A 143,859-nucleotide genomic window follows, 5' to 3' on the forward strand; every position below is an offset into this window, starting at 1 on the left:
AGTTTTATAGTATTCGTCTCATTACTCAATTTATTTTTAAATTTATGAGCAAACCCATAAATATATTCATAAATAATTTCATTAAATAAAATTAAATTATATGTATACGTTAGTTTGCTTTCTTATCTATAAATATTTATTTTTTTATAATTAATTTTTTTAAAAAATATAGATCATTATTTATAATTTATTTGTTATATGAAAAAAAATCTATTTTATTTTTTCTAATGATATGTGATAAAACAATTCTCATTAGGGTGAGCAGTATTCGGTTCAAATCTAAAAAACCGACCGAATCGAATTGATTTAAAAATTTAGTTCGATTTTTTATATATTTCGGTTCGGTTCGGTTTTTAATTTCAGAAATTTCGATTATTTCGATTCGGTTCGATTTTAATCAGAAAAAAAATCGAAAAAATCGAACCGAACCGATTAGTGATAATAATATGTTTTTTCAATAATATAGAGAAATTAAATCATATTAAAATTAAAATATTTTAATTAAATTTTAAAATATTAAAAATAAAGTGTAAAAAATAAAAAAATTATTAAAAATCGAAACCGATTAAACTGAATCGAATCGAACCGAATCAGACCGGTTCGGTTCGATTCGGTTTCTGATCAAAATCGGTTCGGTTCGGTTCGGTTTTTATAAACACTAAAATTTTAATTTTTAATTTATTCGGTTTAATTCGATTTTGAACCGAACCGACCGAATGCTCAACCCTAATTCTCATTGATAGTCCACTTTAATTCCTTATCATAAGTAAAATACTTGTTTAAAAAATATGACATAAAAATTTCTTTATCATTAAAACCATTACATAAAAATCCTCAGACTTTTTTCATTTATTTATAAAAAAAAACATAAAAATATTACAGCATAAAAAATTAAAAAATAAAAAATAAACGATATGTAAAATCAGATAATGTTATTACTATTTTGTGTTACTTTGAATTTTTTTAATTTTTCTTTTTTATATTATAATAATATTATACATCAGTTTTATTAAATAAGTAAATAAAAATAATTTAAATGATTTTTATGTAATATTTTTTTTAAATATATTCTTATGACAGTGAATTGAAAAAGAGATTTTAAATTGAGATAAGGTGGTTAAAACATTATCCATATTTTATATAATAAAATATATATATATATATTGAAGGTCTATCAGAACCAACCTGCGTCCACGTATACCTACATCACGTGAAGCGTATGTCACTGAGTACAAGTGTCGATATGGGATTGTATTTCTAAAATCGTGAAAATAACATTTAATATTATTACACGTAATAATTTGAAAAATATTTTTTTTTTGTAAATTTAAGAAACTCATAATAAATATTATTTTTTTAATTATTTGAACTTAAATAATTATAGAAAATTTTTAATATATAAGCTAAGTTTATTGTATATAAAGGAAGTAATAAATTTTGAATTTGAAAAATTAAAAATTGGTGGGAGATTTCCTTATATTAAGGATATACTTTTGTTTGATTCTTTCCTTCAAAGTGTTTGATTAAATTCCACTTTTAATATTAAAGTGTTTGATTTGGTAGAAAAAAACTAAATTTTCTCATTTCATCAAAAGAAAAGATAATGTATGTCGTATATGAACTTTTGGAATAGATTTTCTCTTTTGTGAAAGGTTGACCCATCAGAATAAATCTTTTTTTTTTTCTATTTTAAAGAAAAACCAAATCAATTCAAAATAAAATCAAAGTATTCAGCTAAAATTGGCCACATTTGCTCAAATCAAGGACCTTTTTCTTCTCAAATTATAATCCGAAAGGCTTATTGTATACACTTGATAAAAAAAAAAAAAAAAAAGAGTAAAAAGTGGTATTTGGAATATTGAATTACATTAAAATAAATCTTTTTTTTTAATTTATAGTTATCCCATGTAAAATATATATTTTGAAAAAAAAATTATTTCCTAAGTTTCTTATTAAGATCTATATATATATATATATATATAAATTTTATTTTTTAAATTAAAATTAAATAATAAAAAATTAGTTATCGTGTTGAAAAATATTTTTTAAAAAATTATTTTTAATTATAAATTATTTTTTACAAATAAATAAAATTTAAAAATACAGTCAATTCTATTGAAAATAAAAATATTACGTAACCAAACTCACTTAAAAAGCCAAATTTATAATTTTATAATAACTATTACTTTTATAATTTTGTCAATGATATATATAATTTTATAAGAAAAAACATTATAAATTTATTATTATTATTATTATTTAATAGTAATAATATAAAATATAAGATATTATTATTATTATTATTATTATTTTATAGAGTTTTGATCTAACAATAAAATTTACCAAGATTAAAATTTGGAATATAAGATATTTTAGATTTAAGTATATTAATATTATATATATTATACTTTCCTATTATTTAAACTTTACTTTATTCCATAAAATTTATTATTAAAAAAAATCCTCAAATTCTAGTAGAAATACAAATCCAAATACGAAGACAAATAAAACCATATATTATATAAATGGGCCTGCTAATTTGCTATGGGCCAACCGGACTTCTTGCTTAAGAAAGGACATGTGGGGCCCGAAAGAGACGGGGGGCCTTGCTGACGTGGCCCGTTTCTTGTGGACGAGGATGTTTGGTATATCCCCATATATACCCGTCAAGTTCTATTATTAGCCATTTAAATAAACAGAGAAAATAAAAACAAAAATAAGACTATGGTTCAGATGTTGATTCTTGGAATATTATTACCATATTCCTCGTTGAACATGTGCGAAATTGTTATCTTTCAAAGGATGTCAACCAAATTGACATGGGTAACGTATGTTGGTAAATAACTGTAATTTCTATACGTCGGTAGAATAAAAATACTGACATAGATAACATGAATTGCTATTTTAATCTTCATAATATAAATTAAATCATAAATAAAAGAAATTACATGATAATTTTTTGTATTTTTTACTTTTTAATTAATAATCATATTTTATTTACTACATCATCATTTTTTGATAGTATCTGAAAATTACTGTTAATTGCTAATAATATAATATTATTTTTAAGACAAATTGAACTATAACTATAAAATAAAATTGAGTAAAACTAAGCTACTTTATTTTTTAAAAAAGAAAAAAAAATTCAAATTATTTTATTTAGTTAGGGAGTTTTTTCTATTTTATCTTCTATTATACAAGAATCAATCCATTTTACTTATTGTCTAACGGTTTTTTCTAACCTTTTTAAGATATGAAATTTTATCCCTGTCTACCTCTAGATGGGTTGTACATAATTTTTTTCATTATTTTAGTAAGGATAGAGTTTTAGTAGATCTACATTTTTTTTTTTGTCTTTCCAAAATGAAGATGCTCAAATCAAGTCTTTGATGCTGGTTTAACTTCTACGAGGATTGGATTTTTGTGTTTGGTTTCTGTGTATATATATAAATGGTTTTATCCCTTTAGTGCTTGAATATAAAGAAAGAGTGTCTTTGTCTCTTAGAGGATTGAGGGTTTCTAGCTGGTGTTCAACTTGGGATTGTCTAATTTTTGCTGGTGTGATAACATTGGAAGCTGAGCTCACTTTCTAATGTGGCTGACTTTGAAAGCTGGATAAAGAAGCAAAAGAGATATGCTTCATCAGCCTCCTTAGGTAGTTTCTCATTTATTTTGATCTGGGTTTTCAAAGGTGTCCTATGTCTAGAGATGGAAGACTTTTTTATTTGGATTTTAAAATGTTTGAGCTTTTCTGTCTTCTTGTGGATCTCCTCATTTGGAAGAGTAATTTGTAGTTTACTACATTTCTTACTTAGGTACAAGAATATACCCATGCAGTGGCAAATGGCAATTTTCTTGTTTAGACATTGATGACGTTTCGAATTCTTGTGAGGAAAGTACTATTTAGGTAGGGACAATATATAACTTGGTGGCGTTAAATCAGAGTGATGTGGCTAAGGACAATGGAAGGGAAGTGTAAGCATTTATGGATGATGGGAGGATTTGGAAGCAGATATTATAGTAAGAGAGGAGAAATTATGTTATAAATGGAAATAAGAGAACAAAAAAAAATCAGTAGAGACATTAGAGCTATTTAGAAAAATTAGTAGAGACATTTAAATAAAAATCTCACAACAGCGGTAAACCATTTGTAACTTAGTAAAAGTAGTTGTTTGCAAATAAAGTTTAAAAAATTAAATAAACGAAAAATAAAAATTTTGCAGCTCTATTTATTCGCACGCGTAGAGGGGACAAGTTGATGGATTTGCTGAAATTATTTTTTCAGTCCAAATTTGTGCACGCGAGACTTACTCTTCTTACTTACCCTTTACAAGACCAATAATAAAAAACCATTTATAAACGAAAAGAAGAATTTGTATTTTTCCTATGTGGGACAAAAGCTTTTGAAATATAAAATTTTACAACAATCCTCCACATATTTCAAATGATTTTTCTTTATTGGGTTTAAAAAATTTAGTGTATATATTTCGGATCTAGTGTTTTACTTGCCCTTTACAAGACCAATAATAAAAAATCATTTATAAACCAAAAGAAGAATTTGTATTTTTCTTATGTGGGACAAAAACTTTTGAAATATAAAATTTTACAACAATCCTCCACATATTTCAAATGAATTTTCTTTATTGGGTTTAAAAAATTTAGTGTATATATTTCGTATCTAGTGTCTTTAAGACTATGAACTAGACCTAAATTAATAAGATTTAACATACAGAGTAACTGGTAAAACTTTTATTTCTATGAACCAAAAGCTTTTTTTTGTAGGCTAAAATCTCATCAATCACATTACACTCCATAATTCTTACTGTTACTGTTGTTTTGCGCTAAATAGGCCGTGCATGCGCCTGGTAATTTATAAGTGTTTAAGAGATTATGTCACAATCTCATAGAAACAGCTCTACTCCATACTTATACATGTGATCTCATCAATTGTATACTACAATTTATACACCACTTATAAGAGATATGAATATCATTAACAAATTTTAGCTCATCATCTCATTAATGCAATCTAACACTTCTCACACAATATGAAGGAATAACAACAAATAGTGCTAGCAAAACTAATAAGTAACTTGTTATTACCCATATGAATATTTTTCATAGGATCTCCAATCATAAAGGTTGAGTTTCTATCACTGTTAATTTCAAATTGGCTCAAGTCCCATTCCCCTCAATATTTCATTTATTAGTTTTCTTCCTAAAGGTTTAGTCAGAGGATCGGCTAAATTAACTTTTGACACATAATTAATTAAAATAGTTTCATCTTTCAGCAACTGCTTAATAACATTATATTTTAGATGAATTGTTAGTGTATTTGCTCTAGGCCATTATCTTGAAACTTTTGTATGTCATCTTATTTATTAATAAAAGAGATTTTATTATCATTATTATTTGTTTGCATGTTACATAATAATGATTAATATCCCTGGTTACTTATTATTATATTGATAATAATAAAATATGACTAGTATGATTATTGATTGATAATCGTGAGATAATTATGTATATGTTAATATAAATCAATAATCATAGATACTTGTTAGAGAACAAAATATTAGATGGACGCATATTGAGATCACTACATGAATTATTGTCATAAGTGAATTTCAAGATAGTTACGTTTTAATCATTTGACTTGAGTTTGTCATAATTTTCAGCTAAGGACGGTTATGTTTTGGTTTCAAGCCTGTGCGCGCGAGCCTTACTGCTCTTACTTTCCCTTTACAAGCCCAATAATAAAAACTATTTATAAACCAAAAGAAGAGTTTGTATTTTTTCTATATGGGGCAAAAATTTTTGAAATATAAAATTTTACAATAAATTATTCGACATAACCATTGTACCACATATGATTGCATATATAGGATTACAAACCAATAAAAATTAGATAAATATATAAATATAAAATATAGGTGGATGAATAAATCCTAAGAAGATAGTAACTAACTAGTTAATAAAGACGCAAAAGGAAGATTTCCTTCATAGGATAGTTAAGGACCAACTAATTAATATGAATAAACCCGAGAGACTAAATAATTATTTTTCCTATATTATATTAATTGCAACTTTCTTTGTTCACCATTTCAGTTGGAATTTACTTAACAAATGGGTGTATTGGTTGGTTCTTGCTTATCTTAGCCCTCGAGCATTGGCATTGTTATACTTGGATAGTTTTGTAATTTTTTCTAAGTGCCCGTAATAAATTGTGGTGTTGTATTATGACAGTAAGTATTGTTGACTTTTTCAATATCTCAATAAACTAAAAGTTTTAATTCTAGTTCTTAGAAGGATGTAAGTCGAGCTCTTATACATCCTAGTCTCTTTCTTTAGGTGCCTGATTAAAAAGATTAATTTATGATAATGATAATTTGGTCATTCTATTCTTTTCTTTGCTAGAAGTATGATTAAATGTGTATCCATCTTATCATAGTTTCTTAGTTTCTACATTTATGAAGGATGATGTTTGCAAATTTGAGAGAGATACATCCCACTTACACAAAAGGCTTTGAAGAGCAATAACCTATTGACATTAAAGACCATTAACAACAGTGTTTCTTTTTCTATCTTAATTTAAAGCATGGTATACTCACTTTTTTCCCTTCTTGTTTTTTTTTCCGAGTATTTGAAGTGCTTTCTTGGTCAATTTAGCAATTCTCTTTTGCCCTTACCGAATAAATGATGGCTTCTTTCTTCTGACCGATGTGGGTTCTCTTTTCCCCTTAAAAAAAGTTTGTAAATAGATTTTAATCTTTTTGTTATAAATCTGGCAGAAATCCATGTGAGATTTATTGTGCTCTTCCAATTTGTGACAATTTGACTAAAGCTAGTCATAGAAGAGATTTGAAGTATGGTCCTTATCTGTTGAAGCTGAGGTGCTCTCCCTACAATGCAGTGACTTTTATATGGCTGTGAAAAAAGAAATTTTTAGATTTTTTATGCTAACTGCTCATTTATTAGTTCATGACCTTTAAGGCTAAGGATGTCGGTATGAGTTTTTTCATTTGATATCGTAATAAAACTTAGAATGGAGCACTAGCGATCAAATAAAAGTCCTTTCTAACTTTATTCATGCTTTAGTTGCTTTTTTCTCTTTTAATCGTTTTTGAATTTTAATCTCTACTCTGGTGGGCTTCATTGGAGCTAGTGCCATAATAAAAATTTATTTAAATATTAGGTTGAATTACTGTGTATTTATATTGAGTAGTTTAATAACCCTATAATGAATTACTTTCTAATATTATAAGACTTTCAATGAATTTATCTTTTAAAAAAAGCGACTAACTATTACAAAATCCTTGTGATGGAATTTATTGAATTTTTTTTGTTAAACAAGTGTTTTAAAAAAATGTTTGTGAGGAGGGGAGAGATAAATAAAATATTTGTGAAATAAGAATTAGAGTAAGAGAGAGAGACATGACGCCCTTCTGATGGACAGCAGGTCTTGGTGCACTTGTTTTTTTTGGTAAATTGGTAACTTGTGGTGCGAAGGTTATAAAAAAATTAAAAACAATTCCTATGCCAGCCTTTTAAGTTTTTATTTAAGAAAAACATTGATGAGAGTAGGATTGAGCAGTATTCGATTTAAATTGAAAAAATTGATTAAATTAAATTAATTTTAAAATTCAGTTTGATTTTTTATTCAATTTGGTTCGATTTGATTTTTAATTTTAAAATTTTTGATTATTTCAGTTCGGTTCAATTTTAATAAAAAAAATCAAAAAAACCGAATCGAACCGATTAGGGATAATAATATGTTATTTTTAATAATCTAGAGAAATTAAATTATATTAAGATTAAATATTTTAATTAAATTTTAAAATATTAAAAATAAGTGTAAAAAATAAAAAATTTATTAAAAATTAAAATCGATAAAATCGAAATGAATTAAACCGAATCAAATTGATTCAATTCAATTTTTATAAATACTAAAATTTTATTTTATTTTTTTTTCAGTTTAATTTTAAACTGAACCGATCGAATGTTAACCGATCGAATGTTAACCTCGCACTTAGCGATAAACACTTTGTACATGTTTTTTAAAATTATTATTATAATATAATAATAAATATGCTTTTTTTAGCCCTTTTTCTATAGAAAGCCTGAATTTATTTATGTAAGTCGGTTATCGAGTTCTGTTTGCTGAGCATGATTATATCCTACGAGTTCTGTTAGTTGAGCATAATGATTAGATGGATTCAAGATTTTTATCGTAACAGCGATAATGAAGACGATTGGTCTAAAATGGAAACGGGTGTAGGAGCAAGTGATTTAGAAATAATTTTAACTAATGAATCTGATGACCTCTAAACAGATAGATAAATTTTAAATTTAAATTTAAACTAACATTTGGTAAATCCTTCCTATTCTTGGAACTTCCCACCACGTCTCTGCCAGCCGCAACACGCCACTGTTTAAATTATCGTATTCTTTTGGGATGGAACGTTCAACATCGTTCAAATTATCGTTACTGCTAGATAACTCGTGGAGGGCATTATAGTCTTTGTATTAGGCAAGTGCGTGCTGGTGCGCCAAAACTAAGCTTTACGAATACACAGGACTCTTCTTCTTGAGTTTGGATCCTAACGTGAGCCCAACAAACAAACTTCTATCCTAACCAGAATATTCATCGGCAACGACGGTAACGTGTCTCGATTGGAAGCATCCCGGCCTTTGTCACCAACTTAGTTTTAGTTTTTGCGTTTTGGTGTTTGATGTGTGGTGGTGGCGGTCGTCGTCGTTATTATCGATTAGACAACCCTAAACCGAAGCTTCGGTTCGTTTTGGACATCTCACTAAGGTGAAGGTATTATTCGATAATCTCAATTCACACGTTTTCAAATAATTGGATTCTCCATATGTTGAACTTCGATTCTAGTATATGGGGACAAGAGAGATGGCCCAGAAGAAAGGTAATCGTTTGGTTTAGAAAAACCCTAACTAGAGGCGAATTGACGATTTTTATAGTTAGTATTTGTGAATTGAACGCTGTTTTTCTTTGTGTTAGGTAATTAACGTTATTGCTTTCTAAATTAGTTTGATGCATTAATCTCAAGGTTAATTTATGAACCTTGTGAATAATAGTGGTCTTTACGTCTCTTATCTAATGTTTTAGTCTCTGTTTCTGACAGTAATCTGGCTATTGGAATGTTCATTATAACATTTGTTTTGCCGCCTTCGTTCAATTACGTAATGTTTCTTGTGGCTAAATGGGTTAATTTTCCAGTTGATTGAGTGTTTGGTTTTTGCTTTCTTTGGTAAATGCAGTGCAGTACTTGTTATTTTGAACTGTTGGTAATATATGGTGTAATTTATGGCAACTTTTGAAGGAAAAGTTACATTCACTTCCCTTTCTAAGCAAGAAAAGGAGAAAAATATGTACCCTCATATTGATGACTATAGTAATCCTGTATGGCCTGCTACGAAAGCTTTGGCTGCTCCCCAAGTAGGCTCAGAGTCCGTGAAAGAAAAATTTTCTTTTCAGTTTCCATTCGAGTCTGAAGACTTCCTTGATGGGGGATATGATTCAAGTGAAGATTCTAGCAATACAGTGCAAATTACTAGGCCTCCAAAGGTCAACTTGAAAAATGTCTTAGGTGGGATAGTTGCAATTTTAACTGGGCGTAACAAAGGCGCAAGTGTTTCCTTGAATCAACGGCTCCCAATTTCTAATGTTTCCTTTATTGGCTCTGAAAATAATGGGGAGACATATCTGCATTCCTCAGTTTACATACCAAGTGCCCCTCCACTACTGGAACCAAGTGGGATTAACTATAGTGCATATAAAGAGGTGTTAGAAGCTGAACCCCCAGAGTGGCTGCCAGATAGTTCTACTACAGTGTGCATGCAGTGCACTGCACCCTTCACAGCACTTACCCGTGGAAGGCATCATTGTCGATTTTGTGGTGGTATCTTTTGCAGAGCATGCACAAGTGGAAGGTGCTTGCTACCTGTTAAGTTTAGGGAGAGGAATCCACAGCGGGTTTGTGATGCCTGCTATGATAGGCTTGATCCATTGCAAGGAATTCTGGTTAATACCATTAGCAATGCTGTGCAAACAGCAAAGCATGATGTGATGGATTGGACATGCACAAGAGGATGGTTGAATGCTCCTGTTGGTTTGTCAATGGAGCATGAGATATACAAAGCATCAAATACATTGAGAAGCTACTGCCAGGTTTGATTCTGTTTTGATCAAGGTTCTCTTTATATTTAATGGAGTGCTCTATTGGTTGTCACTAGTTCAGTGTTTATATCTGAAAGTTTTATCTTTTATTTATATGAAATGGACAGGTTGCTAGACTAAATCCTGAGAGGTCCATACCTCTAGCAGTTCTCAAAGGAGCCAAAGGCTTAGCAATCTTAACTGTAGCAAAAGCTGGTGTGTTGGTTGCTTACAAACTTGGCACTGGTTTAGTCATTGCTAGAAGGTTGGATGGATCATGGTCTGCCCCATCTGCGATATGCTCAGTTGGTCTAGGATGGGGTGCTCAGGTGATATTTTATAGCCTAAAATTCCTGCCGTGCTATGTGATACTGTTTCCAATTGTAATTGATGAATTTTATATCCCATATACATTTTCCAGATTGGGGGTGAGCTCATGGACTTTATAATTGTCCTCCATGATATGAAAGCTGTGAAGACATTTTGTAGTCGAATGCATTTTTCTCTTGGTGCTGGTTGCAGTGCTGCAGCGGGCCCTATTGGGAGAGTCCTGGAGGCAGATCTTCGGGCTGGGGATAGAGGTTCAGGCATGTGCTACACTTACAGTTGTAGCAAAGGTAGTTTATCCTGAACAAGGTTTTTTTTTTTGTTTTGTTTTTTAACTTTTAATTAGTAGATATATGAACTTCCCTTTGTGATTGAATGGTTGTTAAATCTAGAACTGAATTTCTTTAATGGTGATTATCTACGTATGTTGTCTCTGCACATCAATTTGACAATTGGAGTATTAACTGTGCATGCAGAACAGGTGTGTGTTTGGGGTTGGGGGGGGGGGAGAATTAGGATAATTTTCCAGGGAGGGAAACAAGAGTCGCTGTAATTTCCAAACCAGGATTTTGTAGATGTGCTATACACATGAATTGATAATTGGGGGAAGTATGTATTTGCGTGCATGCACAGGAAAATGTATTTGTGTAGATGCATGAAATTAGGATAATTTTCTAATGAAGGAGACAAGAAAAATTTGTTATTTCCAAAATAGAAATTTAGGGGGCGTCACTTATAAAAAAACTGGAGCACATTTCTAGAAACTTTTTATAAGAAAACTGAAAAACAGAGTTGTGTTAACCTGTGTGTTTTGTTTTAAAACTAAGTAATGGAAAATAAATTATTTTATTGGAAAATATTTTCTATAAAATATTTTCAAATACAAGTTATTTTCTGCAAAAGAAAAAAAAAGAGCTAAGTTTTAAATTTAATTTATTATTAGTTATGAAGGTTATGAATATTTTATATTATTTTGAATTTGAAAACAATTTTTTATTATTGTCAAGAAAACACGTTTCATAGAAAATGAAAACTATGGTTTTTTTGAAAAATGGAAAACAGAAAACTGTGTTCCATAAATAAACACACCCTTAGTGTTTCCTTTGTGTATTTCATTTGCTTTGCAAATATGAAAAAGACTGAATTGAAAATGTTATATTCTAAAATTTACAAGGTTTACAAACACAAATGTTTGTATTGGTTGGTTCTAGAAAGAATTCTATTTTTGTTTCTAATCGATAATCCTGCTTTAGTCTCTACCTGAGTGCCGAGTCATTCATGAAAGTTATTGGTGTTATTCACTTGTAACGATATAGCTTTACGCATTGACTTAAGCCTAATACTTTAAAAGCTTGTTTAATCATAGGATGCATTCCGCAGCGATTTATTTAGCTATCTGATAATTTGGGAATTAGGATATTTGAGCATATCTTCTCGCAAATGTAACAGGTGCATTTGTTGGGGTATCACTTGAAGGAAATATAGTTGCAACGAGGATGGATACCAATCTAAAATTCTATGGTGATCCTTATCTCACTACCAATGATATTTTGCTGGGCACCGTGGAGAGACCAAAAGCTGCCCAGCCCTTGTATTCTGCCCTCGAAGACCTATACTCTAGTCTGAGGTGTTAGTTGCCAGGCGCTATTCTTGTGGCATGTCTTTGTCGGATGTGAATTCCCCATCTAATCTTCAGTTTCTCTTTGCATGTGCCATGTCTCTGTTAGCTGTTGGGATGTGCACTTACTCCTGAATTTGATTCCACGACAGTTTCATGTTGATGTTCGTTGATTATGAGCTCCCATTCAATTTGATTACGTTCTTTTGCAATAATCTAGCCGCCCCCATTTTCATGATGTAAATAGATAATTTAATGATACAGAATTATTGGGATTTGAAAATGTATAGATGATTTGTATATAGTGATCAACTTCACTTTCTATTTCTTGTACAAAAGAAATATTGGTAAATATCATATTGGTTCCTTTAATATGACTATTGACTTTTAGCCCAATTAGTTTCTACTTTCGAGCAACAACCTATTTGACTTTGAGCATTTTGTCTTTGGGTAGGGGCATATTTTAATTATGAAAACTAAAACAATTTTTTTTAAAACAAATATCTTGAAATTTCAATCTCTCAATCACAACCTCAATTCGTGTAGGTAAGTGTAGCTTCTTTCCAAGCACAGCATTAACCCTCTCGACGGGGTTAGCTCTGAAACTCTGATGGGAGCCTGGAGGGCAACGTCTCCCTTCCGATTAAGCAACGACTTCGAAATTCAATTATTTAAAAGCAATTTCGGGTTTAGTATAAGGTAAGGTAACAATTGCTATTGGCTTGAATCAAAGTGAAAAGACCCTCCTTTTCTTTTTCTACTAAGAAAAAGATTGCTGGGTAGTGGAGTTACTCGACGAAGCTTTCCAAAGTTAAACGATACCTCAGCACTAGCAGTGGTTACCACCTCAGCAATTGAAAAGGTAGATTCTTCTCTCCTTGCCAAGTGTATTATAATCTGTTTAGTTTTTATCCTTATCTCCTGTTATATTTGAACGCAGAAAACCAGGGAGGGAGAATCTTTTAAGGTTATTGCAACCCAAGTTCTCAGCAATCCAGCAGAAGATAGAAGATGGGAAACAGGGTGGCTACCATGTCATACAAATTCCGAAGAAGACATAAGAAACCAAAAGGGGTTGTTGAGTTCAAGGTCATCTCCAAGCCTATTGTGCAAAAGCACCACAGCAATGATGAGGAGGTATTCTTCACACCCAAATCATATCACAGTGAGGATGAAGAAGATCAACAAAATAAAGATAACATGAAAATCTCAGAGGAATTGCTGTCTCTTGATTCCCAGATTGATATTCCAACTTTCGTTTGTGAAATTTGTGTTGAATCAAGAGCCTTAAATGACTCCTTCAGTCTCATGGGTTGCGCGCACTTCTACTGTACTGAATGCACTGTTAGATATGTAAGTTCCAAGCTTGATGACAATCTTACAAGCATTTCATGCCCAGTATCAGGCTGTGAAGGAGTGTTAGAGCCTGATTACTGCCGCAATATCCTCCCAAAGGATGTGTTTGATAGGTGGGGTGTCGCTTTATGTGAGTCTGTGATTGATAATTCCCAGAAATTCTATTGTCCTTATGAGGATTGCTCGGTGTTGCTGATTAATGATACAGGAGGGCATATTGAAAATACAGTGTGTCCTTTCTGTGAAAGAGAATTTTGTGTCAAGTGTAAGGTTCCTTGGCATCCGGAGATTAATTGTAAGAAGTTTCAGAAATTGAAGAAGAAAGGTGATGATAGTTTGTTTGTTGATCTTGCTAAGAGGAAGAACTGGAGGAGGTGTCCGAAGTGCAAGTACTACGTTGAAAGATCACTTGGCTGCTTCTATATGAAGTGCAGGTCAGTTTCCTTTTTTTCTTTTCTTTTTTTTTTTCTTCCAGTTTTTCCCCTGTTCTCTCAAATGGGTATCATATATAATTCATGTTTTTACTACTTGATACTCTTGTGCCTCAGTGACCTGATGTGTCATGGTCCCAAAAACTATTCGGATAATTTTGTTTTGATTAGAGTGCCTTCTATAAAAGGCCACAGGCTTTTGCATATTTGCTCATCCTGAGTCATAGTATTTTCATGTTTGTTAAGTCTTGTGATATGAACACATTTAGTAACAAGTTGTTTAGGGAGAGAGGGATAGTGGACCTCTGCTAGGGTGGGTGGGCCAATGCGGCCTTCAAATTTTGTCCCGGTTCTCATCGGGGTAGCGACTTCTGTTAATGGCTTGTATTTTTCACTTATATTCATAGACCGAATTGTGACCTAAAAAATTGTTCGCTGCAATATGAAAGTAAATTATATGAAAACTGTTTTTAGTTTTGAAAGTTTTGTATCACACTCTTTTTTATTGTACTGAAACTTTATCTCTATTTTAATTGTAAACATATCTATTCTTTATTTCTTCTCTTTTATATTGTGATCGCTTCTAAATTTGTGTACTTGTTATGACAATATCCTTATGTGATTCCATTTATTAATTTTTCTTCCTCTACGAGGTCAAAGGTGTGGACATGCTTTCTGTTATAGATGCGGTGCTCGCTCAAGTACTACTTCCCATTCTTGCCCCAAGTGTAAGCATTGAAATTTTGCCATATCCTCCTGCTAGAATAAAACACCATTGAGTTTTGGGTTGCTGTAAATGGTGAGCATGATCATACTCACCGACATCGTATTGGAAGTATCATGTAGTTCAAGATGTTCACTGAAATTAATGCAGCAATTACGACATAGAAAATTTAACTTGACAGAATTCTACTCAGACAAAACTATCTATAGCTTTGCTTCATTAATTTAAGCTCGTTTCATGAAGCATTTAATCTGAGCTATTGGAGTTTGGCTTTATTGATCAAATGATTTCTATTTATTGATGCTAAAGGCAAACATTTCTGCTGTTACCAAGTTGGGAGGATAATACAGATTTTGTGTTCAATTAAGAATAGTCAGAACAATTGTTGGGATGAGTTTTTCTCCACTCTTTTTCTCTATATGAGGTCGAGCAAATATTCGCTAATAATACTTTATTTTTAGTAGTCCAATTCGATACAAATAGAATTTAATATTAATCCATTGAATTGACTGGGATGATTAAAAAAAAAAAAAAAAAAAAGTAGAAGAGCTAAGCTGCTTTACTTACAAATTCATTTCTTCTGCAGGTTGAACATGTACATAACCTATTAACCTCTCTAGAATATCCATAGATAAGTTCAAAGAATGAGTGAACCTATTCAATATGGAAAAAAAATTTTAAACAAATAAATAAAATGAATCATGCACCAGGGGTGTATTATAAAAAGATTAAATAAATTTTATTATTTTAATTGGATTATCTAGAGCTTTTTTATTGATGATCTAAGATCCAAAAAATATGGTTTACAGTCTGAGTATAAGTTTAGATAGAGAGGAAGACGTTCCTCCCATTTTATCTTTTTTCTTTTTGTCCTTTGGTGACGTCTAACCGCCTCTGTGCTATAATGCCACCTGTCTCTGTTACTCAGGTTCGTACGTACTGACGTGTCAGAGCCCCCTCTCCATGCCAGGCGGCCATTTAATTTCCTCCGACGCGCATGCGGGCAGGGCTGCGAAGTGACTGGGCCAACTATTCTCTCTCACGTCACATCACCGGGCTGGATTATTTTCCATTGGACCTAGGCTTGTGGTGGACTCGGTCTACCTCGCGTGTTCGGATCATGGATTATGTTGGGTTGGTCAGCTTAAGGAGGGCTTGATGGGCTTTGGGCCCGTGTTCCTCTCTTGGGCCCGACCTTGCCCAGGGTAGAGGAAGCCCAACGATCATCAATTGTCCCTTTACCTCTTCAGCAGTTATTACATGAGTGATGAGAGGGTAAATCTCTAGACTCTATTTATGACCGCACAACCCAAGGACTGCTCTTGTAAAAAACGTCCTTTTCCTGCCTTTACTCCTTTCATATTCAAAAATCCCAAATCCTCACCAAACTCTTCTTCTCCTTCTGCTCTCTATGTGCTTCATCCCCTTCGCTTTCCTACAAAATTGTCTTTGAGGTACGTCTCTTGCTCTATAATGGATAGTCCTAGGCTTCCCGATGTCATGAATCTGGAGTCTAATGTCACTCCTTCCTCTCTTGTGACTTTCTTTTGTCGGGAGTACCTGGATACCCCCCTCTTCCGTATTAGGGCTCCTCGTCGCAATGAGAGGATTGTTCTTCCCTATCCTCCTCCCTCTGGTTTAATTGATCCCCAGAGGGATCTTAGCTTAGTTTTCTTTGTCAAGTAACGTGAATTTGGCTTGACCTTCCCTTTTTCCCCACTTTTTGTTGAGGTCTTTCGCTACTTTGGGATAACTCCCTGTATGCTTGCACCCAACTCAATCCTCTTCATGTGCTCCTTTGAGTCCGTTAGTCTATGTTGGGGTTTCTCCCCCACGGTTGCCCTGTTCTCTACTTTCTTCCGCCTGGTCCGGGCTAGCTAAGGCTTCTATTATTTTGCCCCTCGAGGAGGGTTGTCTATCTTCTCGGGGCATAAGGACTCCATCAAGGGTTGGGCCGAGGGTTTTGCCGTGGTAGAGCTGAAGGAGGGCCCCGGGGTGTCGTGGCAGGTAGACCTCCCTTGGAGGGATGTGCCCCCGGGTTGCGCCCCCGGGCTGCAACGACCTTCCTCAGTTGACCCTTTCTAAACAGATTTGCCTTCTCAGATTGACCTCTGTTAGTTGAAAGTATGATGTCAAGAAGTGCATGTTTATGTCCAGTCTTCAGGACTGCCGGGAAGCGGGTACTTGCTTGTTAATGTCCCGTCTTTCCCATGTTTTTGCCTTTTATTGAGTTTACTTCTAACTGGTTTGGGTATTTTCGTTTTTCGTAGCTTCTGACTTCCCGATGGAGCGAATCAAGCCACCGAGGAACTTCGTCCTGTCCCAGGAGAACATGAAGACCGCTCTGGGTGCTTTCCGAGCTGGTATGTCTGTGGCCGACACGACTCGAGTGATTGCCCACGCCATTTCCCCTCGGGCATCTAGTCGGATTGTTCCTCCTGCCCTAGCCTCTTCCCGCACTTTGGTACCAGTCTCCAAGGACTCCTGTTCTGGTGCTTCTAAGGCATCCAATCGCGGCCGAACTCCCAGTTCCTCCGGATCTCCTGCTGCCCAAAAGCCCAAGTCGGCCTCCCTTCCAGCTTCCCAGGAGCCTGTTATTATTGAAGATTCTGCAGAGGACAACTCCAAGGGAAAGGCCGAGGTCGTCCCTGCTACTGAGGGCGTTTCCAAAGGAGGGGCCTGTAATACCCGGCTAGAGTCCGGCACCGGAATTCCTGTCGTCCGGTGGAATCTAGGATGTCGGAATCTTTAGAGGGTAAGATTTATGTTTTGTTTTAAAGGTTCTAAAGTATGTTTTCATGTTTTTCAGTATATTTGTAACGACCCCAAAATGGATCGTCACCGGCGCTAGGATTCAGGTCGGCTTAAGGCCGCCAGAACCCGTAGCAAGCCTGTTATACTCTCTGTGTACCTGTAAATCTCATACATGATCACACATTTTCTGTGAAAATAAAAACTCTTTGCTGAACCACGGCTTAACCTGTGCATGCACTATCTCTGTACTCTGTACTCCCTAACTAGAGCTTGCTCTAGATGGGTTCATTCATACCTGTTAAGCCTGGTTTTTCACATACTCTGTAAAACATATACATATACAGATCATGTACATAACAGAAGATTTACAACACAACCGTTTCTTTTGTCTTCTGAGGTGAGACCCTGTCCTTAGTAGAGTTTTCTTCATGTTTTCATTCACTCATGCACAGATTTGATTAGTTTTGATGGTATTTTGAAGGTTTTAAGCTAAAAACTCAAAGTTGTGAAGTTTGGAGAGTTGGAAGAAGAGTTGCTCCAAAACTCCACGTTAGGATCGTTCATCTTCTTGATTTCAAGAGGTAAGTGAAGATCCCGAGGTCGCTCCTACTGCTGAGGACACCTCCAAGGGAGGAGCCGAGGTCGTTCCTCCTGCTCCCTACCCTAAAAAGGTCGCTGCCAGTGGTGGTATCACCCTCAAAGAAGCTGCTGGTAAGCGAGCTCCATTTACAGAGGTCCCTCCTGCGGGTCTTACCTCCAAGAGGGCTCATGTCACTAAGCAGCCTGCAGCTACTCTCCCTCCTGCTGAGAAGAGGAAGCAGTCCGTGGAGCCGTTGTCCTCTGCTCCTGACAACGAGCTTTTCAATGTTGCCGAGTTCACTCCCAGGTCTGCGGTGACCTCTGTTGCTGTGCTGTTGGGGGAGAAGATGTTTGGTGGGATTTCTGACGTTTCGGACCACGCCTCCTTGCTCTCACCAGCCATCTGGGCTGCTCTACCCGGCAGCAGGTGGCCTTTCGGTCGCGATCTCAGGAGGAGTTGGGAGACAGTCTCCGATAGATGCTCCTCATGGTGAGTTACTTTGTCACTTTGAGTTATGCTTTGCTTTTATTGTCTTCTAACTTCTTTTGTTGTTTCCTTCTACCAGGTGCTGGGTATTTATATGGAGATCGATGCTCGGGATCAGTCCCTTCAGAGCTCGATAGACCGGCAAATCGAAAAAGCCCGCCGTGAGGAGAATCTCATGGCGATTGGAGATGTTCATGGGCAACAACAGTCCAGGGTCACCTTGGGAACCTCATAACTTAATTGGCTTGGGCACAAAGTGATGCCGACAAGCTTTCGAGAGGGTTGTTGCAGCAGAGTCTCATCGAGATGAGGCTTTGGCATAGTTGTCTTCTCTGGAAGATGCCTGTCGAGAATGGGACGAGGCTGTAGCTCAACGCAACGAGGCTTGGGCCAATGCGAAGCGACTAGGAAGCCCTCTGACATGCTAGAAATTGACCCTGAGGTGATGACTCACAAGCTCAATGTCCTCCCTGGAGAAAAATCAATAAAACAAAAGAAGAGGGTGTTCGGGAAGGAGAAGCAGCAAGCTACCAGAGAGGAAGTGCAGAAATTAGAAGAGGCAAGGTTCATTAGGGAAGTTATGTACCCACAGTGGTTAGAAAATCCTGTGTTAGTCAAAAAAGCCAATGACAAGTATAGAATATTTCCCTGCTCACCGAGTTCAGCTTCCACAGCCTTCACCTTCGCCAAGTATTTTTGCATAGTGGGGTCCCTTGCTTGGTATCCCCCGTTATTTGATTGATAACCAGTTGGGAGTCGCTGCTTATTTTGAGATCGGTTGTTCCTGCTTCCATTGCTATCAGCATCCTGTTTATTAAGACTTTATATTCTGCCATGTTATTGAAAGCAATAACGCTTCTTTCTTCTCATCCCTGACTTCCATGACCTCTGAGTTGATGCCCTCATCTGCTGCATTCGGTTCTGCTACTGTGGCCATATATACTGCTTTTGCTTCCTCCTGTCGTCCCCGGACTATTCCTACCCTTGCCTTTGTTGGGAATTTCATGGTCAGGTATCTGATGTCGGTCACCACCTCGAAGTAGACTTTACCAATCTGAACTAGGCCTGTCCAAAAGATTGTTATCCCCTTCCTGACATTAATAAAACGGTCGATTCTACGGCCGATTTTGATTATATGTCGTCCCTTGATGCGATGTCTGATTATCACCAAATTCCAATGGACAGTGCGGATGAAGAGAAGACCTCGTTCATAACTGAAGACGGGACTTATTGTTACAGGGTCATGCCTTTCGGGCTGAAAAATGCAGTGGAGTGCGATAACACTCAGGCCCGGTGTGAGGAGGTAACGGCCTAGAGGGATGAGGCCAGGGCTCGAGTTGTCGTCCTTGAGCAGGAGCTCGGCAAGTGTACCGAGGACCTGAAAGGCCTAACCTTGGCAGCGAAGAAGTCACGGCTTCAACAACAATAACTCCGCCAAGAGGTTATGGTCTTGGAGGAGAGGTGTTCTGCGCTGCTTGAAGACGCCAAGCTTGCTGAAGATAGGGTCCAGTTGGCATGTGAGGAGTGCCTACAGGAGTATAAGGGCTTTGCTGAATTGAAGGCTGAGGTTGATCAGACTTGCGAGAAGCGCTTACAGGAGTACAAAGACTCTTCTGAGTTGAAAGCTAAGATTGAGCAAGCCTGTGACGATCGCCTACTGGATTACAAGGACTCCTCCGAGCTGAAGGCCAAGAATGAGCATGCTTGTGAGGCGCGACTTGCGGAATATAAGGCTTCTGATGCAATGAAGGAAGAATTATGGAACAAGGACTTTCGCATGTTCGCTTTCGGGTTCAACCAAGGCTTGAAGGCAGCTAGGGATGCCCCCTCCACCCCGTTAGCTTATCTTTGAGCTCCTGAAGTTGATTCTGACGGTGAGGAGGTGCGCTACGGGGAGGATGACAACCCGTTGCCCAAAAGTGCTCCTTCCCCGCCGACTGGACCTCAAGAAGAGGGCATTGGGCCTTAAGAATATGATGTTGGGCCTCCAGGAGATGATGTTGGGCTACCATCAGAGGGCGCTGGACTCCCGAGGGGTGATAATGTAAATAATGTAAATGAGCCTTTAAGTAGTTTTGTCCATTTGGGCTCATCTCCTATACCCCTGAATGAATGAGTAAATAAATAAAATTTTATTAAATTTCTTTGTACTTGCATTTGTACTCTCTGTCTCTTTATCTGTTTGTCCTTTTACTTTGATACTTGAATGTATGTCGATTTGGAGATGTATGTCTACCGATGTGTAGGATTTCACCTCAACTCGCGCCTTACTTATACTTAGATTATTTTTCATTCAGACTGCTTCATTGGCTTCACCGATCTACTCAAACTTTTGAAGGCTTGAACCCATCTTCTCTGTTTGACTTGTGAAATTCTTCTAACTTTAAAAATGAAGGCCTTAAGCAATATGCGCCTTTAAGAATATTTCGACTCACTTAGCTTTATGTAATCAACGAACTGAGCCGTCTCTTGTGGTACTTTGCCAATTGAGCTAACCCAGGCTAAGAGCTCGGCATTAGGTTGGACTTTTTATTTGCGAGTTTTTCTTATTTTGATGAGGGCATTCCCGTCTTTTGGCTCACGATGCCTTTGGTGTTGTGAGCTCGGTCATATAATACTTAGAAAGATAATTTATTTGCATAAGTGTCGTACATTAAACAATGTTAAGTCTCGTTCTCATCATGAGCTCAGGGCGCCTTATCCTTTTCGATGTACCCTTTTGGCAGTCATTGTTGTCCAGGCTGTGCACCTTGCTAGGACATGGAGCTTGGTCTCCTGTCGCTTTTCTTATTTTGTTGAGTGTTTCTTCACTGTGGGTTAGTCCGAGCTGGGAGTACGGCCCTTTTGTTCTTGTGTTACTCTTTTGCGTATTCTGCGCCTATGGATCCCTCCGCATAGGGAATTCGACTCTTGATTATTTCTAACGCATTTTAACTTTATTAGACTTGGTTATTCACGTGTATCGAGTCCGTCTGGCTAGTGAGCCCGTCCGCTTAATCGAGCTCGCGAGTTCGTATTTTTTTTTTCCAGTTTTTAAAGTATCTTGATCTTTGAGGTCGGACTGGCTCCTTTGGTTTTGTGCTGAGCCAAGTTTGGGCTGTAGCTTTGTTCGTTTATTCGTGTTTTCATTTTACCCCAGTCTTTTCTGATGGGGGGGGGGCTTGCAGCCGTTATTTTTGTTAGTTGACTTTTCCTTTTCTTCTAGCTTAGTCCTTTTTGCATTTGATTCTCTTCTAAGCTCGGTCTCACATAGCCTAGCTCAGGGTTCAGGCTCTTTGGGCCTAGTTATCGCTTCCAGACTCTTTGGCCTTGTGCGGGATTCAGGCTCAGTGGCCTTACTGTCGCTTCCAGACTCTTTTAGCCTTGCATGGAATTTAGGCTTAGTGGCCTTACTGTCGCTTCCTGGCTCTTTAGCTTTGCATAGGATTCAAGCTCATTGGCCTTACTGTTGCTTCATCATTTCAACTCGGTTTTATGGTGCTGGGGTCATTTTTCGATGCCAGCCACCTATCTCACTGAGAGCTTCACTTAGGATTCACGCCCTTTGGCCTTACCGTCGCTTCATCCTCTTAGCTCGATTTTATGGTGCTGGAGTCATTTTTCGATACCAGTCACCCACCTCACTGAGGGCTTCATTTAGAATTCAGACTCTTTGGCCTTACTATCGCTTCATCCTCTCAGCTCGGTTTTGTAGTGCTGGGGTCATTTTTCGATGCCAATCACCTACTTCACTGAGAGCTTCTATCTCTCTCAGCTCAGTTTTTTGGTGTTGGTGGTCTTTTTCCAAGATCAGTCACTCATTTCACTGAGAACTTTTAGAGTCCATTCTTTTTTTTTTAAAGAGACGGTTGAGACACATAATGATAGAAATAGTATCATTTATTTTATTCATATTTTTTAAAGTATAAATATTTACATTATATTGCATATATTTTAAAGAAAATATCTCTTCATATCCTGGATATTTCAGGCGTAAATTTCTGAATTTTCTTATAGGTGTTCGTATTAAAATTTCATTTATTTATCGAAAATAATTTGTGTTTAAAAATTATTTTTTATAAAAAATATTTTTTTAATATTATTTGACATACTTAATAAATTAAAAAAATATTTAATAAAGTGATTATAATACAACCAACGTTTCTTATATTGAAATTATAAATAATCATTCTTGATAAACATGTCAGTGCATTAATTATTATTATTATTTCCAAGTGAGAAGGACGCAAAACATACGCACAGAGACGCCAAAGAAAAAGTTTGCTTACTCTTTAAGAGAAAAATGATAAGTTCCACATTACCATTAGTCCCACCGTTGATCTCCGAATTGACAGAAAGTAGAGAAAAAAAAATAAAGAGAAAAATAAAAATAAAAATAAAAATAATAAAAATTTAATATTTTAAAAAAATTACTATTTAATTTATAATATAAAAAAATTTATTAATTTTTTATTTTTCAATTTTAAAAAATATATTAAAATCTTTTTTATATTTTAAAAAATTTATTAATTAATTAAAATTTTAATTATTAAATATTATAAAAAAATTTAAAATATTTCTGATAGAGAAAATTTAATTTATAAACTTATTTTCTTCTAAAACACATACAATGTTGTTTAGCTTGGTTGCTCCTCTGTTTTTAGACCTTGTTCTAGAATGATCGTTAGGCAATGCCTCTTTTATTCTTCAATATGTTTTTAGTTTCCGTTTTGGTGCGGAGTGCTTTTCCTTATTTAAAGATTTGGATTCTTCTGCTCTCCTTAGCCTTGGTGCAATTATCAACAGATTTGGGTCTGCATGCCTTGTCTTATTGTTCTTGGACATTTTTTAGAGAAACTTACGCTTTATAGGGTATTTTTGAAGGCTTGCTGGTGCTTCCAAACCGAAGAAGCTGCGATTATAGAAGTTTTGGTTTCTGCTAAGGTTTCCTTCTTTTGGTCTTGTCGTTTGGATCTTTAGATTTTCTATTATAATTCAAACTTGTTATATACTGTTATATAATGAGCAAACGTTAGCTTGTCTAATTACTCTTAAGATAACAGAAATTTATGATAAAAAATAGTTTGTCTAAACTCATACCAATTATCACATAATAAAAAATATATTTTTTAAATTTAAATTTAAATTTAAATTTAAATTATTAAAATTTAAAAGTTTGAATAAAATTTTTAAAATGTATGATTTTTAAAATTAATTGTCTTTTATTTATATCTCAAGTGAGATCCCCAATTAATAAAAAAAATCCTCACTTATCATGCCCACTTGATCTAAAATTAGAATAAAATTTATGTAAAATATTTTAATTTTGAACTAAATTGGTTGGCTTTACTCAATTGGCCTTAAATAAATTTATTACTTGAAAATTTTCATGTCTCCACCTTTTAAAATTTTGGGTAATTTACGATTTAATCCCTGTGTATTACCATTATTAACAAGTCAGTCCCTGTATTTTTAGAAACCTATTAAAACGTCCTTATGTTTTCTCTCCGTCAACGAAATAGTCCTTCTGTCTATTTTTGCCGTTAAAAATATAGTAAAAGACTATATTACCTCCCATTATTTTTCTCCTTCTCCTCCTCCTTCCTTCTCCTCCTCCTTCCTTTTCTTCTTCATCAATTCTTCTTCTGCTTCTTCTGCTTCTCCTTCTTCTTCTGCTTCTTCTCCTTCTTCTCCTTCTTCTTCTGCTTCTTCTCCTTCTTCTTCTTTTGCTTCTTTTTCTTCTTTCTCTTCTTCTTCTTCTTCTCATTCTTCTTCTTCTTCTTCTTCTTCTTCTCCTCCTCCTCCTCCTTCTTCTTCTTCTTCTTCTTTCTCTTCTTCTTCTTCTTCTTCTTCTTCTTCTTCTTCTCCTCCTCCTCCTCCTCCTTCTTCTTCTTCTTCTTCTCCTTCTTCTTCTTCTTCTTCTCCTCCTCCTCCTTCTTCTTCTTCTTCTCCTTCTTCTTCTTCTTTCTCTTCTTCTTCTTCTTCTTCTTTTTCTTCTTCTTCTTTTTCGAAGGAGGAGGAGGAGGAGGACGAAAGAAAAGACAGGGACTATTTCGTTGGACGAAAGAAAAGACAGGGACTATTTCGTTGATAAAAAGAAACGATAAGAACGTTTTAATAGATCTGAGAAAAGATAGGGACTATTTGGTTGATATAAAAAAACGATAAGGACGTTTTAATAGATATGAAAAAAGATAAAAATATTTTAATAGATTTTTGAAAATATAAGGACTAACTTGTTAATAATTGTAATATACAAGAACTAAATAAATGATTTTATTTGAGAGTAAAATTGGATTTTAAAAATTTTCTCTCTCCTCCTTTATCTAATTTTAACGGAAAATAGGACGGAAGGACTATTTCGTTAACGGAAATAAAACATAAGGACGTTTTAATAGGTTTCTAAAAATACAGGGACTGACTTGTTAATAATGGTAATACCTAGGGACTAAATCGTAAATTACCCTAAAATTTTCTTCCAAACGAAGTCTCTTGTTCAAATTTCAAAGCAAGATCAGTATAATCGCTCCTTTACTGAGCGCTGATCTCCAAGTTTACCATGGAAATCCAACAGATTGCTGTTTGCTTAGAATCCCAGTGTATACCAATGTCGCAAGAACAAGAACAACAAGAACAGGGGAAGGAAGAACCAAGAAAGAAGCCAAAAGTGGAGAAACCAGAGATGATTGAGATTGTGAATCTAGATGATGATGCTGATGATGGATTTTTCTACGCACCCATCTCAATAAAAGGTAACACGAAGAGAACTGCAATATCTGTTGAGCAATACAGTGAAGAAATGGAACTTAACCTTGCTATTTTGGCTTCCCTTAAACCCACTACCAAAACCAACAAGCAAGAATATTTCGTCCATCTTTCATATGGTATTCATGATTATTACTATGTGGATGATGTTGATGGTGGTGTTGATGATGATATTAAGGTACTTTACTTCAGACCCCGATCCTCCACTTCTAAGGTAGGAAGAAAACGCTTTAAAAATTCCATGAGCGAAAGCGGACAATCTTCGAAACCCAAAAGGGATCCTGAGTTCGTCTGTGAGATATGCGTTGAACCCAAGACTGTAGATGAATCATTTAACATCAAGGGTTGCACTCATGCTTACTGTAGAGAGTGCATGGCCAAGTACGTGGCCACGAAATTGCAAGACAATATATCTAATATTCATTGTCCAGTATCAGGTTGTTCAGGCTTGTTGGAGCCTGAGTATTGCCGTTCAATCCTTCCGGAGGAAGTTTTTGATAGGTGGGGCAATGCTTTGTGTGAAGCTTTAATTATTGGGTGTCAGAAATTCTATTGTCCCTTTAAGGATTGTTCAGCAATGTTGATAGATGATGGAGGAGAGATCATAAAGGAATCTGAGTGTCCTAATTGCTGCAGAATGTTCTGTGCACAATGCAAGGTCCCTTGGCATTCAGGGATTCAGTGCCAGGAGTTTCAGGAATTGCATAAGGATGAGAGAGAGAAGGAAGATATCATGTTGATGAGGCTAGCAGAGAATAAGCATTGGAGGAGGTGCCCAAATTGTAGGATATATGTCGAGAGAACACAGGGTTGCAGATATATGAAATGCAGGTATGTTTCATAATTTTATTTGCTGGTCGTTTGGATATTCTCTCGAATTGCAAATGAATTTATCTTCTGTTGATTTGTAGCTCCACCATTTTTATTAGTATGCTTAGTTATTTTCTTTGTGATCTGTCATATCTTAATGGGGTTGGTTTTTGTGAACCCAAGTGAATACTTCCCATTACAGATGAGAAAAATTTTATGTGGTTTGCTTATATAGGGACATTATTCCATCCTGTATGCTGTTTTTCCAAGCATATTTTTTCATAATTATTCATTAATTTTCCGCATCATACACATATAGCTTCCTCTGCTTGCTACCTTGCATTTGTGTATTTGCTCATGTTGCATCAAACTCTTTCAAACTGAACTTTAATTATAGTTGATACTGCTAATTAACAGTGGGTAAAGAGGTTGAATTCTGCATTTGATAGTTCCGAAACTTTTCTCAAATTGGGGAATGACGCTTCATACATTTTTCAGTACGTATTGGCAGTTATCAAGCAAGCTTTCTTAGGTTCATAACATGCATAAACATTTAAGTCTGTGTTTCTTCTAAACTGGTATATGACAGAGACTTGGAATGGGGACATTATGCTGGGAATCCTACCTTAAACAGATATATCATAAGTTTGATATAACTATTAATCTATCCACACTTGATTTCTATTTGGATTGTGGGATAGTTGAGTTAGCAACTTCTTATAAAGAAAGGACATGGCATTTGGCATTTCTATTTCTATCAGAGCGTCAGTGTTAGACTCTGCTTTGGGTGTTGCTGATATGGCATTGCTCATCCATATCCAAGCAAATGCAGAAATCTCACCCGATTTTATCAGCTGTTTTGCTCACCCATCCTTCACCCCTCAATAAGATTTTCCCTCTCTCATTTCTTTTCTCCCATGATGTTAAACCCTAAAAGCAACAACAATGATGAAAGAAAGAAAAACAAAACCTCAAGCAAGAGGAGGAGGGAAGAAGTTTGTGTTTATAAATAAAAAAAATCAAAGAATCTTTTTACCTTTTCCCTTGCATATTTTCTTCAATATTTGAAGCTGAACCTCTTTACAGATTGAATTAGGAAGAAACAGTGTATGATCCTTCTCTTCTTCTCCCTCTTCGTTGGTTTTTAATCATGTTTATTGGTGCACATTCATAAATCAAATTGCTTTTTTAATTAAAATTTGAAAATTCATTTCCTTGAAGTGGCTATAGGATTTAAGGTTTATGCAAAGGATTGATTTTTTTTTTTTTTTTTTACAATTTTGTATTTGATTACTCTCCTATCTAAAGGTTGTAAATATGTGTTTGGAGAGCATCTTTTGAATTAAAGTCTTTCTCTTGTTTATGTAATTTCAACTAGAAGGGCTAAACCTATATTCTTCTTGCTTTCCAGTATGATAAAGTAGGAGGGGAAAAAAAGGATTTTATGGGTCTTTTCTTTTTTTCTATCTTGTCTGTGTTGATGAGTTAATGTGCTGTGATTTATTTGATTTCAATTGTAATGATAATTAGAATGTTACAATATTAGGTGCTTTTTTTGTGTTCTGTAATTAGCATTCCTGTTTAGCATGGTTTTGCAGCCTGTTACTGAGTTTGATGTTTGGTTGTCGAGAAAATCTGTTTTTGATGTCTTGTTGCAGAAATTTGAATCTGAGTTTAAATATTTATAAAAAAGTAATAATAATATTTTATTTATTTTGTGTCTCCACAAAAATACTATACTCGTTTGTTAAATAGCAAATTAACATTGTTCATTTAGAAGTTTTGTGAATAAAAGAGTATTAACTGAACCTAAAATTTTTCCCCTAATACCCTAGTGAGCTTCACTGTTGGTTTTTGGTATTTGATTGAGCTGGTTCTCTACCATTCTGAGTTAGTGTCTGGATTCATCACAGGTGTGGAGCTGCTTTCTGTTACAGCTGTGGATTTGCTAAGATAAGTAGCAATTCCCATTACTGTAATTACTGCAAGGGTTAACTCTTCAACATGATACTGTTATTCAGTGGTAAAATGCCAAAGTTATGAGTGGTAGTTTCTCTAGCTGAAAGCTCATTTTGGCCTTCATACTGCAGGGTGTGGTGAAATTTCATGCTTGTGCTTCAACTGGCTCAATTAAGCCCTGCATATGTGAGAAATCTGGCAATTAAGCTCTTATTAGGCTATGTGAATTAACTTTGTTATCAAGCTTTAAATTTTCGTCGAGATTACGTTTTGGCATGTAATCTGTCAGAGCCAAAATTCAGTTAGGATTTTCATCAAACACCTTAAGGACTTGCGTAGCAATGCTATCATCCGCTCGACTACAACAAGAAAAAAACATCACTCCACATCAAACCTTCAAAGAACTCCCCTGTCGCATGAGGTCTGGCTATGGGGGCTGCACACTACAATTATAAAATTAGAAGTATATTAACTGTAGCGAAAAAGAGATACGAATTAATCATGCAAAGGGTTCATCTAACATAAACTCTTTAATGACTGTTAAAGATTAAATATTTATACTAAAATTTATATTTTATTAATTAAATTGGATGTAATGCACAAATCTAAATACAAATACCAAACACGGGTTAGGATTTCCCTGAATTAATGCAACTATCATTATCAAGCATTTCATGGAAAGAATGAACAGCACAGAGAAAGCTGCCTCACTAAATTAATTTTAAAAAAATAAATATATATTCTACAATTCCTCTTCCTCGAAATGGCCCTTCCCATGGCACAGTACAGATGCAAGGGAAAAATTGGACGACCTTCTTAATGGCCTAATCTATGTGGAAACAACTATTGGGGATAGAATACAATAATTACATTTCCATTTATATAGGAAAAAAGAAAATGAGAGAGCAAGTCAGGAGAGAGTGGGTCAATGGCCTCAGGCCTGTTAATATCCATTTGTTGTTTTCTGGGATTTCTTTTTGAAATTTGCAATGCTGCAATGGGGACAAATGTACTCCAATCCATCTGTCTTGGCATAGTCCTGTGTCATTCATGACCACAAACAAATGAAAATCTGATGCAGTTTGCTAATCTACTCGAAGCAGAAATGAAACTAAAGAACAAAATGAAACAAAAAGTCTACATGCTTAAGTATTGATCAATCTAAAGGATGAATGAATAACCGACATTTAATGAGATTAACATTATTCTTCTCCCTTACAAGAACATTCATGACTGAAGATGGAAGTAAGAGCTCAAAACAATGCAACATTTTATATGGGCCAAATTTCATCCATGTCAAATGACAATAGTGGTGTTCCATAATACCAAACTATTAGGAGAACCTGATCAACACAACCATACCTTAAATGCACCGAGCCCCTGCCTCCTATCACAGCCAAAATGAGCCCATTCACCGCATATTCCGCAGTTCACCCAGTCACCAGCTGCACTACTGCACATCATGAAAACTAGTGTTAGCACTCTGTTGTGTGTGTGTGTGTGTGTGTGTGTGAGAGAGAGAGAGAGAGAGAGAGAGAGAGAGAGAGAGAGACCTGTGACACAACAAGCAGCATTCTCCATCTACATCATCATGTGCTAATTCGTATTCTAAAAGGTAAGTTTCGTAATGTCTTTTCAATGTATTGCCAACACCCTAGCAATCAAGCAAACAAAAGGCATTAAGTTACTCCAAAATGGAAGATGAAGTTCATATTCGGCAGACTTTTCACATCATATAAATGCTATTTTGACCTTTAATGCAATGTCAGACTAACCTAAACTCAACTAACCCAAATTAGCTGCGGTTTGCCAATGTGAGAATCACATGAAAATGAAAAGGAAACCGATGAAGGGGGAAAATTGAAAATAAATATTATGTTGCTGGAAAATGTAGGTCAAGAGGAAGAAGCAAATGCATTAATCCTACCACTTACTGTTGCCATTTAAAACATTTATTCTAATTATTTCTGGGTCAGCAAACAGGGGAAGATGATAGAATAAAAGGAAAGTAGGAAAAGATAAAAAGTATGTTGTGCATCACATGATCAAAATCAAGAAGTTGACCAAAGAACTAAACAAATGACAATTGAAGAAAATTTGAAAAACACGTTAACAAAAGAGCAGTTTGGCCATTCAAAAGTTTCAGAGACGAAAATTTATTGTGTATTTAGGTAATAACCCAAGTTTCCTTGATCTGAACAGGAAATATAGCAATTCTCTAATTAAATGTAAAGTTCCAATATATGCATGGTACATTCAGGCCACACCTTTCAGTGTTGTTACAACCTCTAAAGCTTTTGAGTAATGTACAACACAGGGAAAATCAACATGAAAATAAAAAGAATTGAAAGTGAAGAACCATACAGTCATTCTATTGGTCAATGTATGATTGCGCATCTTTGAGAAAACCTGTCCTTTCCAGTTGATGCCATTCCCAACATGAAAGCCTCCTCTTGAAACAACCTGAGAACCGAGTTTTTCCCTCATTTCAATGCTAAAATCTAGAAGATTTGTATCATTTATAGCACAATAAAGAGCTTACCTCTCTATACAAGTTGAAAAGGTCCAGGCGTTTTGCATTGAGGACAGCATCAGGAAATTCAGACAGTCCACCTTGCGGAACAAGGCGAGTGTGTCCACGAAGAATCAAAAACTGCATTACATCCCTCAAAAATTCCTCCTGCCGGAGAATTAATGCATTTTGGCAGAATGTTAGGTGGAAAAACTGATGCAGATACCAAAAGGGTGTATATAAAACACACCATCAAAAGGATTCCAACTTCCAAGTCTCAAGCCCATTGGATATATTAGCATTATGATGCAGTATTGGAAGATACAATTTAGAAATTATATTCCATGTAAAATTGGAATAGAAGTTTTCTATTATCTAGGAAATTATATTATTATTTAAGAATATTTATACAGTTGTATTAGGTTTAGTGTTTTATTATTTAGTAATTTTTAGTTGATTTGGGATTCCTAATGGGGTATTTGATTAGGTTTCTTGTTTAAGGATTTCAAATCCTAGTCGTAATAGGACTAGTTATTTTACTATAAAATATAAATACATGCGTTTTCTAGGGATTTTGTTAGATATTATTATTATGACTATCATTAAGAATTTATTTCTCTTGATTTTTGTTTCTTCTCTGGTAAATTTATTTGTTATAGAATCACGGATTTAGCTCATTCAAAAGAAAAGTTTTAGAACTGCAAATTTTGAGGAAAAAGCAGCCTCAATCACAGTATGAATGTAACAAATCCAAATGCTTAAATAAATGCACATACACACAGAAAAACTTTTTTGTTATTTGGAACGCAAATTGTAAAAACCGAATATTATTAAACAGGAGAATGACTTTTTACCTCTGAGCAAGCTTGTATGGGTGCTCTGCCACAGCCATGTTTCTTTAGAGGCAATGGATTCAGAGAAATAATCTGCTGAGCCTGATAAGAGCTTGACAGAGATTTCCGATGTGAGACAGGAGCTGGGCCAATAACACCATGCTTTGCTGGAGCTACTGGCAAATTAGGTTTCCCTTGATCTCCATCATATCTTTCACCCTCAGAAAATCCAGATAAAGGCAGCATCTTATGATGCCTAGTGTGAGGGATTGGCCTCATTGCAGCAATGTTTAGTTTCTGTTTAGCATTTGCACCATTTTCACGTTCATGGCCAGTATAACTAAAGGGTTTAGTTTCTCTGCATGGCTCAGATCTTTTTCGACTGGGTGCAGGAGCTATCAACCAGCTAGGAGGCTTGGTGAGAATAAAATTATTAGCATAGAGATCTGTGCCTTGCTTTGAACAAAAGAAAAGGAGGCGTTCTGCATCATCTTTCTCAAAGGAAGCCACAGATAATCCTTGAACGCTAGCAATTCCTAGCATAACTAAGTTGCGGTAAGATACATCTGGTGCCAGTTGCCGCAAAATCTGCAACAGGATTTATTAAAAGGGGCAAATCTAAATAAAAGAAGAATTCACAAAATTTGTTGCACATTCCTCAAAGCACAATATAACCTCCCAGGCTCCCTTGATTAAAAATGTTAATGAATCCCTCTAATATTTACAGTTGCAAAAGCATATAATGATTGATTATCACTCATGCACTCACAAACAATAGTATAGATTTCTGTTTATCAATTTCAAAATAAATAAATTAATTACGAGGAATTAAGCGATAAACAGAAATCTATACTTTTGTGAGTGCACGAGTGATAATCAATCAACATATCAATTTCACAATTTATTTCAAGCTTCTTTAGCAAGTTCTCCCTCTAGAAAGAACAGCATGAGGAGCTCATTTTTATTTTTTAAAATTAGTCTGCAAATTTTTGAATTAAGTGATTAATGCTCCTAGGAGCAATATGTGGACCAATTTCTTAAGAAAAAACAAAAAAGAACCAGTTTAACTTTATACAAAAACGTGTAGATAGGATCATAGAAATGGTAAGAGAATGTCACCTGTGAAGCCCATGTAGGAACCTTCAAGGAAACTTCAAAAACACTTGCCCCACAAGCTATAGATGCAGACCTCCGAGGCTCAGAAGTAGGTGATTTGCTGTCCTCAGAGCTAGGCAGTGCCTGGACTAGCCGACTGTTCTCTATAAGCTCACTCTTTATATGATTCTCCAGAAGCTATAACAATAAACCCCATCCCAGAAATGGAAAAAAGAAAATTATATATATAATAAAGCATTAGCTGTTAGCACCTAGACCAAGAGGTAAGCAGACAGCCAGAAAATCTTGAAAAGACAATTTATCCTTGCCTGATCACTAAAACAAGTCTGTGCACTGCCAGATACTAGAAGAGATATATGAGCTGAACTACTGGTAGATAAATCACATCGCATGGTCACTACACCACGAGAAAATGTTCCTGCCTGTAGAGGAGGTGGTGGAGCACTGCAAATCAAAATGAAATCTATGAGCGATAAATTCTGGCAAAGAAAAAAAACGACCATACTGTTGAATAGGGTACTGTATTGAAAAGAATTAATGGTTCAAGTCTAATATTTTCCCACTGAAAATGAAGAAATATAGTGTGATAAAACAAGAAACCAGGGTCAAAACCATCAATACCTTGTTCGATTATGAAGTTTACTCCCACGAATCTGCCAAAAAAAAATCATCATGAGAAAAAACTAAAAGAAATTAGACTGAAAATATAAAATATAAAGGAATTAATACAAGGTGATGTACTTAACAATAGTGTAAAAAATTTATATACAAGTGAATTTATTTTGCAATTTAATTTCTCAAACTTATTTGATAATGAACCTCACAATTATTTCAGAATGAGCCAAAAGCATTTCAAACCCAATATACATGAAAACATGTGCCACTTTTCAAAAAATTATATGCGCATCAAATTCTTGATCTTATCCTAAATAAGGATGACATATACATGATACACCTCAGCTAAGAGTTTTTCAAGCTTCTTCCATTTTAGTTATGCTGGTTTTTCCATTCTAATGTGTCATATGTTACTAAATACGGCCAACTTCACAAACTTGGTAAACAAAGGTAATCCGATTGGTCAACTATATCAACATCAAGACAAATGCAGATATGGAAAGATCATTACTTAATACATTCTATGCTTGGAAGCAAAGGAAAAAGTGTCTGAAACAGTGACTGTAGACAAAACCAAAAAAAAAAAAAAAGAACTGGAAGTGTATCCTTAATATCATTCAATAGCCTCTTCATGCCTAAAAAGTAAAAAAGAAAACTTGAAATAAGATTAAATAAAGATGTAGAACATTAGCTGAGACTGAACTCACTTCAATGTTTAAAAGACCATTTAGCCCATCTTCGAACGATCCCAATAAGCAAGCATCCTGAAGATAAAGCAGATTGCAAGAATTACACACCAGTAACACCATTAATTTATTGAACCAAGCAACAAAATTAATTATTAGACTAAAAGCTATATTCACCACAATACCAGTGTGCATGGCAGTCCACAAACAAGGAACTTCATGGTTACATCATCATCATATATTTTTATAGCAGGAAGTGTCCCAGGAGAACTTTCTTCATCCTGGGCATCTGCCTCGGGTAGAGTAATATCAATCTTTGGTGGATCCCCACGCAAGCATGGTCCAGATTTACCACTAACTTTATGGCCATTGGAAGTTATGACATTGTTGTTCCGCACACAGAAGAGCCTAAAAGATGAGTGAGCGAGTTGGAAAGCATCGCACGTATGGCTGGAAGAACTGTAGAACACAAGAAAGCACAGGACTATTATTATTAATAACTAAACACAAGTGTGTCGTACTGCCTGCCAAAGAAAAAGCAGCCATTCAACCTTCTAGAGTGACCTATGAAAGCATCCAAATCTTAAGCTCACAATCTTAGGCCCATAAGAGTATCCAGCTCAACAGACCAATAATCATGAGAAACCAATCCTTTAAATCACTGCCAAATACTTCCATTATTTAATCATTTGTAAAGACAACACACTGACCAGTGAAAAAACTAACAGATGCTGATCACATATAGTGGCATAGAAATGTATCGTGTTCATTTTTAAAGTTAGAGTAGATAACCATACCTTTGTATCACTGAAAACAAAGCTTGACGAAAATGACAAGCTGCATAGCAGGAAAGTGTACTTTTCCAATATATGACATAAGGAACTCCCTGCCATAAGCAAAAAAACCCATAAAAATAACTCCAGATAAGAATCACATGCAAACACTTTCAGGTTCAAAATGCCATTTGGCAATTTAGCTTAAACATCAAGTCCAATCATTTTATACTTAGCATAATTCACAATTTCCCTGGCTAAAAATAACCTTGAGGGTTAGAATATTGTAGATGCAATGCATAAACAGGCTCACGCACAAATACATGCATACACACCTTGGAGTGAAGAGCCTCAGCCAATTCTTCACTATTTGGAATCTCTAAATAAACCTGTACACACATTTGACAATAAATAGGTTCAGATGCTACAAATAATCTTTGATGTAATCAGCATCCAGCAAGCATATCCTTGGGGTAAAAGGAGAATTAACTATTAGCAAATATTAATCATAAGAAATTGTCAGTTAATAAAAAATCAAATAAGACTAAACATGTACGCTACCTCCAATTATTTAACACAGCATAATCTATCAAATCAACCTTGTCAAAACAACAATCACGCAAACAATCAATAAGCCCCTTAATATTCAGTCTTCCATTTTTCCCGCTTCCTATTTGTTGTCAAGCATCATGAATTTGTTCAAGCCCCATGCATAAATTCTAATTAAAATACAAAATTAAGGTTCAGAATAAGAAGTTGAAATCAAATTATTTCAAAAAAACAAAAAAAAAAAAAGAAAGAAAAAAAAAAACCAATTATTTCCTACAATTTATTCGTCTAAAATGTCATAGGCAGAACACATAAGTAAACATCCCACTCAAACTCTAGTACATGAATTTAGCACTTCATTGGTGATTCCACTATATCATATAGAACCAGCAATAAAGTTCTTGTCATTGCCATAAACAAGCCAGAAACACAACTTTAAAATCTGAAAAGAATCACTCACCGTGGCAGGCAATGTGGGACCAAATAATTCAAACAAGGCTTCTGGAGTGGACAAGTCAACATCTCTCCATCTCAGAGAACTAATTTCTTCACCATCTTCAATTATCTCTCCTTGCAAGTACACAATATTGGGCTCTGATGACTGAAGAACTCTCCGGAATTCATCAGTGCCAGGATTAGTAAGTAATTGCACCTGCATCCAAACATATACATAAAGCAATGCTAAAAACTTCATAAAACGTAATTTAACTATTAAAATTAGTTCCAATTATCAGAAATACAAAAATAGAGCCACAGATGTAACAACATACCTCAAGACGCCCAGTAGAAGCAAGCTCAGGAAAAGGGTATCTGGGTTTTTCACCAGAGGGAGGCTGCTTCTTCTTACAATCTGGAGTTTTGCTACAGAATACTGCAAGGAGACTGCAATGATTCCTTGAAGAACCTTGAGCATGAAACATCATGCATATGTATTCAAAATTGAGAATAACCACTTCCAAAAATAGCAGAGCCAAATTACACCAAACTAAGCACCGCCACACAATCAAATAAAAAAAAAAACCCTAAAAGTTACAAGAAACCTATGGATCCCAGAATGACAATTTCAGGAAACGCCACGAACTCTGGAACACCAAAGCAACGAAACCCTTAAAAGCAGACCTCAAAAACAGTCTAAAATTGAAGAGAATCCAACGACCCAGATGAGAACAAGAAAAATCTAGCAATCCAAATGGGTTAAACAACGCAACCACCTAATTAAAAAGAAAAAAATAATAACAATAAAAAGAACTCAAGCAACCCAGAAACAAAATTGAAAACCAAAAACTCGAAAGAGAATAATAAGAGTAAAGTTAAGGAACCCTAATAGGACTAGTAATAATAAAGAAATCTGACGAAAACCCGAAAGGACATCTCTTTCTTTCTCTAATAAAAATCTCTCTCACCTCACGCACCGAACAAAAAAAAAAAAAAAAAGAGAAAATCAAAATCATCCACAAAATAGAGTCCCACAATAAATAAATCAGAAATAAGACTAGTAAATGTGTTAATTGACAATCAATCAAAGACCTTTTTCTTTCAGAAGAGAGAGTGTCAGTTTTTTTTACTACAGTTTCTTCCATACCCAATTGGGTCAAAACAAAAAACAATAACACCTAAATAAAAATCGAAAATTTTCTATGATCTTTTCTTTTTTGGCAAACGAGAAATTACCCAAAAACAAATCATAGCATCCATCTAAAAATCTAATACCAATAAAATTACTACTGAAAAAAAGATAAATAAAAATATTTGAGTTTTGTGCTTTTGTTTCACATTTGATTGGATAGCTTTTCAAATCAAAACAAATGGGTGTGTGCATATGACTTTTTGCCCACCAGATTCGGACATTAAAAACCCAACAAACAACATGTTACCGCGTTCTCTAAGATTAAAAATACATCATCATTCTAACTTTATATTTATTTATTTTCATGTGCATGTGTTTTGTTCAATCTTTCTTTATCCTCCGTCGTTGAATTGCTCAACATAGGAGATGGAGCCTGGAGCCCTTTTTAGTTCATGGGTTTTCTGGGGAACAAGCTCAAAGGGGCTTGGGAAGATTCTTGTCACTTCAACCAAATTTTCATCTTTTTTTTTCTTTTTGAATTTGAATATGATCCCATGATAGTATAATGAATCATGATCATCAATCGAATTATCACTGCATGCAGTAGCTGAAAGTATTTAGGGTGGATAATTAATTAAATAGTTAAAATAAGATGATGTGTTCTTAATTTTTGTTTGGTTTTGGATCAGAGATGGGGCCTCGTCATCTGTAAAAATTTTTGGTCTTTCCCTTTTCAAGCTTACAAAAGCTTGAATGTGGGTCCCAGTCATCTGGATTTGACTCATTTTTGCCCTAATTTCTGCTAGCCGCTCGTCCCTCTCCCCCGGGTAATTTACCACCACGTAAATAAATCATTTACAAATAAAGAGCTTTTTTTTTTTTTCAAAAAAGAAAATTAAAAGATAAGAGGATTGGTAGTTTTTTTAGTGTGATTTATAATATAATCAATGTAATTTAACTTTTATTATTTTAATAATAAATAATTTAATTTTTAAAAGAATTAATAACTAAAAAAAATATATTTTTAATTTTATTACAATTATTCTATATTTGTTTTATTAATTAAAACTTAATTTTTTAAAATTATTTTAATTATAATCTATTATTATTAGAAAAACTTTAGATCATGTTTGATTAAAGATAATTCGATTTAAAAATTTAAAAGTTTTAAAAAAATATAAATTTATTTTTATTTACCTAATATTTTTTTAATTTTTTAAAAAATTAAAATTTTTTATTCTTTTAATATAAAAAATAATTTATTTATTCTAAATTAGTTAAATCATTTTAAAAAAATGACTTTTGAAAATGAAATATATTTGAACCGAACGCGACGTCAGCACAAATCTCCCGAAATTGCAAGAGAAAATCCATGTGCCTTCGATATTTGTTTATAAAATCTTGCTTTGAGCATTCCCACGAGAGTCACCAGAGATAAAACGTTGACTAAATTAAAATAAAATTTAAAGTCAAAGGATAATATCATTTATGAAAATATAATTTAATAGAAGATTTACAAAATTAGCCTCCCATTAAACATAACAGTTTTTTTTTTTAAAAAAAAAAAACTTATAAGATAAGCTAATTTTCCTATAAATAATTTTTTTTTAACTTCAAAAACTCTTTATTGAACAAAACTTTATTAGGCTGAATAGCTCAATATCATTCTATTTCCATCTTACAAATTACTAGTTACTCCATATATGATATAAAAATTTACTAATTAATAAATATTTTTATAAAATTAAGAGTTTAACTAATAAATTTTTTTGTGTTATAAAAATTAAATAATAAAATATTTAACAGTTAAAATTAATAAAAATATTAATTAATAAATATTTTAATATATTTTTTATGATAGAATTAATTAATAAATTTTTTAAAGATTAAATAGTAAATATTTGTAGAAAATCTAATATGTTTAACTCAATTACTTTCGAGTATTGATTTAAATATATATGTATATATTATATTTTAAAAATATATAATTATTTAATATAAATATATTTTGCTAATTAAATATAAAATTCAAATGATGGATTATCCTATTAATTAAATAAAACTATTATGAATTTAATCTCCATTCGATAATATTAAATGTTTTAGTAACTATTAACTAATAATTAATTATTTAGTAGTGATTAACTAAATATTATAAAAAGTTTTTTTTTTTTCAATCCACTCACTCAAGTATTTAATTTCGCACTAGATTACATTAATTTTTATTTTCAAAGAATATAGAGATTTCATTAAGCCTAATCATAATAAAGCTTTATAACATCTAGGCCAACCACATCAATGATCGAACCTAAGAGGTATAGGTGATTTGACAAATGCTATCAACAATAAGTAAAGCTATCAACAAGGATGGTGGTAACTCCTATAATAAAAAAACTGACTGAAGACCAAGGTGCATATTGACAGACCGTCGATTAAAGATGACCATCATCGAACCAGGAGGCCAACACCATCTCTATAGATGATTAAAAACTCAATAATATCTCTATACAAGCGTCCTGCCAACCATCAAGAGCAACAAAACGGCTGTTAAAACTTAAAAGTAGCAGCAAATCGATCTCTCTTTCTAAGAAACACCCTCTGTACTCAAAGCCAAATATAAGGAAAGAAAAAACAACAAAACAACATCTATGGACTATAATATAAACTATCTTTTTTTTTCAGAGGATAGAAAAAAATTTTCTCATGAAAGTGATAGAACAAGATTTTCTGGATATGACATACCTTTTCGCGCCTGAATTCTGAAGTTAGTGAAAGTATTTCTATACATATTCAATTTCTGTAACTTTTATTATTCTTCACATTTGGTCCTTGTTTGATAAAAATTGAGAGTGTGCAACTCGTGCGTCGTTTAAGGAGCGCGAGAGCGAGCGCGAGATAATTTCAATTATTTTAATTTAAAAAAGAATCCCCCCTATTTTCTCTCCAACATTTCTCCCTTGAACGAGAATCCATTTTTCTGCCTCCAATAATGTATGAAAAATATATTATTTAATTCTTATATTATTAAAAAAAATTATTATTTAATTCTTATATTATAAAAAAATTAATTAATTTTCGATAAAAAAACTTATTATTTAATTTTTTAATTTTATATAAATATTTACTACTTAATCTATGTGTGAAAAACATTACACACATGAAGCGAACAAACACAGCTAGTGTTGCAGGCCAGGGCTAATATAGCACTTCCGACTTGCTTGGGTATTGCTACCTGCCAGCAAATATCTTACTCCAAATGAACTATTCCTTAATTGGCATACAATTCTGCTATAAATTGCTGAGTGAATTCAACAGGTGAAACTTGCATAGTTGAAAACCTACCAATCTCCTAGTTGATAATTAAATAAGAATGTGAACCAGGAAAATTATAGATTCGTAACTAAGTTGCCATAAACGGCACCAAAATAATGAACACAATCTACTCTTGGACGTCCTCAACTACTGATTGGTTCATTATTATTCTCTCAATCAATATAATGGAAATTCCTATAGACAAACCGTAACTGCTCTACCTGTGGTTACGATCTTTGAGAAGAAAAATAAATTGAATAGGCTTAACATGCATCCTACAGGAGATTATCAAGTTGTGCTCGCAGCTCCTGGATTGACACCATATTAATGATGCTTTGTTCTTCATGGGAGTACTCGGCTTTTACAAGGGATTGTAATTGAATATGTGCTTCAACAATATTTGTCCTGCACACAGAACGCGATATTTATACCCAAGAGAAATCCATATGAAACTTAAAGATTAACATGCAAACACTTGAACCATATAGAGTCAATGAATTTTACTTTATCGGTTTGAAAAGTATTGTTCTTGTTGATGAGTTCTTCAGATAGAGTTTCATCTTTGCCATCACCATGGGCAATTCTTGCTGAATAGCTGCATTTACCTACTCCAGAAATGTCACATGAAATTAGCAGCTTCTCAGAGGTCAAGTTAAACTAGAGTCAATTTAACAAAGACCCATTTTAACAAACATCTGGATATGACCCTAATGTCAAAAACTCATGTGCAGCATGGTTGAAAGGAATTTTCCTAACCAAAACTTGTTGACCATGTTCACATTTGAAAAGCACAAAATGTTTACAGGCGTATTCCCTGTCTACCTGACTTCATCTTCAAAATATTCATTATTAAGGGAAAATTCTAGCATACACTGCTGTAGGAGCCTCCAGCCAATTTAATTTTAAGAAATAATGTATTTAAAGAAAAAATTGCTTATAAAAGCTGAACCGTCCCTTCACATGTTCTTGTTGGTTTGGTATATTTATTTGTTTAAGACATTTTAAATGATGTCTATCTTCTTCATCAGAACAGCAACATTGCTGAATCATACGATGACTTGGTAGATAAGTAAAGCCCATGGCATTAGGCGTGGACCAAATTTCTTCTTCACAAGTTGCTCCTATTGAAGTCCTAGTCAACCTATAATTCTGTGGAGTTGATGATCCGAGATTCGTCTTTGCTCTCACTTTCATCCCCTTTCCTCTCTCATGCTATGGTTATTGGTTGCAATAGAAGGATAACTAATACATTCATGAAGAGGAAATTTAACTAGAACTAAAACTCTGTTTGTTTGTAGAAAATTACTTGTACATGAAAAAATATATTTTTCACAGAAATATTTTATACAGAAATTTGATCAGGAAAATACTTTCAGTTGGCTAATTTTTTTTAGTGCCCCAAACATAATAACATGTGAAAATTATTTTTCTACAAAATATTTTTCGTGAAACAAAAGGAGGCTTAAAATTAATTTCTAGTATCCATGCAGACAGCAGATTTGAAAAACTAGAAGAAAATAGGTATGAAAAAAAGTTCCATAACATACCTTCTGAACAAGTTCAGCCACCTTATCTGGAGTAGCAAAGGCTTGATACTTAAGTGGTTTGGCCGTAATTGAGTCTATTTTCTGATTCTGACCAGAAGACATTGCAACTTTTACAGCAGTAACCTGAGAATACAAATTGTAATGGAATGCTTGCACATGATTATACAATAAAAAAGCGTATGATTAATTTAATAAGGTACAGACCCCTTACTACTCCCACCCTTTCTCCTTTTCCTATGGGGCCCGATAGAAAAATGATTAAAAACTGAAGCTATACACGTGTGGGATACGCTCATTTATTAACCAACTAGATCAAGGTTAAAAAATTTCTAACCTAGTATCATATAGACGGTAAGTTCTCCTGTTTTCTGCAATTGATCTTCTTGATTTATTAATGCTTTAATGCTTATAGATCCAGAGAGATTAGAACCCATTTTGCCAGATGATGCCCTTTTATGCATATAGATCTAGGATAGTAAGTTCTTTGGCAATCAATTACAAGAACAGCTAACCTTGGTAACAAATGAAAGCATCGGATCCACAACCAGCTTAGTGACTGACATGATGAACTCTTCACAAGTTGCTTTTAGGCTTTTTTCCAGTTCCTTCAAAAAGTAAAGAAAAATACCCACATATTAAAGCATTAATATAGGAGGAACAAAAAAACTAGCAAGAATTTCAACTTGATATCCTGGTATTGCGATGATTTGAACCCTAACAAAAGAGTAATTAATAATAAATGATGTTATTGCGCTGGAAACTTTCGTCCTGTTTTCAGTAATTCCCACAATTTATTTGACAGAGGAATTCATTTAATAACCACCAGTTCTAACAAATAGTTCATAGGTCTGACAAATGAGCTTAAGCTCCATAGCATATAGTAAGTCACTGATTAGTCAAGGCAAAGGGGAGGAAGCACAAAACAATGTTCTGTCCAGTTTCACCAGTCAATTCTTCCAAATCATGCAAAAGCTCACTAGCATACACACGCACAAACAAACAGACACACTAAGAAATTTCTAAAATTTTAGGTATAACTAAAAAGTCAATGTCATACATACACATGCACATATAAGAAAAACAAGAAATTTGTTCAAGCAATAAAATCTTCTATCTTTTACCAAAAACTTATGTTGCCCAAACTAGTTCAAGACAAGTATCGATGGCATTCTACATGGTTTTATCATAGGCCATGGATGGCATGGTGAGATCAGTCAAGAAGATTTTTAGCATCACTAGAACTTACTGGGGGTATCCAGTTCTGGTTCGAGGGCCTAGGAACTGGACTCCAATGAAATTTCAGTACAGATCTGATTCAGTTCCTCGTTGTTTCAATTCTGATTTTGATTTGGTTCTTGATTCTTCACTTCCGGTACGGTTTGCTTTGGGTTTCAGTTCATCAAACAATTTTTTTGCTATTATTTTCAAGAAAAATTTATACTTAACTTACCATGTAAGCTTAAAGTAAGTTATTAACAAATATTATCTCATATAGTATATTTTAAACTATTTCTTAATCATATAATTTTCATTTATAAAGTATAAATATAATTAAATTAGGTGCGAAAAATATTTGTGAAGGTATATCATATAATGTACACATTACCTACTTCTCAATTATATAATCTTTAAGCACAAAGTGTGTGTGTGTGTATATATAAGGATTAAACATAATATAAGATATAGTAACACATTTATAATTAAGAATGATAAAGTAGTATAATTTAGTTGTGACTAGAGTTATTAAGCAATAATAATTGTAATATACATATATTACAATCTCAATTGCATATAAATATATATAATTAATTATAATGAAAGTATATAATGTATCTAAAAGAAATCATAGGAAAACATGGTATAAAATCAGTTCTCGATTTGATTCTGGTTTAGTGCAGTTCTGTACACTTTTGGTTAGATTCTTAGTGAAGAACCATATGCAAACGGCATGGTTTAGAACCCCCAAGAGCTGTGCACTCCCTAGACCTTACTATAAAGTAGCCCTAAACTAAGCAAAATAGAAGTATAACTCACTCAATTGCATGGTATTGAGACAAAGTTGAGCTGAATACTTGAACTTTTATGGAATTAAATGCAATTACTCTTCACTTATTGTCGAGAATATACTGTTGTGCCAACCTAAAGATCATAATCTATCCTGCGTACATGCTAATAACCCAAATATAGATATCTTATATAAGTACAATTACTTTAATAGGAAAACAGAATAAACAAGTTAATATTATCAAAACAAAAGACAGACCTTCTTGGCATCCACTTGACTTTCCAGAATTCGGGGAGATAAGGTCCTTGCTAGTGAAGTTGATCTTGACCAATCAAACAGAGAAGCATGACCTCTAAGAATTCGTCTTAATTGTTCCTGGCCATGGAAGTCAATGCAGATAAGCTCTGCTTGTATATGAAATAACTCTAAATGCTACAATATATTAAAAGAAGAATTTGCCAGTGCTTTAATTTTGGAAAAACTAACCAACAAATGGGAGAAGTCAAGTTCCTTGTATGTGACTGAAAATTCTATATCAAATGGAGCAATCTGGAAGATCAGAACTTGAGAATTAAAATAGATGCACTTATTAAGAAACACCAAATAACAAAAGAGGAACAAAGAGAACCTGCTCCCTTAAGATTAGAAGATGTTTGATAAGGAAGAGCTGCCCATCCATTGCCGTTGTTCTCTTTGCAATGAGTTTGCTTGCTTTCTGTATAAAACATAAAATTTTATAGGAGAATGCCATTAATTTCACAAAAAATTTCCAAGTACCACCTATCACAGTCTAGACAATTATATACTAGCTACTCACTTGGATAGAAAGCGAGCAGACTTCTACTGCTTCCTGATAGAAACAAACAGGAAAAGAATTAGTCGCTTGATTGACAACACAAGCAAAGAAAAGCATACTATTGGCAAAGTTTACAAGACAAAAGTGAGAGTGTGATTGTCCAAGGGTCAAACACCTGTGCTAAACCAGTGAAAACAGATGGTTCTAGACAACGATACAACTTTGAAAGGCATGATAGTGTTTTCTCCAAGGGTGGGTACCAAGTCCTAAATACATCTCGAGTTTCTTCAACCTGCATAATGAGAAAATATTAAGACAAAAAAAGTTGCTAGTAAAGACAACTTTCACAAATAACGCAAACAAAAAATTATCGAGTACCACAAGCAGGAAATAACCATTAACCACCAATCAGGTATACTTTTTCGCATATATACTGCAAATTATACCTGATAACTAACAAAAGTGAATATGAATTGACATGCCTACTGGCCTGAACCAAACTATCATGCTAAGGAAAAACTACAGTGGACAACCACCATAAGATAAGTAAAGTACTTAATCTTCCTGTCGCAAGATTGCAAGAATCTCTATCAAATGGATACAAATGTTGGGCAGACCACATTGCACGCATGTTTCAATTTGATAGAAGGTATTAAATATTAAAATGAGCAAAATTGTTCAGCCAAGTGCTGATGTCATATGTTTGGGGATTTGAAAAAGCTATGACCTTGAGAAAGGCCCATGTTGGGCCAAGCTATGTAACACAAAGAGCAACTAAAGTACAGAACAATAGCCATAGTAGAGACATAAGAGCCTGCTTTGTTGACACTTTAGTATGTTCATAACACATGGATAAACTGAATTGGAAAATACAGAGGCAATGAAAGACACTTTACAGAAGTAGTTTCTTGTGTCATCTCAACAGATTGCTCAAGCTTTGCAGGGTAATCCAAGTCTTCATCAGAAGGAACATAATTAGCTATCTGCAAAAGAAACCAAGATAGAATTTCAAAAGAAGAAAGAGACGCGAACTTGGAGGGGGGGGGAACTCTAAAAATGTCTCTTTGTAATGAAATTCTTTGGTACTCGATGAGATTGTTTATTTCCACCTCAAACTATCACAGCTTGTCTATTTCCACCTCAAACTATCACAGCTTGTCTAAACTTCTCTGACTTCCAATGGGAATAGAGTTCCTTTATTAAAGGCGCAATTTGCTTGAAATTTAGGAAGTAAAAATACTAGGGCATATAACTTTGCAATTTTCACAGGTACACAACTATTAAAACAAACGATGCTTACCTCTTCATCAATCACGTGTTATCAATATTCTAGTATCAAGTTAAGAGTGCAAGTTCCAATTCCCAAAAAAGTTGTATAAGGACATGACATCCAAATTCCAAAGAGCAATATCATGAAAATTACAATGTATTTTTGTGAAATTTGGCATATAATTCTAAGCCATGGTCAGAAATGAGTGAATTATCTTTTGCTTGGATGTCCAGAATCAAATTTCCAGTCATGGTTATGTGAAATTATACCAGAAAAAGGAAAACCCAAACTTACTGAGCAGGCACACAGTTATCAAAGAATCAAAAAGAGTCGCTTTCAAGACAAAACACACACCTCATCACGAATATATGTTCGAGCTCGGAAAGTCAGCCGTTCATGAATATCTGCCAAAATTCTTTCCAATGTAGGACGTAGCCCAGCCAATGACTCGCTCCGTCTGCTAAGTTGTTCTCCCAAAACTTCAACTTTAAGTATATCAACAAGTTCACAAAGAAGATCAACATTGATTTCATGAATAAGTTTTGGGCGCAATGTATCATACAAGAAAGTAGACCTGCAATATAGGTATAAATTTAAATTGTGGAAATAATAAGGAATTTCTCACTTAATTTAGGCAGTAAAGGAAGCAGGAAGAAAGGAAATGGTAAAACCAATGCACAAATAATAAATAAGAAAAGGAAGTCCACGCTATATGAGGCTGGAAGAAACTTACAAAGGATCAACCAGTGGAGCCAAACCAGAAATGTCCTCCGAAGAAGATGGGAAAAAGTAATCAAAGAGTTGGTGCTCAAGTTGGCAAACCTAAAATTTACAGTTGATTTGGTTAAGAAATCCATAATTCATCCACATTTACAAATAATTACTCCAGTAGTTCAGTGATATTAGAACCACCTGTATTAGATATGCACATCCAGATCTGGTCAGTGATGGCAAGGCCTCTTTCTTGGCAAACTCAGATATTCTTTGGAGTACAATGCCTTTTACCTGGGTAGAAAAGAACAAATGGCTTCATTATTACAGCCAATTGGCCTGGAACTACAAGTAAAATACTAAACTATACAGAAAAGAACAAACTCACCAAAGATAGCCGCTGTTCACAATACAATTTGTGGCATTCTGCAAGGACTTGAGCATATTCTTTTCTAGAGGATCTGCTTTCGATTTCCTCCAGTATGGGCTTGAGCTGTAACAATTATTTGTTAGCTTCCCCTACAGAACAGGCACAGAATTCCAAACTCCACATGAAATAGATTTTTTCTTAATAATCATTTAAAACACTATGATTTAGCATTCATTATCAGAAACCAACTGGAGCAAAACAAAAGAACTAGACTTTACCTCATTTGCAGCTGCCTTGAATCGGACATAGATAACAGATGCCTCTACACCCTCAGAAACAGAATTCTTGCTGCCAGCGGTGCTCCGGATTGCTGCCTGGACCTGAAGAAAGAACAGGTAAACAACCGTGCCACAGAGCAGTACCCACATGTGCGTACTGCATACACACTGGTTAGAACTTTTAAGTCCACTTGGATACTTTACCTGAGAAGAAGCACCTTTCAGAACAGAAAGTACATGAGAACGAATCATACCAAGGGCTCTGGACTGTTAAAACACATAAATTTTGGTAAAACATTGGAACTGGAAACAAATCTTGTGCATTGGTATTTCCATTTACCAACAAATTATGTGCATCATTCATTTACCTGGAGTTGCCGAAATTTAAGCAAATAAACACTAGATTCCGCATATTGTGGAATGCTTTCCACATACCTGAGGTAGAGAAGAAAAAAAATCAATATTTTAGAAAAGAAAAGACATCTACTTCCAATATAGTTCATTAAATTCCAGAAATTTTGCAGAGTAATATCACAGGATTAAAAAATGGATACATTAACAGAAAATTGTCACTTACGATATGCACTCATCAAGCCGTTTGAGCAGTGGAAGAAAGTTCTCACTTCCAACATTCACTTTTGCAGAATAAAAATTGGTAGCAATCTGTACAGAAATGGGCAATTGCATAATTCATTCATCCCAAAAACGAGGTACAAACAAAAGTTTGTGAAAGTTTTCTTTGCATGTGCATAAACAATACATAATCCCATTAAGAAAAATTTTAGAATCCAAATAAAGTGATATAACTTGAAACATAAAGCATCACGATAAATAACCAGGAAGCTAAATTATAAATCAAACCAAGAAAGAATAAAGCCAGTCTTAGAACTAGAAAACAAGATGAATACGTTGGGACAAATGATAGATCAAGAATTCAAAATGGAAAATGTCTAAATAAATAGCAATAATAAATATATAGTCAAATAATGAACATCATAAAGCTCTGTCCTATAGTGATAATTCAAGAATGAAAGTTTCAGAAAAGGAGGTTCTTTCTTCTCCTTTTCAAAGTGTCACAGAAACTTGGACAGATCAGAATTCCCAGAAATTCTTCAAGAATCCTGGCAATCTTCTCTACAATCCAAAGTAAAGGTCATGTACTCGTGATCATTTTGGCTTTCATAAGTTTAGGATATGTGTGAGAATGTGGGGAGTTGCTCAAATTGCATACTCCCACCATAAACAACCGACTTCTGAATAGTGACGATTACTTCTAAGTTTCAAATCCTTTTGAAAATTATAAGAGGTCTGTTCTTGTATGCTTAAAAAAACAGAACTAGGTTGAAAACAAAGGAAAAATGTAACATAAGAAGATTGATAAATCTAGGAAAGATAGCATTCAAACCTTACATTCTCCAATTCATCAAAATAGTGGAGCTTACTGCGAAGTGCTTCTGCAAACTCAACCAGTCTTTGCTTCTCTACTAACTGCAAATGGAAAAAGAGGAATGACAAACCAACTCAACCAATTTAAAATTTTATGCAAGAAATTTCATGATCATTTTGAAACAGTAACAAGGTGCAATTATCAAATAAAAGTCTCGAAAAAAAGAACTTTAGAGCTCTGGATCATGGAAATTATGTCATCATGCAAATAACAATCACTCTTACAGGGTCTAATCAGTAAAAAGAGATCAACACTAAGGTTTTGAATGGTTAAGGGACCAGAATCTATGGTTTGTGGAATAACAGAAGCTGATTCAACAACAATTTCAAGAAGTATACATAAAACAGAGAAACCACACCAGTCGGTCACAGGCATCATGAAGAGTCTTAGTCTTTGTAGCTACTGCTTGGTGTTGCAACTGAAGTCCATTAAACAAATCCAGAGTTTCATCCACCTGTATGATAGAAGCTAGCAATCATCATCATATGAGATCAAGAAAAGAAAACAACAGTAATAGAGCTTATCAAAGTATAAGAGCACTGACAAGTGAAAAAAGGAGAAGAAAAACACAAATATACCTGATGAAGTATATCATCACATGTCTGTATGCGCTCTGTCAAAGTGTTGACGTAGTGCTGATACTTCTCCTCTGTCTGTGAGTGTATAATAACAACTAGCAATAAACAAATGTTTAAAACAAACAACTCCATCACAAAGCATGCTGAACTTACCTCTGATTTCATGGCTGATTCAAGGTCTGCAAACCATTTGTAGAACTGCTCCAAAAGAATATTCCAGATTTAATTATTTCTAAAACGTAAAGATCAAAGCAATTTGATAAAATCAAGCCACATATTTCACACATAAAGACATTACATTTTGCAAAATATAACAACTGTAAAAGCCTAGATCAAAATAACTGCTACGAACAGCAGGCTATGGTTATGAAACAAAAAAGGTTACCTGATTTGCATTAACTAAAACAGCTTCTGTGGTTTGAGAATCTCCAAAAGCGCTATCCTTAGTGGAAACAGTTAAGCTCCCATTATCCTGCCTGGAGATATGATCTAGGGCCTGCCAAAGAGAACAGGACAATACTTTTCGAGGCAAAATCTTCAAATCCTAACTCAAGATAATAGGGCATTTGACTAACCAAATTGGCAGGATATGGTCGCTCGGCGACGGCATGAGACAGTGCGAGGATTGCAGCTTGCTGTTGCTCCGAGAGAGGAGCATTCTGCACCACAAAATCAAAAGGAAGACAGTGAAAACGATGCATTTCTTGAAACGAAGCATAGATCACACTTGTTAACCGCAAATGTAAAATCTATGCTCAGATTGGATCCAATTCAATAGTAGGAAACGAGAAACTGGGGTTACAGATCTAGCATTTTTAAATTTCGTCCCCCTCAATTGGCACACAATGATGGAGTCGAGAATCATTTCTATAGCGAGATCGAAAATAAGGAAGCTATAGAGCAAGCTTTGGATTGGAGAATTATCCTTGGAGTAGATAAAAAGAAAACCAACCTGTTCCCAGGTAGAAGCGAAGTTGTATCCTTTGGAAATGGCCACGGATTTGTGGAGGTTTGGAGGGCTGGCTTTGTTGGCCATTTTCTGTTCGAATGAGGAAGGGAGATTTTGCTGCTGTTACTGGACGTCACCAACGATTGGTGAATCCCTTATGCGAATTGAGTGTAAATCTTCATCATCGCAGTGAGGATACGGGGGATCGACAAAACCGCGCGCTTTGCAGACACTAGTATGAAACGGTGTCATATGAACCCGTGGTGAAACTATGGTACCCGAACCTTTATCATAAACCCGTCCCAAATTTTATATATTTTAATTTATAATTTGTAAAAAATATAAAACCTCAATATTTCTATAAAGTATCTACAATTTTTTTTAAATTTAAAATTTGTAAAATTAAGGTTTTCCAATTTGAAATCGTTGTAATATAATAACACCATTTTATTCTTATCACATACATATTGAGCTATCGTTAGAAAAAGATATACGTATTGAGCGGTTGCATTTTTTTATATTATTTAATTTTTATTTAGTTATTTCAATAATAAAATAAATATGATATAATAAATAAAATTATATATTTGTTATAATAATAAAATAAAATAATGATATATAATAATAATAAGAATAATAAAATTATTTCAATGAAGCCTATATTACTTGATCAAAAGTTGTTTCCTGCATTGCTTGTTCTTTTGTAAGCAAGTTCATCAAAGAAATGATAATGATGATGAAGAAAATGCCGCTGTGATTATTGCAATGACCAGGATCTTTAAAGAGATTCAGCTAAACATTATCAAATATCATAAGAGATTAAAAAAAGACCGATAAATTGTTAATTATAATTGAAACATTCAAAATATTTAGTAAACTATATACAACTTATGCTATTTATTTATTATTAAAGTGTACATAAAATTAATAATTTATCATATAATATATATAAAATTTAATAATATTAACATGGTTATTAATAAAAATAAAGTTTATTTTTTAATGTATATCTACATGTTTATTATATAAAAAATTGTAACTAATGTAATTATTTTTATAATATCTATATTTATTTTATAAGTATAAATAATTTATTAATATATATTAATTTATGTTAATACAAAAATTTTATAATTAATAAATATTAAAAAGATAACATAGTCAAAAAAATAAAATAAAATGTAATAAACTATGATGAGAAAAAGCTCTAATATTGGAGCCCATAAAAAAACAGCTATAGGTACATTAGCTGACCTTTAAAGAGTTTAATACTAAAGAAGATGGTAAACCAAACACCCCTTTATCAATATAGCTCTTCAAAATTCAATAGTCTATTTTAAACCAAAAAAAAAAACAAAATTACAAGAGGATGACATCTCTTGCATGCAGATCAAGAAATAGATACAAGTGGAGAATACATGGTGGTGCTAATATGAACACAAAATGTTTGGGGATTAGTCCTTAACATCAGTTACCCCTTCAGCAGAAATTTGAAATCTTGCTTCAGCTTCAGCTAAACAAGGTGAACTTATCACTTTACAGATACGCTCCTCCCTTCTTCCCTTCCTTAGAGCAAGCCTATACACAAAGTTAACAAACAAGAAGTAAACCTCTTTCTCTTGCAAGGAGGATAGACAAGAACACTTCTTTCACATACCTTGTGGTAGAAGCATGAGCCATAATATTACCGCCGATTGGCTTGATTTGAGGCCCAGCAAAAATAGCAGACCCATCTACTTGTGCAACTACTTGGTTTGTGATTACCACAGCCACACCAAACTGCAACAACAGAATTCTATAACTTATACGAGGAACAAGTTAGTATAGATTATAGATAAGGTTCTTTGCCTACCTCATCTGCCAACTTCTGAAGGCTTCTGAGGAATTTAGCAAGGTGCATTTGTCGAGCAGACAATTCACCCCTTCCAGAGAAATCTGTTCTGTATAAGGCAGTAGCGCTGTCTACTATCATAAGGGCAAACCTATGGAACCATGATCAAGTAAGATAACTAAATTCAAGAAAAAGTTTTTTGGTTATCAGCGTCAAAGAAATTCTTCAGTAAAAGGTAGGTGAAGAATTAAATGCTACAAAATTTATGTCGGATGTATTTCTTGGAGTAAACTACATTTTTCATTTAACCTGGCGATTTACTGATTAGTTCATGGATAGCTGGCTATATTGGTGCTTGCTTCAGAAAATTTTTACAGGATTCACACCAGCAGTAACAAGGAGAAAATAAATTGTGTTCATAATTTTCTTTTACAAAAAATCATCTCCTTGATCTTGTCTAGCTGGCTCCTTTAACCAAGACGCTAAACAATTACAACGCTGAAAACAAGTTATACCTGGTTTCCACCATCATAGAAGCTGCTTCAAGCAAAAGCCTTGATTGGTGATCAGTGTTATATGCACGAGCATAGGCCACATTCTCCAAAACATCAGCACCATTTAGTCCAAATCTGCTTCACATAAAAACATCATTAACCATCTGATACCAAAACCAGACAGGTAAGGGCAGCACATACTTCTCAAGAGGACTGTATGCTCACCTGTCTGCGATTTGTAACAGTCTCTGCGGCCTGAATGTTCCCTCAGCATCAATGTACATTGCTTTTCCCTCACCACCCCCTTGATCTAATGGTAGCTGAAATATCAGAGTTCGTTAGACAGAGCATTAAAATTGACCTGCTAGGTTTTTCTATCACAAATGAAACAGAGCACTGCCAAGACTATGACCTGACCTAGCAATAAGTCACCATAAGTGAAAAGCCAATTTTTTTAATTGCAAAAAAAAAAAAAAAAAAAAACATGGAGAATGATATTTTAGGAGGTATGCAGTCGTTAAGCTCATTATTTATCCAACCAATTCTTTGTCAACTTCTGAAATAAAAGAATGTACAAATCAATGTTCTGGAATGATAGTAATATCTTGTTGAAGCAAAACTGCACCAAATGAAAGACAGTAGCTCTTACTTGGCAAGTGACACAGAGTGTGTGGCACAGTTGAGTCTTGCCAGAGCGAAACTCACCATATATCTCAGTAATAGATCCTGTCTCAATTCCTCCTGTCAAAAAAAAAGCTCTGTGAGATTGTAACGCAACAGAACATGGCCTATCCGATACAAACACTTGAATTGTCATTCAAGTATTGAGTAAAATCTTTGAAATATCAAACAAGACTTGCCTTCCAAAATTTTGTCAAGTTCTCTTGATCCAGATGTTATCTGAATTATCTCCAACCTCTGAGCGTGAAGTTGGCTAGCACTAGTAAAACCCAAAGGCACCAGTTTGGAAGCTGTATAAGATAAAAAAATAAAAAACAAACACATTTACTTTAATGAATAACATTAGACAGTTTCTCAAAAACTGAAGGGAAAAAAAAAAAAAAAAAAAAAAAAAAAAAGAAACAGCAGAGACAAATAACAATACAGTGAATTACCTGCTTCAATGATTTTATCTACTTTGGCTTCACTGATTCCTTTAATTTGCAAAAGCTCTTTCCGAGGAGAATATACAACAGACTCAACTGTGCAGAGACCAGCATCTTTAAGCTTTTTTATGTCAAGGGCAGCAATTCCTGACTCCTTGAGTTGGAGATTAAATGTCAAATTGCCATAGAGAACTTCATTCCATAAAAGATTTAACAACATAGTTTTATATCCAACTAGCGTGACATTCTTAATTCAAAGGAATGCGATTCAAAAAATAATAATAATATTAAAATAACAATTGAACGAGAATGTAAAATCCATTCCCTGATGTAATGTACGACGTAAACCGAAAAAGTACAAATTCAGATCATATTGAAAGCAACCTAGTTTGGTTTTGGATGCCCTTAAGATGCTCTAGAGGAGATTCAACCCGAGATTGATCAACCCATGCTTGAGCAACATCATATAATAATCAAAATCTCAAAAATATGCAAAATCCATTTCCATAACATAATCTTGATTGCTAAGCAAGAATACAAACGCATAACCCCATTTCAATGTAAATTGACAAGAACACCCAAGAAAACCCCTTTAGTTGAATCTATCATTCATTCTCACTTGGGTCCAAAAATCCAACTAAATATTGAAAGAGCCCACTTGCACTGCATTGTAAAAGGTCGCGAAACCCACTTCTATAGGATATTCTGGATCGACAATTTACTTGGAGAGAGCAATTAGCATAAGAAAGGAACTGCTTCAATCAACAACGGGATGTTTCTAAACCAATCAGTTAAAAGAAAAAAAGCAGTCCTTTGGAGAAAACCCTAAAAAGTAAAATTGAAAAGGAGCGAATTCGAGCAGACAGCGAAACTGAAAAACCAGCCATAAATGAGATCGCACGATTGAATTACAAATTAAAGTAGCTAAAATTAAAGAAAGATTCGAAACCCAATTCAACTACAGAATGTTAGGCATCTATTTGCGAGGATTGAAGGCAATGAACCCATTTCAATTCACAAACACGGGTGAAGAAACGATCATTCAAAAAAAAAAAAAAAAAATTCTGGGATTGAGGGGGAGGGAGGAAGAAAGAACCCATTACGCTATCCACCTCACATTGCCCACATCATCAGTAGGATAAAATGGATCAAAAGATAAAATCTTTTTGAGATTTACCTGGAGCTGCTCAACTGGGAAAGGGCCATGCTGCATCTCCTCAACTTCCTCATGTTGCTGTTGCTGTTGCTGTTGCTGTTGCTGTTGCTGAACCATCTTCTGGTGCCTTTGTTGCTCCATCGCCAGGAATCTCCTTAGCTCGGTAAAGAGAAAGAGCGAGGGAGCGAGAGAGGAACGAGAGAAGAGCAAGGGAGAAAAGAAAAGGGAGGGAGATGATATATTCAAAAGAATTTAGTTGGGCGCCAAGATGATTTCGGCAAAAGGCTTGTGAGGGAAGTTTTGAGCTTCATATGTGACGTGAGCAGAGTGACTGGAGTGGACTTTATTGCTCTGGAAATGGAACCTCTAACGCTACAAGTTCAAAGCCCAATGTCGCTGCTTTTGGGCCGCGACCGTATTGACATGAAATTACGCTCCTTCTGGTAATTCATTCTCTCAACGTTTAAATATTAGTATTTTAATTGATTTGAAACAATAAATATTAAAACATTAATTAGTAATTAATTTAATTAATATTTTCTAAATTAAAAGTCATAATCATATATAAAAATTTCAATATTTTGTGATATAAAAATAATAATCCCTGCAGAATAAATTTTAGGCATTAATATATCAATGTAAATTATTATTTAAGACATTAATTAATTAAAACCTATATTTACATATACTTGAACGATGGTTCATGCTAATACCATATTTTAGGCATAGTTTATCTTATTTTATATTTTTATATCTTCATATTAGTTTTTTCACTTAATATTTTAAGTCTCGAATTAAATGTATATGATAAATTTGATGGATATTGTATAACGATATTACTATAATAAAACTGTATCGTAATTAGTCAATTTTTAAAAATAGAATGTGAAGTGGTTGGCGCTTACAGCAATCACTCCGACGCTCAAATCAGTAAATTAAAAGAATGGAGGGTATAATAAATTGTTTAAAATTTAAGAGTAGTTATATAAGAATGCATATATTGATTTTTATATTCATTAACTTTTATATCGTAAAACAATATAGTTAATTATTAAATTTTTTGAAAATTCAATTAGCACCGATTAATGTATATGAGACCTGCAGTTATAATGTAATAGAGATCTATTAAATTGTGCTCTTTAACGATAACTTTTTATGAAGTATCGTCATGTTATTAAGAAGACAAATTTTAGTGAAATTTCGAAAATTACAGTGTCCGAGTCTTTATTTTCATAGATAGAACCACAATTAAATTTTTAACATGACAACTCATAACTATATTATATAATTTATTAAATTTTTATTAATTATTGGAAGTAATAAAAAAATTTAATTTATAAAAACTATAAGTGTTTGTTAATATTATATTATTAAAGTACAGTTTTTTATAATTTTTTATCAATTATAACAACAATATTATTTTAAATTTTGCACCTCTACATCTAAACCTATGTCCGTCCATGAACATATCCATTGTTTGAGCAAGAAAAGAAAGAATTTCTCTACCCTAGAGGAATAAGAAAATTATTAAATAATAAAATTATTATGTTCGAAGTTGTTAAATATATTTAATATTTAAATTTATCTTAAATTATTTGAATCTATTTTATATCCAATTATTATTACTTTGAAAAATATTCAAATCTTTTTGATTTTATGAATTTTAATTTAATAATTTAAATAAAATATATTTAAAAGGAAGTTATATGCATGGATAACGCAATGCAATACTCTTTAGATTGTGCACATAGCAACATTATGCAAAAAATTGTCTATTATATACATATATATATAAATTTTTATTAATTGTGAATTATTTAATGATTGAAAATTATTTATTTTTTCTAAAAAAATTACTAATACTTTTTCCAACCCATGATTTTTGTTTTTTATTTTAGTTAGAATATCAAATTCTCTCTATTAAATTTTTAATTATATTTCATCTTTTATATAAAATAAGGATATTAAATTTTATTGAACGAATAAAATCATTATTTATAATAATAGTTTGAATTAATTATTAATAAATTGTTTGAATTCTCATTTGAAATAAATAAATAATAAATGAAATTATATTAAAAATAAAATAAAATTAAATAGAGTTATAATAATCAATTTATAATTTAACAATGAAAATAAAAGTATATAATATTTTGAGTCAAATCTAAAATAAAAAAGCCGATAAAAAAATAAAACGAAAGGAGTATAAATTCATGCTATGAAATTAGTATAGTGGATTGATATATATAAAATTAGCTTAAAATTATTGAATAATTTGGTAGCAGAGCCGGACTTAGTCGACTTATATAATTAATATCAGAATCATTTGAATTAAAAAGAAAATTATGCGGAGCTGGTGAATTTATAAAGAAAAGGCTATATGTGGGATAAAGCTGAGCCAATTGAGATATTAGCGAACTATGATGATTAAAGTCTTGTTTGATTCAAATATATTATTTTTTGAAAAGTCACTTTTAATAATTAACTTAACTAGATTGGGATAAATAAGTTACTTTTCTCTTACTAAAAGAAGAAAAACTCTTAGACTTTCTAAAAAGTAAGTAGAATAAATAATTTTTATATTTTTTAAGAGTGTCAAGTTTTATAATTAAGTTATTCCAATTAAATAAAGTTTAAAAGTTCTGACTTAGTAATTATATCCGATTTATCGTAATATGATAGTCTGAGAGTGTTATAAAAATAAAGTTAACTCAAAAGCACTAGAAAAAGTGATACTATTAAGTATTTAATACTTGATATGTAGTTGGTCCTGGCCCCAAAATCTAGTATTGAAAGCTAAACAAAAGCTGGATTGAACTTAAAAAAGCACAGCTTAGAGAAGATTAGCACCACAAGTACTATAGAATGGGCTATCCTTATCAACGGGTTAACACCAATAATAGTGATAAGAGATTAAACTACCACCACAAGACCATAAGACCACAAGTCCACCAAGCCATTGAGGAACCATCGATCCCTTTATGGACCCATCAACAATTAAGGCTTAACCATTATTGATAGGTCATGTAGCCATTCTATTATTTGACTCATCACTTTTCTTCCATTTCTTTTTTTGGATATTGACTTCATAACCAATTGGGATAAGCAAATTTAATCCCTTAATCAATATTAGTAAGATTGACATTAATGCTCACACATGGGTATGCAGCTATATGTTTATTCAACACTGACCATCAAACTTCTAAATGTGATGGGATTTAACTCTTAAAGCTCTTTTTTTTTTTCTAAACGATCAAATTTTTATACATAGTTTAATTTTTGTTTTAGTAAAAAAATTTATTAATTAATTTTTAATTAATACTCTAAATACTAGAAAATGCAATATTTTTTTCTGGAAAATATTTTTTTAACACATTAAGTCTTAAATACTTAATAAATTAATTAGGAAAATTTGTCATTTAATATTTTGCAGATCGTCAGTTATTTTCTATCAAAATATTAAATTTTTATAAAAAAAATATTTTATAAAACATCCCTCTCGCGCAGCTTCTCATGCACTTAGAGTTAGGGGTGAGCATTCGGTCGGTTCGGTTCAAAACCGAATCGAACCGAATAAACCGAAAACCGAAATTTTAGATTTTATGAAAATCGAACCGAACCGATTTTGGTCAGAAACCGAATCGAATCGAACCGGTCTGATTCGGTTCGATTCGGTTCGATTCGATCGGTTTCAATTTTTAATATTTTTTTTAATTTTTTACACTTTATTTTTAGTATTTTAAAATTTAATTAAAATATTTTAATTTTAATATAATTTAATTTCTCTATATTATTGAAAAAACATATTATTATTCCTAATCGGTTCGGTTCGATTTTTTCGGTTTTTTTCTGATCAAAACCGAACCGAACCGAAATAACCAAAATTTCTGAAATTTAAAACCGAACCGAACCGAAATGTATAAAAAACCGAACCAAATTTTCAAATCGATTCGGTTCGGTCGGTTTTTTCGGTTCGAACCGAATTCTGCTCACCCCTACTTAGAGTGGGTTCTTGCCAATAACTTGAAACGAAATTTATTCTCCTGTATGGTTTTTAATTTTTATTGTAATTTTTAATATATGAATTTTTTTATATTATTAAATATTGCAATGTATTAATAAATATAATTGAAAGACAAAAGGTTTAAAATTTATTTAACGTGAAAATTTAAATTATAAATTTTATATTTAATTTTAAGGTTTGATAATTATACGAGATAAAATAAACATTTTCATCTTATGATTGTTTTTAGAAAAAAATGAATAGAAAAAAATACTTGTCACATAATATATATATAAAAATTTAACTATCTAATTTTAAAAATATTATTTTAATATCGAGTTATGTCTGATTTGATTTATTAATATAATATTAAAGCCCACAATCAAGGATAATTTTTTAAAAAATACCATATTTCTTAGAGTCTCATGCTTACGTCTGATTATATTTTTCATTATATTTTTCATTATATTTTTCCTTCTTATCATCAAACTTTTTATTTTATATTTTTTTTCTGTACACGCAAATTTTATTATTTTTTTGAGAGAAATGTTTTTTTTTAATTATTTTTTCTCATTATATAAAAATTTGTGTGGTTCTTAAATTTGCATATACTTAATAGCAATTTCAATCAGATAAGTAATTGAATTTGAGGCGAGGGACATATTGCTTTTCAGTTTTCAGAAGGTGGGGCCAGAGGATGAGGACATAAATAGAATTTCCTTTTGATTTGGAAATGTCAATGAAAACGACACGCGTCCATTGGAAAATAAGGAAGGCGACATCCATAGACGAGCTTAAAAAGTTTAATTCATGGGTCCACGGGATTAGGGGTCTAGAATTTTTAAGATTTTTACTAACACTTTTCAAATGTAATTGCAATTCTATTTTGTTGTAGTGAAAAAAATTCTGCCAGAAACGATGTTGGAAAGACCTGTGAGTTAAAAATTTCCATTCTTTTTTTATTTAGTGAGGGGTATTTAATTTAAATTGAAATTTTTAATTAAATTAAATTAATTTAAAATTTTTATTCAATTTTTTATTTATTTTATTTTAATTTTTAATTTTAAAAATTTCAGTTATTTCATTATAATTTTAATTAAAAAAAATTAAAAAAATTAAACTAAATCGATTTAGTGGTAATAATATATTATTTTTAATAATACAAGAGATTAAATTATATTAAAGTTAAAATATTTTAATTAAATTTTAAAATATTAAAAGAAAAACGTAAAAAATAAAAAAAATTATTAAAAATTCAAATCGATTTGAATCGAATTAAATTAGACTAATTCGGTTTGATTTAATTTTTGACCAAAATCAGTTTGGTTTAATTTTTATAAATACTAAAATTTTAATTTTCAATTTATTTAAATCGATTCGATTTTAAACCGAACCAATCAAATACTTACCCCTAATCTTATCAACAAATCGCCCCGATAAAGTGAAAAAATTATTCATTACAAAAGTTGTAGGTATAACAAATCATTTCTACACAATTATTCCTATAGACTTGCAGATTTCAGAGACTACAGATGTAACAAGGTTGAGCAACAGTAGGTCGACTCCTCTGAGCTTATCCTATATTGCTTCTTTTCTACACAATTAAGTAATACACATTAATTTTCAGAGTAGACCTGATATAAAGGTCACTCCAGTAGAAGGCAGCCAAGATGTTCCTCCAATAAAATTGCCAACAGTAAACTTGACAGCCTCTTGTGCTCCAATAACATGAAATCCAGGCCAATTTACTCTCTTTGAAGTTCCAGCTCCAGGGCCTGTGTTCATGTACTCTGCAAAGTAGAGTGTTTTATAATAGGATCTTTCACCAGGCCACTCTATCCATCCCCTTGAATGTATAGCATCATCTATGCTTGATTCCATTATCACTGCCCGTGAATATTCCTTCCAGGGCCTGCCTAGATATGATTCGTAGTTGTGTTTAACAGGAGAAAAATCTGAGCTCGCTGTTATCCTGCAATTCTGAAGAGAAAAGCCAGTATTTTGTCCAGGATCTGTTCTTCCATTGGCTAGAATTACATTGTAAGCTCCCTCACGCGGCCGGCGAAGCACCACGTAGCAATTCTGGAAAATAGCAGCTGCGTTGCCGAAGATGAAGTCTATTGTGCCATAAATGTCGCATTCTCTGTAGAATTGACGAAGTGCCTGTGCAAATAAGGTGTCTTGGTAACCTGCTATGCTGCATCTGTAGAGAACTGAATGATCAGATGCAATGTATAAAGCTAAAGCTTGTTCTCCACGGGGTCCTGCCGTGTTCTCAAAGCCAATGTCTCGAGCTATGAATCCATCGCCTGTAATTGCTGCCAAGAAAGTAAGAGGATCAATTGTCCGCCACATTAACATAGAATTTATTTTTTCTCCTTTTTGTTTTCTGCCAATACTTGCCAGAATTTTGTCCACCGTGGAGCAAGTCACCTCTAAGTCACAAACAAGGGTCTCTTGTATACACGATAATCGGAATTCGTCTAAAAATTTTAATTATTTCTTTTATATCATAGCTTAGTTCTGACAATTACTTAAAATTTTTTTATTGTCAATAAATACGGATTATGTCAAAGAAAAATAAAAAAACTTACTTAAATTAATAGGTTCATATAAAATTTTATCCATTTATAATTCGAAATTATATAGACTTAGTTTAAGTAAAAATTAATAGAAAAGAATTTATTATTTGGTATAGTATTTTAGTTGATTAATTTATTTCCTTTGGAATTTAATATTTATTTAAATACTATAATATATATTATCTTTTAATTAAATGTGAATTATTTAATATTTTTAGGTTATTTTTTATTGTACTATTTAATTATATTATATTACTTCCTTACAAAACGTACCCTTCAAGTATTATACCAAAATAATAAATGAGTGTCAATTACGAGTTGGTTTTTAGTTTTAAGAGATAGAAAGAATGAAAGACTAACTGAATGTGGCAGAGCCAGGCATGGAGGAACCTCCGGCGACACTGTCATCACCGGTGATGACAGTGGAGTATTTACCGTCTCCGATCAAAGTAATACCATCTTTATTGGTGTGAATTTTCTCTTTGTAAACTCCTGCCTTCACATATATCACAAACCTACCCCCACTGGCAGCTTTGATAGCTTCTGAAATCGTTCTATAGTTGCCTGTTCCGTCTTTGGCAACCACTGCATTCGCCTTGATGATGCTACTTTGGAGGAGTTTACGATCTTTCGCTGATACCCACTTGGGAAAATCTTTTATTTCCTCTCCTAGACGTCTACTTCTGGTGTTATTTTTAAGCTTAGAATTATTACCAGTAATCCTGTTGATAAGAGCTAAAGGGTTGCTGACCAACTGGGTGAGATAATCCATTTTACGGGAAATTTGGGAGTTGCCGACACCGGCGGTAGAATCTTTGCAGGATTGTTGGAAGGTCAAGGCTGCACTTAGCCAGGTTTGGATGTCGTTCTTGTTCTTTCTTGGAGATTCTTTCAATGCCGACAGCGACCGGTCTAGCTGTTTCAGCGACAACCTGACAAGCTTTTCACAATAATCTGCATGCATGCACAGTAGAGCAAAGCTTAGTTTTTGAGAACCAAAAAAGCAAGCTATTATTTATAAAAAAATTAGAGAAATTGAACCTGTGACGGATTTAGCAAGTTGAAAATCTTGGATTTCCAACTGGGAGCTCATTGTTTGGAGATAGGTTCTTGGCAGATTGGTCTCTGAAACTGTCTTGTTAACAAGAGCAGATATAACATGAAGAGGATGATCCCTCGACTCCATTAAGGTTTTTTTACAGAGGCTAGGGTATCGAGTGAAGCTACATTCTGTTTGGACCTGTGCTTGAAAGTTGACATCCAAGGGAACAGCCCATGACATGGAGGCCACAGATACCAGGAGCCATAAGCTCATCAAACGTATCAGCGTTGCCATGTCAAAGAAACAAGCTAAAGGGTTTTAGCCAGAGAGGGGGATCAAGTGATTTTGTTAAGAAATCTCATGAAAACTTAGCAGATGGAGGATTAATATTTATAGTGAAGGAAGAGAGAAAATTCTTTTGGGTACGCTTTTACAAAGTTCCAGAGAAGGTTTGTGTTAGCTAGGTGGTCTATTTGGATGAGACGTGATGAATTAGTGGTGCTCAAATAGTCAAATGTCCATGTCTGGTGGCCCCAATATAAATCTCCTTTTATACGTTGGGTTGGGTCTTATATAGCCACATTGCTATTGAGGGCTTTTTTCATCATGTATATAATACTTATATGTAAAATCTTATGTAATTAGAATTTATTTGTAATAAATATTTATTTACATATAATATATTTATTATTATGTATGATAAATATAAAATATATTTATTTTGATATAAAATTAAAATTAAAAAACTATATATTTTATTAATATTTATTTTAAAGACTGTTATAATTTACCATTAATTTTTTAAATTTCATTTAATACTCTTAATTATAATTATAAAAAATTAAAAATATTTAATTTTATTATTCAAACTTTAAATTTAGATAATGTCAATCTATGTAAACATTTTTTTCCAGTAAACAAAATAAAATGTTTAATTAAACTATTATGTGAATTACAACCACTTTTCAAATGTGCAACTATAAATTGTCTACGTATATAATATTATTTATCTTATTATAAATAGCTAATACAACGCATATATGAATTAAAAATATAATTTTTTTTAAAAAAATTTACTATTTAACTATTATTGAAAATTTCATAAATTGATTTTGAATTTCTAAAAATATATTAAAATATTTTTAAAATTTTAAAAAATCTGTGAATTAGTCATTTCATTAATTTTAGCCGTTAAATATTTTACTATATAGTTTTTATAGTTTTAAAAAGTTCATTTTGATATTTTAATTTTGTAAAAAGTCTATTAATTAATTCATTCATAGTGAGGGCATTTTAAAATTTTTTACAATATTTAACGATTAAAATTAATAAAAAGACCAATTAATAAATTTTTTAAAATTTTAAATACATTTTAATATATTTTTTAAAATTAATAAACTAGTTAATGAATAGTAATGTTGCTTTATATATACATTCATCATGCATAAAAAAAATATAACTAATATAATTATTACGTTTGAGAGGAAAATTTATAAAAAGTAACTAAATACTACTATATTTTAGGATTTAGGCAATAGTATGCTTTGAAGCAGTTATATAATTATTATATTAATACTATTAAGGTAACAATTTGACAACAGTTTAAAATTATTAAATTTTTTTTTAACTTTTTATATTATGTATATTAATATAATTTAATAAAAAATTTATTTTATATTTACAAAAACCATAATTTTATTCTTATTTTTTATTTGCTGTAAAAAAAATTTTAAATTATTAGTTTATATTTAGCAATGAAAATAAAAAATATATTATTTAAAATTAAACTATTAAACCAACTAATATTACCAACGAAATCACATGGGCCATTAATCCGATTTTTAGCAACCAATATATTATTTAAAATATTTTGATATAAAAATTGAATATCATGATTTGTTTGGGATACAAAATACACATGTATAAAAAAAAGGTGATTATGATTTAAATATTAATAATTCGAAAACTAAGATAAAGTGATGAATTGATATAGATGGATGTGGACAAGGAAAGATACCCATCATATTTATTAATTATAAGAAGAATTTTCCACCTCTAATTTCTTCTACTTATGCAAGTTGTGGCTACTTTTCACTGGAGAAAAAGCTTGATGGAAAGGGAGAACACAGATTATTAATTATAAAAAATTAGAAAAATTATGTATTTTAATTATTTGTATTTTCATTTTATTATATTTTAAGTACTAAAATAACTTTTATTATTTTTCATAGACTAAATTTATACAATTATCACTTTATATTGTGTTTAGAAATAAGAAAGAAAAATATGAAAAAAAAAATTTTTTTAGTTGTGTTTGGTTGGTGGAAGGAAAATATTATGAGTAAAGTTAGGAGGAGATCGGAAAAGAGAGAAGAAGAAGATCGGGAAGAAGAAGAAGAAGAAGAGGAGGAAGAGGAAGAGGAAGGAGAGAGAATGGGTATTTTAGTTTTTTTAATTAAAATTAACGGTGATTTAACTGAAAATCTAACGGGAGGGTCTAATGTCATAGGTTTTAAAAATTACAGTGACCAAATTAAAGATTTTTTAAAATAGAGGGACAAAAGATTGCATTTCACTAAATCAGAGGGACTAAATTACAGTTTACCCTTTTTTTAATGATAAAATTTCATTTTTATCTTTATTTATTTTAGTAAATTAAAAAAATTTCTTCCCACTTTTCCTCTAATTTAGAGAAAATTTTTTTGATGGAATATAAATTTTATTTTCCTTTTAAATTTTTTTTCTTTTCAATTTCTTCTTAAATAAACATAAAAAGTTGTTGATTATGTTGACGTGACTAATGGTATTGTCACATATGATATTAACATACCATGCCAACAACTTTTCATGATTTTATGTTAAAAATGAAAGTTCTTAAAAAAATAAAATAAAATTGCAAGTACTAAATGCAAAACTTCAAAATGTGCAAAAAAAAAAAAAAAAAAAAAAATGAAAAGAGAGAAAGGAGAAAAAATCTTTGATTGATTTTAAAATGTAACATTACAGTATCTGTCTAGAAGTTTCAGTTGGTATTTTCATAGCAGGAAGTCACGTGCCTCTTATGAGGCCAGATTAAAAAATTACATAATAACTCCCTAAAACAATTACAAAAAAAAATATAATTTATTACATCAGAATATAGTTTATTACAACAGCAACCAAAGTTATTACAATAGTAAATTAACAGTGAACTTAACGCCTCCTCATTAAGTTGAAGCCGATAAAAAAAAAAGTTAAACTTACTGGACAAAGAGTTATATATGTCTACAGGCCGGCAAAGCTTTGGTAAAGAGTTTTGCCAATTGGTCTTGTGTAGGAAGATGACAGAGTAAAATGAATCCCTATTTGAGCTAATATCGCACAATATAACAGTCGATCTCTATATGTTTGGTGCGCTCATGCAACGCTGTATTAGCAACAATACGTAAAGTTACCTTATTGTCACAGTGAAAGGGTATAAAATATAGCTAATCCAAAGAAGCTCACAGACTGTGTTAGCCATAGCATGGTATTCTGCCTCAACGGATGATTTAGAAATAGTGGTATATTTCTTTATTTTTCAAGATATAAGACAAGGTCCCAAAAATATTTAGTAACCATATAAAGACTTACGAAAATATGAACAAGCTGTCCAATCAGAATCACAATAGGTAGTGAATGATAAGTCAGTAGTGATAGGAAAATATAGGTCCTGGAGCAAGGACCCTTTAAGATATCTAAGCACATATAAAGTAGCCTCCCAATGAGGCTTTCTGGGCATGCTCATAAATTGATTTAGATGCTGCACGGCATAACATATATCAAGCCTTATTAAATGTATGTAAAGAAGCCTACCAAGCAGTCTTCTATACATATTAGATTCAGATAAAGACTCTCCTAAGTCAAGAGTCAAATAAAAGCCTTGTAGTAATGGAAAGGATGTTGGTTTACAATAAAACACGCCTGTATCTTTAAGCACATCTGAAATAAATTTTATTTGACTGAGAACAGTGGCCTGTGAGGATCTAGCCACCTCCAAACCCAAGAAATATTTTAGAGGTCCCAAATCTTTAATAGTAAACTTTGGGTGCAACTCATGCTTGCATTTTATTAATGGCATCAACATAGATTCCAGTTAAGATAACACCATCAATATATACCAACAGAGCTAAAAATAGAGAACCAGTGTATTGAATAAAAAGGCAATGGTCATGAGAGAATTGCATAAATTTTAAAGTTTTAAGAAATGTTATAAACTCAATATTCCATTACTTAGAGGCCTGTTTGAGCCCATATAGAGATCTTTGAAGTAAACATACTTACCTAGGTTAAGCCTTGTGATAGCCCCAAGGAGGTATCATATATACCTCTTCATTTAAATATCCATGTAAGAAACCATTATTTATATCTAATTGAAAAATGGGCCACTGTCTAAAAGTTGCTAGAGCAATGAAGATTCTCACTGTGGTAAGCCTAGCCATAGAAGATAATCTATCTTTATAGTCTAAGCCCTCTATTTGGTTGTAATCTTTTGCAACCAAACGAGCTTTGTATCTATCAACCTCTCTAGTGGGTTTAAATTTCACTTTATATACCCATTTACAACCTATAGACTTTTTATTTTTGAGCAAAACAATAAGGATTTAAATTTCACTACCATTGAATATGCTTTATTTACTATCGGCAAAAGATCCATCCCAAGGATCTGATCTCTCACGGTTCCAAACATGTCATTTAGACCCATTAAAAACTGCATAATCTTGTTTCTGTTTGTTATTTCGGCAATGGCTTTAGAAGGCCCACAAGTGCAAGTAGGAAGAGTCTCCATAGAATCAAGCTCATCCCAAAATCTCTTTAGCTTAGTAAAGTAGACAGAAATAGAGGCATTCTCTTGAGACATAAGAGAAATCTTTCGGTGCAACTCATAGATCATAGGACCGTTGCACTCACCAAATTTTTCATAGATCTCCAACCAGAGGTCTCTGACAGATGCAGTGTAGGTAAAGCCATCTATCAACTCTTTGGAGATCGAGTTTAGAATCCAAGATGTGATCACATCTTTTCCACTGCTCGTAGTTCTCAGAGTCCTTACTAGGTGTTGAAAATGTTTCTTCGACAAACTCTAACTTCATCTTGGCTCCTAGGGCTATTTGAACAGCCATATTCCAAGATCGAAAGTTAGTTCCTATAAGAGGTGCATAGACAAGACCATACTTGGATGATTGGAGGACTGTAGACTTAATAGACCTCCCATTCCTTGCATTAGGATCTGTCCTTTTTCTAGCATCACCTTTGATATATGCTCCTTATTGTTGTTGCCTCGTTCCATCATTGTCTGATCATGCAATAATGCTTAGATCTACTCGCATGCAAGAGATGAGGCGGCATCGAGGGTTCAAACCCTAGCTCTGATACCATGTTTGAAACGAGAGAAGAGAGAAAACATCTTTGATTGATTTCAGATTGTAACGTTACAATATCTATCTGAAAGCTTCATTTTTATATGCACCAGGAAGTCACGCGCCTCTCACGAGGCCAAATTAGAAAATTACATAATAACTCTCTAAAACAATTACAAAAGAATATAGCTTATTACAATAATAAATAAAGTTATTACAATAATAAACTAACAGTGAACTCAACAAGAGAGGTGAGAAAAATATAGTGAGATGGAGAGGAAGAATGGGATAAAAGCACTATTACATGCTAGGGTTTATATAGTAATATTTTAGCAGTGATTATAAAATTATTGTCTTAATACTATTAATATAATAGTTTAGCAATAATTTAATATTGTTATAAAAAAATTTATTTTTTTATTATATAATAATATATTTTAATAAAAATTTTATTTTATATTTAATTAAATTATAATTTTAATCACACACGTTTGATTTATTATAAAAAAGTAAGTAAATTATTACATATGGTTCCTGTTTTAAACTTCTTTTTATAGTTGTGGGTAAGGAGTCACTCTCTTCCTTTTTATTAATTAAATTACTTAAATTGAAGACCACAATAAATACAAATTAATTTAATAAAGCATTAAGCCATATAAATCCAACAACACTTAAAATTCCAAATACACCTTGAAAAAAGTGGTTAAATGTACACATAATATGGGTATGGAGTCTCATCAACATATGTAGAGATGACACAAAAGCAAAATGGCAAACTGCTGTGTTGTTTGAAATAAGAACACTAGGCAGAGGAGTGGGGTCTGATTTATTGAAATTTTCTGGCTCACATTATTGGACCCAACCGATTGCTATAATTGGGTTGAATTTGGTAGACCCTCAATTAAACCATCTATGTTTTAGATTATATAAAAACATATAAAATTAATAAAAACATATAATTTATAAAATTAGTAAATAATAAATATTAATTATTATTTAATTAAAACATAATTTATACAATTTCATTAATTGTAATGATAATAAAACTATTTAAAATTTAATCTTTGTTAAGTGGATGACGGGACATCTGAACTGATAAATAAAAAGATAAATTACTATCACGTGCTTAAATTTTTAGAAAATCGACTTGACTCCTTTCAATTTCAAAATTATTTTTATATTTTATAAAATTTAACTCCATCTTTATTTTGTCAAAAATTTAATTTAATTTTAAATATTTATATTATTTATTTATTATTAAAAAATATGAATTAAATTATAAATTTTATTAAATTTAAAAATTAATATTTATTTAATTAAATGATTTTAAAATATAAATAAATTAATAAACTTTTTAAAACTTAAAAAACGTGGAAGTAAAACGATAAGGGTGTTTGATGGTTATGAGTTACGGGGACAATATCACGTGCCTCCAACAGCAAGTAACCCCCCGCAAGAGCTGTTACCGCCACAGGCCACAGGCCTTAAAATGGACAGGAGTGTCGGTGTTCTTTCCTGGCTCTTCACTCCCTATTTCTAAATTCTCATACGTGGTTGGGGTTAGACATGGCCATTGTTTCAGTCCGATTTTGATTTAGAATTAATAATTTAATTTATTTTTTGAATAGAATTAAAATTTATTTAATTTAAAGATTTAAGATCGTTTCAATCATTAGTTTTAATCTGATTTCGATTCAATTTTAAAGTGATTATAATTTTTTTTTTTTATATAATTTTAATTTTATTTAAATTTAAATTATAAATAATTAACTCCATTTAATTTAAAAGAATTTAAAAATAAAAATTTAAATAAAATATAAAGAAATAAATATAAATATTAAATATTATTGAATATATATTTTATTAAATAAATAAATTATAAATATATCTATTTACGTAATATAAAAAATTAAAATAATATTATATTGATGAGTTGCAAAACTCATAATTTTTTTCCTTATTTAATTCTATGATTTTATTATAATTTTGATATAAATATTTAATCTTACTTGAAATTTAATTTTGGATAGATTTTTTAATAGAAATTAAGAAAATGAATGAAAAAAGACTGAATTAAATGATTTTTGGACGGAGAGGTTGCAATCTTAACCAAACCTATGGCTCAAGGCAATGAAAAGGCGCCACCTCAGCAGATTTTGATACCTAAGCAAGAATAACATCAGTTTCAAGTTGGATCAGAATCAAACACAATTAAATTATGATATGCATAAGCTAGGAGTAGAAAAGTTTATTTTAAATTATTAAATTTTAAATTATTAAATTTTATCTTTTTGTGCCTATATAAAAACTTTTAGAATTAAACCTAAACATCATTCTTTTTTCCTCTTTCCCTCCTTTCCTCTCTTGCCGTCGCCGCCCATCCTATTCACCATCTTTTCCTTAGTTGTTGCAATTTTATTATGACCTTCAGAGGCTAAACAGTTCTTTTCAGTTGAAAGTTAATTTAAATTGAGATTTTATTCAAGTTGTGAGGTATTCAAGTTGTGAGGTTATGTATTTCAAATTATTTCTATTTTATGTTAATTTCTGAATTCGAATAACACCATATCCATTGTTGTTTTCTTGAGAATTCAAGAGACCCATTGAATTTTTTAGGAAGACAATATATTGCTAATTAATCTAATTAAATCCGTAATTGGTTTAATTGGATTAACAATGAGTAGCAACTAATATATAAGTTTATGTTAAGGAATTAGTAGATTTGATTTAAATAAAACGCGTATTTTTATTGATCAAGTTTGGTTTCTTCTCTCTTAATGCAGTTGACTAATTAAATATACATGTGTGTTGGGGTTGTTAGTTAACTAGAAATTAATTTAAGCGCGAAGCGGATTAATTTATTCATAAGGAAAAATTGGTGGGACTTGCATGTTTGATCACTATAACCAAACAATATATAATAACATGAATTATTTTTCTAACTAATAATCAACTGCAAAATACCTCAATTTGATTATCTTCAGCTGAAAGTTTTAATTATTTGTTTCTCAAATTTTAATTGCATTATTTATTATTTTTCTTTTAAGTTTATTTTTCTTGGCTTATCCAAGGCAAAACCACTTTTATCAAAAAACTCTCTTCTTCTCACTTTTTGTATTAAACTACTCTTTTATTTTAAATTGATCATTTAAATTAAACAGGATTAAGGTTTCAGGATTAAAGTCTCTATGGGATAGATACTCGCTTACCCTATCTATAAGTTCTTATCAATTAAGAAAAGGGAAGTAAATTTTAAATTGACGGATTCGACACCTGTCAAATTTTGGTGTCGTTGTCAGGGACCATTAACAATTTATTTTTATTTTTATGACCATATATGAGGATAACAAAATTCAGTTTGATTCAGAAATCGAAAAGATTGCAAAAAAATAGAGAAAAGCAACTAAGTTGCAAAAATAGGCCAAATCGGGAGTCTCTCAACCATGTGCTCGATCCCCTTTGCGCAAAGAAGAGACCTCATCTTCAACACCAACCGAGCCTCTAATTGACACAAACCAAAGAGACAATATGGCCACAGCTGCTGTTGGAAATATTGGGTAAAACAATGAAATCTGAGTCGTGTTGAACACTGTTCTTAAGGATTTATTTTGTGATCCCCCAGGATTAAACAGGTTCTTCTGGGATTTAATTGTCAGGATCAGGACAGCAATAATTTATCTCTGATTTATAACCCAGCAGATAACACAGAGAAAATAAAGAAGAAAATTGGGAGTTAATATCTTTGTAAAGATGAAGGCTATTTATTGTGGAAAACTTGACCGCTATATATGGTTATAAGAATTTTGAAATAAAATCATAACGGTCATATTTAATATTATATTTAAATCTCATAAATAAAATATTTAATGACCATAAAATCTTTAATTACCATAAAATCTTCAACGATCATAAAATCTTCAACGACCATAAAATCTTCAACGACCATAAAATCTCTAATTACCATGAAATCTCCAACGACCATAAAATCTTTAATGACCATAAAATCTTTTTGAAATTTAAACTAATTTTACAACAATCCCCCACAGATTTCAAAAGATTTTCATTGCTGGATTTAAAAATTTAGTGTGTATGTTTCGAATCTGGTGTCTTTTAGACTATGAACCAGACCTAGATTAATAAGACTTAACATACAGAGTAATTGGTGAAACTTTTATTTCTATGAACCAAAACTCTTTTTTGTATGTTAATTTCTCATCAATCTTATAACACTCCACAGATCTTATTTGTAACGACCCGAAAATCGGACCGCTACCGGCGCTAGGATCCGGGTCGGCTTAAGGCCGCCGGGACCCGTAGCAAGCCTAACATAATACCTGTAAACCTGTATAATCCCATACATGATCAACAATAAGCATAAAAATTAAAACTTTTCTTTACATATTCATCAACCAAACTCAACCTGTGCATAACATTAACATAACATTGATCCCTCTGTGGGATCTCATCAGTGCCCTCAAGGGTAACATAACCTGTGTTGAGCTGGTTTACATAAACATCATCAAAATCTCTAAGATCATGTATAAAGAGGGATACAACAATCTATGGTCAAGCACATACTAACATCCATAAAACTCATTACATAACTATACTGTACTTTTACATTACAATTTTGATCATGTCCATTACTAGCTATTACAAAGGCATAACTTCTTTACTCTATCCGGACTCCCGCACTATATTGAACCTGCAAGCCTGGGGGTGAAGGGAGAGGGGTGAGCTAAAAGCCCAGTGAGTAGAGCTAGTAAAATACATTAACACTATGTTCAAATGGAATGCATCATAACACAAACAATTCACATAAGGGTTGGGTGAACTTGTCACCAATTAGTCCAAGCTAACATAGTGCCAGGCCGTAGCATGGGGTCCTGGTCTTCCTGTCATACATACATTACTTACCATTATTCCAGGGCCTCCTCTGGGCTCCTGGTCTTCGAGTCCACAATCGTGCCAGGCCGTAGAATGGGGTCCTGGTCTTTCATTTCCGTGCCAGGCCGTAGAATGGGGTCCTGGTCTTCCTGTCATGGACTAATTGGGTCATCCAACATTCACCCACATCAACAATAAATGATGCAATGCGGCATATTCGTGAAACTAATGCAATCATCCTATTGCATAATCATGATGCATGAAACATGATAAAACATTTAATTTAAAAGATTGAGTTTAGTTCCACTCACCTCTGGCTGACTCTGACAACACCGAAGCAGCTGAACTCACTGCTGGGGTCCTCGGTTCCTCGGGTCCGAACCTACACAGGTGGACTCAAATGAGGGACCAAACATACCTGAACATAATTCTAAAATATTCCCCAAAAACCCCCTAAAACATCATAAATTAACCATAAGAATACATGCATGAAATGGCTGGACAGGGCACTTTCGGCGGCAGGTTCGGCGGCCGAAAGTCCCTCCAGAGACGAAAGTCAGGCAGGTTCGGCGGCACCTTCGGCGGCCGAAAGTGCCAGACAGAGACGAAAGTCTCTTTTCGGGGGCACCTTCGGCAGCCGAACGCTGCCTCCACAAAAGGGGTTCGGCGGCCGAAACTCCCTTCGGCTGCCGAACCTGGTTTCTGCCAAACGGGCAGAAACTTGGTTCAAATGAACCTCCTGCCTCCCAAAACCATAAATCATGCATATATCTCAACCAAAACATGCATACAAGTTCCTAGGGGCCTCAAACATCCATATACCCTATCTACAACACTTCATCACACACAAACAAGCTACATTGCTCAAAACATCAATATATACCCATAACATCAACATATAACCTAACATGCATTTCTACCCATAGATCTTGCATAAAACTTATTTAAAACTCATAAGGAGCTTAAGATCGGCTCTTACCTCTTGAAGATCGAGGGTTGAGGAGATCTAAACTTGGAGATGGGAGAAGTTCCAACTTTTGGTCTCCAGGCTCCAAAACTCGTTCTAAGCTCAAAGATCTTCAAAACCAAAGTTATAAACTTGTAAAGATCATGGAAAAAGGAAGGAAAAACTCAAGATTGGGGAAGGATGGCGGAATGCTCACCTTGGCCGAAATGGGGAGAAAAAGCTCGCCCATTTTCGGCTAAGGGACCCTTTTATAGGTGGCTGGCCAGACCACGTTCGGGGGCCGAATGTGCCTCCGCATCCATGCAATGTTCGGCGGCCGAACTTGACTTTCGGCGGCCGAACATGAACTTCCCTAACTCATGCTTTCGGGGGCCTAACGTGCCTCCAAAACGCATGCATGTTCGGCGGCCGAACTTGACTTTCGGCGGCCGAACCTGGGTTTTCCTCCAAAGACTTTTCTTGTAAAAACTCATTCAATTTCATACTCAAAACCATTAAAAACATGAAAATATTTCATAAAACATGATTCTACCCTTCTAGAGATCTCCGACATCCGATACCGGAGTCTAGCCGGGTATTACATTCTCCCCCCCTTAAGAACATTCGTCCCCGAATGTTCCTCAACTAGTACATGCATAGCATAAAACATAACATACATACTAAACATATAGAACACATAGATACTAACCTCTAAAAGAGATGAGGATATTGCCGGAGCATGGACTCCCGTGTCTCCCAAGTGCATTCTTCTATATTGTGGTGGTTCCACAGGACTTTCACCATCGGGATTTCCTTGTTCCTTAGCTTTCTGATCTGGGTGTCTAAGATCCGTATTGGCTGCTCAACATAGGTGAGATCCTCTTGGATCTCCACATCAGGCTCACTAAGAACCTTGCCCGGATCTGACACGAACTTTCTCAACATAGAAACATGGAAAACCGGATGGATTCTCTCCATCGAAGCAGGTAAATCCAGCTTGTACGATACATTCCCAATCCTTTGCAGGACTTCAAAGGGTCCGATGTACCGCGGAGCCAGCTTACCCTTCTTCCCGAACCGAACCACTCCTTTCATTGGAGACACCTTGAGCAATACCAGATCCCCCTCCTGAAACTCTACTAGTCTTCTGCGGATGTCTGCATAACTCTTTTGTCTGCTTGCAGCTGTCTTGATTCTTTCTCTGATCATGGGCACCACCCTGCTGGTGATCTCTACTAGCTCGGGTCCTGCTAAGGACCTCTCTCCTACCTCTTCCCAGCAAACAGGTGATCTGCACTTCCTTCCATATAAAGCTTCATATGGAGCCATCCCGATGCTAGCATGATGACTGTTATTGTAGGCAAACTCCACCAAAGGTAGATGCTGCCTCCAAGAACCGCCAAAGTCCAGCACACACATTCTGAGCATATCCTCTATGGTCTGGATGGTCCTTTCTGATTGTCCGTCCGTCTGTGGGTGGAAGGCAGTACTGAAATCCAATCTAGTACCCATGGCATCCTGCAGACTCCGCCAAAACCTGGAGGTGAACTGGGGCCCTCTATCTGATACTATAGAAACAGGAACCCCATGCAGTCTGACTATCTCATCAACGTACACCTGCGCCAACTTGTCCACAGAATAGCCACTCCTGACAGGGATGAAGTGAGCAGATTTGGTGAGTCTGTCCACAATCACCCATATGGAGTCCAATCTGTTGGACGTCGCCGGTAACCCCACTACGAAGTCCATAGCTATATTCTCCCATTTCCATTCTGGAATAGGTAGCGGGTTAAGCATTCCAGCCGGCTTCTGATGTTCCAGCTTCACCCTCTGACATACTTCGCAGGCTGACACAAACTGTGCCACTTCTTTCTTCATAGCTGGCCACCAGTAAACTTTCTTCAGATCTTGATACATCTTGGTGGCTCCGGGGTGAATGCTGTATCTTGCATTATGAGCCTCTCTCATAATGTCTCCTTTTAGCCCTATGTCATCTGGTACACACAGTCGACTCCCATAGCGGAGGATCCCCCTATTGTCGAATCTGAACTCACTGTCCTTGCCTGACTGAACAGTCCTGGCAATCTTCACTAACTCTGGGTCCTCATGCTGTTTCTGAGCCACTTGCTCCAGAAACACGGGTGTCACTTTCATCTGAGCAACCAAGGCACCTGTACCAGACAACTCCAACTGTAGACCTTCCTTAATGAGCTTGTAAAACTCCTTCACCACCGGTCTCCTTTCTGCCGTGATGTGGGATAGACTGCCTAGTGACTTCCGGCTTAGGGCGTCTGCCACGACATTCGCCTTACCCGGATGATACTGAATCTTGCAATCATAGTCACTCAGCAACTCTACCCATCTCCTCTGTCTCAAATTTAAGTCTCTTTGACTCAGGATGTATTGTAGGCTTTTATGATCTGTGAAGATCTCACATTTTACCCCATAGAGGTAGTGCCTCCACATCTTGAGTGCAAAGATTACTGCTGCCATCTCAAGGTCATGTGTGGGGTAATTCAACTCATGCTTCTTTAGCTGCCTAGAAGCATAAGCAATCACCCGTTCGTTCTGCATAAGCACACAACCCAGTCCCACACGGGACGCATCACAAAAGACTGTAAAGTCCTCTCCACTAGATGGCAGAGCTAAAACTGGTGCTGAAGTCAACCTCTTCTTGAGCTCTTCAAAACTCTCCTCGCACTGGTCGGTCCACAGAAATTTCTGATTCTTCCTGGTTAGTCTGGTCAGAGGAGCTGCTATCTTTGAGAAGTCCTGAACGAACCTCCTATAGTAACCTGCCAAACCCAAGAAACTCCTGATCTCTGTCACTGAAGTGGGTCTAGGCCAGTTAGCCACAGTTTCTGTCTTCTTGGGGTCTACCTCAATCCCATTCTCTGACACTACATGCCCCAAGAATGAAATGCTCCTCAGCCAGAACTCACATTTAGAGAACTTGGCATACAAGCCATGTTCCCTCAAGGTCTGCAGAACCAACCTCAGATGATGGGCATGCTCCTCTGCATTCCTGGAATACACCAAGATATCATCTATGAAGACGATAACGAAGTGATCCAGGTACTGGCTAAACACTCTATTCATGAGGTCCATGAATGCTGCAGGGGCGTTAGTTAACCCAAACGGCATTACAAGGAACTCAAAATGCCCATATCTGGTCCTGAAAGCTGTCTTTGGTACGTCCTCTTCCCTGATCCTCAACTGATGGTACCCCGATCTCAGATCTATTTTGGAGAAGCAACCCGCTCCTGCTAGCTGGTCGAATAGATCGTCGATCCTTGGCAATGGGTACTTGTTCTTGGTAGTGACTTTGTTCAACTGCCTGTAGTCGATACAGAGTCTAAGAGATCCATCCTTCTTTTTCACAAACAGAACTGGAGCACCCCAGGGTGAGGTACTCGGTCGGATGAAGCCCTTGTCTACCAGCTCCTGCAACTGCTCCTTCAACTCTTTCAATTCTGCTGGCGCCATCCTGTAGGGAGGGATAGAGATCGGTCGGGTTCCAGGCATCAGTTCTATCTCGAACTCTATCTCCCTAGCAGGTGGTAAACCTGGCAGCTCGTCTGGGAACACATCTAAGAACTCTCTAACCACTGGCACCGAGGCGGGCTCTCTAACCTGACTATTTAGCTCCCTCACATGAGCCAAATACCCCTGACATCCCCTCCTAAGCAACCTACGAGCCTGAAGAGCTGAGATCATACCTCTAGGTGTACCCCTCCTGTCTCCTCTGAAGACAACCTCTGATCCATCCTGACCTCTGAACCTGACTACCTTGTCCCTGCAGTCCAAGGTAGCACCATGGGTAGATAACCAGTCCATCCCTAGAATGACGTCAAAGTCTGTCAAATCTAGAACCACAAGGTCGGCGGACATGCATCTCCCCTCAACAAAAACTGGACTACACTGACAGACTGACTCTGCCACTGATGGATCACACTTGGGTCCACTGACCCAGAGAGGACACTCTAACCCAGAGATCATCAACCCCAACCTCTGGACGGCTCTCGGAGCAATAAATGAATGAGATGCACCAGGGTCCATCAATGCATAAACATCCGAACATCCAATGACGAGATTACCTGCCACCACGGTGTTGGATGCGTCTGCCTCCTGCTGTGTCATTGTGAAGATCCGTGCTGGGGCTGATGGACCTTCACCTCTGAAACCCGCTGAAGAAGAGGCTGCTCCTCTCCCTCTGCCTCTGCCACTGGCCTGAGTCATGGCTGGAGCTGCTGGCTGCGCTACACTGCCTGAAGCTGTCTGCTGGGACTGAGCCATCGGGACTGCTCTTGGACAATCTCGAGCCATATGCCCCTCCTGACCACATCTGAAACAGGCGTTCGTCCCAAACCGACATACTCCCCTGTGTGGCTTACCACACCTCGCACAAACTGCATTATCCGCACCAGAGCTTGAGCCACTCCCAAATCCCAGACTGGACTTGACTTTACTCCAGAACTTATTCTTCTTACCCTTGGGTTTACCCCATCTCTTACTGCCTGAAGTTGCTGCACTCAAGGTAGAGGGATCTAACCTTCCCCCTCCCGGAGTTTTAGAACCAGAAGCTTGTGCCACTGTCTGCTTAACTGTCCCCTGAACGATGGCACTAGCCTCCATTCTCCTAGCCATGTCTACTATGGCGTGAAAACTCTCTCTATCTGCTGACTGTACCAAGGAGGAATACCTGGGATGGAGCTTCATGATATACCTCCTCGACTTCTTCTGGTCTGTGCTAAGGTCTTGCCCTGCAAATGGCAGCAACTCCATAAATCTATCAGTATATTCGTCTACACTCATGTCATCAGTTTGCCTCAACTGCTCGAATTCTATCATCTTCAATTCTCTTGAACTATCAGGGAAAGCCCATCCTGCAAACTCGTTTGCAAACTCTTCCCAAGTCATGCTGTCCCCTCTCGGGTTCACATAATTTTTGAACCACTCCCGTGCCTTCTTGCACTTGAGAGTGAACCCAGCCATTTGAATGGCTCTACTGTCATCAGCCCCTATCTCATCTGTAATTGCCTTGACCCGCTCCAAGTACACGAACGGATCATTACCGGTTTCAAACTGGGGAGCACCCAGCTTCATATAGTCTGTCATCTTAACCTTGCTCCCACTGGCTGAGCTAGGTCTAGGTGGCTGAACAACTGGGGCTGCTGGTTCTGCAGGTGGTGGAGATGGTGCAACATTTTCTGAGGTAGGGTTTGCTGGATTTGGATAGTAGGGTGGAGGTGGATACATTGGGTACTGAGAGTATGGTGGGTAGTATGGTGGGTATGGCATCTGTGTGGGATAAGGGGTGAAACTAGGGTAATCCGATGTACCTCCCATCGAATACCCGGGATGTTGTGAGAAATGTGGGTAGTGAGGTGGCTGTACAAATCCCGAGGCCTGAGTGCCTCCTTGGGACTCTCCCATTCCTTCTTCTGGCATACTGACTCCCAAACTGCCATCCCTCCTCTGTTCCACGTCCATATCATCTCCCATATCCTCTGACGCTCCTCCCTGAACTGTTCCTCTGACTGACCTGCTTCTACCCAGATCCAAAGACCTTCTAGGGTCTCTTGCTACTCTGTCCCTGTTGGACCTGCTAGACATTGCCCTAGGCAATGCTGGAGGACGGGCGCTCATGCCCTCATCCTCAGGTGGTACTACAGTCAATCTTGCTGATCGACGAGTTCCTCTCATCCTGTTTTCTGAAAAACAGTGGACAACACATAAATATTAGCATCATATGGTTCATGTGGGCACACATGAACCCGCATCACATACATCACATATCATAGCATATCATTAATGCACATGCATATTATCATGGCATTTCACATCATCATGCAAGACAGGACTCCACATCCTATCCTAGTGGACATGATCTTTTCCTATTGTGCTTGACCTTCTATAACATCTATGAGCCCGACACTCTAGGTCCGACCATATGAACCTAGGGCTCTGATACCATTCTGTAACGACCCGAAAATCGGACCGCTACCGGCGCTAGGATCCGGGTCGGCTTAAGGCCGCCGGGACCCGTAGCAAGCCTAACATAATACCTGTAAACCTGTATAATCCCATACATGATCAACAATAAGCATAAAAATTAAAACTTTTCTTTACATATTCATCAACCAAACTCAACCTGTGCATAACATTAACATAACATTGATCCCTCTGTGGGATCTCATCAGTGCCCTCAAGGGTAACATAACCTGTGTTGAGCTGGTTTACATAAACATCATCAAAATCTCTAAGATCATGTATAAAGAGGGATACAACAATCTATGGTCAAGCACATACTAACATCCATAAAACTCATTACATAACTATACTGTACTTTTACATTACAATTTTGATCATGTCCATTACTAGCTATTACAAAGGCATAACTTCTTTACTCTATCCGGACTCCCGCACTATACTGAACCTGCAAGCCTGGGGGTGAAGGGAGAGGGGTGAGCTAAAAGCCCAGTGAGTAGAGCTAGTAAAATACATTAACACTATGTTCAAATGGAATGCATCATAACACAAACAATTCACATAAGGGTTGGGTGAACTTGTCACCAATTAGTCTAAGCTAACATAGTGCCAGGCCGTAGCATGGGGTCCTGGTCTTCCTGTCATACATACATTACTTACCATTATTCCAGGGCCTCCTCTGGGCTCCTGGTCTTCGAGTCCACAATCGTGCCAGGCCGTAGAATGGGGTCCTGGTCTTTCATTTCCGTGCCAGGCCGTAGAATGGGGTCCTGGTCTTCCTGTCATGGACTAATTGGGTCATCCAACATTCACCCACATCAACAATAAATGATGCAATGCGGCATATTCGTGAAACTAATGCAATCATCCTATTGCATAATCATGATGCATGAAACATGATAAAACATTTAATTTAAAAGATTGAGTTTAGTTCCACTCACCTCTGGCTGACTCTGACAACACCGAAGCAGCTGAACTCACTGCTGGGGTCCTCGGTTCCTCGGGTCCGAACCTACACAGGTGGACTCAAATGAGGGACCAAACATACCTGAACATAATTCTAAAATATTCCCCAAAAACCCCCTAAAACATCATAAATTAACCATAAGAATACATGCATGAAATGGCTGGACAGGGCACTTTCGGCGGCAGGTTCGGCGGCCGAAAGTCCCTCCAGAGACGAAAGTCAGGCAGGTTCGGCGGCACCTTCGGCGGCCGAAAGTGCCAGACAGAGACGAAAGTCTCTTTTCGGGGGCACCTTCGGCAGCCGAACGCTGCCTCCACAAAAGGGGTTCGGCGGCCGAAACTCCCTTCGGCTGCCGAACCTGGTTTCTGCCAAACGGGCAGAAACTTGGTTCAAATGAACCTCCTGCCTCCCAAAACCATAAATCATGCATATATCTCAACCAAAACATGCATACAAGTTCCTAGGGGCCTCAAACATCCATATACCCTATCTACAACACTTCATCACACACAAACAAGCTACATTGCTCAAAACATCAATATATACCCATAACATCAACATATAACCTAACATGCATTTCTACCCATAGATCTTGCATAAAACTTATTTAAAACTCATAAGGAGCTTAAGATCGGCTCTTACCTCTTGAAGATCGAGGGTTGAGGAGATCTAAACTTGGAGATGGGAGAAGTTCCAACTTTTGGTCTCCAGGCTCCAAAACTCGTTCTAAGCTCAAAGATCTTCAAAACCAAAGTTATAAACTTGTAAAGATCATGGAAAAAGGAAGGAAAAACTCAAGATTGGGGAAGGATGGCGGAATGCTCACCTTGGCCGAAATGGGGAGAAAAAGCTCGCCCATTTTCGGCTAAGGGACCCTTTTATAGGTGGCTGGCCAGACCACGTTCGGGGGCCGAATGTGCCTCCGCATCCATGCAATGTTCGGCGGCCGAACTTGACTTTCGGCGGCCGAACATGAACTTCCCTAACTCATGCTTTCGGGGGCCTAACGTGCCTCCAAAACGCATGCATGTTCGGCGGCCGAACTTGACTTTCAGCGGCCGAACCTGGGTTTTCCTCCAAAGACTTTTCTTGTAAAAACTCATTCAATTTCATACTCAAAACCATTAAAAACATGAAAATATTTCATAAAACATGATTCTACCCTTCTAGAGATCTCCGACATCCGATACCGGAGTCTAGCCGGGTATTACATTATTGTCAATGCCGTTTTGCGCTAATAGACCATGCGCGCGCCTGGTAGTTCATAAGTGCTCTAGAGATTATGCCACAATCTCATAGAAGCGGCCCCACTCCACACTTATATAGGTGATATCATCAAGTGTATACTGCAATTTATACACCACCCATAAGGGATATGAATATTATTAAGAGTTTTCATCTCATCCTCTCATTAATGCAGTCTAGCACTTCTCACACCATAGAAAGGGACAACAATAAATAGTGCTATCAGAACTAACAAGTGACTTGTTATTACCCATATGAACCTTTTTTATGGGATCTCCAATTACAAGGCTGGGTTACCATCACTGTTAATTTCAAATTAGCTCAAGTCCCATTTTTCTCGATGTTTCATCTATTAGTTTTCTCTCTAAAGGTTTAGTCAGAGAATTGGCCAAATTCACTTCTAACTTCACATAATCAATGGAAATAGTTCCATCTTTCAGCAGCTGCTTAACAACATTATGTCTCAGACGAATATGTTTATTCTTACCATTGAAAGTTTTATTCTTTGCAATGGCTATTGCCGCTTGACAATCACAACGCATTGATATAGATGGTGTTGATAAAAAATTCACTAAATGCAACAGACTCCCAATGATCTATGCATATCCAGACTCTAATTTTCTTTAATTGACAGTTAGGATCATAAGGGATACTTACTGGTTTGACATTGAAATGTCCAAACTTTCTTAGAAACTTCTCAACATAATGCTCTTGTGATAGCATTGGACTATCATTCTTCCTTATGATTTCTAACTCCCAAAATCACATTTGCCTCTCCCACATCTTTCATATCAAATTTAGAGGCAATGAAAGTTTTTGATTTACAACTATATCATAATTTGTACCAAAAGTAAATGCATATGAACAAATAATCTCATATTCATCATTTATACGTTCTATATATACGCACTTATCAGTCATTTATACATTTTGTATATACACACTTATCAACTTCAACAGAGATAAAACTATCATTCAATAAAACTTGATCAAATTTCTCATGCCACTGTTTGGGAGCTTGTTTTAAACCATATAATGATCTAAGAAGTTTGCAGACTTTATTTTCTCGACCAAAAACAATACAATCATTAGGTTGAACCATATAAATTTCTTCTTCCAAGTCTCCATTTAAGACTGTTTTTAACATCCATTTGATGAATAATGAGTTTATGCATAAAACCTAAAGCAATTAATACTTTAATAGAAGTAATTCTGTCTCAGGAAGCTAAAACGAGTTTATGTATAGAAGCTAAAGCAAACTTATAAACTTGAGTTTATAGGTTTCAGCATAACTTATAAACATGCAATCAAAAGTTTTTGAACCTATTTTTCATTTCTTAGGATCAGGAAGAATTGCTTTAGCAAAACACCCCCACACTTTTAAATATTTTAAGTTAGGTGTATAACCTTTCCAAAGTTCATGGGGTGTTTTATCAGTTTTCTTATAGGGTATCCTATTTTGTAGATAATAAGTAGATAATAAAGCTTCTCCCAAAAGTTATTAGGTGAGGAATAACTTATTAATAAAGCATTCATAATTCCTTTTAATGTTCCAATTTTTCTTTCCACTACTCCATTGGATTCAAGTGAATAGGGTAAAGTAAATTCATAAGTTATTCCTTCTTTTTTCACAAAAGTCATTAAGAAATATATTCTCCACCTCTATCTGATCTTTTTTTTTTTATTTAATTGATTTTCCACTCCAGCTTTATACAATTGTGTATATCAAATGCTTCATCTTTATTTCTAAGCAAATATACTTTAGTATATCAATAAAAGTTACATAATATTTTTTACCACCTCTAGTAATGGTTTGTTTTAAATCTCCTAAGTCTGTGTGTATTAAACTAAGCAATTCAGATTCTCTATGTGTAGTTGAACATGATTTTTTGGTTGACTTAGATTCTACACAAATCTCACATTTATTTAAACATGTATTACCAGAGCCAGATATTATACTAATATATTGCATTTTTTTTTAAATATAAGAAGCACTAACATGTCCTAATCTAGCATGCCATAAATCAAAAGAATCAAGCAAGAAAGCACAAGATTGATGTATTTCCATTTGTTATTGCAAAAATATTGAGAATAAAGAGTCTGTGATTACAATAACCTTTTCCAATAAAAATATCATTTTTAGTGAGTATAATTTTGTCTGACCCAAATGACTCCTTAATCCCATCATTTCTCAATAGTGTTACAAAAATTAAATTAGCTCTTATATTGGGTACATGAAGTACCTCATTAAGTGCCAAGGTCTTGCCAGATGTGAGTTTGAGAAAACTTTCCCTTTACCAAGGACACTTGCAGTCCTAGACTCACCCAAATACACATGTTCTTCTCCTTCCCCCATTATAAAGTAGGAAGTAAACGCATTTCTGTTTGTACAGATATGCCTAGTAGCACCAAAATCTACTACCTATTCTAGCACATTAGCTACAAGAAAAGTTTGAGAAATAACCGCAGCAATAATGTCATCTCCTTCAACTAGATTCACTTTTGGTTTAGGAGGATTGTCATTTATCCTCCTTTTTCTGTACTGGGGTGCATCATGACCCGACTTACCACATACAAAATAATATCTTTTCTTTTTAAAGATGTGATTATTAAACTTGAGTTTGTAATCAGATTTCTTATTTTCGTACCTGTTATTTGATTTGTGCACTTTTCCTTTGTACAAGATTTGCTCTTGTAGCCAACATCCTCAGTAGTATATTTCAGGTTCATTGAATCTCATATTTTATTGAATCTCATATTTCATTGGCTTCCTTGTAAGAACAGTAGTTATCAAAGAAATTGTTAAAAAGAGTACTGATAATTGTATGCCTACATACCTTATTAGAATAGACCCAGATTTCATGCAACTTTGGATCAACAGCAGGTACAAGTCTTGATTCTCAATCTTTGAGATGTGAGGACAGTAGGCAGAAGAGATCCACCATTTGTAGAAGCAGAGACAATGACAATATTTAGTTCCATTTGTATAAAGATAAATCCTTAAGATTATTGGAAATATTGGATAAAACAATGAAACCTGAGTCGTGTTGAACACTGTCCTTAAGGATTTATTTTGTGATCCCCCAGGATTAAACAGGTTCTTTTGGGATTTAATTTCCAGGATCAGGACAACAATAATTTATCTCTGATTTATAACCCAGCAGCTAACACAGAGAAAAGAAAGAATAAAGAAGAAAATTGGGAGTGAATATCTTTGTAAAGATAAAGGCCATTTATTGTGGAAAACTTGACCGCTATATATGGTTATAAGAATCTTGAAATAAAATCATAACGGTCATATTTAATATTATATTTAAATCTCATAAATAAAATATTTAATGACCATAAAATCTTTAATTACCATAAAATCTTCAACGACCATAAAATCTATAATTACCATGAAATCTCCAACGACCATAAAATCTTTAATGACCATAAAATTTTTTTGAAATCTAAACTAATTTTACAACAGCTGCTGCGCTGAAGAGCAACCTCTTTGTATCACATACCCAATACTGAATGCACCATTGGAATTGCGAACATGAATGATTTATATGTTACCAAAATTCCAAGGTTTGGAGAATGAAAACCCTCGTCGTCATATAAAGGAGTTTTATGTGGTTTGTTCAAATATGGACCACAAGGTATAACTGACGAACAAATAAGGTTGGTAACTTTTCCTTTAACTTTAATTGAATTTGCTAAGAATTTGCTCTACTATTTGCTCCAGGTTTAATCACCACTTGAGCGCAAATTAGAGACTTATTCTTAAAAGGATTTTTTCTAGTGACCAAAGTATCATCAATAAGAAAGGAAATAAGTGGAATCAAACAACAAAGGAAAAATGAAAATTTACATGAATATTGAGAAAGATATAAGAAATTAATTGCTAGTTATCCAAAACATGAAATCACCCCAAAACATTGCCATTAGAACGAAGAATAATAAATGCTGCTAGTGGAGGAGTCATTGTAGAAATGAAATCTAAAGAAGGTAAAACTTTAATCTCCAAATTAGCTGCCAACTCTAGACAGTATGGCCAAGAGGAGGACATTCCAAGAAATGCCAATGGAGTAAGTATTGCATCTTTAGATTTTAAAATTTCACAACTAACAGTTGCAATTCAATAATTGGCTGCAAGGAATAATGCATGGACTTGTGGCATTTGCAATGCACGAACTTGTGACATTTGCAAACAAGCAAATCACCCCACAGATATGTATCATATCCTTCAAAAAGGAGAGCAACAGGTAAACGCCATTGGAGGGTTCAATGGACAACAAAGAAGTATGACCCATTTTCAAGCACTTACAATCCGGAGTGGAGAGATCATCCAAACCTTAGCTATTAGACAACAAAACTTCCAGCCTAGAGCAAACTATCAAACTACAAATTCAGGTATGTTTCTAGAAGACATTGTTCAATCCTTTACTAATAGCGCTCTTGCTTTTCAATAGGAAACGAAATCGAGCATATAGGATTTGGAAAATTAAATGAGCCAACTTGCCACATCAGTGAGCAAACTAGAATCTCAAGGGAAACTGCTCTCCCAAACCCTGCCAAATTTAAAATAAAACATAAGTGCAATTACGTTGCGAAGTGGGAAGGAGTTGGAATTTGCCGGCCTGAAGAGGCTTGTCCAAGGCAATACGGCAGACCAAAAAGCAGAAACAAAAATAGAGATTCCAGAAGAGAAACAACCCCAGAAATCTAAGGAAGAACAATCCCAATATTGGTAATACGTCTACATTTTCCTGAAAAACTTGCACAAACAAAGAGGGAAAAGGAAGAGACATAGATTTTAGATATCTTTTTCGCAAAATCCAGATAAACATATTTCTTATTGAAATTATAAAATAAATATCCAAGAATGATTTTAAAGTAATTTGTAAAAATATAATTCGCTTAAGAAAACTTAAGTATCAAACTTTTATCACTCTGTTTACAATAAAAAAGTTTTGTAAAATTTTTTATTTGAAAAAAAAGGAATTTTATTATTTTTAATTTAAATATTTTTATTTTAAAATAAATTGAAATTTTATATAATTTTAAAAAATTTATTTTATTTTTTTTTACAAAATAAATTGTGTATAAATCAGTGCTTTTGAAAACTCCAAATCAATAAAATAAAAAAGTGAAATATACTCCTGAAAATATCAATCAAAATGAATAGTTAAATATTTACAAAAAAAAGTTTTTTTTTTTAAACTTTTTTGAAACATTTGACTCCTATTGTGACATCAAAACTAAAAACACTTATTTGATTAGCGTAAAGAAAAGAAAAGCTTTTTGCATTTACGTTTCGAAAAATTAATTAATATAAAATGTATTTTATTTAAGAAAATTTTAAGTTTGAAGAAAATAATTTTAATTTTTTCTTTAATTTTAAAAATTTTATTAATACCATAAAATTTAGTAATATTATTTATTTTTAAAATAAAAACCAAACAATGATTTGTTTTCTTTAAAAAAAAATATTTTCCACAGCATGTACAAATTATTTCCAAAAAAATAGTTTTGTTAGTTAAAATTTTTTTTATATATCTTTTAATTTTGAGAGTACTTAAAAAAAATACCGATACATATTTTTCTAGACAAAAGAAAAATATTTTTAAGAAATTTGACTTAACATTTAAAATATTATTAACATTATTGAACATTCTATGCATAAACCTTATTAATTCTTTTAATTTATGAAGATTACAATCGAATAATAGAAAGTAATTAAAAATATTTTTCTTAAAAATATCTTTTGCATATATATTTTTTTAAAAATAAATAGAAGCTTAATTTGATTAAACTATACACTAAATTCGGTTTGTATAAAATATAGTTATTAAAATTTAGTGAGTTTAAATTTTATGTAATGAATATATGTATGCATGAACTTATTTATATAAATAAATAATAATATAAATATATTTTTTATATTAATAATTATAAATTGTTTGAATTTTATATTTTAAATAACTAGAACTTAAAATATTTTATAGAATTTCTAAAAATTTAGTATAAATTATTAAGAAAAATATATAATTAAATGATACGATATGAATAATTTAGGATAAATTTTAATTTAGTTCAATCTATTACCAAATTCAACAGAACAAAAAATCATCAACTACAATCTAAAAATTTGCATCAAATCAACAATTAAAAAAAAATATATCATCTCCAGTTCTTGAATCTCTCTATCAACTTAAAAGACTGGATATAGCCAGAAAATTACTGCACAACTTACTGAAATACAGGTTTCTATCAACCAGAGGAGAAGCAAGTTGTATCTCCTCAAAGCTCTCCTCGCACGTATCTGAATATGTCATCGCAGAGCTCACCAATGTCTTCACATTTTCTAAGGATCTAGCATTTAGAGCTTCAACTACATCTTCCAGATTTTCAACAGCCTCACTATATTCTTCTCTGCATTCATCCAAGCAACTGGAGAGACTCTCATTTCCTGTAGCTTCAGATTTCAAATCACCAATGTGGGCTACAGTTGCCACCCCATATGATTTGCTAATGTTAAGTGCAATACGAGCTAGCCCTTGAAGATCTGCTGTTTTGCTGCGAGGATCAGATCTTAAGGTAGATGCACAGACTTGGTAGTAGAGGGTGTGGCTGCATGAAGTAGAAATAAAGTCCTCGCTGTTATTATCTCCTGGAAATTGCAATCTTGTAGAACCACAAGTACCCATTATTGCCAAGAACACAAGAACAGAGTTGAAGATTTTGAGTGAAGCCATAATCTTGTTTTCTTGTGGGTTTTTTCAAGGGAAGTTGGTAAACCAGAGAGAGAATTTTATAAAGGAATTGGGAAGTTGTAAGAGTTTGGTTTTGTTTTAAGTGGAATGGCGTCTTCTATTTGTTTGGGTGTGGCATTTTGACAAGCATGTTGTAGAACACATGCTGGGGTCACTTTTTTAGACAATTACAGGCAGTTACAAATTAACAAGGGATGTGCTTATTAAAATGAAGCAAGATCTGTTTCTATATAAATAGAGACGAAGTTTCTTGTTAACCCTGGCCAAGGCCTGCAGAGATTAGTGATTCTAAATCAAGAGAAAATACAATAAATGTTCTAAATATTGAGTTTCAGGTACCTCATCTTCCAAATTTGAAGGCTCCCAAGGAATCTAGCTCGATAAATTAATTTAATTAGCAAAGGTTTCTACTCTTTCAGAAAATTCTGATCATGTGTAGGACGCACCTGTCTAATATTATAAGGAAATGTGAAATTGTATTAAAGTCGAATCTTGAACTAGTTTTTTGGGTGAATTAGACTTGATCCAAATTTAAAATAATATAAAAAGCGCTTCGAATTACGAGTTTCAGCCGCTCATAAAACTGTAGAATTAAGTCCATGTTGAATTATTAAAAATTAATTACCGTGCTAACCTTGTGGTTGCACTTGAGGGTGAACATTGAATCTCAAATCGGTTTAGAATAGGGTAATATGCACTTTATAAGGATTTTAAATATTCTTCCCCTTAACCTTTTGGGTGAGATAGACCTAATTTAAATTTAACATGATATTAGAGTTTTCATCGATATTAACCTCTTATAAATATTTCACGCTGCAATGTAGTTTTGAGCGTGAGAGAATATATTGAATTTTGAACTAATTTATGCGGTGAGCTAGGTATAGCCAAAATTTAACATAGCAGAAAGACACGGTGCTTTAGAAGTTGGAAGAGGTATTGGCTCAACATCTTCGTTGATAATCACCTTCCAAGCCCTTGGATTGAACAACTTGTATCCTTTTATTTCTAAACTGTAACCAATAATGATGCATTTTTTTGTCTTATCTTTAAACTTCTTTTTTAACTCATTACGTATATGTAAATAGACAATACAACCAAACACCTTCAGATAGCTCAGATTTATCTTTCATCATGCCACTCTGTTTTGTTGAGGAGTTTCTCAAACCGTCAACTATACTAAATTCCGTACTTTCTCAGGATATATTCAATGCTTTTATAGTTCTTAAAGTTTTAATAAAATAACTACTTTGTTTCTCAATATATGACATAAAATAATTAAACATCAAATTTTTACTTCAAAAAATAAACTTTTGTCTTTTTACTAAAATTATTAATAGAAATTGTGAAGTATTTGTTACCTCCATTAGATGGAGAACAGCTTAAGTGGTCCTTTTAACTCTCCATGTTGTCACTGTAGGAAATGGATTTATGTTTAAGTGGTCCTTTTAACTCTCCATGTTGTCACTGTAGGAAATGGATTTATGTGCTTTTGTCCTGGAACACATTACTCACCAATATGCTTAAAAACTTGAATGCTTAGCAAGCCTAAAATCCACTCCTTTTTTGTAAGGAATCTGAAGCTTTCAATATTCAAGTGTCCGAAAGGCATAATCACAGAGTTATAATAAGAAGTAGGGCTATTTGCATGAATAAATCAAAATTTTTCACTATTTTGTAGTTGAATCTAAAATTATAAAATATCTAAACTTAAAATTTAAATTGGGGAGATTATGTCTTGCTGACATAATAAGATGATAGTGAATTATTTTATTATACTCATAACGTAAATAAATGCTATTAATACAAAAAATTTAAACTTTTTTGCTATTTTATAATTTAATCTAAAACTTTAAAAAGTAATATAATTCAACTCAAAATCTCTAAATCTATCTTCTTTCACTACTAAATCTCTAAAAGATCCTATTATTATACTTTATTTCTATTTATTTGGTGTAAGAAATTATAAGAGAACTGCTTTCTATTTTTTAATTCTGATTTTTTTAATTCTTTTGGATTTTAATTCTGGTTCTTTTAATTTTTTTTCGATTTTAATTATATTTATTCTTAATACAATATTTCTACTTGTGCCTCTAAGTGTTAGTTTATGCTATTAAGTTGTACAGAAAATTAATAGCATAACTGTAAATAGTAAAACTATAATTTTTATTTTTTATTATATTGATATGGTTTTTTATAACAAATATAATGAAATTTATTATGATTAACACTTAACAAAGTATTTGAAAAATAAAAAATTAATAAATATGAGATATGTTGTAATTTTTGTTGAACTAGTGGCAAATTGAAAGGAGTTAAAAGTTTATAATTTTTTACATCAGATCATACGGGGATAAAAATAAATAAATTTAAAATTTTTGAGTTGAATTATATCAATTTTATATTTTAAATTGAAAAATAGCTAAAAAAATTTTATATTTTTTATTAATAATATTTATCTATGTGACATGAATATAATAAAATAATATTTCTCCCCAATCCAAGTTTTAATATAATTGTAACAAAGTTTACCATTTTAAATAATTTTTGAAGTTTTGGATTAAATTATAAAATAGCGAAAAGTTTTAGATTTTTCATACAAATATACCTAAGAAGAATTATCATAATTGATGTGTGACAAATCGAGTTTTGAAAATACTTCATTACAGGCGGAATCTAGCAACAACTAATTGTCATTTCTACTTAAGCTCTCATAACTATAGTTAATAATAAAGTTTTTGGATTATCATTTTGAATAGCTCTAGTATGGTTTTCTCCAATTTTATTATTTTCTTGTATAATATTTTTTGTTATAGACAGGGCGGAGGGAGGAGTTTCCCTTTGATAGGGCACCGCTGCGCACTGCTGCGGCACCATCGGCTGCGCCGCTGCGGCACCTTCATCCCCCTTCAAAGCATTTTTCGGTCGCCGGTACGGCACGTGCCCCTTTGCCGTACCCTCCCTCCGCCCCTGGTTATAGTGTATATTTTTTACAATTTTGACATTAAATACATAACTTGCATTCATCTGATAGTGATCGTGCTTTTCTTTTTTGGCATTTATGGCATTCAATATTAGATTTATCTTGAAAAGATTCACTACTTCTGCTACTTCCTTGACAGTGGTTCTAAAATTTCTGCCTGTTTTGGCTTTAAAATTCTGGTATTTTCTGTTTATGATGGACCCTTATTTTTTAAATTTACTTGAATGTTTGATCCAATGTGCTTGGTAATCTCTCGTTCATTTATATCTTAGGGGACTCCAACGAGACTCATTAATCATTAAGAGTCAAAATTTTAAGATCTTTAAACTGTTCAATAATTGTTACACATGATCAAACCATCTTAATTGCATCAATAAATTTTTTTCCAAAATGTCTTTTTTCTTAATTTTTTCACTATTATTTTTCATGTCGTTCACTATCTTCTGCATATGCAAAAAAATCACAGAATAATTTTGTCCTTGCCTTGCTTCATTAGCTCATATTGTTTTAAACCTTGCAACCTTTTCTTTCAATTGGATATGCACTTTCATATGTTTTAAGAAAAATATATCAAACTTTTTTGTTGTTTTGGTATGATATATTCTTTTTAGAACCGTGTTAGTTTGACAGACTGACAAATTAAAAATAAAGCTTTCTCGTTGAGAAAATGTCAAATTTAATCGTTCTAAAAAAAATATCAAATTTAATATTTTATTACCTAATAAAATAAATTTTTAATATATTTATTTATTTTATATATATTATATTACCTAAATTAAGTAAATATAATTTATTATTACATAATTTATCACCACATAATATATTATTTATATTGACAAAATTCAATTCTAACATAATATCTAATTATCTTCAAATTTCAAGTAAAATATGTATTAAGGGATAACTATAGTTTCTCTTTATTTTTTTAAAATATTTAGGTATAAGTATTTCAAATAGGGTGTGAGTGGTATGTACATTTGAATATTGGTTGAAACTCAATTAGCGTGAATATTAATTCTTTTTTTATTATATCTGTGTACTCTTGTTAAAATTATTAGAGTTATTACATTAAATAATATTTAAAAAATAAATAAAAATATAAAATATAATAAATAATACCAAATGACTAACAATAAAAAAAAAACATGATTGTTGGCATTTCTTAAGAGAATATAAAAAAATAGATAAATATATTAAAGACAATCTTATATGTATTTACTTTAATATTTTTTTATTATCATAAAAATTAACTTCTTTTTACATAATTATAATTTACAGAATATTTCATATTTTAAAAACATTCCTTATGCATGCTAACCCGAATTTTAAGAAAAAATATTAATTCTCCAATACCGCTTTAAATAATATAATATTTTTAATTGTAAAATATTATATTTATTTCACATTACTTCATAAATACATTAAAAAAATATAATAATTATACTAAATAAAATAAATAAATATATTAATTTTTTTTATTGTACTAAATAAGAAAAATATTAATTTTAAATATTTAAATTAAAATTAGTCAATTAACTATAATTAACGAACCAATTGTTGCATTTCTTTAAAATCATTACTCTTTATATATAGTTACATCTATATTGTAAAATTTTTTTTTTTCAATCGAATTTAAAATTTATTGACGTGTATTGAATTTATTGTTAAAACAGTCCGAAACTGATCCAAATAATTTTTGGATCACTTTTCACTTGATCTAAAATGGTTAATTCAAATTATTTAGTAGTTTTATACTAACTATTATATACAATTCAATTTTTTTCATTTGGGATGGAACAGCCGCCTGCCGCAAGCAGGCAACTGACCGTTACACTTGGTCCTGCTTAATTTGCAACGTTCTCTTTGCAACTGAGTCGATTACAATTACTAATCAGATCGGACCATCAGGTATTATGCTTCGCTAGTATCTCGGGCGGCTCCACCTCGTCTCTCACGGGTAACCCTTTCCTCGCAGCCCACTAGCTCCGCACAATTTGTCTGACCTAGGGTGGCTCTGATACCAATTAAAACAGTCCGGCTCAAACTGTGTCAAATAACTTTTGGACCCACTTTTCACTTAACCTGAAATGGTTAAACAAAATTATTTAGTAGTTTTGTACTAACTGTTATATACAATTTATTTTTTTCTAAATTTACCGATGTTGAATAGAATAGTTGCTGTCGCAAGCAGACAATTGACCGTTACAATTATAATTATACTCTAATGCTTGAACTCAAAATCATTTTATTATAACTGACTCGGATACTCGATATTAGCAATTAAATAAGATTAATGGATTTAATTTATCCATACAAATACTAAAATAATTTTTACTGAAAAAATCCATTCTCATGAAGATGATATTTTCCTCACACACTATAGCTTACAAGAACTATTTTTAATTTAAGTCGTTTGAGCTAAACTTTAATAATTTATTATTTTCTCAAATTTCTTTTACTTTTTAATTTTGTCTCTAAAATTTTATTTTGTTGCGAGCAAGAAAATCATTTCCAAAACTTAATTTACCAACCAACTCAAAATTTGGTGGAATTCAACATGGCCATCTTGCTCCTCTGTTTGACCAAGTTAACAACTTCTTTAAGTAATTGTCTTCATGGGATAATTTGTTGGTTGTTTGCATGAGGTGGTTTGCGATTTTTTTTAACTTTGTCAATTATTAAGAGAAGGAATAATGATGTGCGCCCATACTTGATTTAACTCTAATACTTGGCCACTTAATTCTTTTTAATAACATTTTTTTAAAAAAATTATTATTTAATTATTATATTATAAAAAAATTCATTAGTTAATTTTAAAAAATATATTAAAATATTTTTAAAATTTATTAATTAATTATTTTATTATTTTTAAATATTAAATATTTTACTATATAATTTATGTAATTTAAGAAAACTGAATAACTGATCTTTTAATTTTATAAAAAAAATATTAATTAGTTTATTCATATTTAGGATATTTTAAATTTATTTGTAATATTTAATGTTTAAATTAATAGAAATTGATAATAAATTTTTTAAAATTTTAAAAATATTTTAATATATTTTTTAAAATTAAAAATTAATTAATAATTTTTTTTATAATATAGAGTGAGTAGTAATTTTTCCTTTCGTTTTTTACAAGATCCGGCATTGTAGAGGTATGCAATGCAAAGAGAGTGCACGTGCTTTATTCCATACTGGGACAAGGATCCCCAATGCACTTAAGCTGCAGGACCACACTCATTGGGCCATGACTATTCTTTTTATCCATTTCCATACAGCTGCCCGCATTATGAAACAAAAAAATGAAAAATTAAATTAAATTTTATAAGAATGGAAATGCCAACCAGCTTGGTTTGTTTACGCGGTTACTATTAATGGTTAAACAAAATTGTCAGACACGTCTCTCTCTATATATATCATGCAATGCAATGGTGTATATTATTTGATATGATCCCAATTTGATTCGAACCGTGAATTGAATTAAAATTAAATTAATTAATTAATTTAATTTTTTAATCGGATTAAAATCTTAAATTAAATAGTTAGTTATAGTTCTCCATTTAAAATTAAATTAAAATTAATTGATTCCAATCAGCGATCTAATTTAATTTCAATTTAATTTTGTATTTCTTAAATAAATTATTTTAAAAAATTATTTTAAGTAAATTAAATTATTAAATAATTAAATTTAAATTTATTTTTAATTTTTAAAAAATATTATTTACATTTAAATGAAATATTATTTTATATGTATATATATTATTTTATTTTTTATATCACATAAATGAATAGATTTTATAATTTATTTATTTAATAAATATATATTTAATAATATTTAAGATTTATATTTATTTTTTATATTTTATTTAAATTTTTTATTTTTTTTAAATCAAAATCAAATTAACTATTTATAATTTAAATTTAATTGAAATTATAATTGAAACCGTGAGAATCGAAACTATTATCGCTTTAAACACTAGATTGAAATTATTAAAATTTAAAATTATTTTAAATCAAATCAATTTCAATTCAGATTTAATAAATAAATTAAATTGCTAATTTTAAATTAATACTGACGTATGACCATGTCTATCTATTATTGGTTCACATTGTTATTTAAAATTTTTTTTATTAAATATTTAAAAAATTCAAAGCCTAGAAACCTTCAAACTTCAAAGTATGACACCTTTTACATCAAGTTCCGTGACCCAAATTTTTTTATTTAAAAAAGAACTCTATTTTTATTTATTTATTTATTTTTGCATTCAGTGGCCATGAACCCGTTTGAGATCATTAGCTAATATGATCTCTTGCAAAAAGAATTAGTACTATCTTATATGTGGGTACAATGATCATTTTGGCAAGGAAGACATGCAAAATATGCATTCGATTAACTTCTCTTTTCTTTCTAATAAATTAGAGAGAGAACTATTTTTCTCTATGCTTCGTGTCTCTTTCATGAGGCTTATCCCCTTCATCTATTGTAGATCGTCAGGTCCTCTTATCTCTTTTGGAGCGGGGCTGTTATGCTCCCTTACTTAATTGGGTTTATCTCTCCCAGTCACCGAATGTGATATAAATATTTATTTTGAATGTTTTTTATGCAGATTTATACTGATTTATGAGTGAGTTCAATATGCAACGTATATTTAGGGGAATAAATATCTGCTTTTTGTACTCATTATTTTGAATTACATGTCATAATAAGACATCACAAAGTACTATGCAACTTACTTTTAGTCAGTGATTAAGCATTAAGCATGATGACCGCCGGATTTTCTACATTCTGAAAAAAGGCCAGGCCCTAAAGAGGAAAGCAAACCCAAAACTAATTAGGCTTTCCTTATATAGATCAACCCAGCATCGCGAGCCCCGACTTGGGCACATGGGGCAAGCTGGGCCTATCGTGAGCACGGATCCAGCAGAAAGAAATACAGTATGGAGACGTGACGTGAAGGAGAATAGTTAGTCCAGTCATTTCGCAGCCCTGCCCGTATGCGTGTCGGGAGGAATTAAATGGCCGTCTGGCGTGGAGAGGGACTCTGACACACCCGTACGTACGGATTTGAGTGACAGAAACATGTGGCACTGTAGCAGAGACGTGGTTAGACGTCACTAACAGACAAGAGGAAAAGGGAGGGAGGAACATCTTCTTCTCCATCCAAGCTTATACAACCACTGTAAATCCTATTTTCTAGATCTCAGAATATCAATTGGCGCCGCCTGTGGGAACGAAGGAGATCTTCTCATCACCGGAATTCCGTTCTCGAAAACCACACCAATAATGTCTTTAATGACCTGAGCTCTGCTCAAGAGGATCAGCAGTTATCTCTTTCTCCAGCCCAACAACCACATCCAACTTACCACTCACGGAGCTCGGCAGGGAATGTACCCAGAGCCACCTTATTTGACCAATAACTTCAAACCATGACTCTTCAGCTACAGAACACCGCCCACTGGCTGGGGGCAGATGTTGCAGAGGGGTCTTAATATCCCGTTAAACATACCCCTATAGTTGAAGGAGTCCATGCTATCGAGTCTCAATCTACCTTCAACTACCAGATCCCGCAACAGAGTAGTAGGAGGACCGAAGAAGGGAGTGGAGAAGCTGGTAGAGAAGAGGAGCCGACAGTCAGAGCCCGAGGAAGGAGGGTGAGAGAACTTATTGAGAATGACGAAGCAGAGAGCTACTCTGCTATGACAGCCAAGAGGATAGAGAGTGAAGAATGGGGAGAAAAGTATCGCCTGGAGAAAAGGTCAAGGCAAGAGAAGGCAAATGTAGATCAAAAGTTACAAAAAATGAAGGAATAGCTCCTAGCTGAGCTGGGGCAAAAAACTACCGTTGGACCCTTCTATCTACATCCTCACCATTTTTAAGATGGATCCAATAGGAGACCTATATAATGTGTTGGACTTATATAATTAGTAAATAATGTGTATAGTTTAAAGGTGTGTATTGTATATATAATATAAATTATATTAATAATTAATTTTAAGATTTAATGATAATATAAAAATAGTTTTTTATAAAAAAAATTATATAAAATTATTTTACAAATCGAAAATTAAATTAAAACCATATCAAAATTGAAATAACCATAATGAACTAAGAACTGAAATAGTAAAAATATAAACTGATATTTTAGTTCGATTCCTATTTTTAAATAGACTTAAAATTTGAATCGCATATCCTGGACACTACTAATGAGGCGAAGGCCGTCGGTAAAATTTTAGAATTTTATAAAACATAAAAATAAAATAGACTTAAAAGCTGAGGAGGTGGTGGTAATAATTGGAGTTAATTTCACATCACGTCCAAATCTCTATCACCTCATGCAGTCCACCAATAAAAACCTTTTGTATTATGAGATTGGCTCACCCAATCACTTTAGGACCGTAAACATACTTGCTTCATGCTTGATACTGATTAGAATTTTGGTCATAATTTGTCCACACATCAACCGCTAGTGGAACAGAAGGGTGGACCGAAGTGTTCATTGGATGGGGGGTGGGCCCCCCCCTCCACTCAAACCTTATTTTTAAAACATTTATTATTTTAAGCATATGAAAAAAGAGCTATATATGAGTCTTTAGAAAACCAATTTTAAATAATTAATTAAAAATATTTAATAATTTTTGTTGGGATTCAAATATGTGATAAGTAATACTTTCGTCCCATAATAATTTATTTTTTATTTTAAATTATTTATCATTTTGAAAAATTTAAAATAATATTAATTATAATTTATTATACATGTGAAAAAAAGACCATCTAAAAATATGTTAAATATATTATTACAATTTTTTTTAAATTAAAGTGATTAATTAGTTTATTAATTTAAGTGTATAAATTTTAAATGTAATTATTGTGAGATGGAGATAATATTATTATTATTAATATAATATTTAATTAACTTTTTTTTTTTACTTTTGACTTCATTAAATATTCGCATGAATATTCACGTGAATTTGTAAAGTAAATATATAAAATTTTATTTAAATTTTACTGTTATAGTATAGTATTTTATATTATTAATCATATATAAACACAGACTAAAAACTCTGACAAATTCAATTTAATAATAAATATATTTGAATAAATTTAAAAAATTTCAAATTTTATTCTCTAATTTTTAATTTTTGATTCCATTTCAAAAAAAATTAAAAAATACAGTGTAAATAAATTTTTCCCTAGGCGTTTATATCTCGAATCTACGGTGATTCGAAGTTAAATAAGAATTACTCTCCTATATAAACTTGGGCCCTACACACTTCATTCTGCGTCCGCCACTACTTATAACCTCACATTCTAGCATATGACCAAAGAGAAGTCGGCATAACCTTCAAGCCCTTCAAAAACAGAAACAAATGGAGGACGTCTCTGAACTTCTTCTTCTCAGAATCTTGCCTTCTCTTGCTCTTCTTGGATTACTTTCCTTCATATTCCACATATGCAGAACAATCTTGCTTAGGTCGTACACAGTGAAGAGGAAGCTACACATGCAAGGTATCAAAGGGCCTTCTCCTGTTTTTCTTTATGGGAATCTCGTTGAGATGCAGCAGCTCCAGCTCAAGGCAAGGAAACATGTTTCTCCAAGTCATGCTCAGATTGTAGCTCAGGATTACAATTCCATTGTTTTCCCTTACTTCGACCACTGGAGAAAAGAATACGGTAAGATTACTTCATTAATTCTTTGTTAGCTTTAGCTGCCTTCATGTTTATCTTCTCTGTTTAGTTTTCTTTTATTTCCTGGTTTCTAGTTCACTTGCTGAGATTATTCTCCATGAATCATAAAACCTTTTCTTTCTTTCTTCCTTCCTTCTTCTTTTTTTTTTTTCAAGTGAAAAATATTTTAATATATTTTTAAAAAAATTTTCATATCGCATGACCAAATAATACAGGTCAAATGGTTGGAAAAAATTCTATATTTACATTATATTATATTTTAATTTAAATATTTAAATTTTAAAAAGTATAAGAGCTTAATATTTGCATTTGAATATAATTTTAATTAATTTTTAAAAATTAAAATGTAAGAGCTCAAATTTTAATTAATTTTTAAAAATTAAAATATAAGAATTTAAATAGGATGTTCAATATAATATTTTATTTTTTTAAATATAAATTAATTTTATATATAAAAATAATATTAAATTATAATTAAATAATATATTTAATTTAAAAAAATAATTTAATTGTTCAATACGTGATCGACGATTTTAATAATATATAAAATTTATTTTACATTAATAATTATAAAAATTTTATAATAGATATATTATTTTTAATTATTTTATATATACTGTTATTTTAAATTAAATAATATGTTTATTATAATATTTATAATTATTATTATAAAATAAAATTTAATATTATTGAAAATGTAAAATATATATTTAATAATTTAATTACTTATTTTAATTTTAATAATTAATTAAAATTATATTTAAATATAAATATTAAATTAATTTATCTAAAATTTAAATAATTAAATTAAAATACAAAATTATATAAACACTTGAATTTTTTCAATCAATTGGCTAATAATAATTTTACATCTTTCTTAAGGCGCATCTAGCTTCTCTCATTAGACCCAACCCATGTTGGTCTATTTCTTTTTTTTCCGTACAATATAAAAATTGTAACTTTCTACCCTTCCTTCTCTTTTTTTTTTTTCTCTATAGAAAGTTTTTTCTAAGTAAACTATAATTGAATTTTTATAGTTTAATAAACTCTATATATTAATTTACATATTTTAAATATTAAATTATTTAATCTCCATAATTTAAAAAAAATAAATTATTTTTTATCATAAGAAATGCAGTTAAATTTTTTTATTTTATTCATAATTTAACTCATATAATTTTAATAAATTAACCAGTCTTAAATGTATATAATAAATTAAAAAAATTACTACTGAATTTTTATGATATGTAAAAATTTATTAATTAGTATTTTAATTTTGAAAAATATATTAGAACATTCTTAACATTTTAAAAAGTATACTGCTTAATCTCTTTAATTTTATCATTAAATATTTTACTATTTAATTTCTATACTTATAAAAAATTTATTAATTAGTCTCTCAAATTTTTAAAAAATTAATTAATTAGTCTCTCCATACTAGAAATATTTTAGACTTTTTTATAATATTTAATGGTTAAAACTAACGAAATAACTAATTAGTAAAATTTTTAAAATATAAGAAATGTTTTAATATATTTTTAAAATTAAAAAATTGAATTTTTTATACTATAAAAATTAAATAGTAACATTTAATAAATTAATAACTAAATAAATAATATAGGAAGGTGGCTAAAACTATTCTCTCATGGTAAAAACTTTTTTATTTTTAAATTATAAAAAAAATTATTATTTAATTTATATAATATGAGAAATTTATTAGTTAATTTTTTATTAAAAAATATTTTAAAATATTTTAAAATTTTTAAAAAGTTTATTAATTTTATTTATTAAATATTTTAAATTTAAAAATATTTAATATATTTTTTAAAATTAAATGACTAATTATTAATAAGTTTTTATGAATTGCATAAACTATATAGTGAATAATAAATATTTAAAATTAATAAAAAAATAATTAATATATTTTTCAAAATTAACTAATTAATAAATTTTAATATACTAAATAGTAACGGTTGAATTTTTTTTAATAAGTTAGGCTATATATATATATATATATTGTTTTTTTTTTCTTTCTTTCTTTCTTCAATTGTAACTTTCAACTTTTTCTTTTCTTCTTTCTTTTGATCCAATGTGAACACAGCTTTTTATTCCATTAATTGATTTTGACCCATTCGTTGCCACTCCAACTTTTTTTATTGAAATAGGGAACGTGCCTAATAACTCTCTGTATTTTTTTTAAAAAAAATTAAACAAAAATGTCTCTGTCCACCGAGGAAGCCACAATTTCAATTTAAAGGGAGCAAATTTTAATATTTGCTCCATTTTATAATTATAATTTATTTTAGTGTTACATTTATTATAAGTCATTTTTCTAAAATATAGTTTTATTTATTAATTTATTAATATACTCATATTTAAAATGTATTAAAAATAAAATTAATTATTTTTTAAAATAATTTAATAAGTAGAATTGTTTAATTCTAATATATTATATAAATTTATAATATATTGTGAAAAGATCAAACAATATTTAATTTTTTTTAAGTATATTAACTGTATATTTTTAAATTCTAAAGAAAAGGATTATTAATTAAAAAAACACAAAGAAATTTTTATTTTTACAACATATGGCAATTGGCATGTACATTTATTTTTTTAAAAAAATCATTACTTAATTCTTATGATTTTAAAAAATATATTAAAATATTTTTAATATTTTAAAAATTTAGTAATTAATCTCTCTATTAATTTTAACTGTTAAGTATTGTAAAAAAAAAAAAAAATATTCCTAATATAAAAGGACCGATTACTAGATTTTATGAAAAATTAATTAATTCATTTTTTAAAATTATAATAATTAAATAGTTAAATACTTAACGGTAATAATTAATAGAAAGATTAGTTAATAGAATTTTTAAAATATTAGAAATATTTTAATATATTTTTAAATTAAAAAATAATAAAATTTTTTATACTATAAATACTAAATAGGAATTTTCTCTTTCGATTAAGGGTTAAATTCACAAAATTGCAGGTCCAATATACACATATTCAACAGGGTTTAAGCAACATTTGTATATTACCGACCCTGAATTAGTGAAGACCATGAGCCTTTGTAATACTTTGGACTTAGGCAAGCCTCCTTATGTGACTAAGAGATTTGCACCCATGTTCGGCAATGGCATTATGAGGTCCAATGGTCACTTCTGGGCTTTACAAAGGAAAATTGTCGCACCAGAATTTTTCATGGCCAAAGTCAAGGTAATGCATTCATTTCTTTCCAAACTGCAATATTATTTATCTATTTATTTTTAAGAGACGAGATGGAATGGAATTTTTTGTTAACCAAATGTTTCGATTTCAAATTCAAAATATATAACATTTTTAAAACTTTGAGAAGCAATGTTTTATCTTTTTAATAAATTTGTCTAGTACGATTTTAGATTAATCAAATCAATATATTTTATATATAAAAAGATATATAAAAATAATAATAATTATATTTCTGCTCGCACAGTATTTATCTCTCCTAAGTTATATGAGTAGAGATAATCTTATAATTACCTTATGTAATACTTTTTCTTTTAATTTTAAATTTAATTTTTTATATTATGAAATTGCTATATATCATTCTTTTAATTTTAATTTTAATTTTAATTTTTTATATTATGAAATTGCTATATATCAGTTTTGTGAGAGAAACTATCGGAAAATGATTACATAAATTTTTATAAAATGTATTTAAAGGATGAAAGATTTTGTGAACTATAGGCATAATTCTTTCACAATAAAAGAATCTAAATGAATTCTGATAAAATTACGTAGGATTTGATTTTATTTAAAAATGAAAATCTTATAAATTAAAAATAAAATAAAATCTTTCATTTCAAATAAAAATTTTAATAAAAAAAAATAAAATATGATATGGTAAAACTTTTTATTCCAAAAAGGGGATAATGGACGAAATGAAATGTAACAAGTTACAAAGTTAAGAGAGGACTAATATAAATTAGCTGGTTTTTTTACGAAATTGAAAGGTCATGTTCACAGGAGTTATTTGTCTAGTAACATATTAATTTTGGGTCCATGTAAAATCTAGCAGACCATGGTAGGGCTAATGGTGGACTCAACACAGCCATTGCTAAGAGAGTGGGAGGAGAGAATTGAAATCCAAGGTGGTCTCCAAGCAGAAATCACAGTTGATGATGATTTGAAAGGCCTCTCAGCTAATGTCATTGCAAAAGCTTGTTTTGGTAGTTCTTATTTCAAAGGGAATGAGATTTTCTCCAAGCTTAGAACTCTCCACAAAGCCCTTGCCCACAGAAGCACCCCTTTTGGCTTCACATGTTTTCGGTAAGTTTAACTCCCAAAAGCACCCCTCTCTCTTCAACCTCTTTTTTTTATACAATTGGTGCCGAAATTAAAACTCCAGATCTCTCGGGTTTAGTGACGACTATAACATGAGTGAGCTAATGAGCACCTCTCTAGAGAGAAATAAATATTTACATCATTTTCTTTCCTTTTTTCAGCAAAAATTATAAAGAGATCAACAGGTTGGAAAGAGAGATTGAGTCCTTAATCTGGGATACAGTTCAAGAACGCCAAAAGCAGGGCTCAATGAAGAAGGATCTAATGCAGCTAATACTTGAAGAGGCTGTCAATAATTCTAATGGAGGGAAGCTTTCTCCAAGGAAATTTTTAGTAGATAATTGCAAGAGCTTATACTTTGCCGGACATGACACAACTGCTATTTCTGCTTCTTGGTGTTTGGTTCTTCTTGCTTTACATCCAGAGTGGCAATCTAGAATCCGAGAAGAGATCACTCAGATTTGCAATGAAGGATCAGTAGATGCAAATTCATTGCCTAACTTCAAGATGGTATTTGTGAATTTATTATTTTTTTCACTATATTTTCCTAGCTAGGTGTGATTCCTCATACTATAAACATCAAATTTACTCCTAAATTATATAGCAGGAACCAAAAATATTAATTCTCTCTTTTTATTTTTATTTAAATTTACCTCTAAATTATCATTAAAAAATTAAATAAGTCTAAATAAAACTAAATAAATTATGTAAATTGTAGCTCACACTTTAAAATCTTGACAAATGATTGTTTATTTAATTTTTAATGATAATTTGAATGAAATTTAAATCCGATAGTGAAATTTAGTATATTTAAGGATGTTTAGATAGAAATTCAAAACTTTTAGCGGATTTCCCAGCTATTTGATTTATATTTTATTTGCTTCACAGGTCACCATGGTGATTCAGGAGGCCATGAGACTGTTCCCACCAGCAGGATTTGTAGTAAGAGAGGCACTTGAGGAGGTCCAAATTGGAAACATCACAATTCCAAAGGGCGTGTGCATATGGACTCTGATTTCAACCTTGCACAGAGATCCTACCATGTGGGGACCAGATGCTAACGAGTTCAGGCCTGAAAGGTTCGCTGATGGGGTCTCAAAAGCTTGCAAATTTCCCCAAGCTTATATCCCATTTGGACTGGGGACTCGTCTGTGTGTTGGTCGAAACTTTGCCATGGTGGAATTGAAAATTGTTATCTCCTCCATTGTATCAAAGTTCAAATTCTCGTTGTCTCCCAATTATGTTCATTCTCCCGTTTTTAGAATGCTTGTTGAACCTCAACATGGTTTACAGCTTCTAATCCAAAAGGCTTAGAAGATTAGTTGTGTTGGGAAATACATTAGCAGATAGACTAAACTGTGTTCATAATTGTGTTTAGCGATAATATTTAGTATTTAAATTAAATTAATCTACTATTTTATTATTTATTATTGACATTTTAAAATTTAATTAGCTTGCAGTTTAAAAAAATAAAAAATTTAATTAATGTGTTTTTTTTTAATATTAAAGAGGCGCAAAGACTAGACAACGTGAGGTAGTCTTCTCCTTTTCTACTATAAAGGCTAATATTTTAGATAAATGTGAAGATTCGAACTTGTAATTTATATTTTTTATAGTTTATTTTTATAATTTATAAATAATTTGTTGATATATAAAATTAATTTAAAGACAAAATTTTATAATTAATAATGTTAAAAGTAATATGATTTAAATAAAAAATAAAATTTGGTCATTTGAAAAAATTCTAAAAGACTTTTAATAGAAAATGCATGATATAAATCCAATAAGATAGCCTGGTGGCCTTAAAAGGTCTAAGGTTCGACTCCCCCAACCTCCTATTTCAAAAAAAAAAAAGAAAATGCATGATATAAATTCAATAAGATATCTAATAATTATTAGATGTCTTTTTAATTCGCCAAAGAAATAAATCAATTGTTCTTAGATAATTATAAGCTATTACCCGTATTTAAAAAAATAATAATAATAAACTACTCCTTGACAATTTGCAAATTTTAACTTTTTCTAAATTTAGTGAAGTTTTAATATATTTTTTGTTGAAAATATTTTTTAAAAATATTTTTTAATAAAATAACTTATTTTATGTTATTTAATTGTAATTTAAAAAATAAAATATATTAATAAATTTATATATAAAAATATTAATAAAATTTTTAAAATATGAAATATGACTTAATTTTTTTTAAATCAATAAAATATTTTCAGTTAAGTAATTTTTTTAAGAATTCCAAACACCTAAAACGGTTAAGTTGAAATTTTTATAATATTTTATTTGAATTATAAATTCAAAATTAAACACAAAGGAGGGGCTGATTTCCGTCAAAGAGATAAAAGATGTATAGAAAATGGAAAGATTTAAAAAAAAATGCTAATAAAAGAGAAAGCATCTTGTTAAATAAATCATGGAATTTGTACGTCCTCTTACTTAAAAATAAAATAAAATACTGGTATCAAAAATTTTAGAGCAAAATAATAAAAATTAAAATAAAGTAGCGACACGAAGAATTGCTACTAGTAATATATTAAATCATGCGGAAAAATACTTTTTTCGTAAAAGATGGAGTTATTTTTTATATTTTGGTAATTTTATTAATATTTTTATATATAAATTTTTTAATATATTGTACTTTTAAATTAAAATTAAATAAATAAAAATAAATTATTTTTATATAAATATTTTTTTATAAAAAATATTTTTCAAAAATATTTTCTGTGAAAATTTTATTAAATATAAATTATTTTCAATAAATAATTGAAATCGTAGTATTAACTTATATGTATTCATAGTTGTTTATTATGATTAGTATTTTTTTACATACTTTTATAAGTCCTTTTAATAGTGCGTCGAATAACTATTGTCTAGTAACTCTACTAAACATCGAGTGCTTTGGTGGTGGGTTATCTTTAAGACTCACAACACCGGCTGATTTTGGATTGCTCCAGTCTCTATAAAATTTGCCTTCCATCACAGCATGTCTACTACTCTTTGATTCTTGTTGTGTTCTTCAATCTTTGTAAGTTTTGATCGAACTATTGTTTCTTGCATTAATGCTAAGTTTTCTGAATTCTAGTAGGTAGCTCTTCCTTTTAATCTCTTTGGAGAAGTCTTTGAACTTTGATCTTGTGATTTGTTGTGTTATTTCTTGATGAATTTTAGCTTTTCAGCTTCATCTCCTTGGTATGAAACCTTCCATAGTAGCACCTCTATTTCTTCTGTCTAATGATATTGGATTTTTGGTGGATTTAGGTTTAATCCGAATTTTTAAAATTTATAGAGCGAAAAGACTTTTATTCGTATGAACTAAGTTTTTGGTCTATAGTTTTTAATATTTAGGATTTGAATTTTATTGTATAAATCATTTTAGAAAGACTCTTTATGCGCCTTTAAATTAAATTGTATCTATTCTTTTTAATGAACTATCCTACTTTTAGAAAAAAAAATCTATTAGACATAAAATGTAAAAATTAAACTTTTAATTTTGAATGATAAAATTTCAATTTTTAAATTTATTACTATAATAATTAATTTTTAAAATTATTTATTCAATTGCAAATAAAAATTTAAAACTCTATATTTAATCACAATTATAATGAAAAGAAAAAATTATTTTTTAGTCCCTAAAATTTAACATAATTAACACTTCTGTCCCTCTATTTTGGCAACTCAACACTTAAGTCCCTCACTTTATTTTCTGTCTAAATTCGTAGTCTTTCCGTCCAAAATAGTCGTTTGGGACACGTGAATTGACAAAATTAACCCTCACTAAACCCAAACTCAAATGCCTCTTCTTCTTCTTCTTCTTCTTCTTCCTACCCTTTCTGCAACTTCTTCTTCTTCTTCTTCTTTATTCTTCTTCTTCCTACCCATTCTGCAACCGGAGAAAACATGAAAGAGAAAAAAAAATAGGGATTTCACATTGAGAGAAGGGTATTTTTGGAAAAAATTATCATCTCTCACCTTTGACTCTTTGACCAAACAGTTTAAATGGACGGAAGGACTACGAATTTGGACGGAAGAGAAAGTGAGGGACTTAAGTATTGGGTCGCCAAAATAGAGGGACAAAAGTATTAATTACGTTAAACCTCAGGGACTATAAAATAATTTTTCCTAATAAAAAATTTTAATTTTTTACTAAAATTTTTAAATTTATTATAATTATAATCAATTTTAAAATAATTTAATAAATTTTATATTAGTGCACATGTTATTTGTGTAAATAAATTTTAAATTCTAACAATCTATATGCCGAAAAAAAACACCTGCCTCTCATTCCCATAATCCATAATTTAAATCTTTAAATATAAGTAATTTTAAATTAAAAATTTTAGAGATTAAATTTGGAATTACGATAAAATTAAAAAGCAAAATAGCATTTGACATTAACATGACATGTAACTAATTTAAAACTAATAAAAATTATTTAGCTGTTTAAAAAAATTTACAAATTTACCGCTTCTATCAAGTTTAATCAATTTTTTTTTTGTCAATTTTAGTTTAATTTTAAATTTTAGTATTAATTATAATCCATGATTAAAAATTAAGATTGAAAATTATTAATGTGACATGTAGTAAATATTAATATTTTAATTTTTATTGCTAATGTGAATAAAATTTTTATTATAAAAAAATTTAAAACTTTTTATTTTTATCAATTATAACCTAATTTCAAAATTTTATTTCAGGTATAATCAATGGATTAATTTTAACATAAATTAATAAATTTAATATTTTACTACTTAATAAAATAAAAAATTAATATATTTATTTATTTTATATATATTACACTAAGTAAATATAATTTATCTACCACATAATGCATTATTCATATGGTACAATTTAATTTTAACATAACATCTTTAATTAATTATAAATTCTTTTCAACTAAAATATATATTAACTTATGGTTGTAATTTCTTTTTATTTTTTTATAAATTATTTAAGTATAAATATTTTAAATACTACTGATTTGTACATTTAAATACTTAAATAGTATAGATAGGTTAGAATTGCAGAAAAAAATAAAGTAAAAATATGGAGCCGAGAAGAAGCAGGAAGAAGAAGGAAAGAGAAGACTCCCTCCCTTTTATCTGCCCCTCACGTTTTTTTCCAACCTGCTATTGTGCTATCTATCTATGTTACTCAGGTGGCCATTTAATTTTCCCGGCGCGCGTGCAGGCTGCAAAGTGACTGGACCGGCTCCTCTCCCTCACATCACATCACCGGACTGGACTTCTTTCTGCTGGGTCTGAACTCGCAGTAACTCATCCAGCTCGGCGTGTCTAGATCGAGACCTGAGATGCTGAGTTCGTCAGTCTAAGGAGGGCTTGATGGATTTTGGGACATTGCTCCCTCTTGGGCCCGACCTCACCCATAATAGAGAAAGCCCGGCGGTCATTACAAATAATATCAAATAACTAACAATTATAAAAAATATAATTGTTGCTTTTTTTTTTTAAGAGAATATAAAGAATAAATAAATAAAAATATTAAACACAATTTTATATATATCTACTTTGATATTTTTCCATTACTGTAAAAATTAATTTTCTTTACAGAATTACAAGTTTACATTAAAACTCAAAAATATTTTATATTTTAAAAATATTAATTATGTATTTTCACTCATATTTTAAGAAAAAATGATTAATTTGAGAAAAATAAAAGTTACCTTCAACTTTAAATAATACAATATTTTTAATTGCAAAATATTATATTTATTTCACAAATAACGTTAATAAATATATTTAAAATACATAACAATAAGTAAAAATAAATAAATATTTTTTTATTATACTAAGTAAAGACATTAATTTAAAATAATTTAGATTAGAATTAGTTAATTGGCTATAATTAAATAACAATTTTTTATTATGAAATTTTTAGCTACGTCATTAATATTAAATAAAATATTAATATTTATTATATATTAACTGTTACATCAGCATTCTTGAATATCAATTTTGACGATGAATTAAAATTATTATTAAAATTTTAAATTAAGCTAAAATTGATAAAAAATGATTAAAATTAATAAAAATACTAAAGTTTTTGATTTTTAGACATTAAGCTAAATTATTTTAAGTCTTAGCTGCAGTTATAATAAAATTAAAAAGATTGTGATATAAAATTGAAAATTTTAACCGTTATTATGATTAAATATAAGTTTTAGTCTTTTATATTGAATGAAAAAAAAAGTATATTAATGTATGCTTATAGTAATTGATATTGTTGATAAGATAAAATTATCTATATAAGGATAAACTTTCTGTTATAGAGTATTTCAATTGTCTATATATTTTAATTATTAAAATCCAAATTTAAATATATTTTTTTATATAAATTTATATCAGTAATATTTATGATCATGCGAAAATATGCATATTAGCAGTCACGAATATAGTTTTATATAGAGAGACTCAATGCAAAATTTATAATTTGAGATCAAATTATTTAGATTTATTAATTCAAAAAACTTCAATTTATATAATTGTAATTTATTAAATTTAAATTCATTCAATTTTTATTTTTATTTAAATAAATCAATAAAAATCCGCCTTTTATTTTTTTTATAAAGATAATTTTATAAAATTACAAGAAATAAAATAAAATACATACATTCAATTTTCCCCCTCCTTGTCGATTGACATCGTAGGCCCCAAGAGTAAAAACTGAAAACCACAAAAAAAAAAAAAAAAAAAAAAAAAGGAGAAATGAAAATGAACTGATTACGTATCATTTTTTCCTCTTCCCAGTAACGAACGCCTCCCCAAGATCTGCAATTCTTAGCTTTTAACACCTCCACTCAAAGGTTCCACTTCTCCTACCTCCACTTCCATTCTTTTTTAACAAAGCCTACATCACTCAATCCTAATCCTGCAGATCTGCATAGTATTACCGCTTATTTTGATCGAATTTCATTTTCTTTTCCAATTTTGGTTCCGCAGATCCAAATCCAATCATGGATTTCATGAAGGTTTTCGACCAGACTGTCCGCGAAATGTGAGTTTTCAATCCTTTCGATTGCATTATGTCTTCACGATTGCTCTTCTCTTAAAGCAATTTTTTATTTTGTTTTTGTTTTTTACTGCAGAAAGAGAGAGGTTAATCTCAAGGTCCTGAAGGTTCCCGAGATTGAACAGAAGGTAATACGATCCATTTGCTCTAGTATCCCTTTTTTCTCTGATGGTTGTACGTCCTGTTGCAATAGAAAGGTCAAGAGATCTATACATAATCAGTTCGAAGAATGAAGTTAATTTTATCTCAATTTCCTTATTTTGTGCTCGATATTACAATATTAGCGGTGTTATTTGGAATCCTGTATCAATCAGTTATACATTTGCTGTAGTTTCAGCTTTTAGACCATAGAATTTGGATTACTCTAGTTAATTTATCTGTTTTATTTGTTATTTGCTCTATTTTTTAGGTGTTGGATGCAACTGATGATGCGCCTTGGGGTCCTCATGGCACTGCGTTAGCAGAAATTGCACAGGCCACTAAGAAATTGTAAGCTTTGAGTTACATTCCTCCCCCTCCTCCCCCACGTTTGTTTCATGTCCACAATCATTTTTATTCTAAGGTTTTTGTGAAAGGAAGATGGCTTAATTTTTTTTTTGTGCGTCTCTATTTTGCTGCAATTTCTCGTAGCACCGAATGTCGGATGGTTATGAATGTTCTATGGACAAGATTAGGTGAAACAGGCAAGGAGTGGCGTCTTGTCTACAAGGTAACTCTTTTTGTGTTCTTACATTCTCTAGTTCAGAAGTTATGATCTGATAATAGAAGTTTCTTTCATTAGTACTTCCCAACAGTGTTGTGTTTTTGTTGTTGGTACTTTAGAGCCTCTAATGAAAATATGTGAAATACTTTATTCTCAGGCATTATCTGTTATAGAGTATTTGGTGGCACATGGTTCTGAACGTGCTGTTGATGACATAATAGAACATACATTCCAGATATCAGTGAGTATTACTGTCTCATAACTCAAGTTGCCTATGCTCATTTTTACAGCTGTCAGAGTGATGGTGAAATTTTCTCTGACATTCAAATTTCACTTATTTGTTTGTTGTTGTCAAAGTCACTTACAAGTTTTGAGTACACTGAGCCAAGTGGAAAGGATGCGGGACTTAATGTGAGGAAAAAGGCAGAAAATATTGTGGCTCTTTTGAATGATAAGGAAAAAATACAAGAAACCAGAAATAAAGCTGCTGCAAACCGTGAGAAGTAAGTTTATTTTCGAAAACTGACAACTGTTTGACTGGAGAATATTTGGGCTAACTGTTGCATTCTGCTGTTGTTAGGTACGTTGGTCTTTCATCTACAGGAATTACTTATAAGTCAGGTTCAGCCTCATTCGGTGGTAGTAGCTTCCAGAGTAGCAGTCGATATGGAGGCTTTAGTGGTACAAGAGACAGTGATGGTTTTAGGGACAGTTACAGAGACAGGGATCGTTATGGAGAAGAAAAGACTGAAAAGGATACCTATCGAAAGTCACGTCAAGGGGATGTCAACGACGATCAAGGGAACACATGGAAGAAGGGTTCTCCACGCACGGGCAGGTTTGGCTTTCCATTACCTTCTGCTTGAAAATCATATTTGAAGATGTGTGTGTCTGTTTATGTGCACATGAACATGCATATATATATATATATATATATTGATTGGTGGATAGGTAGATAAATCTCAATACTTATGAAAAAATATTAAACTAGTTTGGATATTGTTGCGCTACTATTTTATTGTCTTACACTGTTATCTCTGAATGGCTTTCAGTGAATTAGTCATTTGTTGTACTCATGATGCTTTTACTCTTTTTTTTTGGCCCTTCTTTGCATCATTTTGCTTAAAAAGCAACCTGTACCATACTCTCTACCATGCATATCCAAATGGTCTTGGCTCCGGAATTTATGATATGTTACTATTATGCCTTTCCTTTTCTCTTTACTTCCAGCAGGGATCAGAATAATGCGTCAGCCAATGCATCAAAGTCATCATCTAAGTTAAATGATCCTCACAAGAACAATTCTGTTCCTTCCCAACACACAAGCGCCCCTTCAAGTAACTATGAAGGTGATTTGGATGATGATTTTGATCCCAGGGGTTCTTCCAGCTCAAGTAAGTTTCCTGAATTATATCTTATTCCAAGAGAATTTTGTGGTGCATATATTTGCTTATTTTGTTAGTATATCATATGTTCCTGCAATTGGCAATAAGCACTAGTGCACCATCAAAGCCTGTTTATGGCATCCTTTTTTATCTTTTTTTTTTTCCGAGATGGCAACCACGCTTCCATGCTTGCTTTGTGTAGTTGTTGCTGATGCACAAACTTGAAATAGCAAACAAATGTGAACATATAAAGTCTATTTTTGCGGATTCCCAAATCAGAGGTTTTGGACAATAGTGGTTTTGCAATAGTCTATCCTGGGGGTTGGAGAAGTCAAAAAGAACCCCTTTGATCCTTCTCATGTAGCAAGGATGTCCTAATTGTTATAACATTGATTAGGAGGCAGAGAGAATAAATAAACTAGATGAGCCTTTAACAATTTTTTCATTGATAATGAAGTAGGTGTTGGATGCATAGCCTTGGAGAGTGGTTTGGCTCAATTGCCATCATTCAAAGATAACCAGAAAACAATAATAAACAAGAAATAATAGGTGAATTATACAACAAAATTAACCATATCTTCAATATGTTTGAAAGTCTTATGCGAGAGTGGTAGAGTAAGGAACTGTAAATCAAGAAAATAGGAACTGAAATGAAGGGAAGAGAATGATTTCTGATATTAATGGATATAGCCAAACAAGAAAACACTGATTACAAATAACCAGCCACTCTATCAGAGTTTACAAAGAAGAGACTCTCAACGACATGCCTTTCTCATTCTCAAATTTTTTATTTATAAATCTCTCTCTCTCTTCCTAGGCACAGCTGTCCTCTCCCCAAAGATTTTTGCTGAGTCATCATTTTTTGTTACTCCCTTTGAGCCTTCTAGAATACACTCTAAATGGTTTAGGCTCCTTTGGATCAATAGCGCCCGTAACAGAGAGTTCAATCTGTTCTATTCTATTTGCTCAGTTTTCTTAGTTGGAAACTCTCTTTTCTTTCAAGTGATGGAATATTTCTTTGAAGAAGCTTTTTTGCAACAAGTGGAAATCACTACAGAAATAGACACACTTTACAGCAATTTAATTCATTAGGTTTAGTGTTGGAGGGCATCATTGGAAAACCAAGAATTAACCCTTAAAATGCAACTTTTTAATACATTTAATAGAGGTTACAGAGGAAATTCAATAAATTCCAATTACTTCTCAATTATTCCTGACACTAAAATTTAATTTAAATATATCATTTTAGGATTTATTCCTAAATTGTGAATTCATTTCTATTAATTAAGCTGAATTTTATAACATGATTTTTGTTCCAAATAGGGCTATAATGTACATACATTACAGACATGGTGACACACTCTCTTGTATGAATTTATAGTTTTGAGTGTTATTAAGGGTGCTAGTTAGGCTCAAGGCTTACAAGCTGACAAGGCTTCTACTCTAATGCATCTACAAGAAAATGCAGGCGACCTTTAACAGGTGCACTTTGTTCCAAGTGCAAGGATCCAGAAAGGCATGCCTTATTTATTTCCACCTTCAGCGAGCACTTCCATTGTAAAAGACAATATCAACTAGACAAATATCCATTGTAAAAGACAATATCACTAGACAAATAATTTGCTGATCTATTAGAACATGTTGACCACCAGGATGTTGTCATAATCAAGGTTGTTGGTGATAAGAAGTCATTGGCATCTCATCAAACCTCCATGCCCAGGATCACAAACTGTCCATATTTTCATTTTCAACACACATGCTCCTTTAATCACTCTCTTGTACCTTGATTTTTGATCTTGTCTCATTATCTCTCTCATCTTCAGTGATTGTTGGACTTCTCTTTTTCTGTAACAATGATATATTGTTCCTATTCTCCAGATTTTTTCAAGATTGCTTCTTTTGTTGTTGTGTTGTTTTTTTTATCCTGGAAAACTGGTACTAAAATGCTATATAGGTAACCTTTTCTTCCTTAATATAACTCAGTCAAGCAAGCGCTTCTGCCTTGCACTTAGGCCCCAGGAACCCCTTTGCTCCTTGTTCCTTTAATAACTATGGCGGTTACAAATTTAGAAATCAGTGCATAGCTGTATACTATTGATGTATCATTTTTGTACTTATTAATTGTCATGCAATTCATAAAGATGTCATGCTTGCAATACATTTGACACTATATTTGTGATTTTTCTTATTTGACAGAACCAGCTGCTGCAACTTCTAACCAAGTTGATCTATTTGGAGAAAGCTTGATTGGTGACCTCATGGATGCACCATCTGTTCCTGCAGAAACATTGGCCACAAATGGCAATTCGTCAGAGGTTGATCTGTTTGCTGATGCAACTTTTGTATCAGCACCACCCCAAGTAGAAAAAGGAGCAAGTTCTCAGTCCCAGGTCATTACCTTCTCATCCCAATTTCTGAAAGTGAAATTATATATGGTGTTCTGGCTCTCTTATGCCCATTAGCAATTTGAGAAAGCTGTTATTAAACTTTTTTTGGTATCATGTTGTTAGGATTTTGATTTAGTCTTTTATGTTTGTCTGTGAAAGTTGAAATAGTGGTTATACCTAGATCAGTTACTTCTAGTGTTCAAGAATTCTGTTTTAGCTTCATAATTTGAACATTTAGTATCCCGTTCCCTCTCTCTCCAGACCTCAGTTGATAGAATTTGCAACTTCTTGTCCTAGATAAATTTAACTGTTAGTGTAGTCGCTCAAACAACATAAATGGCATGCAATTTCAAGAATCCAAAACAAAAATCACTGATGAAAAGATTTGTACGTTCGCTGGATCAAATTCTTAAAAGAATGGAATAAATTGTTGATGCTGATGCCTATTCCGCTTTCCAGATGTTCAGATTCATCATTTATTAAGTTTAGTGTAATAAAGAGATATGCCTTTTGTTTTTTCTTTTTTTGAAACACTTGTTTATTTTATCTTCAACAATGAGTGAATTGATGAACGAAAGCAAAAGAAATGAAGGTTAATTGTGGCCTCTTCATTACTATTGTTGTTAAATTAATTGAAATCCTAGAGGAATTTTTGCCTGATATTTTTGTTATGACCGTTTTTATCAGACTCAGGTTGATCTTTTTGCTTCCGAATCTGTCACTTCTGCTCCAGTTGATTTCTTTTCCAGTGCTGATCCAGTTATGCAACCAGAAACCAAGACTGAAAAATCTGATTCAACAAAGAATAACATTGTTGATCCATTTGCGGCAGTTCCATTGAACAGTTTTGATGGATCTGATCTTTTTGGTGCATTTTCTTCTAGTTCCAATTCAGCTTCTACAGAACCTGCAAAAGATCCTATAAATGATGGCAGCCTTAATGATTTGAATATGAATGCTTCAGATGCCAAGCCTACACAAAAGAAGGAGACTTTCCAGGTCAAGTCTGGAATATGGGCAGATTCATTAAGCCGTGGACTGATAGATCTTAATATTTCTGCTCGTAAGTATATTTTCTTCATTAGAACTTAATTTTGTCTAGGCTTCTGGACAAATCACTATGATTCTGGAAGCTTGCGTCAAGTCTTTCTGCACATGCATGCTTCACTATGTGTTCTACTTAGTACTTGCCAGGGACTTATCAGTGTTTGCATGTGTAATAGCATCATTCCAGTAGTTATTCTTGTAAGCAAACTATTCTCATATTGGGTTCTGGATGTAACACTAAGATTCTTGATGTAGCATGTACGCTGCTTTGTAGTGTTTGCACGTGCGTATTGTTTGTTGTGGCTTTACTTGTAGGCCTGTTACCTGTCTCACCGTTTGAACAACTTGCAGCTAAGAAGGTATCGCTAGTGGATGTTGGTGTCGTGGGTGATCTGGGTGATGGACAAAATGAAAAGGACAAGGGACCACCTCCAACTTCTTTTTATATGGGAAGAGCCATGGGCACAGGGTCTGGTCTGGGTAGATCTGGATTTGCATCTTCAGAGTCACAGGCATTGGATGCAGACTTCTTCTCAAGCCTCGGCAGCCAACAATACCAATTTGGTAGTTTTAAGAAGTAAATTATTTTACACATTGACGTTTTGTCCCTTGTTATCTTTTCAATATTCTTTTGCCCATTTGGCGAAGAAAATTTGAGATATTGATCATATTTGCGTGCCATCTTGTGTTCATACATGAAAAACAACAATGATGTGTGGTACTTTTTACAAGAGTGTTTATGTTCAATCGATTGCAAAAATAGCATCCTTGTAAAGTCAGGTGGCTTGGAGACGTTTGTAAAGCAGATCTGTGATTTTTTCATTTCCTATGTTGAATAGAGAGACAAAAACCCATGGTAATCGATGTACCTTTGTTCATCTAGAGTTTGAATCAGGCTGCTAATGGAATCAGAAATGATTCTTAGTTGTTGCGGATGGACTGCCTGCCTGGAACAAAATATCAAGTGCTCGCATAGTTATTATTATACTTGGCATTGCATTCAAGCTACCCCATTTTGTCCTGCCACCATTTTAACAAAGTTTAGAAAAGCTTGTTACGTGATGCGGCTCATCAAGCATAGAAAAGGAAGAAATTTTTGACAGGCATGGACCTGTTTAAAAACGATGGTGAACCCCGCTCTTATCGTAGAACTCAAGTCGGCATCAGTGTATAACTCAAGCAAATAAATTTTTCCACAAGCCTCAGCCGTCAGCCTTGGCGAGGTTCAGCTCTTGGCCTGGTTGCTATCAAGCGTTTGAGTTACTACGAAACTTAAATTGAAATAATTTAACATGTTTGGAATGGGATGTCATGGCAGCTGATCCTCTTGGATTAGCGTAATACAATTTTGCAATGGATTTTAATGCAAGCTAAAGCTGGATTGGGTTAAGATCCTTCAGTGATAACTTTTCTATCATGCTTCATTTGGAACACCCTTTACAGGTGTAGGGTTGGCAACTGAAGTTTTGCTTTTTGAATTTTCATCATCTATTACGCCTTCCTATAACAAGATAAATTCTTTGTAACTGTATGAAACCAGCATCCACTTAAAGATCAAACTATTTTCATAGTAAATCAGAAAGAGAGAACATTTGAGCTGCAAATTCTACGCATGAGAACTTGTATTTGCTGTGAAGATTCAGTTGATATGCATGACAAACAAGGGTTTCCTAGAACATTTCCAGCATTCTCCCCCTCAAGATAGCTTCTGCTTTCCTTACCTGTTTCACTGGTCCAATTATGAACACCTACATGAAAAAGATTGCAGATGAGACAAAACATGAATTCTTTATCCCCTTTGTGCAAATAGATCATATGGCAGCTAGATGTAAAGTTTCATAGATTATGAGACATACCTTGTCTGGTGGACCCTTTGCACCTCCCATGAAAATTGCTGCACTGAAAATATATGACCTCGATGTAAGAAACAAGAAAACCAAATTGCTAGGTGCAAAACATACGACAAGCATAGATAATGCACGTGAACAAATGAAGCATGGATGGAGAATGGGAGAGGGATTTACTTGCAAGATTCCTTTATTGCCAAAATTGAGGCCCCTCTTCTTCCAATAACAAGTCCCATCTTTCCAGGGGGAACATTGAGAACTGAAAGAATCTCCTCCTCCGGATTATTACCTTCTGCTGTAAGGTTATCTACACAGACAAAACATATATAGACCAGTATTAACTTGAAAACTAACGCACTTTCACATGCCTAGTTAAGCAACAAGGTTCCAACCTAACTAGTGTTAACATCACTAGGTCTACATATGTTCATTGTTGGCATGATAGCTTCAGCCTTCAAGCATATAAATTGCCTGCTGTCTCTGAATTCTAGGATTGTACTAATATAATCTTCATCGCATTATTAAATTTAGAATAATCAGAAAATATCTTTTTTAAAGCAAGCAATAAGGAGTATGCAGTTCTTTCAGCTGACAATAACTTTTAAAACCCAACCAAGTATCGGTTAATTGATTGGTTAGTTTGCTGGTTTCTACTGAAGATTCATCAATATTATGATTTATATATACAACTCATTTTCATTGGCGACTGACTTATATATAATTATTTCATTTGCTGAATCATTTTGTTCTCCTTTCATTGAAAACAGAAACTATTACACCAACATGAATTATACCTTCCGATTAAATTTCTTAAATTGCCTTTCAGTTTCAGAATGATTTTTTTTTTTCCTGACTGAACCTCATTTAAAAAATCCTGGGGGGTGGGGGCAGCAGTTTTAATTTAACCTAATAGAGGAAAGAAGTCTTGTAAAAACTTGTAAGGCCAGCTAAATGTAGAACCTGGAATGGGAGGGACAGCTGGCCAATCAGCAAAATCATTGTCATTGATGCAGAAACATCGGCAATACAGGTCACCTCGAACTGCTAAGTACCATAAGGATCTTTGGTTCAGTTTCTTCATCATTTTATGATAGATGGAAAGAAGAAATTGAACATCATCAGAAGCTGCACGTATCATCATTTCAGACAATGGTCTGTACGTCCAGAAATTAGGGTCCTAATAGCAATGGAAAAGTCGCAACATGTCAGAAAGACATGATTGGGGATGTTGAAAAACAATGTTGCAGCAATATAAATTAAGAAATAGCTACATAAAAAAAAGCTCTATAAGAAGAACAAGAGGTCTAGATTAACCTGTCGAAGGAGCACACGAACTTCTTCCTTCTCCAAATATGATACGCCTGCATTCAAAAAACTCAATTTATTAATTCAAGCAAGGTGAAGGCTATGGATAATTAAATTCACTGGTCTACAACAATGTGCCAAAATCAACAAATTTACAAAGGGTCTGGTTCAAAGCAGGAAGAATGAAACATCACCCAACATCTGGTACTTTAGTTAAACGAACAATATTAGACATTATTGTGATCAATAATTAAGAAAAACATAGTATTACAAATGAAAAACCAAAGGAGGCAGGAAACTGAAAGAAAGAAACATGGTAGAACATCCGACTTTAGAGGTCGAATCAAAGCAGATTGTGCAACTAACACAATAGCAGAAGATCTAATTTTAACTGAAGCAGATAACTGCTAAGAAATTGTATAGAAATGGATAGATGAAGAAAATAAATTTTGTAGTATGACCCTATTTTTGGGCTATAGATGCCTCTCCAACACTCTTAGGAACAAGGAAAAGAAAATGATTAACATACATCATAAACTAAATGTTGTGGCACATATAAAAGAATAGGGAAGTTTAGAGGATCCATTTTCACTATGAGACTCCAGTCTAGAAAATAGTAGTTGGTTGAAGATTTTTTTAATCCCATCATCCCTCTTAATTCAATGCCAAGTGCATTGAAAAAGTTTCCATAGGTCCTGTTCACTATTTTTCTAAATCACTTCTCAGTCAGATGGGATCTCCTAAGTGTGATTACTCTTAAAGGACATGGCCATTAATAACGCAAGTAAAGCCATACTTCTACAACTACAAGCAAAGTAAGGGTTCAAGGCCATTATCCAAATACTTGTGATAAATTTACAGAATGATTCATCAGAGACCTTCAGTAAGCATCAAACAAGTTTGTCTGAACTCTGAATAGTCCAGCAACTAGCATAAGGTTACACGTCCTTCAAAAAATTCAAATGGATACCACAGCACATTAAATACCATAATAACGTGGATCTGCAAGGAGGCCAACAAAAGATATATAGTCATCTGGCAATCTAGTCCGTCCTTCTTGCTCCTCTATCAGAGAATAAGCAATCTACATCCAAAAAAAGTGATAAACATGCTTGCACATCAAATGACAGCTCTAAAGCAACCAAAAATATTCATTCAAAGTAAAAGTAGCGTGCATCACTTTCACTAAAATAACTATACAAGTACAATAATTGATATGTATAATTTAGCTATTGTTCTAAAAAAATCCAAGGGCCATCAATGTCAAAGAATTAATTGAAGATTAGCCCTTGTTAAAACAAATTCTAGATAGCTTTTAGCCACCTTAATCTGGCCATTAAGCTAAGGTTTACCAAGATAAAAAGGAAAAAATAAAACATAAATATTCTTATGCGACTACTAATAATATTTTTTTATTTTTAAGAACATATCCTCAAGCTCACATAAGTTGATGAACAAAGTTCCAGACAAGGCCGACAAATGACCTGCTCCATAATTCTATCTCAAATGTATACCAATCTATCACGAAACACAAAAAACAATAACTAAAACTAAAAACATTGCCACACTCCATGTATGATGCTTGGAGGTGAAACTAAATAGCAGTTCCATAAATTTGTTTGACTTGTAACTTACCTGGGTATCAAAAACATTGTGCAACTTGATGCCAAATTGAAAGTATAGTGCCTACAAAATAACATTGATATCAAGTATGGCAATAACAGAGGACACTGTTAATCAAACAAGCAATAACTCAAAGTAGAGAAAATCATTAAAGACCTCACTGTCTCGCTTGCAATCATGAATAACTTTTGTGATGTAACTAGATTCAAGTGCAGGCTTACAAGCTTTCATAAGCACTTCTCCACCCTGAATGGCATCAACCAAAAATATAGCATCTGGAAAGGCAAGCTGCCAAAAACATAAAATTTATCAGCATAAAGGATAGAATCTCACAAGGCATGTTAATGGATTTGCATTAGCAGAAGACAAGTTACATAAAATCTTAATAAACAATAATTTTCTGCATACCAAATAATAGAAAACAACCCAATTCCAAGATGGCAAAACAAAAACAAGATTAAAGAAATATACAATTTTTACCTGCATAATACAAAGAGTTCCATGGCGGCACAGATCAACACCCTCACAATCAAACCCAATAATCAATTGCCTCTCAGGCGAAGGGTTAAGGAATTCAGCTGGAAGTTGAGAAGCCTCAGTAACAATATTGATAGGAACAACTGATGCTTGGGCTTCATGGCCAAAGGATTTAGCACCTATAGAATTCAAAACCAACAGCTCTTCAAATTTTAAGCGTTAAAAAAAAAATAATAACAAAATTCAATCATCTGGACTTCGTTCAAGAAATTAACAAGCTCATCCACTGATTGAAAATTTTCCACTTCCTATGATACCACAGCACGAAATTGGTTCCCATTTTCTAGCTAACCAAACAAAATAAACTAGGAAAAGGGGTCATCTATAGAGATTCCTTGAAATAATCGACAATTAGAGGCAAAATGGTTAGTGGGAAATCAGCTACACTAATGATCAAAAGGCAAAATGGTTAGTGGGAAATCAGCTACACTAATGATCAAACCAAAGGGGAGAGAAATGGAGCTTTTGTTGAGAATTGAGATGAAATATGAAAGCTAAAAGAAGAGAAAAAATAAATACCAAGGTCTGAGTCTGAAGGAACAGGAATGTGTGTGCGTTGAGAAGAAGAAGAAGAGGAGGAGGCCATGTGATGTGATTGAACCATCAACCAAGCCTCCTCAACTTAGCTTTGCTTCTTCCCCCAAAACCCAGCTTCCAGTTTTCAACCATTTTTCCTTGAAATAAGAAAAAAGAGGAGAGAGAGAGAGAGAGAGAGAGAGAGAAGTAGAATATGGATCTCAGGCTCATGGGCCTGTCTGTCCCTACTGCAACCACCCAAGTTTATTTTTAATAAAGAGAAATTACCAATTAATCTTTATAGTACATACAAATTCATTAATTATTTTTTTAATTTTAAAAAATATATAAAAATATTTTTTAAATTTTAAAAATTTTATTAATTAGTTGGATAGAGAAATTAATTATTAGATATTTTTATAATTAATTAATTTAAATTTAATAGTTATTATTTTTCAGTAGAAACGTTTTTTTTCAACCATTATTCTGTTTATATATTATTCTCATTATGTTTTTTTTTCTTCTTTTTTTTTATTATTAGAAAAGGAAAAACAAAAAACCTTCTAGTTAAGCTAAAAGTAAACATACTAGAAGAGTTTTTTTTTTTTTTTTTTCTTGAAATTCAATTTTAAGGTTTATACAAATGAAGTTTGCTTACCATAAGTGTCCCTGAACCTCGGCCACCATACAATGCCTTCTATAGAAATAAATTTTTTCTGAATCTTCAAACGAAGAAATTACTGATAAGAAAAGGGAAAATTGCAGTAATGAGATTTATAGGATTTCTGCAAAATCTATTTTCTATTTTTGAAATTAAAAATTTTATAAAAATTTAATTCAATTATTAATTTTTTTATTAATTAATATTTAGAAAAAAAAACTTTTAAAAAACTAAAATCATTCCATTTCCAAAAAAAAAAACTAAAATCATTTATAATTTTATAAGAATATATTAAATTTTTTTACAAATAAATCATTTAATAATTATTATAAAAAAAATAAAAATATAACTATAAAATTTTTATCAATAAACGATTAGTAATTTCATTATTATTATTTTAAATAATTTATAAATAATCTAATTTATATTAGAGATATTTTATTTTTTTTCTAATAATAATAGTAATAACAACAATAAATCTAACTGAATCTTATTAATATGGATTTAAATGACACATAATTAGTTACTTGTTGAATGAATTTAGTTTAGAAATTTGTACTATGGTGAACTCATATGATTTTTACATTTTAATTACTTGTTGCACAAACTTATTTATATAAATAAAAAAATATATAAAATATATATGTTTCTATGATAATCTCTGTATATTTTAATTAAAATAGTAACGGGTTTATTAAGAACAAGAAGCAATAGGCTATGAAGGAGAAATTAGAAGTCGGATTTATTAGGGTAGTAATGTATTACTGCGTTAATAAAAAAGACTAATAAAAAGTATATGATGTGTATAGACTTCATCGACCTAAATCAAGTCTACCCAAAATATTGTTATTATCTCCATGATATTAATAAAATGGTCGATTTTACGGTCGGTTTTGATTACTTATCGTATTTAGATGTTGATGACCGCTGGATTCCTTCACCCCGGACCAGGGGCTTGACCACAGCCCAAGGCCTATGACGTAGAGGCCCACACACCTGATATACAGAACAAGCCTGGTTCACCCGACTCTCAAGGCTGGGCTCGACCCATTTTCTTCACTCAAGCCGGCCTGGCCCACACGAACCAGGCCCTCTCCACTCAGGCTTAGCGTCTGACCCAACTCTCGGCCCAGCCCAGTATCCAGAGAAATATTCACCAGACAGCCTGGCAGACCCACTTGAACGTACGCACGAGGAGAATCAGAGGCCGTTACGCATGGAGCAGGCGGCCGATACCCTAGTACCTCCGAATCCGCATGGCAGAGACGCGTGGCCCAATCCTGGAGAGACCTTTACACGTCACCAGCAAGCAAGACAATGTATAAAAGAGGAGTCCCCTCCTCAGGAAACTCAGGCCTTATTCAGTAATACAAAACCCTTGTAAAACCCTATTACATTGGATCTCAGATCATCAATTGGTGCCGTCTGTGGGAAACGAAGGAGATCTTTTCATCACCGGAGTTTTCACTTTCAAAACCCACTGAGATCCACGATGGCAAACCACCAAGACAGTAACCTTAATATTCCAAATGACCTGAGCTCTGCCCAAGATGGGCAGCAGTTCTCCTTTTCTAGCCCTACAACGTTGAATAACCAAACACCTATTTCGCTTAATCCCTCGCCAAGCCTGGCAGGGAATACTCCCACCATGACCCTGTCTAACTAAGACATTCAAACCATGGCTCTCCAGCTACAAACCACTGCTCACTGGTTGGGCCAGATAATGCAACAAAGGGGACTTAGCACCCCAGTAAACACACTCCCAGTAGTGGAGGAACCCAGAACCGATGAACCCCAACCTACCTCTGCCCGCCTCCGAACTAACAACCACAATGCCGGAGAAGAGGAAGAACCGGAGGCCCGAATTCATGGGCGAAGGGCAAGAGAGTTGATAGAAAACGAAGAGGTGAATGACTATTCTGCCGAAACAACCAGAGAAACGGGAACTGAAACAGAGGAGGAAGAATGCAGTTTGGGCAAAAGATCCAGCCCGGAAGACGAGAAAATGAACCAAAAGCTGAAAAGGTTGAAAGAGCAACTCCTAGCCGAGCTAGGTAAGAAAGATCAGAGTCAAACCTCCTTGCCTACTTCTTCTCCCTTCTCAAAGTTAATGCAGCAGGAGACCGTTCCCAAAAAGTTTATGATGCCGCCGATGGCGGCCTATAATGGGGCCGGTAACCCAAGAGAGCATGTCATGAACTATAAGACCTTCATGGAGTTGCAAACTCTATCAGATGCTCTGATGTGCAAGGTGTTCCCAACAACGCTCTCGGGACCAGCGAGGGCATGGTTCAACAGCCTGGAGGCCGGAAGCATTCAAAGTTTCGGAGATCTGGCCACTCGCTTCATTAGCCGGTTCGTAGCTGGGGTGCCTGCAGATAGGAAGACGAGTTATCTGGAAACAGTGAGACAAAAAGCTGGTGAATCCCTCAGAGAGTATGTCGCCCGTTTCAATACGGAGGCCCTGCAGATCCCCGACCTTGATGAAGGAAGGGCGGTAGAGGCCATGCAGAAGGGAACAACTTCTGCCGAGTTCTTCGGTTCACTAAGCAGGAAACCTCCGACCTCGCTGGCCGAGTTGATGAAGAGGGCGGAAAAGTATATAAGGCAGGATGACGCCTTAGTAACAAGTAGATTTGCCAAAAGGGCGGAAGGAAAAGAAAGAGCCCCGGAGGAGGGGAGGTCGGAGAAGCACGAGAAGAAGCATGGAAAGAGGCCTGAACCGTACAAGCAGGCCTGGGAAAGAAGGGATCACAGGCCTCCTCCTCCTCGGATTCTCGAACCAAGAACGCTGCCTCCTTGGGTTTCGGAGAAACCGACTCCATTAAATGCGTCTAGAGCCGAGGTGCTCATGGCTGTCCAAAATAAGGAGTTTCTCCAGTGGCCTCAACCTTTGAAGTCGGAAGCAGATCAGAGAAATCCTGATAAGTATTGTCAGTATCACCGAACGCATGGCCACGACACAAATAACTGTTTCCAGTTAATCGCAGAGATTGAAAGATTGATAAAAAGGGGGCATCTCAAAAATTTTGTGAAGAAACCGGAGGGGCAGAGGCCTCAACCCGGTCCGGCAGCCCAGATGCCCAGGAAAACTGGGACGGGACCAGTGAATGATGGGTCCAGTGGGACTATTAACATGATCGTTGGAGGAACTGGAGGACGGATGAACCGTCGAGGAAAGAAGAGAAACCGGGAAGGGGAGACCAGCAATGGCGAGGTCATGCAGATCGTTGAACACTCTCCCATGGCCATCGCTTTCTCTTCGGAGGATGCACAGGGCATTCAGATGCCCCATGATGACGCGCTCATCATTGAAGCAGTCATCCATAATTTTCGGGTGAAGAAGGTTCTGGTGGATGATGGGAGTAAGGTTAACTTATTGCCATATCGGGTTTTCCAGCAGATGGGAATCCCAGAGGAACAGCTGGTTCGGGACCAGTCACCCATCAAAGGGATTGGAGGAGCACCGGTACTCGTAGAAGGGAAGGTGAAGCTGGCCCTTACCTTGGGAGAAGCACCCAAAGCTCGCACCCATTATGAGGTGTTCTTGGTGGTCAAACTCCCACTGAGCTACAATGCGATTTTGGGGAGGCCGACATTGTTCAGTTTCGAAGCTGTCACTAGCATCAGGTATCTGGCACTCAAGTTCCCAACGGAAGGAGGAGTGGGAATGGTCCGGGGAGGCCAGGAGGAAGCAAGGGCAGTATACTTGGCCACAGTGACGGAACCGAACTCAACCGGAGAAGCGCTTGATTCGGAAGTTTTGGAAGTCAGGGATGAGACAAAGGAAGCCCGGACAGAGCCCGTTGGAGAGCTGGAGACTTTCTCCCTATCAGAAGAAGAAACGAGTAAGGTCTTCAGTCTCAATGCCGGCCTCACCAAAGAACAAAAAGGTGAAGCCATGGCCCTGATCCGAAGTCACTCGCTGACCTTCGCATGGAAGCCCTCAGACATGCCGGGAATTGACCCCAAAGTGATGACACACCAATTGAATGTCCTCCCCGAGGCTAGACCAGTAAAGCAAAAGAAGAGAGTAGTGGGAAGAGAGAAGCAGCAGGCTACCCAGGAAGAGGTGTAGAAGCTAGAAGAGGCAGGCTTTATTAGGGAGGTTATGTACCCACAGTGGTTGGCAAATCCTGTGTTAGTCAAAAAAGCCAATGGCAAATACAGGATGTGTATAGATTTTACCGACCTGAATAAGGCCTGCCCTAAAGATTGTTACCCCCTCCCCGATATTAATAAGATGGTCGACTCAACGGCTGGTTTTGATTATATGTCTTCTTTGGATGCTATGTCTGGTTACCACCAAATCCCAATGGAAAAAACGGATGAGGAGAAGACCTCATTTATAACTGAAGACGGGACTTACTGCTACAGAGCTATGCCCTTCGGATTAAGAAACGCCGGGGCAACTTACCAACGATTAATGAATAAAATCTTTAAAAATCAGATCGGCAGGAATGTAGAAGTGTATGTGGATGACATGGTGGTTAAAAGTTCAACTTTTCAACAACACATAACGGACTTAAGGGAGATATTTGGGGTGTTAGATCAATACAGGATGAAGCTAAATCCAGCAAAGTGTGCTTTCTTCATCAGGGGAGGAAAATTTTTGGGGTACATGGTGAGTGGAAAAGGCATTGAACCCAATCCGGAGAAAGTGGAAGCCATATTGAATATGCCAAAGCCGACCTGTGTAAGGGACGTCCAGAGATTAACCGGGAGAGTAGTGGCGCTTAACCGATTTATGTCAAGGTCGGCATAAAAGTGTTTACCATTCTTCAAAAAATTGAGGAAGGTCCCGAATTTCGAATGGACAGAAGACTGCCAAAAAGCCTTCACAGAGCTTAAGGAATACCTCAGTTCACCTCACGTGCTCAGCAGCCCCGTAAAAGGGGAAGAACTCCTGATATACTTGGCAGTCTCAGAGCAAGCAGTCAGCGCAGTACTAGTAAGAGTGGAAGAAGGGGAGCAGAAACCTGTTTTCTACGTCAGCAAGGTACTCAGAGACACTGAGGTCAGATACTCGAACATTGAAAAATTGGGGTATGCCTTGGTGTTAGCAGTTCGGAAATTCAAAGAAAAACAGGATCTCGTAAGATCTCCTGGAGACAAAAACAACCGGCGAGGCCCCGAGGTCGTCCCGGAAATTCAAAGAAAAACAGGATCCCGTAAGATCTCCTGGAGACAAAAACAACCGGCGAGGCCCCGAGGTCGTCCCGGAAATTCAAAGAAAAACAGGATCCCGTAAGATCTCCTGGAGACAAAAACAACCGGCGAGGCCCCGAGGTCGTCCCGGAAATTTAAAGAAAAACAGGATCCCGTAAGATCTCCTGGAAACAAAAACAACCGGCGAGGCCCCGAGGTCGTCCCGGAAATTCAAAGAAAAACAGGATCCCGTAAGATCTCCTGGAGACAAAAACAACCGGCGAGGCCCCGAGGTCGTCCCGGAAATTTAAAGAAAAACAGGATCCCGTAAGATCTCCTGGAAACAAAAACAACCGGCGAGGCCCCGAGGTCGTCCCGAAAATTCAAAGAAAAACAGGATCCCGTAAGATCTCCTGGAGACAAAAACAACCGGCGAGGCCCCGAGGTCGTCCCGGAAATTCAAAGAAAAACAGGATCCCGTAAGATCTCCTGGAGACAAAAACAACCGGCGAGGCCCCGAGGTCGTCCCGGAAATTCAAAGAAAAACAGGATCCCGTAAGATCTCCTGGAGACAAAAACAACCGGCGAGGCCCCGAGGTCGTCCCGAAAATTTAAAGAAAAACAGGATCCCGTAAGATCTCCTGGAAACAAAAACAACCGGCGAGGCCCCGAGGTCGTCCCGGAAATTCAAAGAAAGAACAGGATCCCGTAAGATCTCCTGGAAACAAAAACAACCGGCGAGGCCCCGAGGTCGTCCCGGAAATTTAAAGAAAAACAGGATCCCGTAAGATCTCCTGGAAACAAAAACAACCGGCGAGACCCCGAGGTCGTCCCGGAAACTCAAAGAAAGACCAGGATCCCGAAAGATCTCCTGGAAACAAAAATAGGTCGGTAAAGGACTTAAGAGCCTCCCGAAATAAAAAATTTTCTCCACCGGAACAACTTATAAAATCCAATTCCGACCTCGGAAAGAGAAGAGCCCAGAGCTAAAAAAAAAAAAAAAAAAAAAAAAAAAAAAAAAAAGAAGAGAAATGAATGAAGGCTTGTAGGGGGCCGAGCTACAAGCTCGGATAGACTTATATTCTTACAAAACTCAAGGTCGAGCTCTCAGCTCGGACCAATATTCACAAAGGCCCAAGACCAAGCTCTCAGTCCGGATAGACTTATATCCTTAAAGGATCAAGATACGAAGTCACAACGAAGAAAGAAGGACTAAAAGCCAACCACTGACATGATAGTTGTCATTAAAAAGGTACGAGACTTGATCTCCCAAATCATCAGCTAAGAGCTGAGCTCGCAACTTAAGCTTAATTCAGAACTTTTGAACGAAAATATATAGTTTACAAAGAGTAGAGATAAATGTCAAGAAATATGAAAAACAAGAAAGAAACTAATATTGCCTTACTAACTATTACAATTTATTTCTCCGGCGAGGAAGGAGGATAAATAGTTCTTAAAGGACTTACATCAGTAAGAACACCCTCGCCTGCATTCTCTCTATTTACAGCCACCTCCGAAGGAAGCTCGGTGTCCCTGGGGCCAGAGCTCTCAACATTAATAGTAGGGTCCACTTCTGACCTAGGGTGGAGGCCGTCTTTCTCAGAATCAAGATCATCTTCCTCCGACCCTACCTCAGATTCCTCTGACGAAGACTCAGATGGCCGGTCTATGTTCCTCCGAGAATCTCCTCGGGGCAAAGGGCAATCATCCTCCCCATATAGCACTGACTCGCCATCTGAATCCACTTCGCGCCTCCGAAGCTTGGCCAAAGGAACATCAGGAGCCTGTCTAGCTTCTCTTAAACCGCGATTGTAGCCAGTTACATACATGCGGTAGGCCTTATCAAGGATAGCCTTTTTCATCTCACCAGACGCTTTATACTCATCAAGGTGTTCTTCACAAGCCTCAGCCACAAATTCCTTAAACTCAGAAGAGTCTTTGTAGTCCTGAAGATGAGCTTCACAGGCCTGATCAATTTTAACCTTCAGCTCATCAGACTCCTGATACTCCGCTATATACTGTTCACGCTTCAGCTGAGCCTTCCCTTCCGCATACTTTACCACCTCAAGCAGGGCTAAACATTTACGTTCCAAAGCCCTGACTTCATTCTTCAGCTGTTGTTGGCGAAGGTTAAACTCTTCAGCCGATGAAGACAGATCTTTGATACGTTCAGAACTTGTGCCCAATTCCTGCTCAAGGACCTCCACCCGGGCTAGGGCACTTTCCTTCTGAGCCTTCACCTCACTCAGGTGAGCTTGAAGCCCCTCAAAATCGGCCTTTAAGGCCTCATGTTGGTGCTGGACCTCAGCTCTTTGGCTTACAGCCTCATCCCTCTCCTGAAGGGCCGTCGTCATAGAGGACAGCTGTTTTACAACCTCTACACAACGAGTTTCCACTTCAGCTGCCCTCTCATCAGACTCCTGGAGAACTCTGCGAGTACGAGATAGCTCTGACTCCAGGGATTTGCTATGCTCTGCCGCCTCAACTGCTTTGTCCTCAGCTCTTTTAGAGGCTTCCAGGGCAGAATGCAACTCCCCTCGGAGAGACTGGATCTGCTCCCGGGCGGCTGCCAGGTGGCCCCTCGCGTCGCTGGTGGCAGTCAGGTTCTCATCACGACGCGCTTCCTCAATCCGGCGGTCCACGGACTCCCGGAGGGAGAGATCACGGGCATCCACCTCCATAACCAGGCCTAACACCTAGTACGGAAGAACAATCGTCAAGAAAAGCAACAAAGCAAACTCACAGAAAGGTGAAAAAATAACTTACCATCAGTAGCATTTCTCCAATCGTGGATCCGAGCTCCTCACGAGAGCGAGATTGGAAGGACACCTGCTCCTTGGTAGAACTGGCCAAGTGACCAGTCAGGGCCAGAAGACGAGGATCCGAAGCCTCTGTTATCCCGCCGAACATCCGTTCCCGGAGAAGTGCGACAACAGCGGAGGCCGGCGACTCCAAGGAAATGCTTGACAGGTCCAGAATGTTGTCAGTAGGGGACGACGACGGAACAACAGAAACACCCTTCCCTTTCCCAATGGGAGGAAGAGGTGGGGAAGGACCCACAGCAGTCCGAGATTTCTTCCGAGCTGGAGATGGGACAGGCGTTCCAGCAGGGGTCGGACGCTTGCCCCCAGTCTTGGAGGGGACACCCTCAGATCCCTCAGGTTCAGTCCTCACAGGGGCAGGGACACCCTCACCAGAAACCTCCGGGCTTTGATCCTCCAGGAGGATGACCTCCATCCCTGTCCTAGAGATCTCCTTATCTCCAACAGGGGACTTAAATTTCCCCCCTAACACCTCCTCAGTAGAATGAACGGCACCCTGCCCCACTTGTTCAGTAGTTTGGGTCTGCTCCACAACAGCTAGGGCAGTTTCCCTCACGACCTCTGAGGAGGCTGGAACGGATCTAAACCCTTCAGCAGGCGTCGAGGTCGAGCTCGACCCACCATGGCTGGATGACCGAGCTGATTTGGTGCTCCGAGAGCTCGGCTTGGAAGTCCGAGAAGAGGCTTTGACAGGAGGTCGGCTGATCTTCTTGGAAGAAGCGGCCTGTGCCAGCTCTGCAGCAATCTCAGTTACAGAACGCCCATCCCCAAAGGCGTCAAAAATTGCATGCATGTTCTCCCGAGACAGGTCAAAATTCTTGGGGAATTTGATGCCCTCCATTCTAACCTCAGAAGCTGCAAAAAACAAAAAGTTATAAAGAGTCAGCATACTTCCTGATATCATGAGCAAAGAAGAAACAACATAGCCGGACAAAGCACTATACCCGTGTCCCGGATATCCCTAAGGTTGGACGCAAACATACACTTCTCGACATCATACTTCCTCTCAACGGAAGTCAGTCGCAGAAGCCCGACCTGCTCAATAAGACTCAATTCGGGCAGATCGTTACAGCCCGGAAAGATCTCCCCCCACCTTAGGTCCACCTCCCATGATCGGCAGGACCCTAATTTCAACTCCGCCACAAGGAAATTCTCTACCCATCCCTTTATAGAATCCTTGTAGCCCGTAAGAAGAGACAACCCATTACGGGGGGAAAAGTAATAGAAGTTTTGCTTCGCCCTAACCAGGCGGAAAAAAGTGACAAACAGACAGGCTGTAGGGGCGAAACCCCAACCCAGGCAGATAGACTCGAAACAGGACATGAACAAAATGGAATTTGGGGATAACATTCGAGGAGTTACCCCAAAGTATTCAAACACCTCAACAAAGAAAGGGGTAAAAGGAAGCGGTAGACCAAATTCTCTCTGCTTCAGGAAAAACACTATGCTACGAACCTCTTGGGGATCCACTAAACCAGGTGGGCGAGGGTAAGGAAGCACTATCCTCTCATTTGGAAGAGGTGCTCGAATAAGATACAATGGAGTATCTAAAAGCCTCCGAGAAATGTGATTAGTTATGTTGGAAGGGGTAATATGCGACTCAAGGTCAAAAACATCAGGAAGCTTTAAACTTGCCATGGAAAAACAAGGAAGCGTACCTGAGAACACGATAGGATGAAAAAAGAGACGTAGAAGGAATTGCAGGAAGACAGAGAGCAACCAAGAACTAGTTCTTCAAAAGACAGAAGGAATTCGAAAAGAAAGAAAGAAAGGCTATTATGAGGCAAGGCGTTGATACTGAACAGTTTTGTCTTGGAGCGGCGCGATCATTAATTGTTCTCGAAGTTTACCCTCTCGACGGTTAGGAAATAACCGGCGAGACGGTAAAGGGGCAAAAGGACGATCGCTGGGCTTCTCTACATCTATCAAGGGCCAAGCATACGATGACAGTCCCTCATTTAAAAGCCCATTCGCCATCTACATAGTACAGGCCCAACTCATCAGTCAGAGCAACTTAGCCTACTACTTTACCATCCCTATGGTAAATGCCGAGGAAACAGAAGGGCAAGTCACGAAAAGACTCAACAGTACAAACAAATAGGAGCATGATAAAGGTCAGACTTGCGCATCACTTAAAAAGTTATAAGATTTGATTTACCGCTACTAAACAAAGGGTGGGAGATCGGAAAGAGGCGCCAAAAGCACCTCGGAGTCATACAAAGCGGGGAGCTTAGAGTTCAACTCATCAGAAGCCGAGCTCAGAGGTCGGATTAGTCCAGCTCAGACAGCATGACTTGAGAGCTCGGCCAGCTAAAGGAAACCCAGAGCTTACCTCACTATGCAAAGACATAACTCTCAGGTCGACCAGTTCAGCTCGGACAACATGACCTGAGAACCCGTTCGGATAAAGGAGACTCAAAGCTCAATTCATCGAAGTAAAGACCGAGCTCATAGGTCGGTCAGTCCAGTTCGAAAAACTGGAAAGCCCAGTTGACTAAGTGGATCCGGAGTTCAACTCATCAAAGCTCGCAGATAGGTTAGATTAGCTCGGGAAAAAGCAGGACAGAGCTCAGTTGGCTAAAACTATAAGGCGAGCAATCTAAAGTATTTCACACATAATAAGAGAAGAACAGCTTAAGCCTGAGAGCAGAACAAGAACTTCATTAAAAGAAAAAAGCACATTACAGCACGTTACAAAGGCTTACACTACGGGATGAAAGACTATCCTTAAAGAATTTACATATCCAGATACTTCCTCATCTACGACTATCACCTACCCTACTATTCTAGTCTTCAGCTCGGAGGACTTCTCGTAGCTCGGAATGAGAGTTTTTCAGAAAAGGCCAAGATCTGTCTCGCTATTACAGGGGAACTGAACAAGTTGATTCCCATAAGCATTTCTCACTGTTCCCCTGGGCGAACGTCCGGTTACCCAAATGTGATGCACGATACATTCGAACAAGCTCAGATATGGTATGCCGGCCGTGCACCACGCATGAAAAACATAAGTCTTCGAGGCTATGACCCCGAAGAGATCGCGAAGTACACATTCGAAAAAATCGCAGGAGACCTGACTGAGTGCAGCAGATCCCAGTCTCACGTAATACTGGTACTTCACACCAAAGGGAATAATAATACTGGTACTTCACACCAAAAAGAACAACAAGCTGAGCGCCGGCGCCACTCCCGTTTATATCAAAAGAGGACAACAGGGGCATCGAGGAAATTCCCTGTTTCTCTGTGGGAAAAGGCGAAGTTAGATCGAACCCCTCAACAGTCCAGAACTTCTCCGGAGCCTGGACAACAACCAGAAGAGGAGGCCGGCCAGACGACCTGGGTAAAGCAGTTTCAGCAGCTTGCTGGATGGTCCCGCCCTTCGCCTGCCATACCCGAAGGATCTTCAATGCACCATCCAGACGCCTTAGAGGTAACATCGAATTTTCAAGAATTTTGAACTGACCCATTTTTATTTCAGGAACTGCAAAAAGTTTCAAAACAGTGATAAGTCAGAAACAGTTCTCCCCTAAGATGATAAGAGCAAAATCAAAGCAAACCTCTGGGGCACAAGGCAATCTGCTTGAAGAAGGCGTCGAATAGACCTGCCACAAATAAAACAAGAATTTTTCATTTCAACAGAAGGCTCAAGAATGAAGAAAAGCTGACGCTGATATATACCCGGAGCCTGATAATTTAGCACAGGGCAGAACTACACTAGAATCTAAGCTAATGGTGTCAGATTTCTAAAAGATATTCACAGAAAAGGAAAGAAAGGAGATGTCCAGATAATGATGACAAGAAAGTAAAGGCGGCAGAGGACAAGAAGAATAGAGAAAAGACAGAAAGAGGAAAGAGCAGATAAAATTCAGAAACTGTGCAACGACTGAAAGATGAAAGGATGTTATCAAGGCACCTGAACCCGAACAGACGCGATCATAATAGTTCTTGGTATTCACCCCCTCGGCAGTTGGAGCAATAACTGCCGAGAAGGTGAAGGGGCAGTTGATGACCGCTGGATTCCTTCACCCCGGACCAGGGGCTTGACCACAGCCCAAGGCCCATGACGTAGAGGCCCACACACCTGATATACAGAACAAGCCTGGTTCACCCGACTCTCAAGGCTGGGCTCGACCCATTTTCTTCACTCAAGCCGGCCTGGCCCACACGAAGCAGGCCCTCTCCACTCAGGCTTAGCGTCTGACCCAACTCTCGGCCCAGCCCAGTATCCAGAGAAATATTCACCAGACAGCCTGGCAGACCCACTTGAACGTACGCACGAGGAGAATCAGAGGCCGTTACGCATGGAGCAGGCGGCCGATACCCTAGTACCTCCGAATCCGCATGGCAGAGACGCGTGGCCCAATCCTGGAGAGACCTTTACACGTCACCAGCAAGCAAGACAATGTATAAAAGAGGAGTCCCCTCCTCAGGAAACTCAGGCCTTATTCAGTAATACAAAACCCTTGTAAAACCCTATTACATTGGATCTCAGATCATCAGATGTTATGTCGGAGTATTACCAAATCTCCATGGATAAATCAGATGAAGAGAAGACCTCCTTCATAACTGAAGATGGGAAATATTATTATAAGACAATGCCTTTTGAGCCACATACCAGCTTCTGATAAATAAAATCTTCAAAAACCAAGTAGGAAGAAATGTAGAAGTATATATCGATGATATGATAGTCAAAAGCCAAACTTTCCAATAACATCTAACTGACCTAGAAGAAGTCTTCCAGGTACTGCGGCGGTACAAAATGAGATTGAATCCTGCGAAAGTGCTTTCTTCATTAGAGGAGTGAAATTTTTGGGTTACTTAGTCATTAGGAAGGGCATAGAATCAAACCCAGAAACGGTAGAAGTCATATTGAACATGCCTGAGCTGATATGAATAAGGGATGTACAAAGGCTCACAAGAAGAGTAGTAGCACTTAACAGGTTCATGTCCAAGTCTGCAGAGAGATGCCTACCCTTCTTCAAAAAGTTAAGGAAGGTGTCGAATTTTGAATGGTCATAAGATTGCTAAGAAGCTTTCAAGAGTTTTAAGGAATATCTCAGCTCCCCACACGTGCTCAACAATCCCTTGGCGGAGGAAGAGTTGTTGATCTACTTAGCTGCATTAGAGTAGGCAGTAAGTGCCGTATTGGTAAGGGAAGAGGCCGGAATATAGAAGCCGGTCTTCTATGTCAGCAAAGTACTTAAGGACGCCGAGATCACATATATGAACATAGAAAAGTCAGCATTCGCTTTGTTGCTAGCCGTAAGGAAGTTTAGGATATATCTGGAAGACCATTAAGAGTAGTGATGATCGGTCAGCCTTTGAAAAAGATTTTATACAGGCCTGAGATTTCAGAGCGGATGCTAGCGTGCTCAATAGAAATTATCTCGTACTATCTCATTTACCAACCTCGGATAGATATTATAGCACAGGCCTTGGCCGACTTCATAACTGAATGCTCCTTCATCACGGTTGAGAATGAACAGAGTGATGCACTGTTGGACTCAGTGCAAAAATGAGTGGGGAGAAAACCCCAGCACGAATTCGTATGAAATCTATTTATAGATGGGACATCAAGTTCCACAGGTAACAAGGCAGGAATCCTTCTGAAAAGGCCTGATGAGTTCAAAGTATGTTATGCCTTACACTTCAGGTTCTCAGCGTCTAATAACATGGCTGAGTACGAAGCTTTTCTAAATGAAATACGAATAGCCTTAGAAGTTAGGATAACTGACCTCAGAATAAACAATGATTCACAACTGGTGGTGAACCAAATAACAGGAGTACACCAGGCAAAGGACCCGGTCACGCAAAAATTCTTAGCTAAAGTATGAGTCTTGGAAGCTGAGCTCGGTGAGCAAGGGATTATGAATACCTCGAGAGGGAAATAAAGAGGTAGACCTACTCAGCAAATTGTCTGTAGAATAGCTAGAGCAATTCCCGAATGAGGTATATGTGCAGCAAATCAATGTCCCTACTTTTGAAAAGCCAGCCTCCATCATGCAGGTTGATGAAGAATGAAGTTGGATGACCCCTTACCTTAAGTATCTCGAAGCCAGGAAATTGCTAGAAGACAAAGCAAAAGCTCGGAGAATCGCAGTCAAAGCCGCTAATTACCAGGCAATAAGAGGGACTCTATATCGAAGAGAGAAATCTAGCCCGTAGTTAAGGTGTGTGGGGTTAGAAGAGGCATCCAGGATAATCCAAGAAATATACTAAAGGGTCTGCAGAGTTCATGAAGAAGCGACCATGTTGACGAATAAGATTTTTCGGCAGGGATACTACTGGCCAATAATAAATAAGCAAGCTAGAGAATTTGTGAAGAGATATAAATGTCTGCCAAATGTTCACCATCAACAGCCCAACTACACTACAGTCAAGTATATCCAGTCCATGACCATTCTCGCAGTGGGGGATAGACATTCTGAGACCTTTCCCCAAGACTGTGGGGCAGAAAAGGTTCATGATCGTAGTTGTAGAATACTTCTCCAAGTGGCCCGAGACAGAGGCTGTGCCCACTATCACAGCTCAAAAAGTGATAAACTTTGTATAGGGTAATATCATCTGCCGGCTTGGGATACCCAGGACACTCATATCGGACAACAGAAAGCAATTCGACTGTAACTCTTTTCGGTATTTTACAAAAAATATGGATATATGGCATAAGTTTTCCTCAGTAGTTTATCCACAGACGAATGGCTAAACTGAGGTAACAAATCGGGCTATTCTTCAAAAGCTGAAGAAACAGTTAAATGGTGCTAAAAAAATTGGGTATCTGAGCTACATAGTATTCTGTGTGCATTCCTGACTACTCCTCGGACACCAACAGGGAAAACACCATTTGCACTAGCCTTTGGGATAGAAGCTGTAGTTCCTATAGAGCTGCAAATCCCAAGATACCGAGTTCAATTCAATAATGAAGACCTCAATGGTGAGAAACTCAGGAGTAACCTTGATGCCCTACAGAAAATCAGGGATGAAGCACAAGTACGAACAATTGTTTATCAGTAGAAAGTAGTTCGGTACTACAACTAGTAGGATCGTGAGAGGAACTTGAAAGTTGGGGACCTCGCCCTAAGAAGACTGGAAGCCACAGAAAAATTCAAAACCTCACGCCTGTAACATATAACACTTAAAAGGTATTTTCTATAAGATGTACAATGTAATTGTTATATTGAGAATATGAATATAAAATCCTCTTTTCTACTCCCTAAAAACTTCTGACAAGCAATAAAGACCTCAATGGGGTGGGTGATCGGTTTCAGAAAAATGACCGTCGGCACCACAAAACCGGTTAAGAAAATAGAGACCTCAATGAGGTGGGTAACCGGTCTCAAAAATAAGACCATCGGCACCACAAAATCGATTAAGGAAATAAAGACCTCAATGAGGTGAGTGATTGGTCTCGAAAATAAGACTTTCGACATCACAAAACCGGTTGAAGAAATGAAAACCTCAATAAGGTGGGTGATTGGTCTAAAAATAAGACTGTCGGCACCACAAAACCTGTTGAGAAAATAAAGACCTCAATGGGGTGAGTGATCATTCTCAAAAATAAGACTGCTAGCATCACAAAACCAGTTGAGAAAACAAAGACATTAATGAGGTGTGCCGGCATCACAAAACTGGTTGAGGAAATAAAGACCTCAATAAGGTGGGTGACTAGTCTAAAAAATAAGACCGTCGGCACCACAAATGTAACGACCCGAAAATCGGACCGCTACCGGCGCTAGGATCCGGGTCGACTTAAGGCCGCCGGGACCCGTAGCAAGCCTAACATGCATCCTGTGAACCTGCTTAATCCCATACATGATCAACAACATACATAAAAATTAAAACTTTTCTTTCCATACACATCAACCAAACTCAACCTGTGCATATACATAAACATAACATTAATCCCTCAGTGGGATCTCATCAATGCCCCCCAAATGGGATGACATAACATATGTTGAGTTGGTTTACATAAACATCATAAAATCTCTAAGATCATGTAATAAAAGGGATAACAACCATCTATGGTCAAGCACACCTCTAACATCCATAAACATCCTTACATAACTATACTGTACTTTTACATTACAATTTGATCATGTCCATTGCTAGCTATTACATAAGCATGACTTTTTTACTCTATCCGGACTCCCGCACTATACCGTACCTGCAAGCCTAGGGGTAAAGGGAGAGGGGTGAGCTAAAAGCCCAGTGAGTAGAACTATAAAACATATTAACACTATGCTCCAATGAAATGCATCATAACACAGACAATTCACATAAGGGTTGGGTGAACTTGTCACCAATTAGTCCAAGCTAACTCTGTGCTAGGCCGTAGCATGGGGTCCTGGTCTTCCTGTCATACATACATTACTTACCATTATCCCAGGGCCTCCTCTGGGCTCCTGGTCTTCGAGTCCCATTACCGTGCCAGGCCGTAGAATGGGGTCCTGGTCTTTCCTTACTCTGTGCCAGGCCGTAGAATGGGGTCCTGGTCTTCCTGTCATGGACTAATTGGGTCATCCAACATTCACCCACATCAACAACAATTGATGCAATGCGGCATATTCGTGAAACTAATGCAATCATCCTATTGCATAATCATGATGCATGAAACATGATAAAACATTTAATTTAAAAGATTAAGTTAGTTCCACTCACCTCTGGCAGACTCTGACAACACCGAAGCAGCTGAACTCACTGCTGAGGTCCTCGGTTCCTCGGGTCCGAACCTACACAGGTGGACTCAAATGAGGGACCAAACATACTAGAACATAACTATAAACTACTCCCCAAAAACCCCCTAAAACATCATGAAACAACCATAGAAAAACATGCAAAGGAGGCCTGGACAGGGCACTTTCGGCGGCAGGTTCGGCGGCCGAAAGTCCCTCCAGAGCCGAAAGTCAGGCAGGTTCGGCGGCACCTTCGGCGGCCGAAACTCCCAGACAGAGACGAAACTCATGCATGTTCGGCGGCACTTTCGGCGGCCGAAACTGCCAGACAGAGACGAAAGTCTCCTTTCGGGGGCAAGCTTCGGCAGCCGAAAGGCTGCCTCCCCAGCCATGTTCGGCGGCCGAAAGTCCTTCGGCTGCCGAACCTGGTTTCTGCCAAAGGGCAGAAACTTAGCTCCCTATGCACATTTCGCCTCCAAACTTATCAAACATGCATCAAACCTATTCTACAACACACAAACACAAGCATACATATTCCTAGGGGCCTCAAACCATCATAAACCCCATCTACAACACATCAAGCATCCACATTGTTCAAGAACACACATTTATACCCATAAACATAACCATAACCTAAACATGCATTCTAACCCATAGATCTACTTAAAACTTACTTAAAACATGCAATGAGCTTAAGATCGGCTCTTACCTCTTGAAGATCGAGAGAGAGACGACCTAACTCGAAGTTGGGAGAGATTTGGTTCTTGAACCTCCAAGCTCCAAAACTTTGCTCAAAAGCTTAAATCTTCAAAACCAAGTTAAAACAAGTGAAAATCTTGAAAGATTTAGAGGAAAGATGTCAAAGATGGGTGAGGGACGGCGAAGAGCTCACCTTGGCCGAAAATGGGGAAAAAGCTCGCCCGTTTTCGGCTAAGGGACCCTTTTATAGTGGCTGGCCAGACCACGTTCGGGGGCCGAATGTGCCTCCGCATGCATGCCATGTTCGGCGGCCGAACTTGGGGTTCGGCGGTCGAACCTGAGTTTTCCTCCAATGCTATTTTCATGCAAAAACTCATTTTCTTTCATGCTTAAAACATAAAACACATTAAAACATTTCATAAAACATGGTTTTACCCTACTAGAGGCTTCCGACATCCGAGATTCCATCGAACGGTAGGAATTCCGATACCGGAGTCTAGCCGGGTATTACATTCTCCCCCCCTTAAGAACATTCGTCCCCGAATGTTCCTCAACTAGCACATGCAAGGCATACAACATAAAACACATAGAGACTAACCTTAAAAGAGATGAGGATATTGCCGGAGCATAGACTCCCGTGTCTCCCAAGTGCATTCTTCCATATTGTGGTGGTTCCACAGGACTTTCACCATCGGGATTTTCTTGTTTCTTAGCTTTCTGATCTGGGTGTCTAGGATCCGTACCGGCTGCTCAACATAGGTGACATCCTCTTGGATCTCCACATCAGGCTCACTAAGAACCTTGTCCGGATCTGACACAAATTTCCTCAACATAGAAACATGGAAAACCGGATGGATTCTCTTCATTGAAGCAGGTAAATCCAACTTGTACGATACATTCCCAATCCTTTGCAGGACTTCAAAGGGTCCGATGTACCGCGGAGCCAGCTTACCCCTCTTCCCGAACCGAACCACTCCTTTCATTGGAGACACCTTGAGCAATACCAGATCCCCCTCCTGGAACTCTACTTGCTTTCTGCGGATGTCTGCATAACTCTTCTGTCTGCTTGCAGCAGTCTTGATTCTTTCTCTGATTAAGGGTACCACCCTGCTAGTGATCTCTACTAGCTCAGGCCCTGCCAAGGCCTTTTCTCCAACTTCCTCCCAGCAAATAGGTGACCTGCACTTCCTCCCATATAAAGCTTCATATGGAGCCATCCCGATGCTAGCATGATGGCTGTTATTGTAGGCAAACTCTACCAAAGGTAGATGCTGCCTCCAAGAACCGCCAAAGTCCAGCACACACATTCTCAGCATATCCTCGATAGTCTGGATGATCCTTTTTGATTGTCCATCAGTCTGGGGGTGGAAGGCAGTACTGAAATCTAATCTAGTACCCATGGCATCCTGCAGACTCCGCCAAAACCTGGAGGTGAACTGGGGCCCTCTATCTGACACTATAGAAACAGGAACCCCATGCAGTCTGACGATCTCCTCAACGTACACCTGCGCTAACTTGTCCACAGAATAGCCACTCCTAACAGGGATGAAGTGAGCAGATTTGGTGAGTCTATCCACAATCACCCATATGGAGTCCAATCTGTTGGACGTCGCCGGTAGCCCCACTACGAAGTCCATAGCTATATTCTCCCATTTCCACTCTGGAATAGGTAGCGGGTTAAGCATTCCAGCCGGCTTCTGATGTTCCAGCTTCACCCTCTGACACACTTCGCAGGCTGACACAAACTGTGCCACTTCTCTCTTCATAGCTGGCCACCAATAAACCTTTTTCAGATCCTGATACATCTTGGTGGCCCCGGGGTGAATGCTGTATCTTGCATTATGAGCCTCTCTCATAATGTCTCCTTTTAGCCCTATGTCATCTGGTACACACAATCGACTCCCATAGCGGAGGATCCCCTTATTGTCGAATCTGAACTCACTGTCCTTGCCTGACTGAACAGTCCTGGCAATCTTCACTAACTCTGGGTCCTCATGCTGTTTCTGAGCCACCTGCTCTAGAAACACAGGTGTCACTTTCATCTGAGCAACTAAAGCACCTATACCAGACAACTCCAACTGTAGACCTTCATCAATGAGCTTGTAAAACTCCTTCACCACTGGTCTCCTCTCTGCCGTGATGTGGGATAGACTGCCTAGTGACTTCCGGCTTAGGGCGTCTGCCACGACATTCGCCTTACCCGGATGATACTGAATCTTGCAATCATAGTCACTCAGCAGCTCTACCCATCTCCTCTGTCTCAAGTTCAAGTCTCTTTGACTCAGGATGTACTGCAGGCTTTTATGATCTGTGAAGATCTCACATTTTACCCCATAGAGGTAGTGCCTCCACATCTTGAGTGCAAAGATTACTGCTGCCATCTCAAGGTCATGTGTGGGGTAATTCAACTCATGCTTCTTCAGCTGCCTAGAAGCATAAGCAATCACCCTCTCATCCTGCATCAGTACACAACCCAGTCCCACACGGGACGCATCACAAAAGACTGTAAAGTCCTCATCACTAGATGGCAGAGCTAAAACTGGCGCTGAAGTCAACCTCTTCTTAAGCTCTTCAAAACTCTCTTCGCACTGGTCGGTCCACAGAAACTTCTAATTCTTCCTGGTTAGTCTGGTCAGAGGAGTTGCTATTTTCGAGAAGTCCTGAACGAACCTCCTGTAGTAACCTGCCAAACCCAAAAAACTCCTGATCTCCGTCACTGAAGTGGGTCTAGGCCAGTTAGCCACAGTTTCCGTCTTTTTGGGGTCCACCTCTATCCCATTCTCTGACACTACATGCCCCAAGAATGAAATGCTCCTCATCCAGAACTCACACTTAGAGAACTTGGCATACAAGCCATGTTCCTTTAAGGTCTGTAGAACCAACCTCAGATGATGGGCATGCTCCTCTGCATTCCTGGAATACACCAAGATATCATCTATGAAGACAATAACGAAGTGATCCAGGTACTGGCTAAACACTCTGTTCATGAGATCCATGAATGCTGCAGGGGCGTTGGTTAACCCGAACGGCATCACAAGGAACTCAAAATGCCCATATCTGGTCCTGAAAGCCGTCTTTGGCACATCCTCATCTCTGATCCTCAGCTGGTGGTACCCAGATCTCAGATCTATTTTGGAGAAACAGCCCGCTCCTGCTAGCTGGTCAAATAGATCGTCGATCCTTGGCAAAGGGTACTTGTTCTTGGTAGTGACTTTGTTCAACTGCCTGTAGTCGATACAAAGTCTAAGGGATCCATCCTTCTTTCTCACGAACAAAACTGGAGCACCCCAGGGTGAGGTACTCGGTCGGATGAAGCCCTTGTCTACCAACTCCTGCAACTGCTCCTTCAACTCTTTCAATTCTGCTGGCGCCATCCTGTAGGGAGGGATAGAGATCGGTCGGGTTCCAGGCATCAGTTCTATCTCGAACTCTATCTTCCTAGCAGGTGGTAAACCTGGCAGCTCGTCTGGGAACACATCTAAGAACTCTCTAACCACTGGCACTGAGGCGGGCTCTCTGACCTGACTGCTAAGCTCTCTCACATGAGCCAAATACCCCTGACATCCCCTCCTGAGCAACCTACGAGCCTGAAGAGCTGATATCAGACCTCTAGGTGTACCCCTCCTGTCTCCTCTGAAGACAACCTCAGACCCATCCTGACCTCTGAACCTGACTACCTTGTCCCTGCAGTCCAAGGTAGCACCATGGGTAGATAACCAGTCCATCCCTAGAATGACGTCAAAGTCTGTCAAATCTAGAACCACTAGGTCGGCGGACAAGCATCTTCCCTCAACAAACACAGGACTACACTGGCAGACTGACTCTGCCACTGATGGGTCACACTTGGGTCCACTGACCCAGAGAGGACACTCTAACCCAGAAGTCATCAGACCTAACCTCCCCACGGCTCTCGGAGCAATAAAAGAATGAGATGCACCAGGGTCCATCAAGGCATACACATCTGAACAACCAATGATTAAGTTACCTGCCACTACGGTGTTAGATGCATCTGCCTCCTGTTGTGTCATTGTGAAGATCCGTGCTGGAGCTGATGGACCTTCACCTCTGAAACCCGCTGAAGAAGAGGCTGCTCCTCTCCCTCTGCCTCTGCCACTGGCCTGAGTCATGGCTGGAGCTGCTGGCTACGCTACACTGCCTGAGGCTGTCTGCTGGGACTGAGCCATCGGGACTGCTCTTGGACATTCT

The 143,859-nt window shown here is 34.7% G+C and overlaps 11 protein-coding genes across 17 annotated transcripts; 5 read left to right on the forward strand and 6 right to left on the reverse strand.

Annotated features, from left to right (window-relative positions):
- The first annotated feature begins 8,529 nt into the window (after positions 1–8,529).
- LOC110611284 lies at positions 8,530–12,508 on the forward strand. 3 transcript variants are annotated; one of them, XM_043955005.1, is made up of 5 exons: positions 8,530–8,824; positions 9,281–10,195; positions 10,312–10,512; positions 10,605–10,800; positions 11,960–12,508. In XM_043955005.1, exons 2-5 carry the CDS (start codon positions 9,332–9,334, stop codon positions 12,142–12,144), a joined length of 1,446 nt encoding a protein of 481 aa, XP_043810940.1. In that variant the 5' UTR covers positions 8,530–8,824; positions 9,281–9,331; the 3' UTR covers positions 12,145–12,508. The 3 variants fall into 3 exon arrangements, with proteins under 3 accessions (XP_043810940.1, XP_021607198.1, XP_021607199.1); XM_021751506.2 differs by having other exon boundaries at positions 9,286–10,195; XM_021751507.2 differs by having other exon boundaries at positions 8,533–8,824; positions 9,348–10,195.
- Positions 12,509–12,654: 146 nt separating this feature from the next.
- LOC110611285 (probable E3 ubiquitin-protein ligase RNF217) lies at positions 12,655–15,002 on the forward strand. 3 transcript variants are annotated; one of them, XM_021751509.2, is made up of 3 exons: positions 12,655–12,990; positions 13,069–13,918; positions 14,569–15,002. In XM_021751509.2, exons 2-3 carry the CDS (start codon positions 13,140–13,142, stop codon positions 14,597–14,599), a joined length of 810 nt encoding a protein of 269 aa, XP_021607201.1. In that variant the 5' UTR covers positions 12,655–12,990; positions 13,069–13,139; the 3' UTR covers positions 14,600–15,002. The 3 variants fall into 3 exon arrangements, with proteins under 3 accessions (XP_021607201.1, XP_021607200.1, XP_043810941.1); XM_021751508.2 differs by having other exon boundaries at positions 14,576–15,002; XM_043955006.1 differs by lacking the exon at positions 14,569–15,002 and having other exon boundaries at positions 13,069–14,540.
- Positions 15,003–24,910: 9,908 nt separating this feature from the next.
- On the forward strand, positions 24,911–28,311 carry LOC110610852 (E3 ubiquitin-protein ligase RNF144A). The gene is made up of 3 exons (XM_021750927.2): positions 24,911–26,034; positions 27,927–27,966; positions 28,104–28,311. Exons 1-3 carry the CDS (start codon positions 24,998–25,000, stop codon positions 28,176–28,178), a joined length of 1,152 nt encoding a protein of 383 aa, XP_021606619.1. The 5' UTR covers positions 24,911–24,997; the 3' UTR covers positions 28,179–28,311.
- Positions 28,312–28,662: 351 nt separating this feature from the next.
- Positions 28,663–37,214, reverse strand: LOC110611820 (AT-rich interactive domain-containing protein 4). Its single transcript, XM_021752317.2, has 15 exons — positions 35,827–37,214; positions 35,517–35,708; positions 34,843–34,896; positions 34,532–34,620; positions 33,920–34,193; positions 33,756–33,812; positions 33,055–33,086; positions 32,742–32,877; positions 32,437–32,610; positions 31,339–31,905; positions 30,515–30,652; positions 30,337–30,435; positions 29,526–29,626; positions 29,335–29,425; positions 28,663–29,011 (listed from the first exon to the last, which is right to left on the reverse strand). The coding sequence occupies exons 1-15, from the start codon at positions 35,977–35,979 to the stop codon at positions 28,916–28,918; spliced, it is 2,253 nt and encodes a 750-aa protein (XP_021608009.1). The 5' UTR covers positions 35,980–37,214; the 3' UTR covers positions 28,663–28,915.
- Positions 37,215–39,885: 2,671 nt separating this feature from the next.
- On the reverse strand, positions 39,886–50,160 carry LOC110612174 (conserved oligomeric Golgi complex subunit 3). Its single transcript, XM_021752877.2, has 25 exons — positions 49,890–50,160; positions 49,513–49,596; positions 49,323–49,433; positions 49,091–49,135; positions 48,938–49,012; positions 48,718–48,813; positions 48,323–48,400; positions 47,490–47,575; positions 47,281–47,347; positions 47,117–47,179; positions 46,913–47,014; positions 46,653–46,757; positions 46,466–46,558; positions 46,287–46,375; positions 45,908–46,127; positions 45,180–45,266; positions 44,459–44,575; positions 44,305–44,337; positions 44,116–44,202; positions 43,974–44,036; positions 43,746–43,862; positions 41,995–42,087; positions 41,483–41,605; positions 40,440–40,540; positions 39,886–40,340 (listed from the first exon to the last, which is right to left on the reverse strand). The coding sequence occupies exons 1-25, from the start codon at positions 49,971–49,973 to the stop codon at positions 40,211–40,213; spliced, it is 2,349 nt and encodes a 782-aa protein (XP_021608569.1). The 5' UTR covers positions 49,974–50,160; the 3' UTR covers positions 39,886–40,210.
- A 1,007-nt stretch (positions 50,161–51,167) lies between these two features.
- Positions 51,168–54,764, reverse strand: LOC110611118 (DNA repair protein RAD51 homolog). Its single transcript, XM_021751252.2, has 9 exons — positions 54,495–54,764; positions 53,327–53,471; positions 53,072–53,182; positions 52,861–52,952; positions 52,437–52,531; positions 52,233–52,346; positions 51,739–51,868; positions 51,544–51,665; positions 51,168–51,464 (listed from the first exon to the last, which is right to left on the reverse strand). The coding sequence occupies exons 1-9, from the start codon at positions 54,612–54,614 to the stop codon at positions 51,341–51,343; spliced, it is 1,053 nt and encodes a 350-aa protein (XP_021606944.1). The 5' UTR covers positions 54,615–54,764; the 3' UTR covers positions 51,168–51,340.
- Positions 54,765–59,913: 5,149 nt separating this feature from the next.
- LOC110611067 (pectinesterase) lies at positions 59,914–62,508 on the reverse strand. Its single transcript, XM_021751181.2, has 3 exons — positions 62,100–62,508; positions 61,419–62,012; positions 59,914–60,794 (listed from the first exon to the last, which is right to left on the reverse strand). Exons 1-3 carry the CDS (start codon positions 62,392–62,394, stop codon positions 60,100–60,102), a joined length of 1,584 nt encoding a protein of 527 aa, XP_021606873.1. The 5' UTR covers positions 62,395–62,508; the 3' UTR covers positions 59,914–60,099.
- A 25,149-nt stretch (positions 62,509–87,657) lies between these two features.
- Positions 87,658–88,418, reverse strand: LOC110610417 (cell wall / vacuolar inhibitor of fructosidase 2). The gene has a single exon (XM_021750330.1). The coding sequence runs from the start codon at positions 88,255–88,257 to the stop codon at positions 87,709–87,711; it is 549 nt and encodes a 182-aa protein (XP_021606022.1). The 5' UTR covers positions 88,258–88,418; the 3' UTR covers positions 87,658–87,708.
- Positions 88,419–98,570: 10,152 nt separating this feature from the next.
- On the forward strand, positions 98,571–104,684 carry LOC110612110 (cytochrome P450 714A1). 2 transcript variants are annotated; one of them, XM_021752783.2, is made up of 5 exons: positions 98,571–98,930; positions 101,941–102,167; positions 103,006–103,259; positions 103,436–103,784; positions 104,163–104,684. In XM_021752783.2, the coding sequence occupies exons 1-5, from the start codon at positions 98,627–98,629 to the stop codon at positions 104,586–104,588; spliced, it is 1,560 nt and encodes a 519-aa protein (XP_021608475.1). In that variant the 5' UTR covers positions 98,571–98,626; the 3' UTR covers positions 104,589–104,684. The 2 variants fall into 2 exon arrangements, with proteins under 2 accessions (XP_021608475.1, XP_021608476.1); XM_021752784.2 differs by having other exon boundaries at positions 103,009–103,259; positions 104,163–104,678.
- Positions 104,685–110,024: 5,340 nt separating this feature from the next.
- On the forward strand, positions 110,025–116,711 carry LOC110610517 (clathrin interactor EPSIN 1). 2 transcript variants are annotated; one of them, XM_043955262.1, is made up of 11 exons: positions 110,025–110,292; positions 110,384–110,435; positions 110,717–110,796; positions 110,938–111,016; positions 111,168–111,251; positions 111,368–111,513; positions 111,591–111,848; positions 112,241–112,404; positions 114,592–114,785; positions 115,470–115,845; positions 116,181–116,711. In XM_043955262.1, the coding sequence occupies exons 1-11, from the start codon at positions 110,252–110,254 to the stop codon at positions 116,408–116,410; spliced, it is 1,704 nt and encodes a 567-aa protein (XP_043811197.1). In that variant the 5' UTR covers positions 110,025–110,251; the 3' UTR covers positions 116,411–116,711. The 2 variants fall into 2 exon arrangements, with proteins under 2 accessions (XP_043811197.1, XP_021606157.1); XM_021750465.2 differs by having other exon boundaries at positions 110,026–110,292; positions 112,244–112,404.
- A 582-nt stretch (positions 116,712–117,293) lies between these two features.
- LOC110610518 (piRNA biogenesis protein EXD1) lies at positions 117,294–121,821 on the reverse strand. Its single transcript, XM_021750466.2, has 10 exons — positions 121,661–121,821; positions 121,085–121,260; positions 120,761–120,892; positions 120,617–120,667; positions 119,969–120,065; positions 118,991–119,037; positions 118,637–118,853; positions 117,854–117,983; positions 117,686–117,728; positions 117,294–117,577 (listed from the first exon to the last, which is right to left on the reverse strand). Exons 1-10 carry the CDS (start codon positions 121,743–121,745, stop codon positions 117,500–117,502), a joined length of 1,056 nt encoding a protein of 351 aa, XP_021606158.1. The 5' UTR covers positions 121,746–121,821; the 3' UTR covers positions 117,294–117,499.
- Positions 121,822–143,859: the final 22,038 nt, after the last annotated feature.

This window comes from Manihot esculenta, chromosome 3, assembly GCF_001659605.2.
Source record: "Manihot esculenta cultivar AM560-2 chromosome 3, M.esculenta_v8, whole genome shotgun sequence".
In the NCBI taxonomy this organism is placed as follows: Eukaryota; Viridiplantae; Streptophyta; class Magnoliopsida; order Malpighiales; family Euphorbiaceae; genus Manihot; species Manihot esculenta.

Coding starts and splice junctions, on each gene's coding strand:
- LOC110610518 (XM_021750466.2), bottom strand. CDS start 121,745: ATGGTTCAATCACATCACATGGCCTCCTCCTCTTCTTCTTCTTCTCAA. Junction 120,066..120,616: donor ACAATGTTTTTGATACCCAG/GTAAGTTACAAG, acceptor TTTTGGATGTAG/ATTGCTTATTCTCTGATAGA. Junction 117,578..117,685: donor CAAAGGGTCCACCAGACAAG/GTATGTCTCATA, acceptor TTTTTCATGTAG/GTGTTCATAATTGGACCAGT.
- LOC110611284 (XM_043955005.1), top strand. CDS start 9,332: ATGGCAACTTTTGAAGGAAAAGTTACATTCACTTCCCTTTCTAAGCAA. Junction 10,196..10,311: donor CATTGAGAAGCTACTGCCAG/GTTTGATTCTGT, acceptor TGAAATGGACAG/GTTGCTAGACTAAATCCTGA. Junction 10,513..10,604: donor GTCTAGGATGGGGTGCTCAG/GTGATATTTTAT, acceptor TACATTTTCCAG/ATTGGGGGTGAGCTCATGGA.
- LOC110611067 (XM_021751181.2), bottom strand. CDS start 62,394: ATGGCAACGCTGATACGTTTGATGAGCTTATGGCTCCTGGTATCTGTG. Junction 62,013..62,099: donor ACTTGCTAAATCCGTCACAG/GTTCAATTTCTC, acceptor GCATGCATGCAG/ATTATTGTGAAAAGCTTGTC. Junction 60,795..61,418: donor GCCTGGCTCTGCCACATTCA/GTTAGTCTTTCA, acceptor CTTTCTTGGCAG/CAATTACAGGCGATGGATTC.
- LOC110611118 (XM_021751252.2), bottom strand. CDS start 54,614: ATGGAGCAACAAAGGCACCAGAAGATGGTTCAGCAACAGCAACAGCAA. Junction 53,472..54,494: donor TCCCAGTTGAGCAGCTCCAG/GTAAATCTCAAA, acceptor CTCCAACTCAAG/GAGTCAGGAATTGCTGCCCT. Junction 52,953..53,071: donor ACTTGACAAAATTTTGGAAG/GCAAGTCTTGTT, acceptor TTTTTTTGACAG/GAGGAATTGAGACAGGATCT.
- LOC110610417 (XM_021750330.1), bottom strand. CDS start 88,257: ATGGCTTCACTCAAAATCTTCAACTCTGTTCTTGTGTTCTTGGCAATA.
- LOC110610852 (XM_021750927.2), top strand. CDS start 24,998: ATGGAAATCCAACAGATTGCTGTTTGCTTAGAATCCCAGTGTATACCA. Junction 26,035..27,926: donor TGCAGATATATGAAATGCAG/GTATGTTTCATA, acceptor GATTCATCACAG/GTGTGGAGCTGCTTTCTGTT. Junction 27,967..28,103: donor ACAGCTGTGGATTTGCTAAG/ATAAGTAGCAAT, acceptor TTCATACTGCAG/GGTGTGGTGAAATTTCATGC.
- LOC110612174 (XM_021752877.2), bottom strand. CDS start 49,973: ATGGCCAACAAAGCCAGCCCTCCAAACCTCCACAAATCCGTGGCCATT. Junction 49,136..49,322: donor TTTTAGTTAATGCAAATCAG/GTAACCTTTTTT, acceptor CTTTTGGAGCAG/TTCTACAAATGGTTTGCAGA. Junction 46,376..46,465: donor GATGTGCATATCTAATACAG/GTGGTTCTAATA, acceptor TGTAAATTTTAG/GTTTGCCAACTTGAGCACCA.
- LOC110611285 (XM_043955006.1), top strand. CDS start 13,140: ATGGGAAACAGGGTGGCTACCATGTCATACAAATTCCGAAGAAGACAT.
- LOC110612110 (XM_021752783.2), top strand. CDS start 98,627: ATGGAGGACGTCTCTGAACTTCTTCTTCTCAGAATCTTGCCTTCTCTT. Junction 102,168..103,005: donor TTTTCATGGCCAAAGTCAAG/GTAATGCATTCA, acceptor TGTAAAATCTAG/CAGACCATGGTAGGGCTAAT. Junction 103,785..104,162: donor CATTGCCTAACTTCAAGATG/GTATTTGTGAAT, acceptor TTTGCTTCACAG/GTCACCATGGTGATTCAGGA.
- LOC110611820 (XM_021752317.2), bottom strand. CDS start 35,979: ATGATGTTTCATGCTCAAGGTTCTTCAAGGAATCATTGCAGTCTCCTT. Junction 32,878..33,054: donor AAACTTCATAATCGAACAAG/GTATTGATGGTT, acceptor TTTGATTTGCAG/TGCTCCACCACCTCCTCTAC. Junction 29,012..29,334: donor AGGGGCTCGGTGCATTTAAG/GTATGGTTGTGT, acceptor TGAATGACACAG/GACTATGCCAAGACAGATGG.
- LOC110610517 (XM_043955262.1), top strand. CDS start 110,252: ATGGATTTCATGAAGGTTTTCGACCAGACTGTCCGCGAAAT. Junction 110,436..110,716: donor TTCCCGAGATTGAACAGAAG/GTAATACGATCC, acceptor TCTATTTTTTAG/GTGTTGGATGCAACTGATGA. Junction 110,797..110,937: donor GCACAGGCCACTAAGAAATT/GTAAGCTTTGAG, acceptor AATTTCTCGTAG/CACCGAATGTCGGATGGTTA.